Raw genomic sequence first — 141,910 nt, 5'->3', positions numbered from 1 at the left:
GGCACAACCTTCAGTCAAAGCACTGCTCAACACTGGGCGCCTTCAAAAGCTCTCACAGCAATCCCAAGCCAGCTCACTGCCCCACTGCCTCAATACTAAGAGGAGCCACTTTGCAAAATCTGGAAGCTGTTCCCTTGACCCATCAGATAAGGCTGCTGCAGGATCTAATTTCCCAGCAACACTCCTGGCCAGCAGCTAAAGCAATTCCTGCAGTAGCCCAGCCTGATAAAACTGCTGCTAGATTCCTCCCTTTTTGGCTGAAGATTTAATTTGAGATCTAGTATCCCACTGTGCACTCCCCCAGACTTCCAAAATGTTCTTCTCTAAACAGCTTTCTGTCTTGCTCTGCCAGGCTTTGCACATCTGGACTCCAGACCTCATTGTCACTGACCCAGGACTCACCATAGTTCTCCTCCTCCAGCTCAAAATTAAACACACACAGTCACCCTGATCTGAGCACAGCCCTTCTGCCAGGTGGTGTCAGCATCCCACAGGGCCAGCTCCAAGAGCTCACGTTTGCTTTTAAAACAAAACAGCCCTGGCTGAAGGCGCCCACGCCAAATTCCTGGGAACCCCACAAAATGTCAGCTGTGTCCTCAGTAATTCATACAGCCTCTCCACCCACATCAGTCTGAGGATGAAATCAGGGAAAATCTGGTATTTGGCTCCTTGTTTCTGCTGAAGGTGGAAAACCTGCAAATAGCCCATGGAAATGGTCTGAAATTGCACCCTCTCAGCAGCACCAGCAGTCACCAGCCAGGTGAACACACTGGTGAGTGCAATTTCTGTTCCATGCACTATTTTGGAGTACAGAGCAATTAGGATCAGGCCACAGGGGCCAGGCTGTCCCCAGCCCCTCAGGAAGCACTAGAATCACCCTCTCCTCCCCTCTGCTTTATGTATTTCAGAGAAAGGTACCCAGCTCCATACCTGCTGTGTGCAGGGTGTCTTCTGCCTCTGTGTCACCCTGCCCAGAGCCATCACACTGACATCTTGGAGCTGTAAGCCCTTAGGATGACACAGGACCACAGGAAGAAAAGAAAGATCCATGACATACAGCTGCTTTGCTCTAAAATAATAACCTACCCTTGCTCCATACTGTTCCCTGCAACCAGCTGTGAATTTGTGTGAAGCTTCTGGTGACCTTCAGGGTGTCTCTGGAAAGATTCCATACAATAAACTTCTGGCAAGAACACACTTTATTTTGTCTCATCAAGATGAATCCCTTTGCTTATGGAGCTTGGCCCCTTCCAGACATCTAGCTTGTTCCAGCACAGAAACTCTCCAGGTGCAGTTTGTCCTGCTCCTGTTTGAGGAGAACATCCTCATCTTCTCCATCTTCTGCTCTGAATTATCAGGTGTAAATCAGCAGTAATGATTCCCACCTGGAAGAGTCTGAGGGAAACACAGACTGGACAGATGTTCTGCTTTCAGAAGACAGCAAGTGATATATCTGTAAGAGCAACAGGCGGGGTGAGAGAAGTGAAGCTGCTATTAGCAACCCTTGGAGGGAAGGGTCAGGACCAGCTACTGTCAATTTGATGCTATCAAGCAACAGGGAGAAGCACAGGGAGATCTGAACCCCTCCTTCAAAAGTTCCTTCCTCTGGTATCACCTAACCCGACCCTTGCTGTATTAAAAATGTAACTTTTGCTCAATTGTTGAATCCCAAGGTCCCATCCAGTGCTGAACACTGTGATGGGTGCCAGGACCATGTCCTGCACATGTGTCTCTCCTCTTTAGCAAACACCCAGAGTATCTCAGTGCATCTGGTGTTGACAAGATGGGCTTTAACTTTGGAGAGCTCTTGGGTGCCAGAATGACAGCACTGAAGAATGAGATCTTCTGCTGCTGGAACGGGCGCGTGTTCAACAATGACTCAGGACAGGAAAATGCCACTTACTGAAACTCCAATGCTTGTTTCTCAACCAGCCAAAGCTCTTGGAGGTCTCCCATCTAAATGCTAACCAGGCCTGGAGCTGCATGTCTTTTGAGACCTCACAAGAGCAGCTGCAGTATAAGGAGGACACTGTCCTATTCAGGGCAAACTGGGAGTCAGTCAAGTTGTAGAAAGAGCCTCCTGGAATTTTTAATAGGTTAATACTGAACATTTTATTTCAGCTCTCCTGTTCCAAATTTCACTGATCAGTGGGTTGCTGGGCAAAACACACAGGTTTTGTTGGTGCATATTGGTGTCTGAGTGCAATGCTTTGAGGCACAGAGTCTGTGCACCAGGGAATCTAAAGGGAGGAGGAGGTGGCAAGCCAAAGGAAAAAAATATGCTATTTCATTAATGCATATGGTAGGGTGGCAGTGTTATCCTGGCATCATCTCCCAAGGTCTCAGTCTGCAATCTGCTCTCAGTGTGCTTGTTCAGGCAAAAATCTACGATCAGAACATGGGATTTCATCTGTGCTCTCCCCCCCACCCACACTGAAACACTGATTCAAAAGAAATTACGCCAAAAAGAGAAACCCTCCCTAAGAATCGTGCAAGGATTAGCATCGTGCAGGGATCTCTTTAAACCCTTCCCCCAGCCCGACACCCCATCCTCACAAAGACCCAGAGCAAGCTCAGGTTTTATGGGCTGGAGCTGCCGTCAGCGGGGGAAACGGGAGACGGAGCCAGCCCGGCCTCCTCCACCCTGCACGGGCTTTGGGCTGCAGGTCCCAGCCGCGATCCCGCCTGGAGAGCCCGGGAGAAGAGCGGAACATCCTTCCATCCATCAGTCCGTCCGTCCGTCCGTCTGTCTGGCACTGCCCTCTGCCGGGAGCGCCGCGGGTCCCCGCACAGAGCCGAGACTGAGCGGCGGCAGGGCCGGGCTCGGAGCTGGGGATGCCCGGGGAGGATGGGAGGATGCAAACCTGCGGGGCTGGGGGTGCCCCGGGAGGATGCAAACCTGCGGGGTTGGGGAAGCACAGGGAGGATGGGAGGATGCAAACCTGCGGGGCTGGGGGTGCCCGGGGAGGATGGGAGGATGCAAACCTGCGGGGCTGGGGGTGCCCGGGGAGGATGCAAACCTGCGGGGCTGGGGAAGCACAGGGAGGATGCAAACCTGCGGGGCTGGGGGTGCACGGGGAGGATGGGAGGATGCAAACCTGCGGGGCTGGGGGAGCACAGGGGAGGATGCAAACCTGCGGGGCTGGGGATGCCCGGGGAGGATGGAAACCTGCGGGGTTTGGGGAACACGGGGGAGGAAGCAAACCTGTGGGGCTGGGGATGCCCAGGGAGGATGCAAACCTGCGGAGCTGGGGATGCCCGGGGAGGATGCAAACCTGAGGAGCTGGGGGAGCACAGGGGAGGATGCAAACCTGTGGGGCTGGGGATGCCCGGGGAGGATGCAAACCTGAGGAGCTGGGGGAGCACAGGGGAGGATGCAAACCTGAGGAGCTGGGGGAGCACAGGGGAGGATGCAAACCACCTGCTGCTGCTCTCAGCCGGGCTTTGGGTCCCCCCCGCAGCACGCAGAGATGCTGAAACCCGACCCGGAGCAGTGAGAGATGCCGCGGTGCCGAGGCACCCACACACAACAGCCCGCTCGGATGGTGCAGACACCTATGGCACCCATAAATTATAAACACTCGGTGTAAAACTAGGAATAACTTCTCTTGGACCACAATATAAGATCATTTAAACAGCACATTTAAACCACAAGAGCATGTGGATGCTTTCCAGCACTCCTGACACAGGCAGACACAATTTCACATTTATCAGTGCTGGGATTACCAAAAAGACAGACAGAGATGATGTAGGTGCACTTAGGAGGCATCCTGGTAACAAATATTGCCAGAGAGAAGCCAAGAGAAACACAAGGGGCTGCAAAAAGGCAGAGCATCCCCTCTGCACACAAGGAAGATGGCTGGTAAAACAATAAAAATTAAGTAAATGGTATTAGGAGCAGAGGAACACACCACCATCATCACCCTTCCCCTTTATGGGAGTGGGCAGTAGCAAATCAGGCATAACTTGGAAAACAGAAGAAGTAAGAGAAGGAGCAGATTGGCTCTGACTTGCTCCCTCAAGCCTGGCCACCTTGATCTGGGTGACTGGGAGCCACCAGCCTGCAGCCACCAGCACTCACTGCACAGCACTCACCAGTGTCACCGTGGTATTTTCTGAAAAATCCTCTTTGCCCAGGATTTTCTCCTGGGAAGCTGAGAAGCCTCAGAGAGGAATGAAAACAATAATTACCTGATTGCTGCTCCTGTGTTTGCTGCTTTGGAATGTGGCTTGGACATTGTTTACCAACAGGTGAATGTTTGATTGGTTCCATGTGAATTGTTTGAACTTAATGACCAATCACAGCCAGCTGTGTCAGACTCTGAGGAGTCTCACGAGCTTTCATTATCATTCTTGTGAAGCCTTCTGATGTATCATTTCTCTTTCTTTAGTATAGTTTTAGTATAGCATGATATGATATATGATATGATATATAATGTATAATATAATATAATATATAATATAGTATAGTATATATATTATTATATATATAGTATATATAGTATAATATAATATATTATATATTATATATATTATATATAGTGTATATATAATATAATATAATATAATATAATATAATATAATATAATATAATATAATATAATATAATATAATATAATAATAAATCAGCCTTCTGAGAACTTGGACTCAGATTCTCATCTCTCACCTCATCCTGGGCACCTCACAAACACCACACACCAGCTGTGTGTTTTTACCCTGATGTGTATGGGATTGCTGGAGACTGATGGATGGATGGATGGATGGATGGATGGATGGATGGATGGATGGATGGATGGATGGATGGACTGATTCATATGTAACATAAGGCTCTGCTGGGGAAGGACTACAACCTCCTGAACGTGAGGGCCTCCTCCTAAACTCTAAGCACAAGAGAGCAGCTAAGGGCTGGAAGCACTGCTCAGATCTGCTCCAAAACCTGTTAGCATAATCCCTTATGGGTCCAGACTAGTGTTGTGATCCATACAAATATCCCACCTCCCTCTGAATTTTGCTAAGTGCCTGGATTCAGCAATGCTCCTCAACAACACATTCCAGAAAACTGATTGCACTTCCCATGAGAAAACTCTCTGCAGATGCCCCTTGAATGAGGTGTGTGACATAAAAAAAAACCCAATACAATCACATAAAACAGTGGGAGATCCTCACTTTGGAGAGCAGAGCAACAGCTCATCTCAGAAAGGAAATCCTTGATGCTGGGGCCAGGTCCTCAGCCTGGATTTTTCCTAAGCTCTGCACTTCTCTAACCACATAGCCTGGGAAGCACTGTAATTGATAAAAAAGTGAAACCCACTGTTTTTTAGCTCCTCACCCCTCCTTTTCATGTGGAAGGAGGCTATTTCAGAGCTGAGCTCCAGGATCTAAAGGCCACAAACTTGGGAAGTGATCAATGGAAATTCTATCTGAGGGTGTGAGGGAAAAGAAATGCATTCACACAGGGAAATCTGGCATCAACAGAGGCAGCAAATGAGACAGAGAAAAAGGTTTCCTCTCTCTTGGGGGAAAGCTATCCCAGCAACTTTTATGGGCTATAGTGCTGTAGCCAAACCTGGAATCTCCTGGCTGCTGCAAAGGACTTTCTGATATTCCCCCAGTACACACAGTGAAGGAGCCTGTTTCACACTCCACTTGTTCCTTTTGATTTATATCCACCAAGCTCTGTCTGTTGGAAGGAAAACAGAGCCAATGACAATTGAGGTTCTCCAAGGAGAGTGCAACTGTCAACAGGATTTCCCTTGGGGAAGAGCTTTGGAGGAGAAGCAGCACAAGCTGGATAAGCCCAGCAGTGAGAGCATTAGTGAGCATACACCCACTTCTGCTGATCCTTCCATTCCTTCCAGCTCAGCCCAGAGATGAGGCTGGGCTGTGTTTTCTAACCCTAACATGATTCCTTGCTCTTGCTACCAAGGAAGCCATCAAATCCATCAGTTCTGTCTGGTGAGGATGGAACTCTTGCCTGCAAAGACTCCCTGTTGAAATTTCAAGCATCCTCTTCTCCAGCAAATTGAAAAACCCCATGGATCATTCTTCTGTAACCCTAAATTGACTCCTAAAACTGCAAAAGCCAAAGTTAGAAGGTCTGTGAGCAGCAGGACTAAGCAAGCCTTGATTCCCACCAAGCAATGCAGCTGGAATGGCTGAAACTGGGGAGGAAGAGGAAATTATTTACCTTTATTTCTTCCCTGCCCAGACAGAGATTTTCATACTGTTTATGAACTTGTAACACCTTTAACAACTCTCCCCATATGTCAAGTTTGTTTAAAAATGGCTAAAGTTTGTTTAAAAATGAGCTAGGTGGGGGACCAGCGGGCTGAGGTCACAGTATATAATCTTTATTTCTTCAGTAAATCTAATGAAAAAAAAAAGAAATAAATGCTTCTCATTCAACTTACCAGTGACTTGTTCAAGGACAAAGTGAAAGCCAGGTGCAGGTTACAGCAAAGGCAGCATGCTGGGGGCATCCCTGCCTGCAGGAGCATCAGCAAAAAGAAAACTGCTCTCATATTAGAACTGCAACCCAGCCCAAGAGTCCCAACTCAACCTGAGCTCACAGATATCAAAAACCAAACAAATAGACAAACAAACCAACATCAAATAACCCCAAAAATAAAAAAACGCCAAAACCAGAAACAAGCAAAATTTGACCTGCTAAAAGATCCATCAGTTTACAACTTCCCCTGGTGTTCTCCAAAGGTTGCAGGTATTCCAGCATGGTTCTCCAACAGGAATGCAGTGCTGGACCTGCAGGTCCTCCCAGAGCAATGTCTGTACACATCAGCTGGATAAAGGGCCTCAGCACCCAGTTGCCTCCTTGTTTCTGTAAAAGAAAAAGGGAAGGAAACACAGTTTCTTGTGTGCTTCCCTCTTTCCAGGGAGCTGGGAGCACAGGGGGGACTGCAGCCTTGCAGTTTCACCTGCTGGGTTAACGTGCATGTCACATCTCCCTGTGATGTTCCTATTCCTTTCTTCCACACTGCCCTTTTTTGAGATGATGGATTGAGCACCATTCAGTTCTTGCCTAACAGCTCGTACAGATGGGGAAAAAAAACCTCAGAACCAGAATCAAACCACTCCAGGTGCATTTGCTTCACTCCTGGATTTTGCAGCCATGTTCCTAGCACCATTGGTTGAGAAATGATATGTTTTTGGCTCACATTTTCATGGCAGCTTTACACTGGGAAATATCTCTGTCAGAGGACTGAGAGCTGCACAGGAATGTATTTCATTTGGAACTCTGCAGGTTGATGGTTGCCAGTTGCTGGGCCCAGCATCAGGATCTCTTCACAGATCCATCAGGAAGTTGTACTACCAGGTGTGATCATTTTATGGCAACTCTGTGTTTTTTTGGACTGCAGAGGGAATTGACAGCAAAGCCCTGATCTGGAAATGCTGTTTGGACAGAGAGAGTGGTGTTCTCCCTGTCTGACCCACATGTGCTTGGGGTTAAAAAGGATGAGACCTCCAAGCAATGTCAGCTGGAGTGGGGGCCCAAAAGATACCATTGCACTGCCTTAACCCTGCAGCCAGCAAAGCAGTCCAGAATGGGGCAGGAGACTTCACTGCCCCATGGGCTGGATCAGGGACAGGCTACATCCCCTAGTAAGAGTCAGAACAGGCTCACAAGACAAGCTAAGGGGCCAAGGACAAGTCATGATTGCAAGTATATCCCAAAACAAGAGCAGGAGTGGTATGCATACAATCCCTTCAGAGTCAAGGATTGAGCTGGGGGTCAGAGATAAGCAGAACTTGGGAAAAATGCTTGGGATTTCCAGGCCAGTGTCCTAACCAGCTGTGTTTTACTTCTCTTTCTCTTTTCACTGACGCAGTCATCAGAAAACTTGGAGAGACAAAGCAGAGGCTCTTCAAACACAAGGAAGAGATTCCCCAGGGACACCAGGCATGGCAGAAGCAGCTGCAGTGGATGTTGGTGGGTGAGCTCACACTCTGCTGGGACATCACTCAGAGCAGCTCCCAGCTGTGCAGCTTTGTGCCTGCAAAGAACCCAGCCCTGCCCTCACTTGGGTGTTTCCCCAGTGTGTGTTGTACCAGACTGAAGCACATCTCCCCTGTGCCACCCACCCCACCGTGCTGCAGGCTTCACTGGCAGCTCCTCCCTCTGCCACCCCTGCTGCAGGTGCAAGGAGCAGCTGAAGCAAAATGCCAGCTGAGAGTGCAATGAGCCACGGAGCAAATCCTCCCTGGCCAGGCTGCAGGCAGGATTTCCCAGGGAAGTGTTTTACAGTGTCAGGGTCGATTACATCCTTTGGCTCCAACTGGCTTCTCCAGATTTCACACACTATTTTCACAGGAGGAGAGAGAAATTAAATGGAAGTGCAGAGAACAGGTTTCCTGCAATTTTTGAGCTTTCTCTTTATTTCTGCACAATGGGGAATCTCTTTTGTCCCCAGACCTCCTCTCCTAAACTGACACTCCCAATCACCACTCAATAAGATAGGGAAGTTCCAGCCTCAGTGCTCAAACAGACCTGAAGACACATCTCCAACTAAAAACAACCTCTTCAAGCTGATAAGGTGCTTTTTCCAAGATGGAAAAAAATCATTTTAAATCAGTCCAAAAGATGCTGTAATTTCAGCCATGGTGGGGTTCAGCTCACAACTGCTTCTGAATCAAGGACTTGCATTCCCTCCCCTCTGCCCCAGCTTTAGCCACAGGGAAGAGTCTGTCCCCAGTTCTATGACGTTTTCAAGGCATGTCCTCTAAGGAGAGATCCAGAAATGCCTCAGGAGCAAGGGTGAGTAACCACTGCCCCAGTATCAGTGTCTGATATCATGCAGTAACTAAATTGAAAGGGCAAAATAGAGGCTGGAAAGAACACTCCCTTCCTCCCCCAGGGCAGCTAAATCCATCCCCTGCCCACAGTGGGATCAGCTGCAACTGAAAAAGTCCTGGCTGGAGCTTATCCAGCACAGTCTTCAAACTTTCCAGTGCTGGAAGGTCTCCCAGCACAATTCACACTAATGCTTCTCTAATCTCATGTTAGAAAAACCTCCTTATTGAACCTAAACCTCCCAGGATGCTTTTTTGTCTGTTACTTTTTGTCTTTTCCCCAGAATGATGCAGAAGGAAGAAGGTAATCACTGCCTCTGCTCTTGACCCTTTGCATGCTCTTCTCTGGACTAGCTGGTCTCTGCTTGTCCAAATGTCCTTGCCAGCCACGATTTCAGAGATCTCATGGGGTTTTTTTGCCCTCCAAATTTCTCTGGTGACACAGAGGAGTGAGTCAGTCTGGACATTCCTCCGTGCATCAGCCCGGCTCCCTGGGAAATGGAAGGACCAACAACCCGTGTGGCATTGCTCCCTCTAGGGCTGGAAACTGCTCCCTTGCACGGAGCTGCACAAGCACGGGATAAAAGCCCTTATTCTGAGCTGGCAGAACCCAGGAAACTCCTCTGCCTGCCCTGGAGGGCTCCAGCCCCTGCCCGGGGGGCTCAGAGACCTTGGCACAGAGCCCAAGACATCTGAGCCTTTGATCTTGACCCATGGAAAAAACAATTACCAACCTTTATATAAAGAATTACAAGTCAAAAGAGTTTAAGTAGAATAATAGTTGGTTGCAGGGTGAAAAATAGATTTTTGAAGGTTTTAGATGGGGGCTCAGGGTCCCAAGATGGAGGAATCTGGGCATGTCCAGCCTTTCTCCTTCTTCTTCTTCTTGGCCTCCATCTTCTGCTGTGATGTTTAGATTGGTTTAGAGTAGAAGCTCACTGTCTAACATAGGTGATAGGTATTGGGAAGTTATGGTAAATTATGTATTTATACTATAGTTTTTAGTATAAAAGATAACACCAGTGTGCCTCAACCCGACCTGCCAGACAGACCTCGGCGGGTTGGAGAAAGAATGTTATAGATACGAAATAATAAACAACCTTGAGAAGGAAAACAGAAAAATAGAAAAATCCTGACTCCTTCTTCAGTGGCTGGGCTGGGATAAGGAAGCTTGTACGTGTCGCAGAGTCACTGTGACCAGCAGAGATTCTGACACTCCACTCGTGTGTTAAGCACGGAGAGCGGCTCATTCCCATGCCCTTCCCTTCAGGCTGACGTTCCATCACCAGCCCAGGTGCTCTGTGCTGTTTTGGAGGATTTTCCCCGTTTTGGTGCCGGAGCCGGTGGCAGAGCCCGGAGCGGCGCTAGATGGGGCTGCGCGCCCGCTCCTCGCTCCCGACCCCGCTGCCAACGGGAAACTCCTCCCGAAACTTCAGCCGGGAGCAGAGCCCAAGCTGCCTTTGGTAACCAGGGAGAGCCCTCCTTGGGCTACTGCCATGGACATTTCACCTCATCTGCTTTTATAGCACCGAGTACAATTCCGCATCTCTTATCTGCCAGCCCCCAGGTCTGCTGCCAGGCACGGGGGCAGTTTTTGGTACCCAGGTGATGCTGTTGAGTCAGGGATGGAAAGACAAACTCCAGTCTTTCAAGTCTTCTCCAGTCTTCTTCTTCTCAAGAAGAATCTTTATCAGCAAGAAGTGCTGAGCTTTTACAGTCTCACTCACTAAGTGGGAGAGGATTGGTCTCAAAGTAGAAAACATCTCACATTATTGGTATCTATGAATAGTAGGCTGTGAAGAACCATAACTATAAACAATGGTTATAGAAAGAGAGACAATAATTGTTTGAATTCTTTCAGCTAAGATTCCTAGGCTCAGCCTGGAGAAATTGTCTCTGTTCTCTCTTCGACTGAACTGAGAATATCCACACCCAGGTATTTAAAATAATTGAAATTTCTAATGCAGCCTGAGCTGTTAGAAGCAGTGGCTGGGGATATCCCATTGCAGCAGGAAGTTTCAGCTGCAGAGCTACAAACTCACATTTAGTTCCTTTCATTTGTGTAGGCATTAACATAGCAAAACCCATATCTAATAATAGTCCTAAACTCCCCTTCTTCTGAGACAAAGTCTCCCTTGATGGTCTGACAGATGGACCAAGGTACCTCAGAGCTGGTGAGGGACTCACTTGGGTGTCCAACTGCACCTGTGTCCCTTGCCTAGCACAAATGAGTCTTAATCAGGTTTCCAAGAAGAGCTGAAGCACAGCTTAGGTGCCAGATGGGTCACAGAGTAGGCTTAGAAACTAAGCCTGATAAAACCAGGCAGCAGAAAGGGTGACATGACCATGCAAAGGAAAATTCCTTGGGATTTTGAGCTAAGTCATGATCTGACCCAATTATCTGCTTCTATAAATAGGAAAGAGCTTGCTTAAAAATCACCCCAGAGCACTCTACGCAGCCAGAAAAACTGAAAATGCTCATGGCAATCTTACTCGATGATAGAACAAACCAGCCCTTCTTTCTTTGTGAAGACTTTGCACTAAAAAGGCACAATATGAACAACTGTGGTATACTTCTTTCTTGGACAGAGCAGTACAGTGGGGTCATAAAACTGCCCAGGACAAATATCCTGATCTTTTCCTACAGGTACAGTAATACCAAGCCCTGAAAATCCACACCAGCTGCTTTATATGAGCTTCTGCTCTCCTCAGTGGAAAGGAGAAGTCGGTCAGAAATTTTTGTTGAGTTATTTTGTGGTCATTTCTGTTACAGCAGCATGAGAGGCCCAAGCTCACAGTGACACAGAGGGGTGATCCTGGCAGCTACAGAATGCTGCAAACATTCCTAAGGCTGCACTCAGGTGGTCAAATGAGGTGTGTGTGTATATTCCTGCCTCTCCACACCTGGTTACCCCAAACCACCTCCCCACCATATCCCTTGTCCCCCCAGGTCCTGAGAAACCTCTCAGGTTTCTCTGCTGCAGCCACTTAGCCCAGCAGCCAATGCCTTCACACCACTTGAGTACAAAATTCCATTGCAGATTCTCTGCTCCAACAGCTCCTCACCTCTCCTCATCCTTAACTCAGCCTAAGGCACTGGGAAAGTAATTCCAGCTTCCACAAAATGGGTTTGTTTGGGGTTTTCTAAGCTCAGATCAGGTAGAAAAAGGCTGGGGAAAGAGGGAAATTTGCAAATGGTGTTTCTGCTTCCCTCCAGACTGGCTTATATGCTGAAGGCCCAAGCTAGGGCTCAAGACTTCCTTGAGCTACAGAATAATTATTTTAGCTACACAGCAGGAACACAAAGATCACTGGGAAGGAGGTGTCTGATGCTCAGCACTGCCATAACCGCTTGGATTTCCAATTTTTCTTTTTCAGAGAGATTACTCCCGCTTGTGGAAAATGTTTTTGTTTTCTGCAACTTGCCCACCACATTATACCTGAGGCTTGGCAGCCCCTTCCAAAGAGCAGCTCCAGTGCCTGACCACTGCCAAAGCCATCCCCTGCTAGTGGAAATGCCTCCTTGCAAAGGCCAGGGCTCCTTGCTGCCCATGAGGAGGGAGCCCGAGTGGCTGCACTGAACAAGAAGCCTTTGTTCTCCTCTATGGCACAGGCAGGAACTTGGGAAGAAGTTGGTTTTGGCCCAAGCACAGGAGAGGGAGGCTGTGAAAACAAATGATCAGGCAGATGACCCCAAAGGGAGGTAAAGTACGGATGTTCAGCCCTGCTCAACTCTCCAAGCATGAGCAGCAGTTCCAGTTCACAGAACAGAAAACACAAGTGTTGACAGGCATGAGAATTTCAGTCCAGATTCAGTCACAGGTGTGTTTGGGTTTTTTGTTAAACCACAAAGAGGTGATGCACAAGTGCCTGGACAAGGAGAAAAGGGTAAATCTGCTGGAACAAGCACTCCTCCACTTGAAAACTCAGTGCTGGCAATTCCTGACTTTTCACATCCACATAAACCACAGGAGCAGTCACTGCAAAGCTGATTTAACTCCTGCCTCCTACCTTGGCCATCAGAGCAGCCACTGATGCTGTCCTTGAGAAAGTCAATCACATGTGATAGTTTAGAGTGCAGCTTGTGAGGAACACACACTGACACCCCCCCACAAAAGATCCCTTGTCATCCTTCAAGGAAGGCATTTTATTGTACTCTTTTAAATTAAGGGTTTTGTTGCTTTGAGCACACAGGTGGAATAAGCTGTACAGAGAGGAGCAAGGAATACAGGCAGAGCAGGATTCCCTCATGGCAATGTACAGGTCCAACACCAGCACAGAGCTTTGGGCCATTGCAGCTCCTTCCCAGGGAGTGGTGAGGAGGATTATACATCTATAGAATGTAGGAAGTTTTGCAGTGACCCCCATTTTGGCTGGGGACATGCTGAAGTGCAACACTCCATCCCCATTTGTAATTCACATCCCCTGTGGGACATGGGTGGGTGCTTCAGCCCCTGCTCACAGGGGTGTTTCAGGAATACAATGGGCACAGAGGCAGAGGAAAGAGGGGACTGTTTGTGACAAGAAAAGCACGATTTGTGTAGCTCAAAAGGACAATTAAAAACATAAGGCATTAGGAGCATTAGCCCCTTAGGGACTCTAGGGGTGGGTTGTTTATCTTCCAGCACCCTCAGGAGATGGGGGACAATGCTGATGCCAAATGGCCCAAAACTCATTTACATTTCATAGAATCACAGAATAAGCTGAGTTGGAAGGGACCCCCAAGTGTGGGAACTCAGCACGTCCCTCTGGATGTCCAGAGTTGCCGAAAACCCTCTCGGGGGGCTTGGAGACCCTGGCATGTTGCCCAGAACACCTGGTGGCTTGACTTGGATCCTTCCAGCAAATTGCCACCTGTGTATGAGGACATGAGAGCCACATGGGTTTGAATGGTGCAAGAATGATGTAGTTACAGGGTGGAAATAGAGATTTTGGGGGGTTTGGTATATGGGTTATGGAGACAAGATGGAGGAATCAGGGTGTGTCTCGTCCTTCTTTCTTCTTCTTGTTCTCCATTTTCTGCTGTGATGTTGGCACTTGGGGATTGGTTTAGAGTAGAAGTGCACTGTCTAACACAGGTGATGGGTATTGGGAATTAAGTGTAAATATGTTATACTTGTAAATATAGTAAATTAAGTGTATATATGTTATACTTGTAAATTAAGTGTAAATATGTTATACTATGTAGTTTGTAGTATAAAAGGACACCACCACCTCAGGGGCGGTCAGAGTGCTCGTGGCTGCCCTGCTGAGCAGATCTCAGCTGGGCAGAAAGAAAATTTTGTAGATAAGAAAAAATAAACAACCTGAAGATGGAAAAGTGAAGAGTCCAGACTCGTTCTTCGGAGCGCGGGCTGCCTCAGAACCATCCCACGCGTCCCGGGGCAGAGACAGACAGCCAACCCGAGACCCAAGGATCATCCAGTCCAGCTCCTGGCCCTGCACAGGACAGCCCCAAGAGTCACCCCTGTGCCCCAGAGCATTGTCCAGACACCCCCTGAGCTCTGCCAGGCTGGTGCTGTGACCACTGCCCTGGGGAGCCTGCTCAGTGCCCAGCCACCCTCTGGGGGCAGAACCTTTTCCTAAGCTGGTAAAATCAAACATTTGTACAAAACCTTGCTGCTGGCAGGCTGGAGGAAGGAAGGCACAGGATCACATCTGAGCTGTTCTTAACAGAAGTGCTCTCTCTTCATCCTCCCTTGCCCAGGTAAGAGGATCAGACTCATGCTCCACAGCTGCCTCCTCTGTTGCCCTCCCATTTCCTGCAGGAATTCCAACTGCAGCACGAGAGCTGGAGCTATCCACAAACATCCATGCACTGGACAGGCTGAACTCTCTTCAGTTCCTTACCAGCATCTCAACAGTCCCCACAAGTTTAGTACCCAGTTTTGATGCCAACCCAGCACAGACTGCAGTCACCCTTTTTGGCACTTCCCCACTCCAGTCAGGCAGATCTTCATGTCTCCTTGTGCAACTTCCTGCACAGGAACCATGAAAACATTCAGCACCAGAATAGATAAGGCATATCCCTGGCTGTGAGAGCTCCTACAAAGAGAGTTACACAGAGGATTTCAATGCAGAACACATGGCTTTATCACAGCTCCCAAAATCTTTGTGACTTTTTAACCAAACACTATCAAGGCCTATTTACAAAGGATGCAGATTCTTTGCAAAGCATAAATCTGTGAAACAGTAACAGAACACACAGAGCTTTGTTCTTATCTCTCTTCCAGCAAGGCTGAGGCACAGATCAGAAGCTGCAGTGTTTAGTTTACACCATTGTAGGAGGCACACCCCTGATTTCAAGGCCAATGCTATAACCCAGTCCAAAATATTCTCATCCACATTAACTTCAAAATCTTGTAAGCCCACAATTTGGTCAGTGTTGAGAGGGCTTCCTCTCTTCCAAGCACCAGACAGATAATTCCACTGACAGGCATTAAAAAGGCATAAACTAACAGAGAAAAAGTTACCAGCTACCATCTCCCCTGTTTTGGGGTATGTGGGATTGCATCAAGACTTTCAACTGGATCAGCAAGACATGCAACATCCTTAAAAGAGGAGGAAGAACAGTTGGCAAACTGAGTGACAAATACATAAATAGAAAGTGGTTTCATCAGTTTATTGCTTTTTGCTGCCATTTCATGGAGTGTCAAGTCTGCACAGACTACCATGGAGAACAAGTTTTATCACAAGCCATAAAACAGGTAGGAAATCTAATCCTACATCCACACAGTTTGCAAATTTGACAGTAAATACAGCATCTCCAAAAAGCTATTGGCATTTACATTAATCAACTGGTTATTTTTAAGTTGTTGAACAAAATGAAGTGGTGAGGGACCATGTGCTCAGAAATACAGACTTCTGGTGTATTCAAGACATCCTCCCAATACACACATTCTGAAATCTTCCAAAATTTCATTAATACTAAATGAAATTAATGCATCCTGCTTCCAGTTTAAATACCAGGAGAAAATAGTCACCACATTTTAATATATTAACTAAAGGACTATTTGTATAAAACTCTTCACACATGAAATATTTTTAAATTAAATAACATCATATACTTACAAAAAATAACAGACTAGAAATTTATTGCTAATATAAAAATTAATGTTTTTCATGGAAGAGAAGGCTAGATTAGTATTATTGCTATGAACATAGTGCCAGAAACAAGAATTCCTGATTTTCAAATTTGTTCACCCCCCACAACTGACTTTAAAGGACCTGTAGACATGTGGGACTTAGGAAAGATGAGGTCCACAACTTTATTCAGTTATGGTTCATGATCTGATGTCCTTTTATTGCCTCTCAGTACAACACTGAGCATCAGTCTGCTGCTCCTGCATTCTAACATTATCATCCATTAGATCTGCTCTCCACAGAATAAAAACCCAAAACACAACCACCCCAATCTTGCATTTCCACATGAGTATTTTTAAAATGTGGAACTACAACTTCATTCATCTCTATGTCCATAACAAAGAAAAGTGGGAACATTCACCAGGTGAAGAGTCTATGACTAAGAACAATATTTTTATCAACAATATTTTTATCAACCCTTGACTGATTTGCTGACAAGCTCCCACTGCCAAAGGAAGCTTTTTTCTCACACTGCAGACTGAGCAACACCACTCCTCAGTGCAAACAGTCACACCTGATACTCTACTAATAACAAAAACATAAAAACTTGCTTACACATCTGCACAGCCCAGTGAGTGCCTTAGCAGTGCACTGATTTCCACCCCCAAAAACATACATCTATAGCTTTCTTTTCTCTTTTTGTCTTTTAAATTTGTTGTTTTCAGCAGTTATCTACCTTGTTATAGATTATGCTACTTTCTTATAGTGATTTTCTTCTTAACTTAAACATTCACCCAATTACTGACTTGGGGAAAACCAACAAATCTACCTCTCCAATTAAATAGTCAATACTGGACTTCACAAGCATTGCAAACTATTAAGGTGACTATTAATATCTATAATTACTTAAGGATCATAAAATTAACCAGTGGAAATTGTAACCTAGTCACAGGCTTTAGAATTGCTAAATGATTGATACAAATGAGTGTTTTATAGAACCAGCAGTTCTCAAGTCACTCAAAAATAAATTTTAAAGAAGGGGCAGATTTTGTGTTAATGCCACTTCATTAATTGGGGGAGCTGAACTCTGCTGCAAATCATCTAGTTAGAAACATTTAGACAGGTCTTCAGGAATGGAAATGACAAATGACCTGGTTTGGGTTAAAGCCTCCTCCTGGCTAATTCCTCTTTAGAGTGCCCTGGGCCCGAATGTGCTTCACAAAGCAGGATTCTAACCCAAAACATTAATATATCAATGGTTTTCATATCAATCATGAACATCAAAGTACTTACTACTCAGTTGTTGCCACAACAATTCCTTTTCCTTCACTCCTACATTTGTCCTTCACCCCCCAAAAAATGTATTAGCAAAAGAATATAAGTATTTGAGGAGTAAATGCAATGCTCAAGTTCAGGACATGCAAGACTTGACAAGCATATGCTTTTCTTTTCATGGCATGCATGAAAAGGAGTCAATATACCAGGAACTGGACTAACAAAGACAGCAGATCAGGAGAAAATAACTCTTGCACATTCTGTTAGACAATTCAGGCCAGCCATGTGTGTTCCATGTACATTTGAAAACAAAAAACCTGCTTTTATTCAGACAACTTAAAATATTAAATACTTTAAATGGATGTCTTTCAACTCCAAGTTGAATTGACAAGATATTTACACAGCTATTCACAGAAATGTGCAAAGTAATGTCTCACAGGGAAATTAATTTAGAAGTCTGACAACTTGAATGGGACATCAAAAAAGGCAGCAGGGATCCCGTGTCCATTTCAGGTACACTTTAAAGAACTAAAGAGAGGGAAAGGGTTGATGCAGCTGAACCTCTGGAAATGTAACAAATCCTATCCATGCTGCAAGTTGGTCACTAGCTGTCTTTGCTGCAGAATTCACAGTGTATCCCTCCAGTCAGGTCTTTGACCACTTTTTCTTTGATCAGTTTTTGCAGGAATTTTGTTTCACTTGTCACATTGTGCATAGTTTGTTCTTTCATGGCAGCCATGCAGAGGTTGTTGTAATAGTGCAAAGGTGTGCTGGGCTGATCCAGGTCATATCCAAATCCTGCTAAGCTCACTTCATCACATAAATGTGTGGCCAGAACAACTGCTGTGACCCCAATTGTAGGTACATTCTAAAAAGGGAGAAAAGTGAAATTTGCTCAGTTCAAACATATTTTCCTTTACTTTGTTTATAAACACTTTACACAATTTAATGACTTTGTCTATTCATTCCCTCTCCTCATTTAAAACTGAAATCAATTATAACTACAACTAGAAATCAATTAAATGATCAAGTAAAACTAAAAACCCCAGGGCAAAATACTATACAATTTAAGTATTTGGCTTTTGGCTGTCAACACTGATTTTCTTTTTCCTGTGGAAGCAAGATGCCCTATCACTGTGTAGTTAAACTGCAAGTGATCCTTCACTTCAAACAGTCAAACAACCTCTGACACAGAGTTAAACTTGACATAATGTACACTTATCTAATTCTTGAGCAACAACAGGCTCTCTAACAGTATTCTTCACAATATGACTTTTCACTAAACAACCTGTGAAAGAGGCAAATATACTACAATACCATTAAGATACTCAGCTTGGTATATGTTATTTTGATAAAGAAATGTGAGAAGATCCTTCAAATATTTGTGCAATAATCTTAAGTGCTTTCACATTTTGGTAAAGAGATGATGGTTAGTATTTTTGTGGTTCAAGAGAACTAGTGACATTCAATTTCTCAAACATGCAATTAAAGTAACAAAAATGCAGTGTGTAATTAAACCAGGCAATTCATCACTCTGTACCACTGCTGGAGCAAAGGACATGGAGGGAGGAAATGCCCATCAGCTGCTCCTGAGCCTTCTCTGGCATACACAGCAATTCCAGCAGCTGGAAGGCTGCTTCACACTGCCCTGGTTTCCAGGCTCTCTCTGCTTTCCCTGCAGCTGGAGACATCTGGCTACAGCTGATGGCTGGTTTAGCTTAACAGGGCTGTTTCTAACAAGCTTAACATACATCAAATGCATGTTTTTAAACACTGGAATGAGTTTATGTCTCACTGCATCTGAATGCCACTGCATGTCAGCATACAGGCAAAATACCTCATCTAAAAAGGTGAGCTGAAATCTTACATTGATTTTGCACAAGAAAATACAAGAGTTTTTTGAAAGCACATTAATTTCCTAATTACCTGAAACCAGCTCTGCACAGAGAAAGTAAAAAGCCCAAAACTTTTTTCAGCTTCTTATTTTATTTACTTTGTATTTTATGGTCTCCTTTTGTTCAACGGAAACTTCTTACCTTATCCCAACCCCAGAACTTTGATCGAGGCTCAGGGAACTGTAAAATGTCCAAAGCTGTCTCTTTGATAACAACTGGATTCAGAATCCTAAACTGATTTGATGTGAAAGGAATTTTCTCAGCAACCTCCTTCCAAAAGAAGAGTCGTGCCCACAGAGGCTAAGAGAAATAAAAAATCTAGTTCAGAGGGAAACTGAGACAAACACAGCATAGAAGTTACAGAATTCACCAGTAACCCTGAAAAATTTAGCAGTTTACAGCTAAGGTGCTTTGGAAATATCAGTGTACAGACCAAATGACTGACCCAAAAGAGGAAAAACCTTTAAAGTACCTGGAATTGCAGAGAGCACAGTAGAGGGAATAGCTGTTTATCCTGAATACTTGACTGCACTTTGTGTTTATCAGTCAACATATTCACCAGCACCCATGGGTTCTTCATTTCTTTAAATACTGTTGCCTGCCCCAGCACAGCTGAGCAGGCAACAGTATTTAAAGAAATGGGGAAGGGAAGCACAGTTTCCCACAAACATTAACCAGGCATTCTGAAGCAAGCACCAGATTTAAAGCAATTGTACTCAAGCTCTGAAGTGAAGAGCTGTTGCTTGACAGCATCCACCCAGTGATAAATGCAACCCTTCAGAAGAGGATTTACACAGGACTCAGAAACCCAGACTCTGATCTCATGCCACTGCAGTCAGTCAGATCCCTGCTAATGGAAGAAGAAATATCACATCACACTAATTCTGCAAGCCTTTCCATGAAATGGGCAACATTAAACAAATTAATTTAATTAAAAAATTAAACTGATCCAGCTCCAACATAGACCTGGTATTTTTTTAAATATGCTTTAAGGAACAACAGCTTGAACTGATCAAATACAGGTTGCAGTGCTCCTGTTTTCCCAATCATGCTCTGGATCAGTTTTCTCAGTGCCAGTGCCTGCACAGAGAGCTGAGCCAACTGACAGCTGAGCATTTGAAGGAAGTAGGGCTGCAGCTCACAATATAACAGAGCCACTGAAGTTAGACAGGGCCTCTGGAGATCACAAGGTCCAACTTCCCTGACCCAAGTAGATACCTTGAGGCAGATGCTCCAGATCATGTCTAGGTGATTTTAAGAAAGATGTCCATGGATATTCAACCTGACAAGTTTCCTCTTGTCCTATCACTGGGCACCACCAAAAAGAGCCTGGCTCCATCCCCTTTGCATCCTCCCCTCAGATATTTATTTATGTACATTAATAAGATCCCCTCCAAGCCTTTTCTTCTCCAGGCTAAACACTCCCAGCTCTATCAGTCTTTGCTCATGGTAGAGATGCTCCAGTCCCTTAAGCATCTTCCTGACTCTTTGGTGTAGCAGTAGACAGTCATGGTCAAGATTAAACACACCTTCCCATATTGTACAAATCACAGAATTGAGAAAGGAATTTGGAGTACCTAAACTAGCAGAGATCAAACTGTTAAAAGACTTGACAGGCTGGCTTCTAAACCTGTCTCAGTAACTTTTACTTGTTGAAATTATCTGCCTGCAGATTAAAAGAGGTGGAAGCCACCAGTTCACATTAATTTGGAAACATCAACCCCTTCCATCAGTTCCTTAGAAATCTGAGCACTTCTATAAATGTTTAGTGAAAAATAAGCAACCTCATAATTTAGGAACCTCAGACAAATGTTCAATTACACATTAATTCCATGTATGCCCACTGTAGCAGTACAGACTTTAGCTGCTAAAAAAATGGACTAGCATTCAGAAATCTCATTTCTATTTTGGGCTCTGCAGACTTGGTCAAGTCACTTAAACCAAATGTGAAATGAATTCCACTTCAGCAAACGCTCAGTATGTCACGTAGCCTGGTGCAAACCACCAATATCTCCACAAAAAAAAAAAAAAAGCAGTGTTACTGTCAGCATGGGGCTTGAACACAAATGCTGGTCCAACTGTAACTAGGAGACAGAGCTAAAAAAACCCACAAGGTTACATAAAAGATCCTCAGCATGGTAAGCCAGGAAGTAACAGATCAATCAGGTTCTTTAAGCATTAGAAAAGAAAAACCAAACAAAAATACAGGTACGTGAGACTGTCACATTACATACCAAGGTTTCATTTTTTACCATGGCTTGAAGCCAGTTGAAATCAACTCCTTTAAACAGAACAGCCACAAACAAGCTTGCAGGAGGATACTCGTGCTCAGAAAGGGGGGCTCCTTCGGGGTACGTCATCCGTATCGTTGTTTTGTTACCAACGTGATCCGCGTAGCCTTGAACTGGTGCATCATTTAACCTGGGGGAAAACAAACCCACAGTGGAGGGGTATTAAATAAACAGGTTACAATCTCATTAGAGTATCAGACACTAAGCAAAAACTTGTTGTTTGGCCCACAGATTTTTAACAGAACAGACTATGGTGTTTTCACACAACCCACATGTTCTCGCCTCATGCACTTCTGCAACCCTTTTATCTTTGGGAGGAAGCCAATTCTATTTCTAGATTAAATGGCACAAATGCAGAATTTGGGAAAGAAAAGCTTGAAGAGTAAAGTGACTCAAGACAGCATTGCAGAACTTCATATGTCTTGCTTTGTGTCAATTCAAAGAGGCTTAAAAGTGGAAGAGGAAGAAAGCACACAGAAAGTTACCTGTGTGATAACTTTTCACATATTTATATTTATATATACACACACACTCACGAGTACTCCACACAAAAATTCATTCAAATTATCCCTCCAATGCAATGCATCCTGTGGGTTTATATCACTTCCACTTCACCAAAAAATTCAGATGCTGGCACACAGCTGACAAGAATGGAATCATCGCTCTGCATGAGTTAGTTCTGCAGAATAGCTCAAATCCTGCAAACTTTTCTACATCAACAGAAAAATCACTTTCATCCTGCCATCCCTAATTCCAGAGGACAGCTAATGCAAGTTCTCTGCCCCTCCACATGCTAACAAGATTTGTTTACCTTTGAATAAGGGCTATTGATTCAATGAAATATTTCCTTAATAAGATGAGCAAGCCTCAGTTTACAAAACAAGTTGAGAAAATGCTGGTATTAATTTTATTTGCGACTTTACATGATTCAAAACAAGGTGGTTCAAACTGTAATGGTCAGAAGGCACAAATACAGAGCATGTAAATCAGATGTCTGAGATCACAGCAATCAAAGAAAACAGTCACTGACCTCATAAAGATAAGGGAAGATAAGTGTGCTATAAAGTAGGTAAGCAAACTGTATACTGAAACACCAATTAATTTTTATTGTGTTTGAAATAGCTGTCATAAAAAAAATGTTTCAAAGAAGCGTCCAAACTAGCCATAGGAAAAAAGCAGAGGTGAGTCCTTAAATCCTGAAGTTTAAGATTTGAAAGCTTTAAAATGTGAAGGGATAAACCCAGTACTGTCTACTTGTCCATGATGTCACTAGTTTCTATCTAGTTTCTGTCCATGTGATTTTTGTACCTGAAGTCCACAAATAATTACACTGAATTCCTTTCCTGTAAGCATGACATTTTATTTTGCTCCTAAAATTTAAAATTCCACCAAGTCCTAATTAAATTTCTCAAAAGCACTTTCAGAAACAGTGTTATAAGTTGCATCAGTGTTGGAGATATTTTCCCCTTAAAAAACAATGCTGGCTCAAAGTAATGAAGAAGTAGTTGGAGTCCTTAAACGGAAAGGACATACCTGATAACAATATCAAACTGATTCAATAAGTGACCCAGCTCTGATCCATGGAGAATTCCACCACTGCCAACAACAACACAGCGCTTACAGTGCTTTGACTTCAACTCTTCTGGTAAATCATGCTCAGGTAAGAGTTCAAGGAGATCTTTAAGTTTATCAGAGAACTTGTGAAATCCAAATGGAGGTTCATATTTAAATAAAGCTTCATCTTCATTCATATTTTTCCTTACAAAGGGAGATATGTCCATGCTGTATTTCTCTGCAAACAACTTCCTCATCTCCTTCTTGGCATAAGAAGGTCGGCACTGCTCCTGCAGCACAGCGCTGGCAAATTGCTGGGCCCTCTGAAACAAAACACACAGGATTCAGCCAGGAAAGCCAGCTGCAGGAAGGCACAAAGGCCTCACACTGTGGGCCACCAGCTAACCACCAACAGTTTAGCAAACACAGGGGTTATAAAGAAAGCTTCAGTGTGGAAGTACAACAATTTGGAAGTATTTACTCAGATGTAGATATGAGCCAGTGCACGGTGAAAACCTGCAGAGGAATTCCTCTCCACTCTATCACTTAAATCTAGACATGAGGTTTTCTAAAGAATATATTCAGGTAGCAGAAGTGCTAAGTGAAAATGAGCTGTTTGTACCACCATTTGCAACACCAAATAAAAAAAAAAAAAACAACCTAGACATACTTCTAGCTGTCTAATTTAGCAGCAAGTGGAATTCCACTCTGCTCAACTGCATGACCCGAGTTCTGCTCTGAGATTCCACCAGAGACAGAGACACATCCATTGGGTAAAAGTTCTGTGCAACAGCAGCTGGACTTGTTACTCACAGAATGAGGCAACACTTCTTCTATAAATATTGCCAAAGTGCTAATGACTAAAAGGAATGCTAAGTGGGGGCGTTACGGGCCTTCTCTCGAAGACTAGTCATCAAAATAAGAGACTACAGTTCCATACTGCATAAAAAGATTAAAGTGACAGACAGAACTACACATTGATCCATCTCATATTACAAACAAAACACTATTAGTGCACGTTTTTAGAAATCTGTAGTGGCAAGCTGGTATCTGATGTAAAAAGAGAAACAGCAAAGGCTCCTCCAGTGTAATTAAAAAAACCCACGAGCAAACACAGGAGTCAAAGACACAAGATTCAAATCTACTGCTAATTTAGTTCCCCTCTACTGTTAAGGAACAATAGTGTGTATCTGAAGGAGCAGGGAGGGAAGTTCTGCTGCTGGTTTTTTGGGGTTTTTTTCTAACCAAGATTAACCTACAGAACTTCCTCTACCACCATTATGAAGGTTTCTGCATGAACACCACTCTGGCAAAGCATGACTGAACAACTTCACAATGTACTTTTTGAGATAGCAATAAATACAGTCCATGAAGCCTTCAGGTTTGCTTGGTTTAATGTGTTTGTTCTTCAGAATCAGGAATGTTATTGAAAAAATAAATAAGTCAAAGGAGAAAAAAGGGGAGGCAAAGAGGTCCAGAAGGGGAAAGATAAGCACTGGGGATGATGGCAAGTGGGGGAGGATGCACATGCAGTAATGCTAAGATTAGGCTGTCTTAATACAGGGTTTCTGCTAGAAGTTGCCTATTAGCATTGAGACATTCAAAGACAGAAATGTAACAGCCCTAAGGCAGGTAAGTTCTGTTATAAAGTGTAAATAGGATAAGTAGCAAAGGCTTCAATGGTGTCTCTTACACCTCTTTAAAAGCTGCATGCAAAACTGTAGCTAAAGAAAGTAGCTGCTACCTTGAATGAATAAATGAAATCATAGCTGTACCCTCTTGGACATTTGCCCTGTGATTCCAAAAACATCTGAGCAACTACAAGGCAAAGCAGACTGGGAAACTGGCTTAGGTAAAAAAAAAAAAAAAAAAAAAAAGCCCTTTGGTTTAATATATTACTTTTGGGTGTTTTAATATGTGACTTTTCATTTGTATCAATGTTCTGATCACCAGTGTCATGTGCACTGACAAAATGGGATGATGACATGTCCATTTCAAATTTTAAAGCCACAGTTATCGAATTTTACCCCAAAAACTCAGTTTCTCTACGTGCTTCTGCTGTCATTTTACAAGAACAAAAAACAATGTTTACAGCATGAGATGAAGCAAAATACATTTCTGCTCAATAGATAATTCCAGCATTTTAGTTCTTTGTTGTAGAGCCCTGTAAGTCTTGTATTGTCAATTAATAACATTTTTTTTAATTAAATGAAAAAAAAACTAAAAAATACCAACCTTTACACGATCAAGGTCCACATATGGCATTTTTGTTCTGTCACATTCCTCAGGGTCAAGATGCAATTTGAGAATATAAAGGAAGCACCCTCCAAGCACAAACAGTGCAAGAATTCTAAAAAGCAGGACAGTGGGGGGTAGGAGAGAAAAACAAAAAAAAAATTTTTTTTTTCTGATGTTTAATCAACTATTAAATCAGTATTTTTAAGCAAATTTAAGACAGTTGAACTTTATGTGAATACTTGCATTTGAATTCAAAAAACCCTTTTGCTTTGTTTACTTCAAGTCTTGTATAACTCTTCAAAGTTATCTGCACAAAAGTATGAACACATATAGATGCCTAGATAAGGAAAATGCCTGCCTCATATATTTTAAATGCATCTCTGATGAGTCAAACAATTCTCACATAATGAAACCAACAGTGACTTTTTTTTCTTTAGAGGTCATATCTTAGAAAACATTTTTCTATGCAAGCTGAAAAAAAGGCTGGAACTTCAAATTGGATGATTTTGGGCCAATGGCCACCACTAAAACAAAACTTTCAACTCAGTGGCAGGCCAGAATGAGGAACTCAGGTGCTCAGGATGAAAAGCCTTAGTTACTTACACCCCCAAAACATGCAGCAGAAAAAGACCAACCAACTTTAAAATTGAAGAACATGGACTACTCATATTTTTGATCTACTAATTTCTCATTCCTAAAGAGTAACACTGTTGATATCCAGAAAGTAACTTAGCTCATTTCATGTTTAAACCCATCTGAGGAATATTTACATCATTATTTGGCTAAAGTTGTCATTCTTGCTCAAGTATGAAGTTTGAGCTTTCCTATTGATTTTCATTTCCTATTGTTTCCTAAGGATTAGATATTTGTTTAAATGTCTTTTAAAAATGTACAAGTTTTTAAGTGCCCAATGCTTCTTGAAACTCTTTCAGATAAAGTTAATACAAATTTCCAAATTTTTTTTTAAAAAGCTTATACTATGTGAACTAATAGATGCAATTCCAGCACTCAGTGTACAGTACAGGCTGCAAAAAAGGTGACCATGGGAAAAGCAGGACTGTTCTCATATCTCACTTAACTAAATTACATTTTCCACTGAGAGGTGATCCAAGAGCTTCATTAGCATGTTAGGCAGCAGCCCCTGGAGATCAGCCAACAGGCAGAGAGCAGGAGATTCACAGCTGACAAATGAGGCTGGTTTTCCTCCAGAAGTTTATCAAATATCCCCAGATTCAGCTGGGGTTGCACCATTCAGGTTACATTCACCTGTGTATGTAACAGTATGTCTCTGGGTTTTTTAGCTTTAAGACCTAAAAATTCAAATGGCATCACAGTAGTGAACATTTTAGGTATAAAATATGGTCCTGGATCTACGTGTGCATACACCCTTTAATTCTAATTTGATGTCTAGCTATAAACAAAGGAGTGAGGTTTTTGATGTAGCATTCCAGAAGCCTTCATAACAAAATAACTACATGAAAACACCTCCCCAGGATACCCACTCAACATCCACTGGCCTTCCATTCCCTCAGTTACCAGACTGTACAGAAGCCTCAGCATTGTTATTTACCTGTATGCAAAAAAGATTGGAAATACTTGTGAGTGAAGTACTAGGATCTCACTTTGCCTTGTGAAGACAGGTACTACAACAAGTTATCCTGGCTTTCACAGTGTTTTCAGGAAAGCTGTGTGCTCAACCCTCCATTCACAGCCTGTGGCAATCCCATGCCTTGATTTCTGCAGCCATTTTACAACTGCCCAGGCTGGGGGTAGGACAACTGTCCTCTGTGTAGCTGTGACAATGACACTTACTTGCGAGTACCTTTTAAAAACCAGCTTGGTCTTCTCATCTTCACGTGCAGCCACCTTACACCATTGCACAGGAGGTGAATGATCACTTTTCAGCTTCACAGAGTTACTGTCACTCAGCATTGCTGTAAAAAAGAAAGAAAAAGTGATCATAACTTTTGCTGAATTGAAGAAAAGTTCACAGGACACCCATGGAGTGACAACTTTGTTTCCCAGAGAAGACTGTGATTCTTAGTTATGGTGCCAGGAATACTGAATTGCTCCTGAGCTCCTTGTGATCAAGAACTCACTCATTTCAGCTGCATCACCAAAATATGATTCTAAAAATGTTGCCAGGTCTTTGCATGCTTCACAAGCCTGAAGTCTAACATTTGCCAATTACATCAGTTACCATCAAACACTCTAAACAATATGCTCAGGGTATTCAGGACCCCTGACTCAATCAAATCCCTGTGCTATGCCCCCCACTAGGCCTCAAGGATGCTCTCAGCATACAAAACCCATACAAGCCATCCTCAGAACAGAAGCCCATGTTTCAAATCACCTCCCCAGTTTCCCCAAAGCCAAACAAACATATCTCATCATCACTGCTCTGAATCTACCACTGACCTCTTCAGCAGCCCCAACAACATGGCCAGCAACTTCAACAGCAGCCACCAGAGAGGGTGAGGAGGGAATTTCTTCCAGGCACACAGCAGGACCAGGAGGCTGCCAGCACCAGGGAAGCACAGCACAGCTCCCTGCACAGAGCATGGGAGAGCCCAGCAGGGCAGCACAGTGCTCCCTCACACATGGGCAGGGCACTGATCCTTAGCTGATAAGAAGCAATCTTGCTGCTCCCACAATTTCTATCAGCACGCTCCAATATTTATTTTGGGAAGAAAAATACAGGCTGGCACATCATCCTCTCCCAGGCTGCTGCCAGTAACCAAAGATGTGAGGATGGAATGCCCATGAAGAGCCCACCTGTATGAGCCTGCTGGTTTTCCCAGGGAGAAGGAACACAGGCAAGGGTTTTTCCTGTCCTCCCCACCCAAAGGAGCACTCCCTTTGATCAGCCAGCCATGGAAAGGTGCAGCCTGCTCCTCCACAGGGCAGGATTTCAGCCCTGCTCCTTCCTTTGATCTCAGTACTTGACCCTCTCTGCTCCCCACTGCAAAGGTGTTCACCTCTTCTGTTCTCCTGCCAACAGCTCTGTCACAAGAACTTCTATAAAAGAGCAAGAGTAAGGGAAGGCTTTCCTCTAGGGATGATCTTCCCTCATTCTCTTTTCATGCTTATGGTGATATGACCCATTTGAACTAGCCTGTACAGCCACTTGAAAACACTGCTTGATTGGACAAACAACTGATGTTCTTAAACACCAGGATGAAGGAGCTGAGGAGACAGAAGTACCCCCTCCAGGTATCAAATCCAGACCACTGAAGTGTCAAGGGCTTCTAATTCAGAAGATGATTCGAAGTCAGTCTCTTTGCACAGAGAGAAATTATTACTGATAATCACAGAGGAAGGTCAAATGCCAAAAAACCCTGTGAGGGTGGGACAAGGAGAGATAAAGATCAACAACAGCATCTGAAGCCCTTTGAAGAGCAGGCAACAGTCAAGTCATGCTTTCAAGGTCACATGCAAACAATTACAACCCACAAACACAGCAAGGCAGGAAAACCCTAATGGTTTTTGCCAGCAGGAAACGTGATCACTTACCTCAAACACAAGTAACTTGGTTATTATGGCATCACTAAGAACCTCAAATTCCCCACCTGATAATTTACTAATTGCATAGGCTCTGAGCTGTCACACCTATTTGCTGGCCTTTGTTCCAGCCCCTTTGAAATCTGGAATAAAATCTGAAGTCACTACCAACATGGTTGTCTTGAAAAGAGGTAAACTGCAATTTAAGGGGTAATTTACATCCCCCAGAATTCTAGCAGTTAAGCTGGAAATCAAATCCACCTCTTGTCTACCACACAACCTGTCAGGACACAGGACAAAACAGCAGGTCCCAGGGAACCTATGAAGCCTTAATAGCTCCTCATTTACTCAGATCAACACCTCATCTTAACCGGCTGAATCTATACTGCTGAATAAAACCAGCACTGGGGTGCAAAACTGGGTGTTGACACCACCACCCCAGTCATCCACATCAGTTTGCTCTCAGCTACTATTGGCAGCAAATCATTCAAGTTCACATGGGTAAAGATGTAAAAAAATGTGTTACAAGGACCATATCCCAGGGCAAGTTATGGATCACAAACTTGAACTGCTCTACCTTGAGACATCCAGTGCCAGCCCAGCAGGACTGGTACCATCACCTTTGCAACACACATCCTTCCTGCCACACTACACAGAGAAGGCAACTCAGCAGCTCTCATGCAGTACCTGGACACTAACACAGCTCAGAGGTGACAGCAATCCACAGAGACACTGTCAGCATGCACAGGGAGCAGCCCCAGTTCATGGAGCAAGATCACACCAGCACACAGCAGGAGCTGGGACCAGAGGGTGCTGCAGAGAGTGAACACAGCCTGCATGCCACGTGGAAGCTCCAGGACTGCCCCACACAGCACAGAGAGGACATTCCATCAGACCAACTCAGAGGAGGCTGCCTCACACCAGCACAAACAGGAGGCACCCAGCACTGTTTGGGAAAGGGATGGGATCACTCACCAACACCAACGGCTCAGGGCAGGGATGGGAGCACAGAAAGCTGCTACAGCATAAAGCAAGGCAGCAACTACATCTGTCAGCCCCACAGATCTCCACAAACACAGCTGGGGAGAAGCATGAAATGGGACCTTTTCAAAAATGAAAAAGCAGGAAACAAGCTTCACCTATTTTCAGGAGAGAACAATGCAGGTATTAATTCTCTCAGGTAAACAGAAAGAGGTAACTTGATCACAGGTCATAGGAACCTAGGTCAGAATGGATTTTGTGTAAAAGAATGAGTCAAACTTGGTACCAGGCTGCAAGAGATCTGAAAGACAAAGAAGGAACTGGAGAGGTGGAGGGTGATGAACACAGAAGGGAGTAAAACAAGAATACAAGACTGCAGTAAGTGCTATCAGAAAATGATCCCTGCCTCTGAGCAAAACAAATTCCAGTTGTTCCCTGATTCACTCATCACGGATGTGCAAAAAGAAACAATGAAACAGAGAATTTAATCACCTCAACACATCCTTTCCAAGTCCAACTCTTAGTATGCACAATCATTTTTTTTTGTTATATAAATGACATAATGTCAGTTTTCATTTCCTTTGCAACAGTTTACTTCAGTTTGATTTTTGTCAGTCATGACCATGACAGATGAGTCCCTTCTCAAACAAGTCAATATATATAGACCAATATAGACCAACACAAGTCAAAATGCATCTGTCCAGCACAGCTTTTTTTTTTTTTTTAATTATTCAGGGTTGGATCCTGCACCCTTATTCAAGTCACTGAGCCCTTTCACTGGCTGGAATGGTGCAAGACTGCCCAAAAGAGCAAGGTGGCAGTAACAAGCACCTTAGAGTGCACCTTTCCCACAGTCTGCCTGAATTAAAAGTCTCCGAGTTTGCAGAGAGAACCAGAGCAGTCAAGACCCGAGGAGGACCAAAGAGATGTTGCAAACAAACACCATTACATTCTTTCAGGAAGGGGCCCTGGTACTGTTGTTTTGAGAGCCATAAATGCAAATGTCTCAGTTTGTGTACAAAACACAGCTCAGGAGTGTTGTGGTGTTATGACCACATTTTGCACTGACACTTTTATAGTTACTCATTGTGGTGTAATTAGTGAGGAATCAAGGGATTTAAATTTGTTTTATCTACTGAACTTAAGTGATCTGTGCAAAGCTGCTACTAAGGCTAAATTGTCCATTAATACAATATACTCCAAAGCTTTTAGTGGTGTTATTCTTTTACTTTTGTCTCATTGTTATTCTTATGTACACAACATTTCCACACTCGGAGTATTTCAGAAGCAATTCATTTAAGCCTTCAGGAAGTCTTTTAATGTGGGAATGCTAAAAGCTAAAAGGCAGCATGTATCAAGTTGTACATCACCACTGCCACGCTCTGGAAAATGCATTTCAGCACCTGGATTTACCCAAAGCCAAAGCCAAGGTGCCTCAGCAGGCATGGGGACAGGAGCAGACAGCCTGCACACGAGTGCAGGATGATGCACACTCCTGCATCCTCACCACACTCCCATCAAACCCCAAATCCACAACCCCACACAGGTGATGCTCCCACTTCCACTTTCTCCTCTCACAGTAGCACCAGAAGCAGTGGGAACACCCAGCTTTACAAGGCAGTCAATAGCAAGGTCCTGCTGCACAAAGCAGCCTTTGAAGTTCCTGTAACAAGATGAAGAAGCTTGCAGGGAAAGCCCCCAGAAAATGAAACCCAAAAGTCACACTTACATAAAGGAATTACAAATCATGAATGGTGGGGCTCCTGCAGGCTTTAAAACAGAAATGAAAATTAATGCAAAAATACCCCAAAGCCACTTGCTGACTTCATGCCTCTTCCCCTGAATCAGAGACACATAAATTACTTGAACATATTTCCAAAATCAGTAAAGGATAAGACAAAAGCTACTTGGTTTTAAGCAACATTTGTTTCAAAAGAGAAACACAAAGTTTTAAAGCAGAGAAGGTGTTTTTACACAAAAAACTTGAGCAAGACACTTTTAATTGAGATGTGGTTATTGTTTAATAATGAATTCTGTATGAATTTCCTGTTCTGTGACTTTTAAACAAGACAAAAAAAATCCCACAGATATACCACAAAACTGCATGCAAGAAGTTAGAAGAGAATAACTAAGAAAACTTTAACTACACATTAGTTTTGGACACATTTGGAGAAAACAAATGACAAAAAACTGACAACTCCAACATTAATGTCTGTGACTACTTGCAAGAGTTGGGCCCATGAAAAGATTACACATTTCAATCCATCCTCATTATTGACCAAATAGACAATTTATTAATTTTAATTAAGGTTTTCAAAAATGATAAAGTATTTTAAGAGAATGCTATTAATTTATGTCAAAACATGAAAACCAGTTTGGTGACATTTACAGTTAGGATTGATTTTGTTTGCTTCTGCAGGACTGAAATCCACAGCAATCAAAATGTAAGGCTGAGACATTAAAAAAGGGAATGAAAGGAATGACTAATTAGGTGGCAGGTTTTTGGTTTATGCTTCAAAGCCAGTTACTAAACAGATTCTCAGATGCTAGCTAAGAATATGAAAAATTTGGAATTCTTCATTGTCTGCTCTACTTTAAGTCCATCATTACAAAATTGATTCAAAAATCAGTATAAAATTCTCCCAATTCTTTCCTGCATCCATCCCACAATCTGTTTAAGTCTCTTGAATTGGCAAACCAGTCTTGATTCAGGGAATTTTGAAGTAATAGGATTTTTGTCAATGAATACAACTGCTAATCATCAATTCTAATATTGGAAAGAACAAAATAGCTTAACTGATGAGTAAACACTGTGTCTTACCAGTTTACCTACAGTGGCATGGGAGGCCCACAAATCCCCCAAGGTTTCCCTACTCAGGGACTCTCCCTATCCCATGATACCTTCAGATCCTTACCATGCTTTCAAACATCATCATCTCTTCATTGGAAACAATAAACCATAAACAAGAAATTTCACAGATAACCTCTATCTGTTTATATAAAACATGATAGACAAATCTTCTTAAACCAACAGTGGATCAAGCCTCATCTCAATAACAATTAGGTGTGAACTGCAAAGAAAAAAATGCTGAAGCTAAGGAGATTACCTGTGCACCCCATTATACACAAAGGACTCCACAGCTACAAGAGCTGTGCAGTTGAACTGCTGCCAAGGTATTTTTATCCATCCAAAACACAAAGTATTTCTTAATACAAAACCAATTTGGAAACATATTCTCCTGTGACATGAAGGATTTGTTATTACAAAACAAGCAAAAGCAATCTGGAAAATAAAAGAACATCCTCTAGCAAGAGGCACTCCAGAAAGTGCAGTGAGTGAAGGACTGCCTGGCTTTCATGGAATCAAGGATCATCCAGTTCCAACCCCCTGGCAAGGGCAGGGACACCTTCCACTGCCCCAGGCTGCTCCAAGCCCCTTCCAACCTGGCCTTGGACACTTCCAGGGATCCAGGGGCAGCCACAGCTTCTCTGGGAATCCTGCTCCCAGAGAACACCACCACCTCCTGAATATTCATACTTCTTCCTAATACCCAGTCTAACCCTGCCCTCTGTCAGTGTGAAGTCATTCCCACCTGCCCTGCCACTCTGTGCCCTTTTCCAAAGACCAGGTCGTGTCCAGCCTCTCACCCACCAGCACCCCCAATTCCTTCTCCTCAGGGCTAATCCCAATCCAGTCTCTGCTCAGCCTGGATTTGAGTTTGGGATTGCCCTGGCACAGGTGCAGGACCTCAATGGACTTCATGAGGTTAACATGAGGTTAATCATCCAAAGATTTCTGCAGAAATAAATCCAAATTTTTCAGCTGAATTTTAAACACAGGTTTGAGAGATCAGAAAAGCTAACAACCTGCCCACATGTTGAAATTGGATTTAAAATCTATACAAGGAAAGTAAAAAGCCTTTCATCTGGATGGCCCCATTTGCCCATATTCAGAAAATACTCAGGAAAAGTGGGGAAAGAAATACAGACAAGTTATCCCAAAGGAAATGTGTCTGATTGGAAAATCTCCTCCTATGACACAGTGAATGCAGAAATACCTTCTTAAAGGATTTTTTGTTCAATGGTGCATGACGAAAATCCTCTAAAATCACCAGCATGAGGGAAAATTCCAGTGATATTAATGATCCAAAGGAGACTTACTAGGAACATGCTAAAGCATGAGACTTTTGTGTCATGGTTTGTAGCAGTATGTTCACTCTTGGATGTTTATCTTCAAATAATTTCCTGATCACCATCCTACCACTTCCTATCACAAGACATAATGAGAGCATCCAGGGAGCTGTGGCAGATTAGGGACTGACATCTCACCACAGGAAAAACATGAAGCTAAATTTAAAAATTAGAGACTTCTGCCAATTATTTCTTCATCTACCACTAAATAAATCCCACAGTAAAGTTGGCATTTTGACATTTAGACACTTGAGAAACTTTCCTTGAATATTATCTGCTTAGTGCCTATTACTACTGAATGAAAAAAGCATTTGTTTTCATGAACAGAATCAGTGGTTTTGGTTAATTGAAGAATACATCTGTGATAGCAGAAAAAAAGTTTAGCCTATAAAATGGTTATAAGCACCTACAACAGGAATCTTACAAAATGAACTTTGGCTGGAAAGGGCTTTTTATCAGACAGTAAGAATTTAAAACAATGCTGTCTGTACGAGCTGCAGTTCATTTGGTCAAGATCTGTCTCCTCAGAAAATGAGAACTTATTACTGAACGCTATTTGTGTGGACATAATTGGTAAAAAGTGAAACAAGGAGCAAATGAGAATTTCAGAGCAGTTGACAGAAACTGTCAAAGGCACCAACAGGATGACAGGTGAAAATTATTTTTCCTGGAGGCAGGAATATCACAAAGCAATCTTCGTGTCCTAGAGGTATGATGATTTTTCAAGCCTTGCCTTGTGACACTCTACTTGTGTTTTCTTCTAATTGTTTAATGGGTCACTCCTACATCCTCTTTGCAACATCGACCAGCAACTCATAAAGTCATTAACAACCTTTCATAATTGTGTCTACTTGAGCACTCTTTTCCTTTAGGAAGGATACACATAGTTAGGCTACACTTTGCTGTTAACCTTGGGTCATCCAGCTAGAACATCAAAAGAAATGGTTTCAGCTCAAATACAGCCCAATTATCAGCTTAACTAGAGATACTCAGAGTGCAACACCATCACTGCCTCTCAGCATCATTCACAGGAAACCTTTTGGACATTAGCAGTCCAAAACAATCAAAACAGTCCTGCTAAAATAATATTATAGGGAAAGAACTCTTACTGAGGTTCTAAATGACAGCTCAATGTTCAAAATAGAGATATTCTCTTAATTTCACATCTTAGCACCCTCTTCTCTAGTCAAACTTTGCAGGCTTTTCTCTGAAACCTCCTTCAGGTGCTCTCAAGTGAGTAACAGCAAAAAAACCCATAAAACAAACACAAGAAACATCACCAAGATGTGCTTCAACACTTAAGCAGGCTGCTGGTGCTTTGTGACAGACAAAAGCAGCATCTGAATATGGAATTTTTCTGGTTCACAAGTGAGCCACAGAAAGTCAGTGTCCCAGCCAAGCAGGAAGAAATGGGTAACTTAAAACCCAGAAATCCCAAAAAACCCAAAATTGCCATGGGATACCACAGTCCCCAATTCCCAAAAATCCCAAAATTCCCGTTGGGATGCCAGAGTCCCCCATTCCCAAAAAACCCAGAAATCCCAAAAAACCCAAAATTGCCATGGGATACCACAGTCCCCAAAAATCCCGAAATTCCCTTTGGGATACTGGAGTCGCCCATTCCCAAATATCCCAAAAATCCCAAAAATCCCAAAACTCCCGTTGGGATGCCAAAGTCCCCCATTCCCAAAAAACCCAAAAATCCCAAAAAACCCAAAATTGCCAAGAGTATTGCTGTTGTGAACAGTGTGCTATTAAACATTTAAGTTTCTTTCTTACAAGGGAAGCTTCTAGGCAGGAGCAAGAAACAGTGGCCTGCCTGCTTGAGATGCTCAGAGCTGATATCAGCCACCCCTCAGCATGTGCTGAAGCCCACAGACACACACAGTGAATGAGCTGCAGTGTGACAGCATTTTGCTACCCAAAATTGCCCCTCTGCACATCTCCCCTTTCCCATCCTCCTCCCCAGACCCACACTTGAGGAAGCCCTGCACCTCTCCAGCACCTGGAGGGAGAGCCACACCAGCCAGGAAGAAAGCACAGTGCACCAGGACATCTCATCTTGCACGAGTGGAAGAGATTTCTGAGCCCCTGCAAGGAAGCCAAAACAAATTGGGTCTTTCCCCTTACATGGGAAGTTTGAGAGAAAAAAATCTTTCCTAAAAGAAATGGTCTGAAAAGGCAGGGCAGAGCTTTAATCTTTACTGGGCTAAGGAAACAGCAGACTTAACACAGCCAAGATGTTTCATATGACATCTGAATTATGCAGCAGAATAGCCCCAAAAAACTGGTGATTACGAAACAATGTCAATATTACAGCAGCATTTTTACCACACTATCATCTAACATTCCAAGACATGATAGTAAAATCACACTTGAGCTTGCAGAAGCTAGAGAGGAGATGCCAAAAGCCTCCCATAAAGAAAAGGCAGAAAATAAAATTGCAATGCAGCAAAAAACGTTGCTGTAAACAATTTTAATGCTTAAGCTCTGAACTTCAGGAGACCTAACAGGCTGCAGAGAGTGCTGATGGGATGGGTAAAGGAAGAGCCTCTCCCAAGGGGAACAGAGAGCTTGGCTTGTCCAGCTTTGCAAAACAAGAACTGAGAGTTTGTCCTTAGATGCAACAAACATGTAAATACCAAAGCCAAAACAAAACCTTTCAAACAAAATCATAATGTTAGCACACAGGAAAAAGTGGACATAAACAAAGAGGGACTACTGGCAAAAGATTCCTGAGCAGCAAAGGAACAGCCTTGCCAGAGGAGTAATGGAAAATAACAGCCTACAAATATTTTAAGGAAGTCTTTAATAATTAATGAATGACATTATCAGTGAGAGCTGCTTGTGACAGGAAGACTCCTCCATAATCCTGAAGTCCTGTGTCCTGCTGGGTTTGGAGCACTGGATGTGCCTGCTGGGGATGCTTTAACCTGTTCTGCTACAGCAAGTTCCATTCAGACTTACACAGAATTTGGAAATTACACCATGACAAGTCTGAATCATTGTCTGGGTCTTTTTCGGTTATTTAGCCTTGATTATACCTCAGGAACTACTGAAGTGTTCCAGGGCTTCTTAATCTAAACAAACAACCTGCCCACCGAATGCTCCAACTCTGCAGCCGTCTTGGCACGCTTCACATCTGATGTATGCAAAGTAAATAAAATTGAACATTTTTAGCCCATTCTCCTCGGTAAAAGGAAGTTTCTGCTACCACACTTTGGCCAAATGATTGACAGGCAGTTAAGAGCAGGACGTAGGAAGACAATCTGCTGGAACTCTATGGCAGGAAGGATGCTAAACCTCAAAAAGTTGCAGGAAACCAGAGGAGGGATGAGCTCATTTCTCATCATCCCCACGGAAGCAGACAATGCACCAAAATGCTTTTGTGACCTAACTCTCCAGCTGCATTTTGACCTCTGAAAAGAAATTCCCTGAGTTTGGCTAGCAGAGTGCCTAGGAGATAGCTCAAGGTTTCCTGCTGCATGATCCAAAAGGGAGATAGCAACCTCACTGCAGCATAACAGATGGAATGACAGAGTCTGCATGGAAAACACCCCCTCTAAACCGAGTCTGTACAGTCCCATTGTCAGCTGCAGTTTAAAAATATATATCTACTTCAGAAGCATAAAAGAGCATTTATCTTAATGAGTTTTCTTTAGGGAAATAATGAATATACATCTTTATCTACCCTTTTCCCGAGAATGATACAAAGCCAGTCATTTTCCACCGCAGAGCTATTTACATCCCGTAATTTAAAGAACATTTCCTAATCATTTCCCTAACTAAAGAGAGCTGCAGAATAAACATCCCTCCTCCAGCAGCCTTACAGTTTGATATTACTTACTGAAATAGAAAAAATAGATACAAAAAATCTCAGCACAAAGGGGGAAAAAAAAGGAAACTCTTTTTCGTGAGTGGCGCTGAAGCAAACAGAAAGGTTTTGGCAGTAACAGCAGAAGCCGTATCTGGTTTGCATTCACATCACTCCAAGCATGAAATACAGAATCCCTCACAAAACGCCTGTCGGAACCCGCAGAGAAGCAGAAGCCTATAAATTTTATTCCAGAGGAACAACTCAAGCCAGCCGCAGCTAACATATCCTCTCCCTCCAGCCCAAGGCAAACCCGCCTTCCACCGCCCATCTGCTCCAGAACTCGCAGCCCGCACCTCCCCATCCCCGCTGCTCCCTGCCTGGAAGGGAGGGAGAGACCTGGAAGCTCCGGCGCGGGCGGTGGGGCACATCCTGCCGACTGCTCCGGCCCGAGCCCGCAGGCCCGGCGCCGCTGCATGGGCCTGGGCCGGCGCCGTCCCCGCTGCGGTGCCGCGGGCGGTGCGGGCGGTGCGGGCGGCGCTCGGCGGCCCCGGCGCTCTGAGGCGCGGGCGCGGCGCGGCCCCGCCGCAGGTAGCGGAGCCGGCGCGCGGCGGGGGCGGCACGTGGCGGCGCGCAGCCAATGGGGGCCGAGCGCGGCGCCGCGCGGGGCGGGGGCGCCGCCCGCGCTGAGGGGATGCGGGAGGGCCGCGGCCCCCGCCCCGCAGCTTCTGTGCGGTGGCCGTGTGGCAAATAAGCGCTTTCTTCACCTTTTCTCCCTCTGCAATAAATCGTGGGCTTGGGGGGTTTTCCCACACACACGCACACACACACAGCCCCCTAGCCAAGAGACCCTCGCCCGCTGCCCCTTCCTCATGTCCGCCCCCTCCTCATGTCCGCCCTTTCATTTCGCTGCCGGTGCCTTCACTCGCCCTCTGCGGAAAAACGAGGTCGATCCCCTCAAGTTACAGCGTTTGAGCTGTTTTTATTGTGCCGTATACTCCCAGGAGCTTTGGTGCGTTGGGGCTTTCAGGCCTCTCCGCAGCTGTTTTAGGGAATCCTCATTTTTGTGACCCGACGCGCCGCAGAATGCGTAAAAAAACCCCAAAAGTCTGGTGTAGTTGTAGACTCGTGTAAGCGGCTGCTTGACTCTCAAGGGAGGGGAAACGACCTTGCAAATCCATCTGAGCATGGCCTTAGAAGTCACAAGTTGAAGCACCAAATAAAGAGCTGGAAAACCAATGGAGCGAGGAAGCGTGGGCACCGGATGAGGGAAAGCTGATGAAGCAGGAAAACGGATTAAGTCATTACAGCCTGTCTGATGCTAGGAATTGTATTTTTTTTAATATCTGACTTATTGCTATGGTATCTACAAATGGTTCCCTAACCTAGATGATTGATGCAAAACAATCAGTGATTCCAGGCACAGCAGCTGCTGATTATTAGTCCTGGTAGTACAGTGCAGAACACACAGCAGAGGCCATGTCAGGGGAGACAGGGGAAAACTTGCCCTTAAAGAAGGTAGGATAAAACAGGCTCTGAGGTGCCATTTTCAGTTAAAAAGAAGTGATATAGTTCAGTGAGAAGAACACAAGGAGATCTGAAAACAACCACCATTTTCTGACTGGTGTAGAAATGTTCCCTCACTGTAAAGGATAGATGAGCACATGTCCTGAAGCAGGACAGTTTAGATGCTTTCAAATTTTATACAAGATAAACACAGTTTTCTATCCTTATAATGGTCATTTCTTCACAGTTCCTGTTAAACTACACCTCATTTTCTACAGTGGATAAGATATTTCTTCTCTGTTTTGTCAGCTGTTTGATGGTTTGAGTTGTAGTCACTGCAGATCCTTGATCACTTCTGGTATGATTCAAGAGAAAACATATACAAGTCAGAAACAAAATGTTCCCTGCTCTGTTATTTCAGCTGTTGACACAATTGAGGATTAGCTCTTATATTTAGTCCTCCTCCATAATTGCAAGCAACTGTTCATTAGTTTGGACTCTCAGATGAAGCCAGATGTAAATAAAGACCCTGAGTGTACAGCCATTCATGAACAAGGGTGTCACAAGGCCTGTCACATTGGGCTTTGGCCAGGAGACAATCAGGCTTTGCAAGCAGCTGCAGCAAAGATGCAGCAAAGATGCACTGTGTTCATATTTTGAAATGTGATAGGAAAAGTGAACAATCAGTTTTGATACATGTCGTATTTTTGAGGCAGGACGAAGCATGACAGTGGATGAGTGATGCTGTATTTTAAAGAAAGCTTAGAGGATTCTCCAATTAGCAGTTAATTCTGTCAATAAATAAGGTTTCAGTGGATTGAAGTCCCAGAAATAAATAGGAAAAATGCAGTACTAGGAGCTCATCACCAGTCCAGCTAACAAGGCAGGGAGATCAGAGCCTGAGAGGCAAAAAACACAATCATAAGTGACTTCAATAACTCAAATTAAGTTGGATAAATGTCACAGGAGGGAGAAGGGGTAGAGCTGACATTTCAGGAAGTATCTGTGACTGCTTATTGGGAAGCCAGAAGAGGAAAAGCAATCCCTGGTCCTAAAGAGTGCCATATTATTGACAAAGACATATGCTGTAGCAGAAACTTTAGCATCCTTGGTTTCAACACCCTTGTAGCACCATGACAAAGAAAATCAGCAGTGTTCTGCTTTCCTTTCAAAAACAGAGGAGCAATATAGAACAAGACACACCTTTCATTAAAAGGGGGTAAAAGAAAAGACTTGTAACCTCTGATGGGTTAAGCACAAAATTATGAGAAGGATACAGAAGGAAGTTTCAGGGTCAGCTTGCAAAAGTTATAAGAAATAATAGCAAGACTTTCTAGAACAAATCAGGGAGCCTGCTGGAGTTTGACAGCTCTATAAGGCAAATAGATTGTTTCATACACAGAAGAAACATCTGGAGAAGATACAGCCAGGAAAAAAAGGCTGAATTTATCTTTGCATTTGTGAGTGGGATAGATGAGCATGGGTGAACTCCATAATGGGAAGCTTCTTTAAGGGGAATAATTAGGAAAACATGTCTTGGATTACAGTGCAAGTATAAAAGATGAAAGAACACATTAACAAGTGAGCAGCAGCCAACTGCTGAGACCAGATGGAGTTCAACCACGAGTTGTCAAGCAGCTCAAAGTGCTTCAGGTACTAACTTCTGCCTCTGACTTCTCACTTAAAGTTACCTCAGCATGGGAGGGGTCTGGAGAGTTGCTCATGTGACACCAGATTTTTTTAAAGTATTTTGGAGAAGATTGTGGAAGCTCTAGACGTGGAAGCCCAATCTCCTTGACAGACAAATAAGTAGAAATTATGCTGAAGAACGGAAAAAACTTAATGGCCACACAGAAAAGATGACACAGTAGGGAAAGTCATTATGGCTTTTTGAAAGCAAAGTCTTTGAAGAAATCAAGAAGCTCATGGACCATGAAGATTTAATTAACTCTCTGTGATGGTTTCCAAAAGCAATCAGTAAGATTCCCCCCCAAGGGAAGTAAAAAACAAGGCTGCTAATGGATATGAAACTTAGACAAATAACTGATAGAAATGGAGGCCAGTAGTGATTTACAAAATATGTTGCTGATAATGAGCAATTCAGGGTAGGGCTAACTGAGAAAAACTGAGTGACTATGCTACCAAGAGACTCAGTGGCAAAATGGCAGATGAAATTAAATCTGATAAATATGAAAGGCTGACATGTAAGGAAAAAAAACAATCAAAAAAAGAATCCTGAATTTCACATATATATTGAGGAACTTTGAGTTGATTTTTACCAGTGAGAAAAAAGGCCTTGAGGTTGTGAAAGCTGGTTCTGTGAGAACATCAACTCAGGGCTCAGCAGTGATCAAAATAGAAACTGAGAACTGTTAAGATTATTGTTAATATTTATTAAGAGAGAAATACAGATAAAAAGGGTCATTGTGTCAATCCCCGTTTGCACCTGCATCTTTAATTGCCTGTGCAGTTCTAGTTCAAAAATAGTATGTTAGAACTGGAATAGATCAAATAAAAATCAATACAATTATCATAAATAGTAGGAGGGCTTTGAAAGGGATCGTGGTTGACTCAGCTGGGTTTCTTCAGTCTGCAGGGAAGGAGAGATAATATCAAAGTCTATGTAAAATCTTCAGAGATCCAAATAAGAACCAGGAATCCAGACTGCTCACTGACTTACCAGGCATGAGAACTGAGCTACAGAAAATGAAAGGAGAACTTGGAACGTTCAAAACAAGCAAAAGGAGATAGTGCTTCATTCAGTCTATGCTTAAGCCAGAAGTCTTTGCTTCAGGATACAGTGGGTACCAAAACTTTGCATGAGCTTAAAAAGCAACTGGAAAATCATCAAAGACTCGTGATCTAACTCAGCAAGTTCTTGACTTGTAAGTTGCTGGAGCTGAAAAAACATTTTGGGGAAGTACAGAACGTGTTTTCCCAGTTCTTTCTGTCTTCCTACTCACATCTGTCTGAAACTGCTGGGCAGGGTGGAGCTTTCAGCCAACCCAATATCAGATTTGTAGATTTAGGATTATTTTTACCTCCCAACTCCAGATCATCCAGCTGTCATAATCTCCCCAGACTATTTCTGGTCATTAAGTAATTGCATAGGGCTTTTGTACTGCTTTTTGTTTTGCCTTTCACTGTATTCACTGCTTTTAGCACTATATTAAAGCCCACATTGATTTTTGGCACTGCCTACTATTTTGAGAAAAAAAAAATCTCATTAAAATCTTTAATGTGTTCTTCCCAGAAGCATTAAAAACAAATTATCTCTTGTAGGTGTAGTACCTTTCTCATTTCTGGGAGAATGCAAGTCATCAGTGCAATCCTAAGTACAACCTACATGGGAGGAGTGATAAGTAGTCTGCTGCTCCGGAGAAAAACAATACACTGTATGGTGGAGAAGTCAGTGGTCTAAAGGGGTGGATGCAAATCAGGTTGTTATTCTTCAACCATCTAAGCTGGCTTTGTGAATTAATGTTAAACAGAATAGAAATATTCATACTTCCCATTTCAACTGGTGCAGACAGTGACTTAGGACTGTTGGAGTGTAGAAGTATCAATATAAATATTTAATTTATATTGATGGTAGACTGGGTATGATTTGTGTCCTTTTGAGTTTCTTTTCCCTAGCAGAAAATATTTTCATGCAGTTCAGTGTTTTAAGTCTATTAATAATTGTACAAAGCCTTAACAGCAGAGATTGTAATGTATATATTAATAATGCATTTGCAGAGAAAAATATATTAATGCTTTTCTAAGTGCTCAATTAAGCAATTACCTAATGCCACAAAGCATTAGTAACAGAGAGCAAGTATAATCTTAAATTGTTTTATGATACTGTAGATGTCTAAGAGTTTTTCTAAGAAATTCAAGAGAGGAGCACATGCAGTGAAGCCGGCTTTGTGACAAACAGCTTTGGGAGGTTGTCACAGCTCCTCCTCTGCGGCTTGGTTGGCCAAGGAGTGAACCATGGCCACAAGACTATCTGTGGTCTGCCACTTCCAGAAATATTAAATACGATCATAGCAGCCTGAGCCAAAAAGACTTTTCTAGCTCCTTTCTCCTCCTTCTTTCTCCCTTGCCCCAGCCCTTCCTGGAAATGTCCGCATTTAAGTAGAAAACTGAATCAATCTAAAACATCAAGTAAAAAGAACTGTAGATTTGTTTAGCAAGCTTTCTTTTGTATTTAAGAGAATTTCAGCTTTCTTGTTCTAGAACATTACTAATTCCTGTGCAGCTTCTGCAGCACTTATCTTTAAAATGCAATAAAAATCACTTGATACAGTTTGTCAGTTTGTTCCTGAATTTGGTTTACGGGAATCAGTAGATTTCTTCACAGTGAAGTGCAAGCACTTATCACCTGCTGGTTTAAATTTCAACACTGTGATTTTGATCATCCTGTTTGCTTAGTACATCCTCTGTAACCGTTGGTATATATGAAGCAGGGGACATAAAAAAAGAATTGTTGAATAGGAAGTATGTACGCAGCACAGACCCCACTCTGTTTTGTGCCCTTCTTTATCAGTTAAGCAAACTTTCAAGGCATGTTGTTTACCATTTAGTAGATAAGCTACTCTGCAGAGAAATGAGGCACATTAGAAGCATATGAATTTGAGTTAGGATGGATTTCAGGAGTTCTCTTCTCCAATCTCCTTAAAGCAGGGCTGGCTCTGAGGTCAGACGAAGTTACACAAGATCTTATCCAGCTGGGACTTGAAAATATCCAAGGATAGAGTTTGCACAATCTCCCTGGGCAAGCTGCCCCACTGCTTGACTGTTGTCACAGTCAAAAAAGCTTTTCCTTATATCTGAATCTCTTGTGTTTCAACTGATGCCCATTATTTCTTCATTCTCCCACCATGGACCTCAAGAGCAGCCTCCTTCTTTTCAATGACCTCCTCACAGGTAGGCTGCAATCAGATCTCCCAAGCAATCCCTTATTTTCACCTTCATCCTTTCCTTTCCTGTGTACATTTAAATGTCATAGGTTAGTATCTTGCAGCTAAGTCTTGGGAAGCCTGTGTTCATCCATGCCCATGCTCAGACACACAAAACACCAACTTCACAGGGCAGAACCAGTGTCTTCACTGATCCATCCTGCTGTGAACTGAAAAGCACTGGTGTGAAAACCATCACTCTAATCTTCACAGCAGCTTTGCATGAGGTGAACCAGATCTGCGGTTATCTAACAAGGCTGTGATTGAAGGAAACCCCCTGTACCTTCCCCTTGGCAGCCTCCAAGAGCACTGCTGCTGCCTGAGCTGTGTTCCCAATGAGCCAGAGGCAAAAGAGACTTCCTTAGTGTGAGGAGCAGAATGGCAACTTGCTGTGAGTGCAGCTGAGCTGCCACAGCCAGTGAATGGATAAACCAGAGAACTGCACTGGGGCTACAGCTGTCCTGCACAAACACTGGCACGCTGATGTGGACCTAAAGCTGTTGTAGAAGAGGAAAGTGCCTTTTTAGCTCTGCTTCAGGGCTGGAAGGGCTTCTTTTCAGGCAGTGGTAAGATCTGGAAAACTGAGCAGATGTGCAAGCTGTTGATTGTGTTAGTGTACACTCTCAAAAGTGTTTTTACATAATATAAAGTCTAAGTTAACTCTGTCTGGGCATAACACATATCATGCATAACTGGGCAGCAATGCTACAACTGCTGAACTGCAGGTGCATCTGCAGGACAGGTCCCAGGAGATGTCCTGAGATCAGTCTGTGTCTCTGCTTTGGGAAGAAGGGGGTTTTTGCTTATGTGAGGCACTGAAGGGTGACCATTGACCTCCAACCAACCGAACACACCCAAACATGTCTGTTTTTGTTGACATGTGTTGCATTTTCTCTGCTTTCTGCAAGCCCAAAGGAGTAATGAGGAGGAAAGAGCTGATTTAGCATTGCCTGACAGATGCAAGAGCAATTACCAGAACCCATCAAGGCTCTTCTCAGCTGCAGAAAGCGTGAAGAGCGTATTTTGACAATGTGCCACAGGCAGACAGGGTCCTGCTTTGTGTTACGTTGAATAAATAGTGCCTGGCCGTGTCAAGAGTTTATGCAGGGTTTTCAGGATCTGCTGAGGATCTGTTATTGAAAAGTTTCTTTTACTTCTCTGAACTGCATGACGAATTAAATATAGCATGCTCTGCACAGCACACAGTTTTATTGTGCCATAATAGGAATCAGAGCAGGACAAAACAATTAAAAGGCTTGAAAAAGAACAAGCAAAATGGAGACAGTGTGAGGAACAAATCAGAACAAACACTGTGAAGATGTGAGGCTGTTCTCTGGTGTCCAAAGGGGAAGGACACAAGCTCTGAGAGCATGAGGTTATTGGTACAGCACTGGGCATTTTTCATATACCAGCCATAGAAATCCCATGTGTGATCCCTCTTCTCCAGAAACAAGGCTATTATTTCAAAGTCTTGCCCCAGCAAAAGTCTCCATTCCCCCACCTGTGCCAAGCCCAGCAAGGGTAGCATGATCTGGGACCTACCTGTCTGCCATCATGTGTTGATCATGCATGACAAGATCATCTTCTGCACAGGTCCAAACCATCTTCTCTATTATTTCTTTCTTTTCCCCATTCTCAGGCTCGGGTTTGCTTTTAAGCAGTACTTATCAAGACAGACCATTCCAAGTCATTGTTAAATCAGATTATTTTGGTTCAACACCTCTGGGGGAAAAGAATGTCCATCCACTTCTTCTCTGTAAATCTGGGGAGATGTTACAGAAAGGACCAGTGGGTGCCCATGTCTTGCCCTAAAAATACAGAGGTAGGAGGCAAGGTGTGCATTTACAGCTGGGGGCTCAGCTGTGCTTCTAGGATCCCCCTTCGGAGGGTGGACTCACCTGCCATCCTCTCCACTGCAGTAAGACCACCAACACTTCCTGCATGTGGAAGATATCTCATCCTGAGAGCAGAAATGAAACTGCTCTTCCTAGAATTGTACAAATGGTAAATCACGCTCGCTTGCTAAAAACACTGAAGTTGTGCCAGAGTTGTGCCTACGCCAGGATAAATCAGCACTGAAAGATGAGAGCAGCGTTGTTTGCCAGCCAGTTCAAAACCAAGTGCCTTGAGCCAACACATGCCAGTTTTACCCTTCCCACTGCTGCCAAATGACTTGCTTAAGATGTGGCATTTCAGATGGAGAAACAGACTTATGTGGTTTTGATGCTGTAATAGATTTATGAAGAATTTTTCCTGCAAAAGCCTGTACCTGAAAACTCAGTTGCAGGATTGCTTGGAGGAATCTTTGGACCTTCTCCTTGCTTTGGATGTTCCATATGTTTGTTTTTACTTTGACTTAAATTTGCATTGTCTATTCTTTCTATTTTTGTTTTCCTTTTGTTTTTATTTCTGTTTGGAAAAAAAAAAAAAAGCATCTTTGGAATGTGTGTTGGTTTTGAACACTCTCTGCTGCAAGGTTTGTTGCTGAGAGATTGTGGCTAAAGGCTGTGAGGTCCTGGGTGTTTAGATGCTGCTTCAGTGAAGCAGCAATGCAAATACACCTCTGTGGCTAGACCAAGAGAAAATACTGCAGGTTTATTCTTTGCTTTCAAGGCTGGGCTGAGTGAGGAACCATCAAAATAATTTGTGGGAAGCATGCTGTGTTTTAAAACACACACAGAAACACATTTTGTTGTTTTTGCATTGTTTGTTATCAGAAAAAAGCTGTCATTCATGTCTCTTGAATATTATTTTTAAGCCTTGTGTAGTAGCACATGTGACCTCCATGAGCTGACAACTACAGGACACCAATTCTTCAAGAACATGGGGAGTACTTAGGATGGACTGACATACTCTGGAGCAGGTGAATGTGGCAGCAGTTCCCATTGCCTGGCTTTGCTGAGAGCTCTTTGCCTTGCAGATACGGAAGGATGTCACAGAGTCCCTTGTGATGTACCCCAAGGGCTGCCCATCTCTGCCCTGCATTGCAGCACCAAGTGTGACAGAGGGACCAGGGCTTTTCCTTTCCCCCCAGCAGTGCTGCAGTATCATCCCCTCCACCAGCATTGCTGGTTCCTGGCTCTATTCCCTTTTTGCCCATTATCCCCTCTATCCAAACAGTAATTCCCATCTCTCCAACAGTGCCTACAGCGCTTCCGTCCATGGCACTCTGAGCTGAGCCAAGAAATTTCCTTCTCTGGGATGCAACCCGAGGTCAAAACAAGCCCTTTTTATTTTGAGCTGAGACTTTAGCTGGCCAGGAATCTGTTTGCTGAGAATGGTAGCAGAAAGAGAAGTCTTTCCAAAATGTATGGGAAATATTAATGCGGAAGAGATATGGTTGCTAAAATGCCCTTTTGCAGGCATCTTTCTGATTTCTCTGATTAGAGACCAGTGAGCCCTTTCTTAGCCCTACAGTTAGTTTTTATAAAGAATTCCTTTTGTAGGCCTAGGGTGGTGTTTAACACCAAGCAGAGCAGAGCTAAGGCACGGCAGCATCGCTGTGGTGGTGCCGGTACCGCAGCACAACAGGAGCAGCTCAAGGACACTCCGGTCGTGCCTCTGAAAGTGCTTCCAGTTCACTTGTCAGGAGGTTTTCTGGCACAGCTGAAAGCAAGGCAACAGGCAGCAAGCTTTATCAGTAGGACTTTAGGGATGTCAGCCTGGCCTTTGGTGTTCTAATCCCTTGTAAAGATTATTGCTGCTTTAATTCGGGGTATGAACTTTTCTGTTTGCATGAGGTTTTCTTTCGCAGAGGCATCTTACCAGGAAAGCCACAAATATTTTAGTATAAACATCCTGACATCATTATAGTTTATTTCCCTCCCCAAATGGAAGTGCACTTATGTCACTATTAAAAACTTACTGTCCTGAAGTTTACTAGTTTAAAAGCATTAGACAGAAAGCAATGTATTAACAAGCACAAGGGTGAAGTGGCTTCAGGGGAAACTCAGAATTGCTTTTTATCCTAATTTTCTGTTCCCTAATGAACAGCAGGCACTGAAGACATTTACCACCACTGTGGCCATAGGGGCCAGGCTCAGTCTTTAAATGAAAAGATGTTTTCTGTGGATTACTTTGAGTGAAATATTGGTGGGACTCACTCCCAGAGCATTTGCTGTCCCTCAACAGATTGTACTCACTGTGGTTATGTTGACAAACATGTCTACCACAGCCAGTGATGAAAAGACATTATAAAATTCATTGCAAATGTCCCCCTTGATTTTAGGAGATGTTTGATGCAACACATATGATCCTAATAATAGTATGGGGTATTATCACCCTGCTGCAGACCTTGCTACATGAAGGAGAGTCAATCCCACCTTAAGCATGCCTGTTTCTCTTTGCTGCTGCCAAAGGAAGCCCAGAATGCCTGGCTCAAATATCCACATCACTGTGGGAGGCCTGGAGGGTGGGTCGGATAAACCTCAAGAGAAGCCAGCATCAAATTTCAGATAAACAAGGTCAGGCAAGCAGATACACAGACCTTGTCTTAAGCCTTGAGCAAGGTTGAACAGTATTAAAAGACTGGAATGGAAAACTGAGGGAAAAAAAGCTCATTTAACTAGTATTTACAGGAACAGGGATCTGCAGAACTGGAGATGAAAAATGTGATGTTTCAGATGGCTCATGCAGTAGTGTGACAGTGAGTCACCTTATCACAGTTTTTCTTCAGCAGCAGCAGCAAGCAGGGATATAAAAATTAATCTGAGTTCATAGGGAGTCACCAGTTTGTAAACCATACAGAAGAGCCATAGAATATGGCTATTTAAATCAGATTAGATTTATAAAGGTCACTGATAAAGTAATTGTATTCTCTAGTAATTATATTCATATCTATATATTGCTGATCACTTACCCTGTGTTGGGGAAGGTGTTCCTTGCTTCTGGTGAAAGATATGAAGAGTAAGGTGGATAAGTGTCTTGGAAAATGAGGTATTTAGCTTTCTTTCAATCAATATTTCAACTATTTAATTAGTGGGAAGAAGACAGAGCTCAGTTTACTTACCAGCCACCTTTACTTAACCCTTCTAAAAAAACTGGAGTTTTAATACAGCAGCAACTCTTATAAAAGATCTGGTGAAAATTTCATCTAGTTCAGTGTAAGCACCCTTGGTGCTTCCTGTCTTTGCAAATAACATGGTTTGATATTGCTCCTGTCATCTCATTCTTTGCTGGGGATGAAGATGGGACAAACAGAACTTCCAATAAAGTCCCAGAAGTCTCAAACCATGAAAACTTCTCAGCACCAGCTTCATAACCCCCCAGAAGGGCTGGGTAAAGACAATGACTGTTGGTATAGGTCTTGTTTTAGCACCTGAGAGAAGCAACTCCATTTTCTTTTTAACTTCTGACTACAGTTTGTTTTGCACTAAATCTGCCATTGCTTTTCATTAAACAGAGGTCATCTAAAAAAGACACCAAAAATAAAACTTAAAAATTTAACGACCCATTATCATCAGTGGCACACTAAAAATGGTGTTGCACATGTCCCTTTAAGTGACATTTCTCCAGCCATCCTGTAGTAAATTGAGACTAACCAGTGTCTTGCTCCTCTGGCTGTCTACTTAAAATGACACTGCCAAAAATATCTGCAACAACAAGACTTAGCTGGGAGACCGGTTTGTCATCTAATACAACAATCCTGTCATTGTTTTACACTTGCTTTTTTACCTGATGCTCTTCATGCAGGTGGCCAGATCCTTCTCTGTTCCCCATTTTGAGGGCAAGTTGTGGCATCCCTAGGCATCAGTGGTGGTCCTTGTGAAATACACTTGTTCCCCTACAGTTATTGTGGCTTCTATGGCAATAACAATAATTCAGAAATGAGCCTCATCTTTAAGGATGGAGCTTACTTTGTTCAGACCTGCCAGGTAGGGCACGTGCAGTTCTCTGATGTTCAGTTTTGACTCATCTACAGCTACTTTTTGTCTCTGCAGGCACTGGAAGATTGTATGAGGAGATTTCAGTATACAGCTGCAACAAACATTCTGACCTTCCTGACGTGATTTACTTTCTCCTCACAGCTTGGCAGCATCCCTTTGGTTTGACTGCCATGAGAGTGTCTCCCACATTAATCATGCTGCTTCCCAGCCTGCACAGTGTACCCAGCTCTGCTCTGCTCAGACCACCATGCATGCCTGGCTTCATTTCCAGCAGCTTTGTGGATGTGCCTTCTGTTTGCCTTCAGCCTGCTTGGTGTGTCACACTGAACAAGGGATGCAGCACACAGGTGAAGCAGAAAGTGTTTACTTTCTCTTTCCACACTTTGACTGCCAGCCAGGTGTATTGAGCAACCAGACTTGCAGGGAACACCTTGCTCCTTAAATCCCCCTTTCCCAGACACCATTTCTGGTATTATCACAGCAGCAGTGACTCACTGCCACCTTCTTGTCCCTCAGTTCTCTTTGTTCATGAACAAAAACTCTTCACCATAACCTGTTTTCTCAGTAGCAGGACCTTGTTCAGCTGACTGCACAGTGACCTGGCACTGCTGCTGATAACAGCACAGACACACACCCTCATGTCCCTAACAGTGCTGGGTCTGTAAAAGGCTCTGCTGACTCCTGTCCTCCCTTAGTGGTGTCTCTCAGGTGACTTTTTCCCAGGTGGTTTCACAAGGCTGAGGTTTCCTCTCTGCACCTGGCGATGCTCTGCCTGCCACACCACTGGTTCATCAGCATGGGCATGGTCTGCAGTTTGTGCTGGCTGTGGTTTCTGCCCAGATGCTTTCCTGCCCAGAGCAGCAGCAGACACTGGTCTCTGTGGTGTCTGTATGGAGTGGCCGAGTGGCTGTTCCCATCTCCTCCGCACTCATTGCCTGTTTCTATTTCTCTTGGGGCTTTATGTCCACATGCTTGGCTTCTTAGTAAATTCTTCCTTGCTTTTCTACTTCTCCCTCTCATTTGGATTTATGTTTAGCTTCCTGATATCTGGAAGAGAGAGTTGATACTTGGCTGGGAAGAGGCCAGGAGGGAGCTGAAGGTGGTGCCTTTATGGACCAGTTGGAGAAGAATTCAGTTCATCAAAGGAACAAGGAGGCAATGAGTGACCAGGTTGCCACTTCCAGAGGGGTAGAGCAACACAACAAAGATTTCCCCACCTGTTCAACCTCATCTTCTGTAAGTCACATGCATTCCTCAGCAAATGTACTTATTAAACCCTAATTAATGACGTCTTGGTGGTTTGGAGGGCACTCTCCCATCCTGCCCACTCACTGCCATGTAATGATAATTTTGACTTTACTGATTATCTTTAACAACACCAATTACTGGTCAGGGATGGCAGCATTGCTTAAAATGATAAAAACATTGATATACTTTCACTCCTTCTCTCCTTTCAGGGAGAAGAAAAAAGCAAGCCCTTCATTAAAGTGCTAAAGACCACTTTAGTGGTAAAGAAAGAGCAGCAGAAGAAATGGGGTGAGCTGAATCTGGACTAACTCAGATGGGAAGCTCAGGTGATATTTGCAGCTATAGCCATGGGTGGTGTGCACCAATGTGTTCTCCTGCACTACAAGGGTTCTTAACCTGTTCCAAATCTTTCTTAAATTGTTATAGCTTCTGCCTGCAAATTACTGAATTCTAGTGTAATTGATTTAGGAAGGGTTAAATTGGGTTAAGTACATCTCCATCATGTACTCTTACTGCTTTAATTAGGTCAATTTAAAAACAATTTAGAAAACTTGCACCGACTGGTTTCGTTAATGTAGATCAGAGTCCACATAAGATGAAACAGCAAAATAATTCATTCAGTCATCAATTCATCATTTTTTATGGCCAGATATCAGATGGTCTAAATTTATGGTTTTGTTAAGAACAGCTGTGCTGGAGCATACATATGTGCTGGGAATTTATTGAGCTGAATTTGAGAGCAGTTTTTTCCACCATGCTTCCTTAGATTCCCACCTGGCTGGGTTTGGTCTCCTTGTTTCTGAGGGGAAGCTTGCTGGAGGTGTTGCCAGCAGCCACAGAGTCAGCAGCATTAGCACCAGCCTGTAACTCTGCACAGCCCTCAGCTGGCTCTACCAGGACCCTTTTGAATCAAGAACCTCCCTGCTTTTACACTGCCAACATCCTGATGGCACAGTTACCTGGTGAGGGTCAGACCTGAAGCCTGAAGAAGCCTTATGGCTGTTGAGAAGGGGATGTAGGGGAAAGCACTTCCAGAATCACCTGCACTGCACTGGATGCTGGTGGATCCAGAGGCAGGGAGGAGCATCACATGGTGCTTACTCTAAATTCAGCTCTCCACTGCAAGGGATAGCCCTGCACCCCAACCATGGAACCTAAATAGGAAGGATAATAGTGCAGACTGAAGGAAAGGGAGAGACCATTTTTTCCACCTCCTGCCTCAAGCCAGGACTAACTATGGCAATGGCATTTCTGAGTAGCTAAACCTGCCAGAAAGGAGATGAGGGTGATGAAAAAGAGAAGATGTGAGGACCACTGGGCAGAAACTCTGGGGCTCTTATCTCCCAACCCAGCAGTCTGGACAAAGAAGTCAGTGAAATAACAGGCTGCACTTAACCCTGGGGCAAGGCAAAATCAGAGAGGCAGGCTCAGAAAACCAGGAAAAGCCCATGGCTGGCTACAAGGGTCTGTAGCATGGTCATGTTCCCCAGAAACAGAAAGGGAGAGCAAGGCAGTGCATCACAGCACAGAGACATCCTTCTGAAAGCTCATCTTCCCCGAGACCTGTAGCAGTTTGGGAGCCAAAACCACTGAGCAAAGATACAGTTCCTTGTGTTTCAACACTGCCAGTGTCAATGGCCAGAGACTGAGAAAAGATAAAGAAAATATTGAAACAACCTCATGGCTTAAAAGATTTGGTGTTTTTGTGGTGGGACTGCATTGGGCTTGGTTAAGGTGTGGCAGGAGCAGCTCCCTGACACCACTGTTGTGCAGATGATGTTGTGCAGTGTTATAAAATGGAAACTCTTGTTGGTGTGTATTGGGTGAAATGATATTGCCCTGAACCAGTTAATTGTGCCAGCATCAAACAACTGTAAAATGCCACCATAAAATCAGCCTGAAGTCTCCTCACCACAGCTTCAAACAGCCACACACAACTGGCTCAGGCACAGGGTTTCATCTGGCAACCCCAGAAAAATACCTACTCTGGGTCTAGTCAAAAATGTCCATAGCTCAGTCTAATTTCCAGCACTAAAAAACAGAGCAGGTGAGGGTGATCCTTTCTCTGTTATTATTTCCCAGATCTTGGCCATAAGTGATGGAAAGATTTCCTGAAGCAGAGGCTGAGGTAACCAGGCCTGCGGGCCCCACAGCTCCTGGGAGCCCTGCCCTCTATGAACTGGCCTAATCTCTTCTTAAACCCCTTCAGAATTTTCACCACTGACAGATCTTGTGGCAAGGATTTCCTTGGTTTAATGGTTGCTGGGTGTGAAATGGTTTCCTTTTATGTGAGTAAAGCTGTTTCTTGCCAAGCTCCTCCAAAGGCAAAGCCTGCGGTGTCTGGGTGAGAGCCCTGGTGCTGCTGCTGGGGTGGAGGATGTTCAAACAGCAAGGATCAAGTTCCATGTGCTCAGCAGCTGTTAAAAATATGGGTGGGAAAGGACTGGGAATTTGGGAAATCATTCACCTGACACTTGGGCCAAAGTATGAATGAGCTGCAGGGGAAGTGAGAGGTTGTTGCCATGGTGCACCCATCTGCCTCTGGCTGGGCATTTCATATCAAACCTGGAAATGGAGAGGGAAGCCAGAATATCCCAGGTCAAATTTTGCATGATTTTTCAGGTGTGTGTTTCTCCACTGAATGCAGATACACCAGAGAAGGAGCCTTTCCTTATAGATAGTCAATAATTAAACATTAACCCAGAACTGGTGATTTTGAATTCTCAGCCAAGTAAGTGTTTGGGAAAAATACTCTGGGTGATTTTATCTCTCCTCTCTTGGTGGTTGGATCATCTTGTTCTCCACACCCAGCCAAACTTTCCAGCTGCAATGTTTAAACTTCATCATGAATCACATTTTCCATAGCTTTCCATCACTCAGATGTGTCTTTTCCAATGCAAAGCTCTGGTTTTCCATCCTTAGCAGAGCCAGAAAAGCCACAGCATTAGACTCTCCAAGGAAATTCCTCCTTTGCCCCTTAGTCAAACTGGATTTAAAGGCATCCACATGTGCAGTGCCATGAGGAAATCAGTCTCAGGTGCTTCACAATTGCTCATTCCCAGACTTGCACCATGAATAAACTGCCTTGCTGCACACAGTGTCAAAGCAATTGAGCTGACAGGTGTCCAGGCAAATTTCGAGATTATTTGCATAGAGTTATTGCTCTGCAAAGAAATCACTGTGATTAACTTCTTCATTACTGGGAAGTCTTTTGTTTATTTGTATTTATATGCATAATTGTATGCATGCTCGGAGCTGCAGTTTGTTTAAAGCTGGATCACTGGGTCCAGTGCTTCTACTCTGATTTCCTCAGGAATATTATTTGCATCTCCATCTTTCATGAAAAGTTGAAGGGATGCATCAAAAAATATGGATATTGACATACATATATAAGCACACATACATACATTTAGACCATAGTTTGGAGATAAACTGTTATGCTTTTGCTAACAAAAAGGGACCACATTGAGAATTTAAAAATAGTTAATTTTAAAAAGAGGAAGGATCCATGAGAACACAGTGTCTCTTCTAAGAGCCATAAAAAAGGGTTTGTGTCTCAGCTTAGGGGCAGGACTTTTAAAAATAGCACAGTGCAGTACAATTAGCCCATCATTGTCCTCACTATATTTCTGAGCCTAAGTGCAAACTGCCTGGTGTTTCAGAGCTGGCACCTGGCAGAATCCAACCATGAAGTGTCCCTGGAGAAATTCTCAGCTGCCTCCTACTTCTCCTACCTGCTCCCTGGAGCAAAACAGGGGAGCAGAGCATGATGGAGAGCAAGAAAACAGGGTGGAATAGGAAGAGGAAGCAAAGTGCTTGCAAAGCTTTGTGCAATTAGGGACTGTTCCTGAGGAGTGAGGAGAGCTTCAAAATCTGCCTGCTGATTTGTAATTTGTTGTCAGCTTTGCATACAATATTTAATTAAAGTTAGCTACTGGCAGTGTCCCCATTGATAGGACAGGGGGTAATGGTAATTGTTTTAAACTAAAAGAGGGTCAATTTGCATTAGATATAAGGAAGAAAATTTTTTACAATGAAGGTGGTAAAACCCTGGCACGGGTTGCCAAGAAGGATGGTGGATGCCCTATCCTCAGAAACATTCAAGGTCAGGTAGGACAGGGCTCTGAGCAACCTGGCCTAGTTGAGAATGTCCCTGCTTAGTGTGGGGTTTGGACTAGGTCATCTTTAATGGCCCCTTCCAACCCAAACCTTTCCATGATTCTGGGATTCTTTTTCATGAGCTGTGCTGGGAAGGAGTAGGTGTTATTTAAAACAGTGGAGTCCCTCTCCAAGGAAGCCTGCCACACATGGGGACATCTCAAGCCACTGTCAGGGTGTGACCAGCACTGGGGCACTGCTGTCCTGCACACACCTCCACAGAGGGGAGGAGAAGAAGCAGCTCTGCTGCCCTCCTGCCCTTTGCTCTGCTCAGTTGGCCACACTGCCTGCAAAGCAAGGTGATGGGTTTGGGCTGGCTCTGATCAAACCCCTGCTCACTGCAGCTGGGTTTAGCAGGGTGAAATCCTGCCTAAGGCACAACTGAAAGAATATTTTTTAATTTTATATATATATATAAAACATATATATAAGTTATATATATAACTTATATATATTATATTATATTATATTATATTATATTATATTATATTATATTATATTATATTATATTATATTATATTATATTATATTATATTATATTATATAGGTTAACACAGCAGATGCTTGTATTAGGATCCAGACCAGTAGTGAGGAAATGAAAGCAGGAAGCCCTTTCTAAAGCTACTCTCCTGCCCTTCAGCTTCCCCTTCTTCCTCCCAGCTGTGCACCACCCATGTTGTGCCCCAACTCAGCACTGGCATTTAAGCCCTGGATTAAGCAAGTATCAAATCCTCATCACAATTTTTTTTTTTAAAGTTTGATTTTTCTTCAAAAACAGCCTCTGCAAGCCTTGTCCTGTCCCCAGTCCTGGCATGTTTTAGGCCTAGGAAGTGATTTCAGACAGCTCTGACAAAGGAGTGCAGGTTTGGGGGTTTAATTAATGAAAAGTAGTGAGGGCCAAATCAGCAGCAGGACAATCAGCTGCACATCTGTGATATCCTCAGCACATGTTGACTCACAGCCCAGAAATGGGAGACAGGCACCCTGAGTCATGGGTAACATGCTGAGAGGTGGTGGGAAGGATGGGGATGCAGCCAGAAATGTTTCAAGGGGGACACTAGAGAAGCTGCAGAGGCAGCAGGACTGAGGGTGGTGGGGAATTCAGGGTGTCTCAGCCTTTGCTGGCCCCTCTCTGGCTGATGCTGTGAGAGCTGTGTTGACTACCAGCCCTTTCTGATGTTACCAAAGCAAATTCCATGTATTGATTTATCCCAGACAGTAAAACCTCACCTCTGGGTCTCACATTTTGTTCTAGAAAGTAATAATTAACTCTCTCATCTCACACTGGGTACAAAGGCCTGGCCACTTTTTGAGGGCTGGGGGAGCCAGGCTCACCCAGCAGTGCAGGGGAGTTTGGAGAGGGTGGACATTGGCTTTCTTCACCATGATGGGCCAGCATTTGCCCTTCTCATCTTTAGCAGCAGATTCTCCAAGCAGGAAAACAGTAATCCTTACCTGGGAAAGGCACCTTCCTGGCAGCTCCCACCAACCAGAAGAGTGGTGACGGGGTGGGGTGGCTTAGAAAGGACACGGGTGGCAAAACCTCTTTGTCAAAACTGTCAGCAGGAGGTTGGTGGCCACAAAAGTGCTCAGGACACAGCCTACCTCATGTACCCATGGCTAGAAACCCACTTGATGGTTTGATCTTTTGTGTCTTGAAAGCCTATGGTATCTGGATTTCCATCTTTCCATTGAAAAGAGGTTTTCTGGTTTGCCTGTCAGAAACTCAGATCATTAGTTCTTCTGTTCATTCACCTATGTAATTTTCAATTTTCCAAGGTCTTCACTACTAATTAAATGAAGTGTTTGCTTCTTTTTATTATTAATGATCTCAGATACTCATATTCTGAGCCTACCTGATACCATAATATTCCTTAAAGGTAACATCTTTTGAGTTTACTTTGTTTTCTGCCTTTAATGATCTGGGTTCTTATGGTGAAGTCCTTAATGGCAAACATCACAGTATGAAACTTCTTTCAAAAAAAAAAAAATCCCAAACGTTTTCAAGGAATTAAAACTCAGAGAGATTTCCCCCAATACCACATAATATAAATTCATGACTGTTACCACCACAGGAGTCATCTAAGCTGAGAAAAAATAGAAAAGGTCAAGGGTTGCACTCGATGATCTTGGAAGTCTTTTCCAACCTAAATGATTCTATGATTCATTTTGAACATTTCCTTTAAAAGAATACCCATGAATCCCAGGAGGATAAAATATTTGCCTCACATGGCTTTGTAGGACTGTGTGGAATTAAACCCAGCCACCAACTTGGACTCACAGTCAGAGGGGTCCTGGGAAACACAGACCCCAGGGCTGTAATGTTGGGATTAGCTGCAATGGATGAATCCCAGCCTGGCTTTACACTCCATGGCCTGACCAGGTGGATGTGCCATCAGTCATTCACTCTCCATGCAGGTCTCCCATTTGATCCCAAAATGAATGAGCAGACTCATTCTCATAAATAGCTTAGTATGAAAACAGTTTGGTAGGACAGATGTTGGCAGGAAACAGAAAAAAAAAAAAAAAGAAAACCAAACTAATTTCAGTTCCTTGAATCTGACACAAAGGGAGGGACAGGTCTCAGTGTTGATAAGAGAGGGGGAAGCTTTGGGGCAGCACAAGGGGAAGGCAGCAGTGACCTGTGCCCTCCCTGGCAGCAGCACAGGGCACAGCACTCGCCCTGCCCAGAGCAGCAGCCTGGACATGAATCACAGCAGTGGTAGCCCTGTCATGGCTTTCTGGAAAGGATTATCACCACCAAGCAAGGGCGAGGCTTTTGGGAAACTGGGGTGCCAGGAATACAGCAGGGAAATGCAGTTAAACTGGACATGGTTACATTTGACCTGGCTGGACACTGAGCTGCAAGAGCTGTTTGTGCCAGCCAAAGCCACACCTATGAAACCTCTGCAAGTGGAAGGTAATGCTGAGAGAGGGACTCTAAAAGCACTGCCTGGGCAGGATTTGGCTTCCAGGGGCCAACAGAGAGATCTGAAGCCACGTGGTGGCAAAGAGTTGGGTCAGTGAGAGCCCTGTGGTGAAGGTAAAGGGGTGCATCCTCTCTGTGCTCCCACCACATGCTTTGTGTCACCCAGCTGCTGCTGGCCTGTTCAGCTGGAGCACACCCATGGGCATGATCTCAGTCTCTGATGGAGGAAGATGAGTTTGTCATGATCTGGCTGTATCAGAGATAACTGAGCAGATCTGCAGCATGGTGGGTAGAGGTGTGGAAGCATCAGCACCTTAAAACAGCTGTTTCAGCAGCTCTTTCCTCCCCAGAGCTCTGGACCAGCCCCAAAACATGAGGAAAAGCCAAAAGCTTCTGCCTGAGCTTCAGTGTGGAAACCCAGGGCACACAGGGGATATTTCTCTGTCTGCTCTGGGGTGCCCTGACCCCCAGGGGAGCACTGACTTTCACCCTCATCCATGGAGAAAGTTTCCCAGACTTCAAGATAGACTGGAATCCACAAAAGTGTGAAACAGATTATAGAGAGTAGTGTAGGTGTATCACTTGGTGGGAAATTTAGGTTTTGGGATTTTTAGTATGTTGTGGATGGAAGCAAGATGGAGGGCACAGGGTGTCATCCTGGGTTTCTTCTTCATGCTTCTTCTTCCTTCTTCTTCATGGGTTTGGGTGGCATTTTGTAATTGGGCAGAAGAGTCTGCATTGTGGGCTCTGTGGTATCAGTTATTGGGTTAAAAGGGAAAATAATCCAGGTGTCACTTCTTAATTGGATAGTTTAGTCTTAAAAGCCCTTGTAACAAGAGATTGTTGGCCATTTTGTGCCTTCTAATGAAAAGCTGCAGAACTCATGGTTGTGAGACTGTTTTACTGATAAGAAATAATAAACACCTGAGTCTGAACATGAACTACTGTCTCAAGTGCCTTCAATCCAGACCCAGAGAAATGAATACTTCAGTTACTATAAAATTACATAAATTTGTCCCCAGTGCTGGTGTTTATGCAAAGAGAGGTTGAAATGGGTCCTTCCTGCTACTGCCCCTCTTGGTACCAGTCTGGGTCCAGCCTCAGACTCCTGCCTGAGCTTTACAAAAGCAGTAATTCAGATCCTGCTGTCTTTCCACTCCTGTAAAATCCACTTCTCTAGCTTAACCCAAAATTAAAGATCCATTAAATCACAGTTGATTTCTGTGGCAGGCTGAGGGCACTGCTCTGGTTTGTAGCCTTATTTACACTCAGGAGGCTGCTGGGGCTAAAATGCATCTCAAATTCTGCATCTTCCAGAAGTAACCCCAGCTCCCAGGCAGAGCAAATACAGTATATCAGAAAGCAGAAGAACCCTGTATTGAAATGTTGCACAGAGCATTGATTTTTATTTTTTTTCAAGGGACAGCCCTGGGATTTTTCTGCAGAGCTGTTGTGCTGCCAGCATACAATTTGCTCTACGTGCCCGTTTGGTTTTAATGTCCCATTAATAATGCATCTCTGTATTTATTGCAGTTTGCATTACTGTTCCACTGTTACATCTTGATCACTCGTTATTCTGTCTGTAGTGCCAGGCAGGGCTCCAAAACCCAAACAACAGCAGCAGTTTTACTACAGACCAAGCCATGAGCCCCAGCAGACCCCAAGCAGCTCCACTGAGGGGGATCATTTATCTTCCCAAAGCTGGCAGGGCACACTGCCCCTAGGAAAACAGGAACAGCTCTACATCCTCTCCATCTCTGTGATCAGACCTAGAACTTTTCCAGGCCACTTTGGACAGTCAGCTCTGTGGAGGGATCTAAGCCAGGAAACTGTAAAACATCATTAATGAGCAGCTTGCTTAATCCTGGCTGTGTGGCATCCAGTGTAACAGGAGCAGGAGCAGACTGGGATGGCTCTGGCTGACAGCTCAGCTCAGCAGTGCAGGCCTCATGGAGGATGCTCTAATGATGCCTCCCTGATCAATTCTGCATTCTGAAAAATGCTGCTCAGCTGCTCTTTGACCCTGCAGCCAGCAGGGCTCTGTAGGTACTGGGAATTCCCACCCTTCATTTCCCACCCTACAGCCCTTTGAGCACCCCACTGCACCCCTGTGGGTCTCCAGCTCAGCATCCAGGATTGGATATCACAGTACTGGTGTTCAATTCCCACTGGGAGCATCTTCAGGCCTCCTCAAACCTGTATTGCTCTGTAAATCAGAATTAATATGGAAAGGCAATGCTGAAGGAGCTGGGGGGTTGCCTCACAGGAGAGTTATAGTACCCACAGGGCTTCATTACTCTCTTATCCCTGAGGACTTACCAGCCCTGTCTTTCTCATCACAGGAAAATGCCCTGAATCCTGGAAAAGACCTAATTGCAGTACTGTTTTGAGGCAGGATTTCTCTCCACCCTTCTGCATGAGGCTGCACAAACACAAGGAGAAAGGTTTCTCTGGTCTTCCAAGAAAGCCCTAGCTTCCCCTTTCTTCCTCTGGGAATGGAGCTGACCTCCTTCTGCCCTTGTCCCTGTGAACAGCATGTTATTTCCAGCAGCAGCAAGGAGTTTTGGAGCAAGAAAATGGAAATTTTCCTGTACTGGTGGTTAGTGCACTCAGGAGGGGGGTTTGAAGCCCCTCAGGGCACTGCAGAGAGCCCAGAGCAGGGCTCTTGTGTCCTCAGTGACTGCCTGGGCTCACAGGCATGACCAGACACAGGTCACTGTTCCCTGGGTGCACTGTCAAAGAACTCACCTTTGCTCTCTTTTAATTGTATTATCCACAAAACAAAGCAAAATTCAGGGGTCTTTAGGTTGAAGCATCAGTTTATCCATTCTATAAAAACCAGCAGAGCAAAGCAGGGACTGATGAGGCACAAAGTTCCTGCTGTTCCCCTCTGCCTGAGGGAGTTGGTTGCCATGCAGGAAGCTGTGGGAAGCAGAGCTGATTCTCCCCCACCCTTTCACATCCACCCCAAAGGCCAAGACTGCCACTTTCAGCTCCAGAACCTTCAAACCACTTTTTGGATCTCAGCCCTTAAAGGCAGTTCCTCGCAGATTCTCCCATCTGACCTAATCCCAGAGAAAGATTTTTGTCCTGGCTTCCTCTGCCTGCTGCCAGCCACGGCCTGGTCACCACAGTCTGACCTTGTGGGAAGTGTCCCTGAGCTGCCACATGCTCTCCCACTTGGCAAATTCCTCAGCAGATGAGGTTGCTTCCAGATTTCAGCACTTACTGGCAAGCATCAAGTGGTTTGTCCAGGAAGGCTCCGAGTGATTAAAGATCTCTGGGAGCTGTGTTGTGGCCACTGCCTGGTTACTGACCTACACAAGCACAGCAACATGGGAACCAGTGACCTGGGAAAACAAACTTTCCTGCTCCCTGTCTTCTAATATTTAGCTTTGCTTTTTGAGATGAAAGAAGAACGAATTCCTATTTGTATTCATTCTCATTGCCCAATTTAGGAGTTTTTAATCATTTACTGAGAAAAACAAGCCTTCTATTATGATTGATTGGACTTGAACATAGCTTGCATTCCAACTCCTGAGCAAATAAAAGCTGATTCACTGTTACCAAGACACTGAAAACATTTGTTATCTCTGTCTTGAAGGTAACAAATCTGCATCTGCAAGTGGGTGTGAACCACAGAATCGTTTGGGTTGGGAGGAACCTTAAAGCTCATGTCACTCCAACCCTTTGCCATGGGCAGGGACCCCTTCCACTAGACCAAGCTGCTCAGATCCCCATTCAGCCTGGCCTTGAGCATTCCCAGGGATGGGGCAGCCACAGCTTCTCTGGACAGCCTGGTCGAGGGTCCCACCACCTTCAGAGGGAATTTCTCCCTTACATTTAATGTAAATCTCTTTTTGGTTTTGCCCATGTAAAACATCACTCTCCCTTATTCACACCCCCTGTTAAGTACTGGAAGGCTGCTATAGGGGCTCCCAAAGCTACCTCCTCTACAGACTAACACAGTCCCAGCTCTCCCAGCCTGTGTGCACAGGACACACAGGCACATCTGTACAGCAGGATAGAACCCACAGCTTATGCCCTCCTTGCCAAAGCACATGGGACCAGATGAGGATCACTGTTTCCTCTTTCTGTTTGAGTAACTCTGAGTTCTCCTAATTACAGCTTTCAAAAATCCTCTTCCCCAGCTTTCATATGTTTATACACTCAGCAGCCCATCCCTGGAGTGCACATTCAAGCTTATACCCTTTAGTTTTGCAGACAGATTGACCACTATTACTAATGGACATAAAGAAGGGGAGACAATTTGGAAGTTGCTTTTTCTTCCTTCATTCCTCCTGTGTTTCCACAGCATTGGGATATCCTGGCACCCTGAAGTGCAGCAGCCAAGAGAAGGGATGGTTCCCTTCTTCCAGCCTTTCAATCATGATCTCCTCCTCTCTACAAAATCTCATCTACTGCTCACTTTTTGGGGTCCTTTATGCTAAAAGTGACTCTCATTTGTCTGTTGCAAATAATCACAAAGCAGCAAGAGCCCCAGCCAGTACTGCAGCCTTTTTCCACACTGTTTAGGGATAGGTTGTTCACACTTTTTCAAAAAGCACTGTACTGTGAGAGCAATGAGTGCCAGGAGGAAAACAGACTTTAAAAATAAAAGATCCAGATGCAACAGAGGTTCATGGGATGTGAAAAAAAGGTAAAGTTTCCTAACCTCATGAAGCACTTTTTTCTAGCTGTTTTCTGCACACACATGAATTCTAAGCAAACCCCAATTCCTTTCTCAGAAAGGGCAGTTGAGATGATCCCCAAGCCAATCTGCTCACACCAGGGATTAAGAGTAATTACTACCTCAGCTACTTCTCCTTCACAGTATAAAATAAACCCATTTATATGCCAAAATATCCATCTTTCTCCAGCCTTGGAAATACGCCTCTCATCTGAGGTCATTTCTCCCCCATCACTTTTGTCCATGAACAGGGACAGCCTCCCACTTCCTTTCTCTATCTAAGATGTTGTATTTGAGACTTTCCTACAGTGCCAATTCTTTCAGTACAATCAGAACTGGGTTTTGGATCCTGGTCTGTGCCAACATTTCAGTACAATCAGAATCAAGTTTTGGATCCTGGTCTATGCCGATATTTTAAAGGCAACTCAACACTGAAAGGGAAAGTTGGATCATCCTGCCACAGCCTGAGGCCATTTTCCAAATGGCTTTAGCTAAGGAATCATCAGCGTTCCTGGGAGCAGCACTGAGTAACCACTTCACTTGAATGAATGAGTTATTTAAATCAAACAGTTCTGAGCACCAAGGATTTTCCTATCCTCCAGATGGGAAATGTGGCAGAGATGCTGCTCACTGCAGGACTCTGAACATGTTTTGTGGATCCCTCAACAAACAGTCTGTACCAGTACAGATGTAACCTGGAAGTAAAAGCCTTTTTGTACAACGTTTGTTCTTTCCCATTTGTTTGCTAAACTGTACCCAACTGAATCTCCCATGACTCTTTGCTGAACGATGTTTTTGACAACTACAAAGCAGGTGCTAAGACTGGAGAGAGACACAAGGAAATCTTTCACAGGGATTTCCAAGTGAAACTGGACACCTGCTGGGTTAAGGCATTTGTTAAGCTTCAGTGCAATTGGCAGGACATGTGACACAGCTCTAAGGGGCTGAGGCAGAACAGAGTCAGTCAAGGGACTCCAGAGAGGCTCTTTCACAATCCTAAATCAACAGGGCCCACTATCTGATCTGATCCCCTGCAGTGCAGCCCCATGGAAGCGCCTCCCTCTGCTCTGGCACTCCCACTGGTGCAGAGGTACCAGTGAGAATAATCAGGCACTGAGATCTGTTAGAAACCTTGTCTAGATGGCAGTGAGCAAACTCCTAAGAGCTTTAGCTACTTGTGTGCAGTGCATCCTGATTAAAATAGAATATATAAATGAGTCTGATTTCTGAGGAGTGGCAAACAGCCCTGAGTCACATGATTTTAACAGCCAGCAGAGTCAAAAGTGAACTCCCCTTGGTAAACAACCACATAATATGGCACTCAGAACATTTCTTTGCAATTTCTTTTATTAAATATCCTCTTTGATACAGAATATTTAAGCAAAAATAGTTTACAATCTCTGTTTTGGTAATTCTTACATGAGTCTTTTGCATAGGCACTCCTACAGCAGCTCATGTTGGCATTTAAGGAATAAATCTTTAGCAAAAATCAAATCTCTCACTGTGTGAGATCTATTCTACCCAAAGAATTTAAAAGAGCATTGGAAAAACTGTGAAAACCCTGAATTCTACTCTTCAGTTAAAAGAAGTTTAAGAACTGTGTCACAGACACATTCTTCTTAATAAAATGAAGCAGCAGAATAGGAAAATGCATCCTCTGAAGTTTATACAAGCTCATGTCAGTGCACCCAAGGGCAGCAAAAGGAGAGGAAATGCCTCGAGCACAATGCTCCAGTGCAGTGCTGAGGTTCAGCACAGCAGTGCCCAGCTCCACCTGCCAGCCTGGAATGTTATTTCCAGTACTGGAAATCTGTCATGCTAATGACCATGTGGCAACTGGCACTACCCACCCTGATGGGATTCTGCCCCACAGAAGTCAGACAGCATAAACAGATTCTGCTTTCACTTCTGCCTGCCAGAACAGCTGCACAGCCTGAGACCCAGACTGACTCCTGCACTTTATTCTTTTCTATGTAAACAAATAACCTAATTTTTTTTTACATTGATGAACTGTAAATAAGTGTTTCTTTGGATCAAAATACTCATTAAATAGATAAGGCTCATTGGGTATCCAGATAAAGAAACCTGTTGGCACAGGAAAGGCATCTGGAGACGCAGCACATGCCCTCACTGTGTAGCTGTGGAGCACATGCAGCTCTCATGATGAACATTTCAACCTGATCCTTAAGTTTCCACCAGAACTCTATGTCAGGGGCTGCTTGAGGTCAAACAAGCCAGTCCCTCCTTTGACAACCTTTCCAACCACCAGGCAGGCCGAAGGGGATCGTAGCTCATCGTGGGCACCTGCAACAGAATTCAAACAAAATCCTATCAGGAGGTTCCCAAAGGATTCTCCAAGGTCAGTGCTGGAAAGAAATCGTTTTGGGTTATATGCAAGAGGCCATCTGGTTCAGCACCCCCAGGTTCAGAAAGGTTCTGCCACCTGCTGTTCACACTGAATTGGGATTTCTGGGAGTTTAGAGGCCAGAACTCTTTCTAATCCTCCTACAACAACTACTATCTCAGCCCCATCTTTGGTGCAAGTAAATAATTAGGCCACACATTACTAAAACCTCCTGATTCCACATGGAAAGACAAAACAGTCTGAACTCTAAGAGAACACAGATTTGACCTTCCAGTGAACACATCCTGGTGACTAAAAAGATCGCTAAAAAATACATGTGAGGCAAAACCAGAAAGATTCCCTTGCCATTGCTGCCTTTTTTCCTTTGTTAGCATGAATCCCTTTGATGTGTATTTTAAATCCCTCTGGCTAGATATGAAGAGAACTTTTCACTGGAGAGACATTCCATGAATTCCTCTGATTTTGTGGTTACTCACTGTAGCGAAATAGTGTCGCAGAAATTTGGAAGCACTCCAGATGACATGTCTGGCTGGGATTGTTTTACTTCCACTGTTTTTGTAAGCATTCAGGCTGGTTTTCATTCATCCTAACTACAGCAAGCTGCAAGTTTATCATTAGCACAGTAGGAAATTGGAAATAAAATTGTTAAACTTCTGCTAAGTCTGGTTATCTTTCTTCCACTGAGCAAAATGTACTCAGCCTTGCATCATGCAGGGGGTGGGGGCAGGAGCACACACACAGCACTGTGTATGGCATGTGCTCACTGCTCTGATCTCAGCCACAGCTGGATAATTAAATAGCTGCTCCTAAATGTGTGTCAGCTGAAGAAAAAAAAAAGCCCCTTTGTTAGATGGTTAAACAGGACAGTCGTGCTGCCCTGTTTGCTCATGTGATGTGAACAAAGACTCATTCTCTGAGCAAACAGCCCAGGGGATCTCTCTGCTGATGCAGTTTGCTCCCTGCCCAAGGAGCCCTGCTGAGCAGCCTGTGCTCACCTCAGCTGTGCACGTCCTCACAAACCTTCTCCTTTCCTTCCTACTGCTCAGGGCTCCTTTCCTTCCTACTGCTTCCCACTGCTCAGGGCATCAGCCCCAGGCACCCTCTCAGTGTCTCTTGAACTGTACAATCAAGTTATCAGTTACATTAAAGCAAATTAGATCCAGGCTGCTGCAATCCCCATCATGACTGATTTCCAGCATGGTGAAATCATTAACTCCCTCTGCTTGTAATCAGTGCAGTTCCAGCCAAGCCACCCTGCCCTTCTGTCAGCATTCACTGAATGTCTTCATTCATAATATTATCCATACATTACATTTCACTTGGCAAAAACTGCTCTGATTTAATGTCTAAGTCACTATGTGATACAACAAAAATCCAGAGGGTGAAACTGAGTGAGAAACATCCTCTTCTCTCTAATTTCACTCTGGATTTACACTTTTCCTTCACAATTTTCAGATTAATTAAGTCACTCATAACCAATGCTATTAATTAAAACCCAATCTTTCTTCCCAGAGAAGGTATAAAACAGCATTAGCAAAAAGGAATTCAGTGAGAGAAGTATTTCTGCTGTCAGTGCAAGGCAGTTTAGGACAGGAGCTGTCCCCATTTGGAACTGGAAGGACACAGCACAGCAGCATCTGCAAAGCAAACATCTGACTGGCAAGTGACAGAAACCAAGTCTGTTTGCAAAAGGGAGATGTAATTAGCATCCAAAGGCTGAGATCACAAAAGCTGTCAAATGACAGACTTAAAGCATGAGGTTTTTTTGATAGAAGGCCTTAAATGTAGATGGCTAATGCTGCTCCAAACATCCTAAATGATCCACACAGCCCTGTGATCTCTACACCTTGCAGAGAGGCAACTGAGGCAGAAGGATACTCTTGGGAATCTCAAATGGCACCAGAAATCTACTATTAGACAAATGAGTCTGACTCTTTGTCTGTGTTTGAGGGGAAAAAGTGAAGATAAAGTGCTAAATCAGAGTAACAGCCAGGTCTGTTCTCAAAATAAAATGCTGAATAGCAAGGCTGGAAAAGATATGGAAGTTATAACACAGGCACAAAAACAAAGTAGAGAAGACAATTTTAATAGTAGAGACAGAAAAAGGCAGATTTAGTGGTCTGTTATAAAGCTTAGCTATAACAAATCTTAACAACCTTAAGGTTTGCTGTAAAAATGCCCATCTAATTCTTAAAGAAAGGAGTCACAGACCCCACAGATTCCATGTGGGAGCTGGCTTTATTTAAGCTGACAGAATTTTACTAAAAACATCTGGAACATTTTCCTAGGCAAGGGCTTATTTTAAATATATGCCTCTGGCATTTTTTCTAATGCCATTATGCATCACTCAAAATATTGGAAAGTTATGACAGGAACCAAGCATATGTGAAATCCTGCAGCAAGAGATCTCAAACTAAACCATTTACCCATCATTGTTGCATCCTTCAAGAATTTGTAGCTGGTTTCAAACGTCATCTGCTGCAGAGGGGAGGAGTTGGACTGAATTCCAATGCGATTCAGTGGTTTGTAAATTCCTTCAAAACACATGTAATCTGCCACAAGTGAAAGGTGTCGAGGGTCTACCGCAATTCCTTAAAACACAAGGAAAACCAATGATCAGAGCATTCAAGGGCTGAATCTGTGGGGCTTTTTAAACAAATCAAGACTAAAATAAAGCCTTTGAATCCAAGCAGCTTGGAGAACATCTCTATTAACATTCTTCTGGCAGTGTGTCTCTGGTTTAACTGCTCCCCTCAAATCTCCAGGAGAGGCAGACCTCATTCTAATACAAAACAGTGTCTCTCCAAACTGAAATGCAAGGAATGGGAAATTGCAATGTCAAGAATGCTGTAAGGCAGCAGAGTTTCTCTACATAAAATCAGCAAATGTCTGCACCATCTTTGCACAGAAGGGGATCCCACATCCATCCATCCATCTGGGAGGGACAGAGCTCCTGCCTCTCACCTGGTGGCCTGGATTAGCTGGGCCCCAGAGTCAGAAAGTCTCTGATGTCCTCTGTGCATGACATCTGGCATTCACAGCAAACCCTGTTCAGGCTAAAAAAAAAATGCACTTTTTCCTAAATAACACTTGTGGACTCAGTGTAATGGGGGTCATTACCAGCTCTGTCAACATTTACTGAGCAGTTCTTGAACAACTTGAAGGTCAGACCATTCTGGGCTGCCAGCTGGCAAATCTGTTTGCTATAACTGCTTGCTAAAATTCCCACTGTATTAATCTTCCCTATTTTCAATAGTTTATTTCACAGCAGGACTCCACTGCAGTGAGTGCCTATGAAGCCATGCAGCCTCCCCTGGCTGGGCTCTCTGAATCATCTGAGAGAAGAACATTCAGACAATGCAGTGCAGCTGTTTTAGGAAAGATATAAAACCTCAGGAGCCTGGGTTCCCATCGTTAAAAAGGCAAAGTGAGGCAAGGTTGATCTTCTTCTCAGGGTCACAGCACAAGTCTAACAGTTGGCTTCCTCAGACATTAATAATTAATTGGTCTGAAACTTGCAGCTTGCAAAAGATATACCAGAATGGAAGAACTCTGTGAAGGGGGAATAAATTCAACCTCACCTATTTCCTACTGATTAAAAGAAACCTAATAATTAACTAGCAAGGTCTTCACAGAAGACTCTACAATAATTAAAACAATGAAAACCTACAACCTAAAAATAAATGAAAAGATCACGCAAAACCATAACTGAAAGCGTGTGGCTGCATTTTCCTATCTTAATGTTATTAAAGATTATAAAAATACAAAGAAATCCTACCATATACAGCAAATACATCTTTTATTTCCTTTATAATCACCCTCAGGGCTGATTCAATTCCATAATTCTTAGCCATGGAATGGATATCATTGCAATAAAGTCTGTTCAGGTCCAAAATCTGAAAGCAGAAAAAATAGAGACACAAGTTAGGACAACAGTTGCTCTGTATTTCTAAATAACTTAAGCTAAGATTTTTTTCTTCCATTCTTCATGAGCTTAAGCAGCACCAACAGATACAGAATAACCAGGCAGCAGCCTAGTTGTCAAACACAGAGAAAAATTATTCTGAGGATTTGTGTTAAGCAGCATTAAATAGATGAATAGGAGCACTGGAGTCAAAATTCACCACAGGAGAAAATTAACTGAAATCACAAGAAGCAAGCTAACAAAATACACCAGAAAACAAGTTTAAGTCTTCCAAACAACACAATGCAATGCCCAGTGTGTCTCAGACAGCCAGAACTATTAGCAAAAGAGAAGATGCAGATTAAAACAATCCTGTATTTGGAGAGCTATGGATTAGATGGGATAATAGAACTATTCATCTCCAAGCACTGCAATTCATTGAGATGAAGAACTCCCTCAAGTAACATTTAGAGAGACTGAGAGAGAAGAATGGTGTGAAATCATCTGTCATTAGGCCCTGGCTGCTGCACAAACACTGATTTGCAAGCTGCCCTTGAGAAAAGGCTCCACTGAATACATCTAGGGATGAAAAGGAGGAGGAAGACAGTTCAAGAGCTGAAAAGGCTCCACATCACCCCTGAGAAATTGAAATGACATCCATCATCCACCATCTCCCCCAGACACAAAGGAACATTGAACTCTGGGGTTAGAAATAGATTACACACATCAGAGTATTTGAAGAGCTCTGCCAGGTTTATCCCTTCTGTCTGGAGAACAGATTCCTTCTCTCCCTCCTTGCTGGTGCTTTCGTTGAGCAGGCAGCGCGTGATGCCCTTCACCTCGTGGATCACCGTGCTGCGCGCCAGCGATGCCAGCAGGGAGGACAGGTCAAAGTACACCTTGGTCAGTGGCAGTGCCAAGGAAACCTGATGGGCAAAAAAACAACACATGTAAGGAGGCTTGAACACCAGGCTCAATAACCAGCACACTTCTCTGTAGGCAAAAGTCTGCTAAGTGGAATTACCCTCGTTGTGTGTTAAGGAACACAAATGTCTGACTGGAATTAGAGGTGAATGATGGCAATGTGAATTCCCCATCCCTGGATCACTCATCCACATTGCTTTTGAGGTCTCTGAACTTACAAGAACAGCTATTTTTTTTTTGTTTATCCCTTCTGTCAGGTATATGCTTGTTGAGGTTTTGTTTTTTTTTTTTAAGATTTTTACATTTTTATTAACAGTTCAGCCATCACTTTTATTCATCAAGGGCTACACAGCAGACTGTCACAAACATGTTTTATGAAAAACCCTTTCCTTAGGATTTTTTCTCCTGAGAAGCCAAGAGGCCTCAGGAACAAAATGTAAACAATGATTGTCTGCTGCTGTGGAATGCAACAGGTGCATCTGTGATTGGTCTCATGTGGTTGTTTCTAATTAATGGCCAATCACAGCCCAGCTGTCCAGACTGTCTCAGTCAGTCACAAGCCTTTGTATCACTCTTTTTCTATTCTTAGCCAGCCTTCTGATGAAATCCCTTCTTCTATTCTTTTAGTGTAGTTTTAATATAATATATATCATAAAATAATAAATCAAGCCTTCTGAAACATGGAGTCAACATTCTCATCTCTTCCCTCATCCTAAGGCCCCTGCAAACACCACCACAGCAGACCATCATATACTAAAAGATTAAAACACAATAAACCTGTCAAAAAACTGTTTTCAGAAAAAGTTCCATGAGGTGTTCTGAAAATGAGAAATCACTAAAAATGCCATCAAAAAATACATTTGTAGTGCTGCTTTCTGTATTCATAGGGGATTGCTGAGACAGAACAGCAGCACTGCACTGAAAAGAACCATTAGTTATGGGAGCTACATGCAACTACCCAGACATGTTGCACCTTACCTCACACCAAAGCTCATTTTCAGTGTCAAAGGTGTAATCCTGTATGGATGGGTGGCTCTCCACAACAGCGCTCACTCGCACCTCTGCTGACTTAAGCAATTGATCTTTCCCTTTTTTAGTCTGAGACACAAAAGAAAGATGCTGAGAATCTTCACCCTCTGCTCTGTTCTGATCCTCTTCAGCACCAGGAGTCCCTTCTTCTTTTTCAGATTCAGCCTCTTCATCTTCTGGATTCTCATTAATGTTTTCTTCCCCATTCTCTTCTTCACTCTCATAATCAACCTGCAAAGAAATAACACTGTGTTTATCTGAGCCAGAACCTGTACAGAGACACAGCACACCATGAACAGTCCAAGTATGGAATGTTCTTCACTGCTGAGCTGCAAGGATCTTGCCCTTACAGCACAAAGAAAATGCAATTTTGTTGTAAAGAAAATAATACAACAGATTCAGTTCAGTCTTTATTTCTTTATAATCTTACCATTATTTCTCAGCACAGTCCAGGATGCTACAGGATGTTGAGACTGTTGCAGATTTTAGTTTGCTCTCCCTGAGAAAGTCCAATTTCTTCCCATAATCCAACTCTGATGATGGGATTCCCTCAGGATTTTCAGTTACCCCACCCTCTTGCTGAAATTACAGCACTCCATCTTTTAAGAGCTAATTATGAAGTACTGAACACAGAGAAACATGCAGGGAGACTATGTTTTAAGAACCACAGTAAAGTTTTAAAAACAATGAATGGCATGAAATTAGCAAAAGGTAAAGTTAAGGTTAACTTCAGCACAGCCTGACTGCCAGACACATCCACCCAAATGCCTGAAGAACAAAGCTTCAGAAAAGAGCCAAATGTGTCTCCAGCCCAAAGAAGGAGAGAATCCCTATTTCCCTTTCAAGTGGGGTTTGGTTTTTTTCAGCATTTTGTTTTAGTGGAAGTTTTCCTTCCCAAGTCAAACATAGAAGAAATAGGGAATTCAAGAGCAGTGCTGAGCACCTATAAAGTCATTACCTCTTCCTCCTGGTTCTTCCTCCGTTTTGTTTCTGTAGCATCACCATCCCCTTCATCAGCTTCTGCATCAACAATGTTCTCTTCTTCCTCTGCTACAGCTTCCAGATTGTTCAGTGTCTAAAAATCCATGACAGACAGATGATCAGGCTGACTGCTACTCAGTACCAACTGCATCAAAAGGCTTCAGCCAAACATCTGGAATTTAACAATCTCTTGTTCAGTGTTCTACCTTTACAGAAAAAATAATTTCTGTATGTCCACTACTATAAAGAAATGAACTCATACTCCTGATAACTTCAACATTGAACAAGGTCAATGTCTACAAGATGGATAAGCTGTCACTCTGCTTTGACATTCCTTGATGGGAGAGGAGTGGCAGAAGGAACATGCAAAAGTATTTCAATGAACAAAGAACCTTCCCTAAAGTTTTGACAACCACTGCTCCAATAGGACTGGATCTGGGAGCAAGAAGAATGGTATGTTTTTGTCCCAAAGAAGCTAAAATGAACAGGCATTTTCAGAGTACAGTCTTAAGCAAATCAGGAATTAATACACAAAAACTTCAATTTCCTTGTCAATTTTATGAGAATGCAGACAGTTTATGTACAAAGTATTTAAGTAACAATTTACTATTCAGACATTTGGTGTGCACTGAAACATGCTACACTTTCCCAGTTCTGGTTCTCAACAACATTGAAAAGAAGTGAGCTGTTTTCAAGTGATTTTTTTTGTACCTTGTCTTGGTCATCATCTAAATCCTTCCGAGTTGTCTTCCGAGTGCTGACTTCATTAAAAGATGCCATCTTTGTAGTCTTCCTTTTAATTGCTTCCAGAAGAACTTTAAAGAACCTGACAGAAGAAGCAACTCAGAATGTCAAAGCTCAGCAGTGCCACAGAAAATATGAAGTTGCCAAAAAATTTATTTATTTTGGTTAACAAGCCAGACAATTCATAACAGGACATTATTCCCTGCTGGATAAAAGTACTTCTAGGATAATGTAAATAATTTTTCTCAGCCCTTTCTCATTAATTTAGGAATCAAAAGGTTGGTATGAGCTCTTTTACTGTCACAGATGTAGCTGTGCATCCAAAACATAAAATTATACAGTCATCTGCATATAAAATCTGCACATCAAACTGACCTTCAGAAGAGACAGTTCATTACTGAACTTGAATAATAAAATTGTCAATTTTATTCAAGACATAAAAGCAACTGTGTAATTTTTTTCTGCACATCTACTGGAACTGTTCCTCTAAAAGCCACACCAGCTGTAATCAACCACATGCAAAGCCCATAAAAAGGCAAAAGAAAAGCAAATATTAAAGTATCTGAAAGCAAACTCACCTCGTTTCCATGAAGTGCAAGATCTGCCTGGGCTTCACACACTTCTCCTCTCGGTAATATTCATGGGGCAAGAAATGGAATCTGATTTTGTAGAGGCGATGCTTGTTCAGCTTGTGCTTCACGTGCAGGGACTCCTCAATGTCCACTTTCTCCAAGACCTACAAAACATTCCCAGGTAGGGAATGTGTAACTCCTTTGATGAAGACATTTCATTTGTTTCCTGCAGTTCTGGTTTTCACAGGAAACCAGAATTACACAAGGCTAACTGGCAAACTTTTCTGGAGGCTCCTGGGCAAAAGGACTGTACCCTACTGCACTTTTTGTCTTCCCAACAATTAACTCAGACAATACTGGAAAAACCTCACCCCCCACCCAACTTCTTCACAAGAGATTACCCTTCTCAGGGGGCCTACAGGTTCATTTTAGAGCAGGACAGTATTCCAGCACACAACTAACCTGATTCTTGCTGCTTTTAACTCACAAGAGGTGGAAAAATAGAAGGGGGAGGGCATGGGGGAGAGCACAAGGAAGGAAGAACACAGAACACATCCTGGTGTAGTCAATCTCCACAGAGACATATGTTCTGCTTCTGTTGAGCACAGCTATTTGTGTGAGATTGGGAAGGGGGGGGACAGATAGAAAGGTATCTATTTGAGCTCTATGTCAAGCACAGCCAGATGAGCTTGTCTCAAAGACAAAACAGAATCCCTCCAATTCTACAGACAGAGGAAAAGGTGCCTGAGAAAAAGCCAAAGACTATGGCATAGCAAACTACTGATGAGCTCAAAGAGGAGAGTTTGTTTTGCTGACTCTCAAAGGATGCACTGAAAAGAAATCTCACCTCAGCCAAGCACACTCTTGTGAGAAGTTTCTTAAGCTGTTTCACCTTTTTGAGAGCTTTCTTGGTATTGAGCACAGGAACACTCATCATTGGTGTTTTAATGTTTGAGCTGGCCACCATCAGTATTTCCCTCAACCTTTAAACAAAGAATAATCATTCCAATTAAGCCTAAAAGCACTATGCAAATCAAGTAATTATCTAGGTTATTTCATTAGGCAGAATGCAGTAACTGGCAGTTCCACCAATGCCATGTGTGGTCACACTGCACTGCTCCTTTTCTCTGTTCTGATTCCCCCCAGGCACAGCAGCCCCACGGCCTCAACTGGATTATTCCCCCAGTTATGAGAAGAGAAGAGATGATAATAAATTGTTCCAAGAACAGAAGGACTAAGGAGATCTGTTTCCTACAGATGCATGATGGATGCTTCCTTGTATGTTCTTCCCCTCCTGTGCTTCTCTGAAGCAACACAATCCCCTCCCACCTAAGACATCCCACACTCCCACATGAGGCCAGGTCAGGACCCACATTATTCCAAATAAACTGATGATTTGCAATTTGCTTTGATGATCTGTACATCAGATTAGAGTAAGGGGCCGTCACAGATCTTTAGTATCTGGAAAAAGAACCAAAATAACTGGAAAATTGTAAAACTAAAGTATTCTGAGCAGGCAAAATCTGCAAGGGCACTGAAGGACTGTGCACCCTCAATATTCACACATATACCTGCCAGTGAACCTAGCACAATTATATACTTAAGTGCCTAAAATAAAGGGCCCATTGAGGACACAGCTTTCTCACCTTGGAATACCCAGTGTGACATTCATTTCACCTCTGCCAGCAAAGTGAAAGGTGTTCAGAGTCATCTGTGTTGAAGGTTCCCCAATGCTCTGAGCAGCAAGAAGCCCCACAGCTTCTCCTGGGTCACAGAGAGAACGCTGCCACTTTAAATACAACAGATCCTTTAATCTGGAGACAGCAAATGAGAGGTTTAGCTGCACATACAAAATAAAAAACTCAGAAAAGAATGAATCATTGCTCAGTTCAATGAAGTCACATCTTTGAGACAATTTCTCCTGGTAGCTTACAGATAAATATGCTCCAGAAACTGTAAAATTGTCTATCCCCATCTGATCTGACAAACACAGCCCATTAACACAGAACTGGGGCCTTGGCCAAATTGTATTTTAGTTCTGTGCCAAATCCCAGAATGTCAAAAGAGAGTCCATTTACTCCCACTTGCACTTGCTAACAGCCTTGCTAACTCCAAGGTGCATCAAGAGCATACTTTGTTTTTCAAGATCACTATAAAGTATTATTTTATATGCATGGGGACAGCAATACATTGCTGTGGTTCCAGAGAGGCTTTGCTAAAGCCCTCAGCAGCATGGAAAATTGAGGTGTGGAAGGAACAGATAACCAGAGCCTCTCCATTGCACACTAAGCACATTTAAGAACAATTTTGAAACCCCACTGCTTAGCTTCACAATGGCCACAACAGAAACAAGGCTTGGTAAAGACTGTTTTCAGTTTTAGCAAACTTGCTCCAAAAAGGTATTTTGGGTTTAGGCTCAGTGCAAAGAAGACACTCAGAGGTTTTTACCTATCAGAAGAAAGTGCTGTGTGCATGTAACTCCGTCTGTTCTCAGATTCCCATTTATTGATATAGCCTTCAACTCCCTTTTCAAATGTTTCTGAAACTGATGCAAAATAAGTATCTGGACGCCAAACGCCGAGGCTTGGGTCAGGACACTTATTTGTCTTCTTCAGGTACTTCCTTTGTTTCTTCTCATCAAGCTCATACCACATCTTCAACAACTGAAAATGAGAGGAGGTTTTTAAGCTGGCTGGTTTCTCCACAGTAAGACCACAAGCAATCAAGCAGCAGTGAAGGAGGAAAGGACAACCTGTGCAGAGTGTAAGGGTGTACACACACAAAAAGCAGCTCAGCTGCAAGTATGGTGTTCTCCTTTTTCTCATATTTAACACTTTTGAAGTCAATTTATTTCAAGATTCTTTACATGCCTAAAAATACCCAGCTTATTTAACTACTCCATAGTAACTACTCCAGAAAGCAGTGAAATAAGGCCTTAAAGAATGATTTTAACTGGGAGTGAAATCCAAAATTAGGAGTTACTATCAAAAAGTGTCAAGAGCAACACAAATTCAGCATAGCTCAGTCAATAAACCTCTGATTAGGAAAAACAGTTTTTGCAGTCAAACTCACACAGTTATCTCTCCACACCTTCAACCTGAAGTTTCATGCTAACTGCCCAAGTACCAGCAGGATAAATTAATTCCTTGTGACAGCAAGGCTGTGAAGCAGGACCTGTCTGAATTCTGTGTCCACACACCATCTTCATTAGAAGCCATGCCATAGAGACCAGTGCTGTGATGGACAAGAGGCTTAAGCAGGAGTATTTTTTTTGGAAAAACTAGGCAGGGCTGGCTCAGCTCTCTGATCTTTGGTATTCAAACAGGCTCTCATCCAGCCAGCAGACAGCTGTCCATACAAGAGAGATTTACTTTGTGTACATGAAAAAACCAAATAACCCACCAATAAACAAAAACAACTCCTCCAAACCATTCACAAACATGACCTAACAACACATTTATCTCAGTTTTTAGTCCCTTCCCTAGCACTAGGGCCCTCAGACTTGAATAAATCTCAGCTATCACCTACATAGTTGACAAGATTCCTTTAAAAAGCAACTTGTTTAGTCAGACTGTGAAACACTTGGGAATTCACAGAGCAATTAAAAGCTACTGAATTCTGTAACTTCTTTTGAAGGGTTTGGTCAGTTCAACTGCCTCTGTGTTACCTGTAAAGTAGCAGGATCTCTTCCATTCTTTATTTCACCTCCTGGAAGCTGTGCTTTCAAACTTGCCAATTTCTTTTGGGAAAACAACAGAAATCCTCCTTCTCTTTGCACAGAGTTTTGGTGTCTGGCTCGCCACTTTTTGATGGCTTTGAACTGCTGGTTAGCTTGGTGAGACTCCATCCTTGCTAAAGCTTCATCCAGATGGTTTGTCTTCTGGATTACCTGTAAGAAAGTAATTTCTATGATTATTCTTTTCTCTATCCCCACTGTACCAGAAAAGGCAAAGCAAACTGAGAAGGTCATTTGCTGTCATTGCTGTAAAGCAATTTTCAAATTTGGTTTTCAACCCAACTGAGACAAAACCTTTACAACTTTATGTTATTATCACCACTCTATAATAAGCAGTGGTGATACTGGTAAAAGTTAATCAAACTTGACAGACTGAAAAGTGAAGTCATCTTTGTTTAATTCAAGTGCAGAGTTAGAACAGACAGTTCTTGGTGCTCTGATGAAATTGAGATGCTTAAATCATGCTGCAGACTTCAGACTGCTTCCATATTTTGAATACAATGGCAAATAAAACTGTACATTAGTCTGAAAGTAACTGAGACAAACAAGTGTTGCCACTGGATCCCTGACAGATGTGCCAGATGTGAACCATGTGTTTCAGCCTCCCCTTCACCCCTCATAAATACTTAAGAGTAGGGTGTTCTACCTCATAGTTTTCTGCAATGAAAGGAAACTGCTCAGGTTGTAAGAACTGAGTTTTAGGGATATCAAGTCCATCTTCTCCATACAGAAACTGCACCACGCTGCCATCGCTGTCTCGTACAGTCAGGTCATACTGAACCACCAGTCCTTCCAAATGTTTTATGATACACCTATTCCAGAGGGGGAAAAATGGGAAAAAACACAAGAGAAGAAAAATGCTGTTAAGAGGCTACAAAGCAACAAGAATGATACAACTCTAACACAAAACCCACTGTTTTCATCAACATCTTAAGTGTACTTAAGGGCTGGTCAGGAATTCTGGAAGCCAAAATCTTACAGACACAACACTCATGTGAAATGCTAAATTTGTAAAGCTTTCAGCATGCTGCTCCCTCCAGCTTCCTTGGACTGACCTGACTTAAAATGAAACAGTAAATTGCTCTTCATTTCTGCTGTCATGCTTTAACAGTTTTTTGAAAGAAAGGGGCACCCCTCCTTTAGAACTCCTCACTACCCTCTGACACAATTAAAAAATTCCGTTTTCTTCAATAGATGCTGGAGGTGTTGCTTGACTAAAGACAAGAGCCTCTCAATGTGGCCAAGAAAAACTAGAGCTGCCTGGAACTTGTGCACCTATCTATATTTGTACCAAAAAAATGATTTCTGCAAAAGGAGAAGCTGCTGCTGTTATGTGCCAGAGGTGAATTTGAAATTATAATGTTCTAATTGATCTAGAAAATTGTACTTACAACAAACAGCATTCAGCACTGTGCTAGTTGATCTCTAGAAAATTGTACTTACAACAAACAGCATTCAGACTATTTTGTAAAAATCAAATACAGTGAAGTTAATCTAAGCAATGCAGGCACTTAGAGTCTACAGAACTTTCTCAGAAAAAAAGAGAAAAAATCAACCAACCAACAAAAGGAGCTTTTAAAGGCTCCAGTTGTAAAGCAGGCCCCTTACCTTTGCAGGTACCCAGAACGGCTGGTTTTGACAGCTGTATCCACAAGACCTTCCCTGCCAGCCATGCAGTGAAAGAAGAACTCCTAAACACAAGCACAATACCATCAGCATTCTGCTAAGAAGTGCATCAACACTGGCAATTTATGTTCTTCCTCAAAAGCTTCATATGAAACCAGGATGAACAAAGTCCATTTATCTATAATTGCAGATACCCTTTATTAAAATACCAAGACTTAAATGAACTTCAGTATCAACACAAGCAGTGTTAAACTTACAGAAGGTTTGATCCCAGTGAGAAATCTGCCAGTCACAAATCCTCCTGAGCTAGGGGAAAAGTCATAAGGCTGGAAACATGGCAGTGATTTGCCAGATGCCATCAGTGGGGGTCTTCGGCCTTCCAGCTCAATCTGGCCCAGCAAACAAGAAATCTAAATGTGGGCAGGAAAAAAGGAAACATCACTTTTCCATCCAGCTTTTTGTTCACATGAGCTTAGTGATTTTTCTTGAAAAATACAGTAAAAAAAGGTCAAATGTTCAGTAAATGCTCTGTAGCTCCATGTGGAGCTACAGAAATGTTCCAGATACTGAGGGGCAGAAAAGGCATGGAGATCTCACCTGGTTTTTAAAAATTATTCCAGTACCCTGACTCACCCTCAACATTACCTCAGTATCTCATTCTGTATACTTATTTTAACACAGAAATGTGAAACTAAAAATACTGTAGATATTTTTTAGGTCCCTACATTACTCTCACCACCTCTCAGCATTGTACTAAAAACAGAACAAAAACCTCAACCCAAAATGCTCTCTCTTTTGAGCTGTGGTCATTCTCTCCATTTTAGATGGCATTTTTATAGTGTCTCTAGCTTGGTGTCTGTGTTGCAAATGTAAAATGAAAATGTATCCTTCCACTTCTACCAAAACCAAAGATTATGTAGTTGCTATTCAGAAGTTGAAGAAGGAGAGGGTCAGCCTCCAACAGAGGCCAGGAGAAGTTATTTCTCCTACACTAGGTTTGTTTGTATAAACTGCAGCATTCCTTCTCAAAAGCAGTTCTGCTATTTCAATAAACCCTCATGCACTGAGGAGTGATTCAAAAATAGGTTATAATAAACACTGACTCTCTTCCATCACCCACTGAGGTCTTTATTACATTCTTCTAGCATTTTTCCATGCCAAAGTCCAGAATGAAAACCTTGCTCTGGTATCAGATATCCCCACAAGAGCTTCCCAACAGATTATATTCTAGGACACACCACAGCAGCACACAGAGCTGCTAAGCATTTTCTGGTTATTGCATTACCTGCATTGTGTTTACAGTGGATCCTTTGGCTCCTGACTGTACCATCAACTGCAAATTGTTCTCTGGAAAGCTCCTGTGGAGACCAAGGGGCATGCAAACCTACAGAATTGTGGGGGAGTGAAGGGAACAAAACCAAACATTATTCATAAAACAATAAACCCAAGAAATTCCTGTGGAAGGCTTTAACAAAGTGAAACAATGAGTAATCACAAACATTCCTATTTATAATTTCAATTTGTCTTCTCACTCAGGGAGGACAAGGCTGAGGAGGAGAGGCAGCATCTGGAGCCCCAGGCTGGGGTCAGATGGAAAGCTTCAGCCTGCAGAAGAGTCAGGCTCTGCCCATCCACATTAATTAACTTAATAAGAAAGTGAAACAAGATTAGTATGCACAGATTACTCAATGCCAACCTTGTTGACTTCATTGTTGTAATTGTTCACTTCCTCCTTAAATTTCATATCAACCATGTTAAAATCCCTCTGGTCTTTGGAGAGATGGGCATCCTGCCACTTCCCTTGGACCTCCTCACATGATGCTGTTTCTGGCAAATTAAGAGCAGCTCTAACAGCCTGAAAGTAAAATATAGGAATTTTTAGGTGTTAAGCAGGCATGATTGAATAAGGCAGTATTTCAAAAATTTTGCATTATGGGAGAAAAAATAAATCTGCAAAACAGACTTACTTCAATACCACTCTGCCTTGACCTTTCAATGATTTTTTTTCTTTTGTGGTCTGCATCACGTTTAACCAAAATATCTTCAATCCCTGTTAAAGAGGAGAGACAGAACTGAAAAAAAATCAAGGAAGGAACCACATTTGGTGTCAGGGATTTTGAGTGAAGAGCTGGGAAAGAAAGTCACAACTGAAGTTATAATGATGGTTAGACTCAGTTAGGGCCTGCAGTTTGACAAGAAAAAAAATTGAATCATTTCTGGATAGAGAAGCTGTAAGCCATAGAAGAAAAAAAAAGAGCAACATCAACTAAGCAGTAAGAGTGCAAAATCAACTCCCTAATTTAAGGAGTCTTAACCTCAACAGTCTCTAAAAAATCTTTGTTGGTGCATTTGCACAAACTAATGCTTTATGGACCAGCCACATCAAACTGCTTTTTTCCTTCCATCCACATCAAACTTCCTATTAGTTGAACTTTTCACAATCTGGCATTTCTTAGCTTTTTAAAAAAAGATAAATTAAAAATACAGATCCTTGAGATGACAGGACCAGGGAACAGATTCAACACTGGAACCTGAACTCCTGTGAGCTGTTTGTGAGGAGTCCTGCCACAGACACTAAAATGGTCACTAAAATGTTTGTGTCCAAACATCAAATCCCAAACTCCTGCTCCAGTCTCACTTCTCTTCTGATGTTTTAACTGCCCAGGGGTCCCAGGCTAGTTATCTTTTCCTATCTAGCCTTTTTGCACCCAGGCTCTCAGGAGTCCTGTAATCAGTCACCTTCCTCACTCCAAAAGATACCCCTGTGTTGGTCCCTCACTACTGCTGACTGTGTCTCCATAACTCTTATATAAAAGTTTGAAAACCTGTAATAAAAGCTTTTCAAACTCATTGACTAAAAGTTTTACAGTAAAATGTGATGTGCAAGGCTTGATCACCAAGCCCTTGAAGTTCTTTCATCTTGTTCTGTCAGCTGTTCTGCTTTCTAAGCAATAATTACTTTTCAGAGAAGCAAAACATGAGGTTTTGATCTAAACAAAATTTCCACACAGGACATATTAACTGTGTACACTTTGGCTAGGCAGGACAGAAAAGAGAAATGGTTGGATTATACCTTCTTTTTATACTTAGAAGGCCATCTAGATCAAAAACAAAAAACAAGAGCAAAAAAAGGCTGGCAGGCAGCTTTCCCACTCAAGGGCAGTCTTGCAGAATTCCACTCACAGAATTAGCATGTATTATGCCCAGTTTAGACCTCAGGAGGTGCTGCAGGCACTCACCCATGGTGAAGCCCCTGTAGAGCTGCAGGTAAGCAGTGAAGAGGCGCCCCAGGCACGTCAGCACCTTGCCACTGGTTTCACCCCCATAGATCTCATAGCAGCAGTGCACCAGCCCATAGGCAGAGCTGCCAAAGTGAGCTTTGTCCAGGACTCCACACAGTAACTCCCCATCTCTGATAATAACCTGAAAAACAAAACACAGTTTTGAATCAGGAAAACAGAAATTTTAATGGTAGTATGACCTCAACAGGTTTTCCATGCAATCTATGTGAAAATTGGTTTAAATTGGTTTTTGCAAGTTTAAAAAGCTTACATGTTGGTGAATGGGTAAATGTGGTCAGATTATCTGTACTTTCAGAATTTGTAGCAGAAATGAAACTTCTAACACCACCTGCATTTTTCCACCTATAAAGTCTGACAATGAAGACACATGGTCTAACAAAACCAGGTGGAATCTACCTAAGTCAGGACCACAGAGAATTTTTCCTGACTCCCCGGCCTAACCTTCAATCAGCCACTTCTGGCAGCAGCTGTTGCCAAATATCTGCTTCTAACTTTGCCATCTGCTCCCTTCCCATTCCTTTACTGTACACACAGTTTTAATAGAACACAGCCCAGCCCAACCCCCAGAGTTGTTGCATACCTGAGATTCACACATTGAATCAAGATTCACACATCCTTTTGCAGGTCCCTTTACCCAGGCTCTCCCACCAATTTTTGCTTTCCCAGTCAAATTCAGTGGAGCATGGTTGTCTGGAATGATGTTTATTAACAATGTGGAAACAACCTATAAAGAAGCAGGATGAGGGGCAGGAATTATTTTTTTTTTGTATAATCGCTTCTCAACATTAAAAAAATCTGGCATGAATGAGAAAAGCAACATCCTGCATGTATTCTTTCCACTGACAGCAAAGTTTTGAAAGCTTGGAAGTCTCACAAGGCAGGAATATCCTCCTGCTACTCTACCCTCTGAAGGAACAGTGAGCTGAGATGTGTAATTATTCAGAAATATAAAACAGCAAAGATTTTTCCAATACTTAGATATATTAAAATTATTAAAAAAAACCAAACCTGTCTGTTGGGTTTTACAGCTCAGAAACCCACACCAAAACCTACATGGTGTTAATGGGATCTGGCCTTCAAACACCCTTGGCACCTTGGCAGCACTGGTTTATTATTAGCATTCTGCTTACTTTAAAACCACCAGCATTCTTTAACCCAGTAAATGATAAACTACCTGCTTTCCTGTCCATAATCGTTGTGGCTTCATAATGGCTGGAGGAAAGGTTTTAATTCTCCCTTTTTTGTCTGTGAGCCCTCGGTACACCAGCTCCATGTACTGCTCTCTGGTGAAAAAGCAGCCCCGCAGCGTCATGCTGACTCCAGAAACCATGTGGTCCTGGATCAAGCCAGGAAGTGGCTTTCCATCCTAAAGAGGGAACAAGAAAAAGGTGGTGGTGGTGGGGGTTAATAAGTTGTGTGCCTGCAGCTCCCAGAATTATTGCCCCTGGATATAACACTTAAGTAATTTGTAAAGAACTCATTACAGCATAACTCTCTACTGAATCTCTTCTGAAAGGAACAAGATTGGATGGGCTGGGCCTTCTTTAGAGGAACAGAACCACAAGTGGAGAAAGAACACAGAAATAAAAAACAATCCCATTTATCATCAGACAAAACAAACAAAAGCAATTCCATCTAGAAATAAACTTATCTGGCAGCTGTACTTGCCTTTGGCACCAGGTACTGTTTATCAGTGATGGCCAAGGTGTAGGCCTCTGCCCTGCCCAGCTCACTCTGTGGGAAGTGGGCATTCATTTCATCGCCGTCGAAGTCAGCGTTGTAAGCCTTGCAGTTGGCGTAGTGCAGCCTGAGCACCTTCTCAGCGGGCAGGATGCGGGCGCGGTGCGCCTGGATGGACGGCCGGTGCAGCGTGGGCTGCCGGTTCAGCAGCAGCACGTCGCCGTTCCTGATGTGCCGACACACCTGCCACAGACATTGGGGTGCTGCCAATGCCAATCAGCGCCTCAGAAGGGACTGACTGAGCTTTAAACACACACACAGATCACAGAATCGCAGAATCACAGAATCATGAGCTTGGAAGAGAGCTCTGATGTTGCAGTGCGGTTTCCTGTTTGACCCGTCCCAGCCCCCTCAGGTGCGCCAACTTTTCACCCTCCTTTTGCCCTCCTGCCTAAGAGCTGTCCATCAATCTTAACATTCCAGCAAGGCATCGAATGGTTGGCAGAATTTCAAAAGATGCCCCCAGGTCTGGGCTCATTGGCCTGTATATCCCCTGGGCCTTCCCCTCCTCACACCTGGCTGGCCCTCACCTGTCCCTCCCCTCCCCCTGTTCCCGGGGCTTAAAAGGACACGAGACCATGCAGTCAGTGTGTCTGTCTGTCTGAGAGCTGTTACCACATTCAGAAGTCTACCACGCTGAAATAAAACTCTGGATTTAAGCTCTACGGCAGAACCCGCTTCTTTTCTCTTCACCGTCGTCTGAACCTTTTCCACCAAAGGTAAACTGAGTTCCTATTTTGCCTGGATTTGTTCTGAGTGCCCAGCCAGCCAAAGGTATCCCTGAGTGAAAACACCACAGCTGCAGCCTTTGGTCCAGCAGCGAGGCCAGACGAAGCCAGGCAGGACACGCCCGGAAACATTCGGGGTCTAATATTTAATACTCTAAGATCGAGTCCAACCTATGCCCTCACACCTCAACCAGACTATAGCACCAAGTGCCATGTCCAGTCTTTTTTAAACACATCCAGAGATGGGGATTCTACCACCTACCCTGGGAAGAGAATTCCAGTACTTTATTATTATTTTGGTAAATTTTTTTTTTCCTAATATCCAACCTATACCTTTCCTGACGTAGCTTGGGATCATGTCCTCCAAAACATCTTCTTTCTGGTATTCATGCTTTGTGTAAAACTCAGAGAGAATCAAGACTGTTTGCCCCTGAATGCCCCCTGCTCTCCACCAAACCACCACTCCCCATTAACTCCCCCAAACCACAGTGATCAAATCAATCAGCTCTTCATCCAAAGCCCACTGGGCTGAATTGATACCTCCCACAAAATACCCAGCCCTGGACACCCTAGACTAAGGTAGTAATAGCTGGACTGCTATTAACAGCTTTCAGTAAGTGAAGCAGAGACCAAGAATCTCTTAATTTCAGCTCTGAGTACAACACAGTATATCCTTATATAGAACAGAGTCTCTCAGAACAGTCTCATTTTAATTTTTCTTTTAGTAACATCCAAATATCCACTTAAGCGATTATCAACAAGAGCATTGTAAGTTGTCTGTACAATCTAAATGCTGTTATGTTTAACTCTGTGACAGGTTCTGAAAGAACTGACATCACAGAAATACTCAGAATTAAATTTTAAATCTCTGCTAAGCCTTTATGACAAGGTAATACATAACAATGTGAAAACACTAAAAAACACCAAAACTTTTGCCCTAGTAGCTAAACAGTGCTTTTCCAACTCTTGTAAGGGATGGAGATACAGTTAAGAAGTTTCAAAGCTTGATTAAACTGTAGCACAGAGGAGAAACAACTGACATAGAATCATTAGGTTGGAAAAGACCTCTTAGATCATGGAGCCCAACTAAGCCAGCACTGCCAAGGCCACCACTGAGAATAATCTCCATCTTGGCACAATGAATGCCACACACTGTGCATTAGAAGAAAGTAAAAGAAGGAAAAACGGGGTTTAGAATTTGAAAAAGTACCCTGTTTTTATTCCTACCCCCTGAACCAGAGATGGAGGAGGGCTCTGCCCATACTCACGATCTTCAGGCCTGTCTGGGGTGCCCCTGAGGAGGGGGTGAGGAGCTGCTTGGCGATGGCCTCGCGCTGGGTCAGGCTGGTGGCGCTCAGCACCGTGCGAGACCCGTCCTCGTTGATGACCATGGAGGCCCCGGGGTGCACCTTGGGGCCATTGATGACAGCCTGCCTCAGCTCTTTGACATTCCAGGGAGTGACTGGCTGAGGGTAGGTCAGTTTGGTGGCAAATACCTAGACAGGAAGGAAAAGAGGAGAGAAGTAACATGTTGTTCAATTTTGGCTTAAGATCTAAAAAACACTGATAAAACAGCATCAAAAAATAAGTAGTAAATGTAAGAATAAAGTACTTAGTAAATTAAAGAATAAAGTACTAATAAAGCTCTTGAATGCATTTCCTCCTCAGTCTACTCTAGTGCCAAATAAACACAATTCTGTTTTAAAATCCTCTACCATACAAATAGAAACAACGTCCCTTTTACAATTTTCTACTTTGGTATGAAACTCAATTAGCAATTAAAAAAAGCAATCATGGATTTAGATTCTGCAAATAAGCCAACAAATACAGAGAAAAAGCACATTATCATCAAGTTCACTATTTTCTGCAAAGACGAGATAATGAAAAACTCAAATTCAGGCTTGGTGTCATCTCGGTGTAGCTAAAAATCCTTAAGGATTGTTGAAGTTGGTGACATTACCACAGCCTTCTCCTAAGGCTGCAATGTGGAAACCCAGAGCACCAGGAATATTTCTCTGTCTGCTCTGGGGTGCCCTGACCTCCAGGGGAGCACTGACTTTCACCCTCATCCATGGAGAAAGTTTCCCAGACTTCAAGATAGACTGGAATCCACAAAAGTGTGAAATAGATTATAAAGAGTAGTGTAGGGGTATCACTTGGTGGGAAATTGAAGTTTTGGGATTTTTAGTATGCTGTGGATGGAAGCAAGATGGAGGGCACAGGGTGTCATCCTGGGTTTGTTCTTCATGCTTCTTCCTTCTTCATGGGTTTGGGTGGCATTTTGTAATTGGGCAGAAAAGTCTGCATTGTGGGCTCTGTGGGATCAGTTATTGGGTTAAAAGGGAAAATAATCCAGGTGTCAGCTCTTAATTGGATAGTTTAGTCTTAAAAGACCCTGTAACAAAAGATTGTTGGTCATTTTGTGCCTTGCTAATGAAAAGCTGCAGAACTCACAGTAGAGAGACTGTTTTACTGATAAGAAATAATAAACACCTGAGTCTGAACATGAAACTACCATCTCAAGTGCCTTCAATCCAGACCCAGAGAAACCAACAACTGGTACCCTTGGCACTGCAATACCTCAAAAATATCTTATACAAAGACCATAGGAGGAACAGGATCTACTTTTGAACAGACTTACTTCAATTCCTAATCCCACAAAGCAAGTACAGCTTTTTCTTTTTTTTTTTAAACTCCTCTTTCTCAGATATGGTGTTCTCATTTTGTAACAGTAAAAATCTCCTGGTCTCCAGTGCTCCCTCCTTGTAAACACTGGGCAGGAAACAGCTCAGACGAGTCAGAAACCCTCTAGATTTTAAACTGCTGCCAAATTGCCAGCAGTGAGGACTCAGTCCTTTGTTGATGCTCACCATGGGGATGCCAATCTCGTTGGTCCCAATGTACATGTCGGGACAAATGACGGAGCGAGCAGCGAAATCCACGCGCTTCCCCATCATGTGCTTGCGGAACAGCCCTTCCTTCTTCTCCAACAGCTTGGGAAACAGAAGGGGACAATTAGGACCTGCAAGCATGTGTCACCCTGCTCTTTTAAGTTCTTCTAAGCCTTCTCATGTTTACATTTTTGTAATGGAGTTTTTCGCACACTTTTCATGTAAATAATGATTGTTTTGCATTCCTTTCTGAAGGAGGAGAGAATTGATGGACTGTTGGTTTGACCAGTGTGGTTGGAGAGGTGGCAATTTCATCCTCCAATCCATGGTCACTTTTGAAAGTCTATCAATATTGGAGTTTGGAAATAAACTGCCCTCTTTTTACCTTGGACATCTCTGCTTGTGCGTGTTGTTCATTTTGTGTCCTATTGCGACAAGTATGGAAAACCATATGGATTCTTTCAATGGTGAGTGGCATGAAAATGCCCATGTACTAACCACAAATAGTTCACTTTTTTCTTACATTATCAGCTTCTCTTTTTTAATCAAGACTCCAGCTGTTACCCACCTGACGAATACCAGGGTATTTGTCTGTTATCAGCTTGTCCATGTCACTATCAAACACAATGTTGACATGGCTCTGGAGGCGTATCCAGGCGTTGTACAGCTTGTCTGCAATGCTCTGTCCTGGAATTGTTGTCAGCACAGAACGGTCCAGAGGTTCACTATCCTCTCCTGTCTCCTGCAGAAACAGAACTTAGAAACTTGGACATAACAAAAAAATATCTTCTACTTATTAGGCTGAAGTTTTAGTATTAATTATGGTATTAAATACAGCAAAAGAAACATTCACCACTATTTTGCACTGGTAGTCAGTCCATGTTAGGAATCACTGTAACTAGAAAATCCTATTTTTAGATTAAAATAATGTAAATCCAAGAGATTTTATCACTTACATCACTCTGTTTTCAGTCTAAAAGCCACTAAATCAGTCACATCCAAACTTCATTGACCGCCAGTCAACTGTTTTAAGAACAGATCTCCATCTAGTGTACATTGTGAGTAACTAACAGTGCTTTACACTGCAGATGTAAATCAAGCTCCCCTGAAACTGAGCCCAGTGTCAAAGACCCCTCAATGATACAACTGATGAACAAATATGGAACGAGGCAAGCTGACATACACTATTATTTACCTAAACAACTATGTGAACTGTCAGAAGCAGACAAATATTGTTACTAACTATATTATTTGTGAAGTTTTACGTCCTACTTAGACATCAACTGTCAAAAAATAAACACAATCACAACTGGTTCCACTAGGCTTAGAAACTGAAGTGACTTTTCACCCCCCTCTTCATGTGCTGAAACACTGGCCAAGTTTTATTCTGAACTGTTTGTGCTGTACATATTTAATTCTCCAGAAACAAGAGCCCATTATGTCTCACATACATTAATCTAATACCAAAAATCCACGGCTAAAAGAATTTGAGCAGTATGTTCTTTCCCTTTGCACCAGGTAGAAAGGAGCAGAGGGAAAAAACCAAACAAGGTATGGAACATCTCCATCAGCAGACATTCCAACAGCTCAGGCAAGAACTGCTACAGGAACAGCTTAAACAGGAACCTTCCTGAACTCGACCCACCCAGCCAAAAAAAGCAAAGAATAAGACAACCAGCAACTCTTACTGTTTGAAATTCTTCTGTAATCTTTATTGGCTGACACTGTTCTTTGGCCATGAAAACCAAGAGCTTCCTTATCAGCTGAGCATCTTTCATCACAGCCTGCAGGTTCACAGTCTGCCCGTTTGTGAACAGGCGATCTCCGAGGCGATTTACAGGACGGTACCTACGGCAAATCAGAATCACCTCAGGGGATCAAAGCCACTCAAAAGCACCATGAAAAACCTCAAACTTTCTAAGCTAAATCTTCAGTGCATGGAAAATAATCCAAGCTCACAGTGGGCATTTAAAAATTCATATATTCTACTGGGACAGTCATAAAAGAGGAGTAAGTCTTAACAAGAAATTCTATCAGTACTGTGCAGTTACAATATTCTATATTCATTTAAACTACTAATATATAAATACTAAAATACTAAATACTAAATATAAATACACTAAATATATACTATATATTTAATACATTATAAGTATATGTTATATTAATTATACTTAAAATATATTTTATATACTTATAATATACTAAGCATATACTAAATACTAAAATATATTTTAAAATATAAAATACTAAAATATATCTTTTCCATAATTAGTATTTCAGTCTTCTAACGAACTCACTTGAAGTTACAATAGAACTTATCAACTACTAGTATCATTTTTATTATTTAAACACTCTATTGACACTTAAGCAGACCAGTGTCTGTATTACAGGAGTTTGGATCTCCAACTCCTGCAAAGGGTGCACTAAATCCTGTGATTTCTACAAGATTTTGGGAGGATAAATTTTACCTTGAAGGTGGAACCACAAGCAGATCTAGAAAAAACATATCTGGACTGAATTCTGAACTCCCATGGGGATCCATGCCAGGGAAGAGATAACGCAGAAAGAAACCTAAAAAGAGACAAAATAAATAAAATATCATTCTCATTGCTATTGTTTGGGAATCCAAACCCCCAGATGCATTTGGTCAACCAAGTCAAAAGAATCTGCTAAGTTAACACTATTGAGCCTGTTTAAAATAAAAATATTCAGACACAGTTTAGAAAGAATTGCCACTCTTTTTTTTTTTTGTCACATACAAGGTATTTTAGGAATGACTCTGGACAGAAATATAGATTATAGCAAATGGAGAAAGCAGAACTAGAGGAAGAAAGGTTCCAGCAGCTGACTGTGACCAATTCACAAAAGTGCTTTGGTTTCTCCTGGCAAGTGCAGACAGATTCAGAGTACAGGCAACCCAAAAAAGAGGCTGATAAATCCATTCTCAGTCTGTGACCAGTGTAACTGTGGGACAGCACCACAGGAAATCACAGTCTCTGCAAACAACTGTTGTGATTTGTGAGGAGCCACAATTTGAGAATAAATGATCAAAGTGTTAATTGAATCCAGGTCTCTGCATTCACTGGCTGCCAGTCCTCCTGTCACAAAACTTATTTTGCAGCCAGAAGCCCCTAAGGCAAAAGGCAAATATTTGACAAGGAGTTCATACTGGAAGATTTGCAGATTTGTCCAGTAAATGGTACAGAAAATAAAGTCATGTTGCTCTTCACAACCATTACCTTCATTCTTCCACAGAGCCAGGATGTATTCCTTGGCAGTCATTGGTGTCAGGTATCCTCTCTTCCCTAACTGGCTTTCATCAATACCTAAAAAGTAAAAAATAAAATAAAAATAAAATATTCATTAAAAAAAATCTCAAGACATTACTGTGAAAGTTTTTTTTGTTTTTTTTTTTTTTTTTGCTTACAGTCTTACATTACTGTTTCCAGCTCAGAGAATGAATGGAAATACAAAATATACATACAAAATATACTGGCTGATATCTACATCAAAATTATCATTTAAATGTTTGCTTTGGGAATATGATTAAGTAAAATTAAGTAAAAATGAAACCATTTCTGTGACTAGTGAATATGAATATAAGTAACAGAAATAAGACTCTAACATCTAAAGTTTATGCTTTTTTTCACTTAGAGTGTTCAAAAGATCTCATCCCTGACCAAAACACAAGTCAAGTCTCAGCCTGCAGCTGGGGAAGCTTTCAGTGGGGTTCAGGTGGATATCAAGGTTTCCATGAAATACTCAACTGAAGGAGACAATAGCACCATCCCTATTATAGGTGAGAGTCTGGGCTACCTCTGCTTTGGAGAGGAAGGAAAACACATGGTTTTGCTACTAAAAAGCAAAAAGATCAATTATTTTCAAAACAAAGCCAGAGATTTTGGCTCTCAACTTCTACAACTCGAAGAAAAGCAATCCTCCCACAGCCTCAGACAGTTTGCTACTCCTCTTCTGGCTTAGGTCCTGAAATGCAGATTTTTGCACACTGAAAGTTCAATTCTCCATTCACCCAGAAAACCTTTCCATCCCTCAAACAAAAATGCATCCATGCCAAGGTTAAAGGTACTCCTTTTTGGGACTTGACCATGCACAGGCTATGCACAATGCACCTAACTGTGTGATCCATCCCAGCCCAATCCATCCCATTTTGCTTCTTCAGCCACAGCTCCAGAGATTTAATATAGCATTTAAATCATAGAGTAGCAAACAAAATAAATTCTCTATGGAAACCTTTCCTAAGAGCTAAATCACACACATAAATGTCTGCTTCAATTCTGTCTCATTGTGTAAAGGATCAAGGATACGAGAAGGAAAAGGAGGTTCAAATTTATTCAAATTAATTAATCCTGGAAAGTGCCACCTACTTTCTATTTTGTCTTTTACTCTTTAAGAGGAAATTCACTCACAAGAATTAGGATTGTATGATTTTCTTTCTGAAGTTGGTCATCTTTCTCCTAATTTTATCTGTAGTTGCTCTGTTTAAAAAATCCCGCAGAAAATCAACTACCTGCCAAAAATGAAGTGCCCCAAAACCACCCTAAAGTTGACAAAGATTATGCTGTTGTACTTTTTTTCCTGACACAGAAAGCTGCAAAAGCACAACAGGCTCTCAAACAGAAATTTAATGGAATTTTTCTCTCTGACTCCTGAGCTTACTGGTTTAGTTATAATCAGTATTTTTTATAAATGAGTTCCAAGTGCACAGCCACTGCTAAGAATCTGTGCCCCTTAAATGCAGGGGGAAAGTGCAAACATATTTGAGTAAAAGACAAATATTTCACCTGCTGTTTCATCCAGAATGCCTTCCTGTCCTGATTTATGGTACATTGTAGAAGGATAGGTGACTGTCAGCTTGCTGTTGTGCTCCTTTCGTACCAGTGATCTCCTGGATCTTAAAGAGAAAAAAAACCCAAACAGGACAGGTAGATCAAGGTTAATATAAACACAGCATTTAACTAGAAACCAGCTTCCTCATGTAGTTAAACTTACTTGCAGTTTGGGCATTTCTTTGAAGCCATGTGTGCTTTCCAGAACTGGGATACCAGTTTATTTCTACACTCACAAACATTTTTGACCTGGTAAAGAAAAAAAACCCCAAACTTAAAAATAATGAATATAATAAAAATAAATTAAAATACGTTATATGAAGAATTCACTAAACAGTACACAAATAACATTATAACCTGAATATTATCAGTATCAATGCACACACATCCATGTATTGATTATTTCATGCCTTGATCTATAGTGTTCTTTCATCACCTTCCCATTTGCTGGAGGGACACATCCCTCCATGCTCCTTTTTCAATTTATTCCATTAAGTCTTTAATTTTCAAGTCAGTACTGTAATTTAAAGTTTTCTTTAATGATGATTTAGGTAAGTATAAAAATGACAAAACCACTTCTTTTGGCAGCCCATGAATGTATGATTTACATAGTGCTCAAAGTGCTTAAGCTTAGTTTTAAAACAAGTGATCAAGGAATTAAAACTGGCTTATAAACAAATCTCCTGAATGATCTTAGATTATAAGTATCTTCATCACTCACCTTTACTAACCATGCACGTTAAACTACATTTAAATGGAAATTAGAATCCAATTACACAAGTCTTCCTAAAAATGTCAGTGTAATTAATTCTGCAAGTTTACTAGATGCATGAGTTCTCAAAATGTGCTCTACAGCTCAAAAGTCAGAGCATCAGACAGAGAAGTATCAACATCTGTAGGTGGTGTACTGACAGCAGTAACAGATTTTAATACAGTATTTAGACCATCAAAACATTTCTCTACACAGACATTTCCCTGTTTTCCAGAATTTCAACAGTTATACTAACGGGAAATAAAATCCTTTTTAAGTTTAATTTCACACATTTCCCTCAAAAAGCCCTCTAAACATAACACAGTTCAGAACTGGACAAAATCCAGCACCTACAAAGACAGGCTTTGCCTGCACATCACTCTTTAAGAGGATAAAGCCCAGGATTTCAGGAGAAGCACTGCCTGTACTTACATTTGAGCACCCATCTCTTGTTTGAGAGCTCTGTAACATTTCCTGCATGTGGCAATTCAAGTCTTCCTCAATTTCAAAATTCAGCACCTACACAAATCCTACACCTACATATTTTGCACATCACTCTTTTAAGAGGACAAAGCCCAGGATTTCAGGAGAAGCACTGCCTGTACTTACATTTGAGCACCGATCTCTTGTTTGAGAGCTCTGTAACATTTCCTGCACGTGGCGATTCAGCTCCTCCTCGATTTCTGAGCCTGTTGCATCTGCACACTGCTCTATAAACTGCAAGGAACACAAGAAGAGAAATTAGCAGAGAGCTTTAGAGCTGTGAGACCATCCAAAAAAGGGATGGAGCATCACACAGTACTTGCCCTGTTGAGAATGATTTCGAGGTCATGGACAGCATGGAGCAGCCCTTTCTGCAGCACCTTCATCTGGCTCAGCAGCAGGTGAACCACGGCTCGGGGACACGTCAGCATGTGGCAATTCAAACAGGACCCTCTGATCAGAAGGTACAATTTCTGCAAAGGAAAGGGGGGAAAAAAGGTTATCCTGGCAGATTTACTAGCTTGCACAGTAAGCAAGTAAATGCAATTGTTTGGATTTAAAGAGAGTGCTACTATGTCACCATCATACTTTGGGAAAAATCCCTTCGCCAGGATTTCTTCTCCTGGGAAGCTGAAAAGCCTCAGAGAAAAAGGAAAACAATATTTTCTCTTGTGTTTTGCTGCTCTGGAATGTGGTTTGGAGATTGTTTATGCAACAGGTGCATGTTTGATTGGTTTCATGTGAATTGTTTTAACTTAATGACCAATCACAGTCAGGCTGTGTCGGACTCTGAGGAGAGGGTCACGAGTTTTTAATTAGTATCTTGTTAAGCCTTCTGTCTGTATCCTTTCTCTGTTCTTTAGTATAGTTTAGCATAGCATTCTATAATATAATATCATATCATATTAGCCTTCTAAGAAGATGCAGTCAGATTCATCTTTCCTCCCCACGACGAGGGACCCCGAAAATACTACACTACTATAATTGGGTAATTAGATTAATGGTTAATTTTAATCATAAAGAATTTGCTTGAGAAAAAAATATTCCAACCAAACTCATATGCAAAGCATGCTCTGTAGATAAACTCTCAGCAGGCTGTGTACTATCGATGCAGGGTGACCCCAAGGTAGGGAATAATGTGCATTGACTCCATGATTCAGAAGGCTGAACAAATGCTTTATTAAGCTATACTATATTACACTAATACTATATTAAATTACATATTAAAGAGACACTATACTACAGAATGCTAAATAAAAACTTGTCACTGTCTGAGACAGTCAGGACACAGCTTTGACCCAACTGGCCAAGGAACCAAAACAACTTTCACCGGTGTCTGTCACCATGACATTTTATGAAAAATCCCTTTGCCAGGATTTCTTCTCCTGGGAAAATGAGAAGCCTCAGCTTCTCCATGTTTTGCTCCTCTGGAATGTGGCCTGGAGAGTGTTTATCAAAACATGTGAATTGTTTTTAATTAATGGCCAATCACAGCCAGCTGTGTCAGATTCTCTGAGTCTGTCACGGGTTTTTATTATTCATAATAAAAATACGAATATTTTTATTCACAGCCCTCTGATGTCTCCTTTCCCTTTTTTTAGTATAGTGTTAGTATGCAATTTCTTATACTATAATATCACGAAATAATAACTCAGACTTCTAAGAACAGGGAGTCAAATTCTTATCTCTCACCTCATCCTGGGGACGTCAATTAACAAATCACTTTGAGTAATCAATCTCTATAACACATTCCACATGTGCAAAACAACAAGAGCAGTAAACAGAGATAAGAATTCTTTTCTCTTCTTCTCTGAGCTTCTCACTGTCTTCCCCAGGAAAAATCCTGAGAGAGAGCTGTGTCTGCTGCTCTCTGTGAAGAGAGCTGTGGCTACAGCCTACATAGACGACACATGAAGCACTTGTGGTATCTACAGCAGCTCTGGGACCCAGGCTGTTCTTAGACAGCACCTGACTACAGCTCCTGACAGCTCACACCACAGAGGACAATGCAGAACCCAAATCCCCACACTTGTAAAATGAAACATCCTGGTCTCAATCCTACAAGGTTCTTCACACTATCACCTTCTCCTCAAGGTCTGGGAAATTATAAGTGAGTTTTTTTTATTTAACACAGCTTTGTGTTATTATTTATCACAGTTCTCTCATTCCCTCTGTGGCCTGAAGGCTGGGAATTACTGCTGCAGGATTTTAATCCTTGGTCAATACAGTTATTTGACTTAAAGCTGAAACAAGGCTAAAAGGGGGTACCTCATCTACCTCTGGTCACTTGAAAGTGAAGTTTTGACTCTCAGTTAGTAGCCTGTGCAAAAGGCAGCTACTGTAAGTGGTGGGATCAGCACCTCAGGAGGAAAATTCATCCCAGCTCAGGGGATGTTAAAAACTGGAAGTGTAGACAGCTGTTCACGTGCAGTAGTTGTTTAAAGGAAATGATCATTTTTACTGTGCCATTCCTTTAATTAAAACATGACATTCTGCAGTCAGTCACATACTTCAGGATGAATATCCCCCCCTCACCTACCTGTCAACATTGAGTAAAACAACAGCTACAACAAAATGCATACTTTTCAAAAGGTCTGTTTGGATTGAACTATCATGACACAACAAAGCTTTTCTACTGCATCTGCTGGTATTACACTTAAAAGAGAAAACAGATCTTGGCACCTTTACTGGGGGAAAACTTTACTGTTTTCAAGGACTGCAACCACATGACATCCTGGGCACCACCAGCCCCCTCCCCAGCAGTAATTCAGTACATATATAATACATACATCGAAGAACAGGGGGTTGTAGACAGGCAGAGGCAGCTCTATGTGGCCAAAGTGTCCAGGGCAGTTGCTGAAGTTCTGCATGCAGGTTGCACACACCTCCCTGGAGTCCGGGGGTCCCAGGGCCAGGTCGTAGAGCCCATTCATGGCCGGATTGCCCACATTGTCCAGGTACTGAGGGTTGGTGATGGGCTTCACACTCAGCTTCCTGAAGTTGAGAAAGGAAAAAGTGAAAATCAACGGCAGAAAGGTTGAATGGTACAACTAGTGTCAGAACCCAGGACATCCCTCTGGCTGTCCTGAGCAGCCAGGACCCCTGCTCAGAGACCCTGGCACAGAGCCCAAGATGCTTGTGGTTTTGATTATGACCCGTGGAGCAAGTTACCAACCTTAGATGAAGCAAGCCACGACAGTTTAAGTAGAATGATAGTGAATTTATCACTGGGTGAAAAAATAGATTTTGGGGTTTTTAGAATGGGGGTTCAGGGGGCAAGATAGAGGAATCTGGGCGTGTCCAGCCTTTCTCCTTCTTCTTCTTGACCTCTATCTTCTATCTTCTGCTGTGATGTTGGCACTTTTAGATTGGTTTAGTGTAGAAGCTCACTGTCTAACATAGGTGACAGGTATTGGAAAGTAATTGTAAACATTGTATACATAGTTTTCAGTATAAAGACATAACACCGCCCCAGAGTGGCTCAGACTGTCTTGCTGAACGGACCTCATCTGGACAGAAGAAAATATTTTATAGATAAGGAACAATAAACAACCTTGAGACCGAGAAATGAAGAGCTCTGATTCCTTCTTCAAGCACCGGGCTGGACGAAGAGACTTTCCAACTTTTCTCGGGTTCACTCTGACCAGCGAGAGATCCCGAGACAAACTAGCACGGACATTTAGTAGCTGTGTGATTTTCTCCATTAATGAAAGTATCTTTCTGAGAACATTTTGCGAATGCAATAAGAATCTGTGTATCACTGATTTCATTATACAATGAGCAAAATCATTCAGATCGCAGCACATATTTATTTTACATGAATAGCCACTCTACTAAGAAATCACAAAATATTGTCAGCGTGTCCCCTCGAGCGGTGCGAGATTTTGTATAAAATTCGGCTGCCGCCATCCCGGCGGCTGGGCCACGGCCCAACCGGACTACATGTCCCAGCATGCCGCGCGCCACAGCCCTCCACAGCCCTCCGGAGCCCTACCGCGGGGCACGCTGGGACTCGTAGTACCCAGCAGCACCCGCACAGCTCGGGCAGCGCACACATGGAGCCTCACCTGATCTCCTCGGCCGTGTACATCCCGAAGGACACCCCAACCAGCCGCCGCCACGGCACCACTTTGGGCGGCTTCATGGCGAACGAGCAACTCTTCCCCGGCCGACAGCGGCTCCCGCTCTCCCGCTGGAAGCGCTGCGCCACGGGCAGCACCACGCGGTCCGGCCTGCGGGGGGAGGCGGGGCCGGGCGGTACCACCGCCGAGGAGGGGCGGTAGGAGTGGTGCCGTCCGCCTTCCCAGAGGCCAGCGCGGGGCCATGGCGGCCAGGCGGGTCGGGGCTGGCTGCTGGCAGCGGGCGCTGTGGCTGGGTCGGCGGTGCCGCCTCCCGGGCGGGCGGGAGAGCTACCGGTGAGAGACCGCCGGGAGGAAGGGACGGGCGGCGGCAGCACCGGGGAGGAACCGACGGACGGGCGGTGCTGGGTGTGTGGGGAGTGAGGCGGGAAAGGCCGCGCAGGCGCAGTGCGCGGTGGCTTGGCGTGGTCGAGGCGGCGTGGTAGAAGGGAGCCACTTTTGTGGGGCTTCTGTCTGCTTTTAAACGCCTTTCCCGGGATCTTTCCTGGTTTAGGGCGGCTCGGAGCCTCCCCGGGAGAGAGTTCGAGCGTTTAAGCGATTCCTAGAGGTGAATCTCACGAAAAAGCGGATGAGCGCTTTTTGGAGGCTGAGGAAGCTGGGACTGTTGAGCCTGAGAGGGGAATTTTGCATATAGACCCCAAAACTGTGTTCTAGTGTCTGAAGGGGCTCTGCCAAGAAGCCAGAGAGAGACTTTTCATCAGGAATTGTAGTGATAGGAGTAACAAGGAATAATGAGTCCAGATCGAAAAAGGAGAAGTTGGAATTAGATATTGGGAAGAAATTTTTTATTGTAGGAGTGGTGAGGCACAGTCACAGGTTGCTCAGCAAAGTTGTGGATGCCCCAGCCCTGTCAGTGTTCGAGGGCAGATTGGATGGGGCTTGGAGCAACCTGCTCTAGTGGAACAAGATCTTAAAGGTCCCTTCCAACGCCTTAACATTCCATGATTCTATGTAATGGTTTTGTTTAGGGGCTGGGTAATCATTACTTATTTTTGGGATGGCAACATCTTATTTAATCAGTTTGTGAGACTTCCCAGGAGCAGCTGGAATTGTGCAGTGCCACGGTAAAGCACAGAGCTGTGGCTGCACCTGAACAGCCTCTCCCTCAGGGTCAAGGTCACTGTGGAGGCACTGAAGGCCAGGACTGCAGTAAAGCTTTGCTGTTAAGTTGCTTCATGAGCAAAAGGAGTACAAACATTTTAGCATAAGCCTTAGTTTGTGTTGAAAGCAGTGAAATGTGAACGGTGCTGAGCAAGACTTTGAAGCACTGAGCACAAAGCAGCTGCTCTGTGGTACTCAGCAAAGTGAGTCCTTGTGTCTGAGTGTGCTGCAGCTGTGGTTTTGTGAGGAGCTTCTGCACCTCTGTAGAGATATGAGGGCATCTGCATCTCACCAGGGCTGACTCACCTGCATCATTACTCTGGGTTTTCTCCTTCTGTGAACACTACTTGTGTCTAAAGTTGGGTTTTTTTTAAGTGCTGTTTTCAGCGTGATCCTGTCTCTAAAGCATAAAAAGGTCTTTTCTGATTCACGTCTGTGATTTTCTTTATAAGATGCACTAGTTTGTGAAAACTATTTTAAAAATATTGTACCCCAATATTAAATAATCACAGATTTTTTTGTAGTAAGATTTTTCACATACAGCCTCTTGTCTCTTGAAACAAGGGCCTTAAAAGAAACATCAAATATAAGTTTTATGGTAATAATTTGGAGTTAATAACAGTGCAACATTGCCAGTTACTCTAATGCACTCCAGTTCCCTCTCTTTTAGTTAATTCTAAGCTGTAGTATGGAATTTCACTGCTCTACTTTTGCTGTATTGCTGTGACTGCCATAAATTCAAACCCCTGGTTGTTCACAGGAGCTCTTCGAGTAGTCCTGCTCTGGGGAAGACTGTGGGCAATTCACAAGGTAAGATGTCTTCATTACTGGTTGGTTGCATATGTTTTTTAATCTCCAAAGAATACAGTGTATCAGGAGATAAAGATGATGTAAACACCCTCTTTCCCCTCCTTGGATTTTCTCTCTCCCTGTTTTCATTGTGCATAAGTTTCCTGGATTAACTTGATTCTTTACCTCATCACCCATCAGCTCCATGCTCCAAGAGCATGAACTGAGTTGTGCAGCTCCATGAGCCTATGTTAGACTGTGGTTTTAAAATCCTTGTTTTAGTACTTTCATCTGGATCACCTTAACTCATCGATTCTTGTAGAATATAGAATTGCTGAGATTGGAAAAGATCTCTGAGTTAGTGGAGTCCACCTCTTAACCCAGTACTGCCAAGGCACCTCCAGACCATGTCCCCAAGTGCCACATCAACATTCTTAAATCCTCCAGGGATGGTGACTCCAGCATTCCCCTGTTCCAGTGCTTGACAAGCCTTTCAGTGAAGAAATCTTTTCCTGATATCCAATCCAAACTTCACCTACTGCAACTTGAGGCCATTTGCATTTATCCAATCACTTGGGAGAAGGATTGACCCCACCTTGCTACAGCTCATGGGGTCAAAATTTTCTTTGGGCATCTCTTTGTTTCTAATGAACTTTTTAATATTGTTTCTCACAGTAACTCAAGAAGAAATTGTGCTCCCCCGAAGGAAAACATGGTGAGTGTTTACTTCTGGAATCTTCACTTGGAAAAAAATTGGTGTTTGACAGCTAAATGTAGTCTGTCCACCAAAACTGAAAAAGAAAGTTGAAGTTCCTGTATTCCTTGATGCAATGTCCCACTAGGGGTTTTCCTGCTGATTTGGAGCTCTGTGAATATTCTTGATTCTTACTCTCTCTGCAGATTATGTACACTGCATTCCTGGCATTTCTTTTAAAAGCACGTACAACAACTGCATTTTTAAGCATGGTTCTATTCCTTTGTAAAAGATCACATCTGCTAAGGATCTCTATAACCAAGTTCAGGTTATGTGCTCAGCTTATTACCAGGCTGTTTGCATGTGAATGTGTTTCTTCAGCAAAATAAAACTTGATTGTTGATAACTGGCTGAATAAATCCTCCTTAGAGATCACACAACTGAACAAAACCTATTTTGTTGGGAGCACTTAAGGTAGAATTGCATGACTGTACAGCAAAAATTAGGTTTATGGTCAAATGGTGTCAGCATGTAAACCTAAAGTAAGGCCACCTTCACCTAAACACTTTCATTGGCCTTTCCTTGTTTGCTTGAAACAACCAAAGTCTTAATGTTCCACAGGCACAGGAGTCCTGAGATACCTGGTTTTGGTTTGGTTTATTTTTTCTTGCAAAGACATGTCTTGTAGAGTGACTATATATATATATATATATATATATATATATATACATATACATATATATATATATATATATATATATATATACATATATATATATATATATATATATATATATGTCCCTTGGAGATGCTCTAGGAGCAGCATTCCAAGGAGTTACTTTTGTGTCTCTCCCCCATGATCTTTCTTTGATAATGTATTATAAGGGCAGGAGTAATAGCTGTAAACAGGTGGTCTTCTGGTTTTCCTCAAAATCTTTTTTTTTCCTGGGGTTGTTTAAAAACTGAGGCTGTTTTTGCATTTTCTCTTTTTTGTGAGAAGTGATGTTTTCTTAGTGCAGCAAAACCATTATTTCCTAGAACTGAAAATCCTTGTGGGTTAGATAATCCTGTGCTTGTTCTCCAAACAAAGTCATGCACAGCATTCCAAGTCTGCAGCTGAGAATTAACCCAACTCCTTTGTGCTTAGGGATAAGCTCGCCGTGCTCCAGACCTTGGCTTCTACTGTCAACAGGGTGAGTGGTTCTGTGGCCATGGAGATGGGGCAGGGTGTGCATTCTGTGCAACACCCTTGTGCTCAGGAGCCCTTTAATTTCTACTTTGGCCATAAATGAGAGATGCAACTCTCACATCAGGGTTTTCCCTTTGGCTCTGGGTGTTTTGCTGAGTCCTTAAAGCCTCATTCATGTGCTAAGAGAGAGCTGCAGTTACCAGAGAAAGCTGCAGTGCTTTGGTAAGGCTTTCACTAACACAGGGAGCAGTTTCCTTCACCAGTTCCTTCCCAATCCAGAATGTCCTTCCCAATCTCAGTCCAGAAAAGCTTTAAAAAGTGCAATGAGTATCTGCTCTTGCTGGGCAAAACCTGGAAATGCTGTGATGCTGTTCTTAAATCCCATCTAACTTGAATTCTGGGAATTGAATCAAAACTTGCCAAGTCCCATCAGTTTCCCAAGACTGTTGCACTTGGGGTCCTACTTTGCAGGGCACTTACTGCTTGATATGTTATAGAAAGGACCCTTTTGTCACCCTATTAGCCTGCAAGGGTGTATGTAAAATGGAAACCTTTTTAAAATTATTTCCAAACATATTTTTGAATTATTTCCTCTTTTTGAACAAGAGGATACTTCTGTAAAATGTGCATGGGTGATGGTTATGATGGAAAAATTCCTTGTGCCTTAAATTCCATGAGGCAGTGTGTTGTGCCTGTGCACATGACTATAAACTTCTCATTGCTGGGCTCTTCTTTCTGCAGGATCCTACTGCTGCTCATTACATGTTCCAGGATGACCCTTTCCTGATGCCAAGAAATGCAGCTAATTCTGTAGGTATTTCCTTACACTTCCTTGATAGCTCCCTCCTGCCTTTGTCGAGGCTGTGAATACTCCTACCTAATTGAAGCCTGGTTTTGATTACAAAAGAAAATGAGGTATCAGATTGCTTTCAGAATTTTCTCTTCTCTCTAAAATGTGATGTTTTTGAGCTTGAGGTAGTAGTGCAGCATTTCAGATGTCAGAACTGTGTCCCTTGATTAAATAACAAGGAAGTAGAATTCAATGGCATTTAAAGAATAGAGATTCTTATACTGGCATGAATACCAGAATGTTTTTCTGGAATGTTGTCCCTGTGATTCTAGTAAGTTGAAAATTATACATGAGTTTGAATTGATCCCATCAGAATGTTCATTGTTAAATAAAATGCTTTTTCTAATTCTCAGCCTTGTAATTTGTGTATTTCTCCATCTTGTTCTGTCTCGTTTCTGTGCAGCGTCTGTATTCATTGTCAAAGGAGTCTGGGAGAAATGCTGCAAAATACATCATAAAGAACTTTCCTCAGTATTTTGACAAGACTTTTGCAGAGCCCAACGTACCAGTAAGCTTTTTGCTCTTTGTTTTCATTGTATTTGTGCTTTGTCACTGAAACCTACTGTTGGACTGGTCCAAAACTAAGATAAAAGGATAACTTTTAAACTGTTTTGCAGACAGTATGAACACAGTACTGTATTTCCATTATGTTTTTGTAGTGGACATTTTTCCTTGGGAATTCAGTATCATATCAGGTTTGTGAGATAAAAATAAGAAAAGCAGTGGTTTTTAGGTGTGTCTTCCTGGCAGAAAGTGAGGGATGAGGATGTGTGTGGTCCTTCATCACCAAAAGGACTGCTGTTGTTAGGCTGCAAGCAGTGTATTGGGTGAAGAGTAAGGATTTGTAGAGAAGGTTTGAGCTTGTGACCTCTGTTTGCTTTTAGTGCCTGATGCCCCAGACTCTGACCCCTCAGACTGAAGGAGTGAGCGAGGAGGCTCTGAGGGAGCGCATCCATCTCAGAATGGTGAAGGAGTCTGTGGACATGTTTGATCAGCTTCTACAGGCAGGTATGTGGTCACCTGCCAGGTTCTCTGCTGGAGCTCTACTTAAATTGGGCCAAAAATACATCAGTAGCTGCCACAGGCTATGGAGACAATTTTATGACTCTGTTGCTTCTTTCACAACTGACTCTGGTCTGATGAAGTGGAATTCTCTAGAATTCCTGGAGAATCTTAGCCACTGCTTGTCTGACATGTCACTTTGGTGATAAGGAGAACTTGGCTTCTTGAAGAGGAAGCATATTAAATACTTGAATGTTTCATAGAAAGTGAAACATGCAGAGTGTTATTCACAGCAGGATGTATCCTAGGAAAAGTTATGAAAAGCACTAGAAATTTCAGATGCTGTGTTGGGCTTGTGCTGCTTCACAGTTCTGGCTGAGAGCTATGACTTCCTTCGACTTGATCAGGAAAACTCTCCTCTTTCAGTGGCTTCAGTAGAAAAGCATACTCTAGTTCAGTGTTGAAATTGTTTCCTGTGATGACTGGGTTTGTGGCAGTCCTGGTGTCACAGCAGGGTTAGGGACTTGCTAGAGAATGTCTTTGTGTTGGAAGAGAGCAAAGTGGTGTTCACAGATTTTCTCCTGTGGCTGTAGAGTGATGAGCTCTTCACTTTCTCTGACTGTCATAAATTCTCATTTTCTAAAGGTACCCCTGTATCTCTGGAGACCACAAACAGCCTGCTAGATTTGTTATGCTTCTATGGAGATGGTGAACCTACTCCTGAAAAAGAGCAGGAAGAAAAAGAGGATTTGGAAGAACCAGGGGTATGGAAAACTTGTTGATCTTTATTTATTCATACATAGTTGGGAGTATATTGAGGTGACATGAAGATTTTTGGGAGATGCCATGAGGTGGATCAGATGCAGTCAGCATTCCCAGGACATATTTCTGTTACAAAAATCCATGACTGACCTAGTAGCAACAGTAGTTTGTGTAAAGCTCTTAATATGTTTAATAACATAAATATTATTCTCAATCTAGCTGTTGCTTCCTGAATGTTATGATAGAAATTATTCTTATATAACACATTAAAAGTCACCTTTGGTCTGTGCTGCTGAACTTCAGTTCTGTTAGCAAGTCATGTCATTTGATGTTAAATCATAATTTAACTCTGAGGAACTTCTTTTTGCAAAAATCTCCCCAGGTGGATGCTTCAGAACAGAAAGCTCCAAAGAGACAATTTCGAAGAGGTTCACAGTCTGGCCCCAGATGGAGGTACAGAAAATGTTGCCAATATTCCCATATTCCATGGGTGGTGCACTTGTATTGTTCTCATAGACATAAGTCTTTTAGCACCCATACTCACAGGTGTTACTTGTTAATAAACCTGTGTTTGCTGATCCTTTAAAGTGTTCATGGAAATCTAGTAGGTGATTGTAGAATAGTTTCAAGGTTCACAAGTGTGATATGTGAATGTCAGTCTTTGGGGGTACAGCCCTTATGTTGTTCTGCTTGTTGAATCCTTCTCCTAAGAGTATCTTTTATTTGGTTCTTTAATATTTATCTTGTTCCTTGGTTCTAGGGAGAACAACCATGCTGAAAGGATATTTAAGATAATGCCAGAGAGGAATGCACACTCCTATTGCACAATGATCCGTGGGATGGTGAAGGTAAAGTCATTCTTCAGTGCTGGGGGATTTTTTCAGCTTTTGAGATCTCACATACTCAGAGATGGTTTATTTTTGTTTTTGCAGCACGGGGCTTATTCTAAAGCTTATGACATGTACATAGACTTGCTGAATGAAAGGCACAAGGGTGAGTGTCTCCTGGCTGTGCTTTGTGGTGTCCTGAGCAGAGGAGGCCCCTGTTGGGCTCTGAGTGTTTGTTCATGGCAGTGATGATTGGCGCAGGGGTACGGACCTCAGCTGAATCATGGGAGCTGAATGCAAACTGGGAATTCCAGTGCAGCTGGCGTGTGGCTGGCTCCCTGGAGACAGGTTTGCATGAGACTTTGCCAGAAACTGAGCCATGCTAGAACAAACTCTTTCCTGTAGGCTATAAATTGTCATTTAAAATGGATTATCTTACATTTTCCAGCTGATGTGCACACCTTCAATGCACTGATCAGAGCAGTCCCGTATCTAAAGGAGAGGTTCGTAGAAAGATGGGAGTTAGCCAAGGTAAGGAGGGTAGAGCAAAAGAGGTGGGGAAGTGGTAAGAGTGTGGGCCCTTTTACTAATAAGGGTCTGCCTTATTAGTATCATTTTGCAGTTGTTGGAAGACCAAAAGCAAGAACTTTGTCCCCAGACACTAATCTCTGCTGTAAAGGAAGTACAGTAGTTTAAACAGAAAAGGTAACTGTGGAGGAATGGCAAATGTGAAAAATCCAGTCTTGCCTTTGCAGAGTGATTTATTTGCCTTGTGAGAACGTATCTGATCCAGGAACTGCCTGGATAGAAAGTAATTTGGGAAATTACTTCTGGGAGATAAAATAAATGAACAATTTTAGATAAAAACTCTGAATTTTAATTCATGGTGTTGTGACAGAAATGGAATTTTTGAGTTTCAGTAAAGAAAAATATTATGTAACTATAAAAATTTTCTATTATGTTCTAGAGACAGTTCTCCAAGACTTTTTCTAATGTAATGTAGACTTGGGTTTTGGTCATTAAAAATTAGATAGTACTGATTAAATAATCAGTTAAAGGAGAATAGCTCACTTGAAGGTGGTGAGGAAATGTATGTATAAACCACATGAAAGCTGAACTGTGATCCAAAACATGTGAAGCACTAAGGATTTGGGAATTTTGTTTTAAGGACTTCCTGACTCACATGGCTCAACAGAAAGTGCAACCAACTCTGCTGACTTTTAATTCTGTACTGAAGAGCCTGAGAAGATGTGGTGGTGTGGGCAGAACTATGTCTTTATTTGTATTAAAGGAAATGGAAGCACTTGATATAGGTAAGAGAACCAGAGTATTTATTATATGCAGTGATTATGATGAACAGAACAGTTAGCATAGGAGTTCAGCACCACACAACATGGTGGTGATTTCCTGACTCCAGGGGAGATGTACTTCACAAGCCACCTAAGCCAGTTCTGGTCTCTAGATCTGCATCTCTCTGAAAAAACCTTTTGATCTAGATGATGATTTTTTCCTTCCAAATAAGTATTGCAGAAACAGAGAATATCTGCAGAATTGATGTCCTGTGGGCTGTGCTTTGCCCCAGTAACATGCTTGTTGATAGGCTAAAGATTGCATTCATGTGCAAAAGGGAAATTAGCTGTGAAGTATTTCTGATTTTAATTTCAAGCAGGGAAGCTTGGCTGCTCCCCCATAGAAATAGGATTCCAACTGGTGGAACAGTGTTGGATATCACCTCTCCCAGTCGTGTGTATGGTGGGTGAGGTTTGGCCCAGCATTAGGGTGGGCAGGGAGGAATATTAGAATAAATTTATGCATGCTGCCTGACTGGAGGAGCAGCCTGAATTAGAGCAGTGGCACAAAGCTCCCCAGGAGTGTTGCAGTGACTGCAATGTTTTTGTTTTCCAGAGCCCAGCCTTGCATCCTATGACCACCTGCTCTCGGTGTATTACAGAGGGGGTACGTGCACCGTCGGCTTGGCCATGAATGTGCCTCGTGCAGCAGCTGCTCTGATTGATGCTTTTCACTGTGATGGGTGAAGGCAGTTCACTTATGGACTGAAAGACAACCTGTAGTGGGTGTGATCCTAGTGTTCCCTGTGCTGTCTGATTCTGCTTGGGTGACAAAAAAGGATAACCTCATACAGGGAGCAAAAGCTGCTCAGTCACTGTGGAGGCTGGGTCTCAGCACAGTGTGTGTGATTTCATATTGTGCCACTCACAGGGAGTTTGTTTTCCTGCAGCAGTTCTTCTGTGCATTAGAATTGTCATGAAAAACAGCTGAGTCAGAAACAGGAACCCAACTGCTTAAGATCCCATGCCCACAGACTTTTGGCTATAGGGAGGGAATAGGCAAAGTAGCCATAACTACAGTCCTTGTGTTTTAAGAAATGTAAAGGAATTGCTCTGGAGTCTCTCTAGGTTTGGTTCTGGAGTTTGGGGGTTTGTTTAGTTTTGGTTTTCCCCCTTTTAAATTTTTGTTTGTTTGTTTATATATAAATATAAAGTGTATTTATATAATACACTTTAAAAGTATATTATATGAAGTATAAATACTTTGTTTTTTCTAGTTCAACCTTCTAACACACAGACTTCCAGGCCTGTTTGATTCCTTGCTAGAAAGCACTTCTGTCTTTCTGAATCTGCCCTCCTGATGTGGAAATCTGCATTAGCAGGGCAAATTTTAGAGCAAATTAAATTGCAGCTGGTGTGGAGCACCACAGAAGTTACATTTGTTTAAAATTATGTTGCTTGTTCCCAATTTCATCTTGTATTTGCAGACTGATGCTCTTCACAAGGAAGTGCTTGGCACAGCTGAGATGTGATGTTGTTTGTCTCTTTGTCCCACAGTTGAAGCTCAGTCATCAGACATCATCTCTGAGGTTTTAAACGAGGTTGAAAAGCGAAGTTTCACTGCTCAGGACCCTGATGATGGTAAGGATTTCAAGCTTGGGTGAAAAGGTACCTGTGAATGTCAGGTAGTTTTACTAGGCTAGGATAAATGCATGCAGCTTGCTTCTCTCAGTCCCTACTGATATTTCTGGAGACAAAGGGCAGGTTCCAGTGTTGGGAATTGTGTTGTGCATTGCTGCACTGGTTTCTGTATGAAAGTAGGTGTGTAGCTTGTGTGAATGAGCATTTTAAGTCCATGTGATAAAAAATCCTAGGGTTATTTACAAGAGCAGTTTAAGGAGGAGCAGTTTCATGAAATGATGCACATCAGGTGAATGGCAGGTTTTTGTTGTAAGTGTGGTGTGAGTTTTCCTATTTTAGTTCTTCCTAATCCTGTTGAGAAAATTTCATTAAATACAGCTTCATGGGAAACTGGAGTGGGGGTCTGTAGGAGGGGAATATCCTGAACATCCCATGTGTTACTGGCTCTTTCTGCCATCTGTATGTCCACAGCTTTGCCCTGGGAAGTTCCTAAACCTTTCTGTAGGTTTGGAAGCAGATGCAGCTTCCATCTGAAGATGGGTTATGGCAAAGAAAGATCTCTAGACAAAGTGGTGTTTATGCAGTGTTGAAAGCCACTCTTCATCAGGTTGCTTTTTTGTCTTTGGAAGGATTCCTGGAAATAGTCAGAATGTTGTACCCCTCTTTCCTTTGCCTCTGTCCTGTTAGATGTGTTAAAATGTTTCTTTCTGTGCTCTAAGTTGTTGCTAGAAGTGTATAAAAATCCCCACCCAATTTATGCTATGCCAAAGATTACCAAGAAAGCCAAGAGCTCTGCAAAATTGTCAAACTGAGCTCCAGATTGAGTTTCTTATTGAACATTCCTCATCCATCCTCTGGAAGGGTGGGTTAATGAGTGGTTTATGTCTCCTTGGAAGCTTGACGTTAACACACTTTTGTTTGCTCCCTTTCAGCCAACTTCTTTAACACGGCCATGCAAGTGGTAAGTGCCTCTTCCTTGCCATCAGAATTCCTTTGAGCCCCTCCAGCTGTTGGGGAATTGCCTGTGAGTTTACATCCTGTCACACAAGGTTTAGCTTTCAGTATCTCCCATTTTCATCTGTGCTCATCACCTCCTCCTTTCTGCCATAATTCTGCAGTTCTTTGCTTGACCCCTCCCTAATTGGTAATTTGCATGCCTGTGATATGTGCATGTACCTCTGTGACTCTTGTGAGTTACATCTGGTAACAGCTTCCAAATGTGGTTTATTGCAGTGCTGTGATCTCAAGGATATCAAGCTTGCCTATCAGTTAAATAGGGCCCTGGAGAAGGGAGACAACTGGAAATTCTTGGATGTGGATCGGTCAAACGGCTACTGGTGAGTGAAGGGGGAGGTTGTGTTCAGCATCTTCTGTGCTGTTGTCAGCTTCAATACAAACTAGGATTCAGACACTGAGCACCAGCTGGTTATTGTGTGTCCAGTTTGGAATTAGATCCTTCATAAGAGCAGTGATTGCTTAGGATTTATTTTCAGTTTGTGGCCTGTGAACTGAAATCCAGTGTCTTGGAGCATCAGTTTATCTCAACACCCATCCAGCAGCTAGAACAACCAGTTGTGGGTTCTGCCATTCTGTTGTGTACCCTGAATGGCAGCTTTGGAGGTGACACCAAAACAGCATCGCTTCTTTGTGTAGGGATGTTTTCCCAGACAGTGCACTGGATCAAGGACTCAGTCTTGTCTTGAGAACTTGCATAAGTAACAAGGTAAATTTAGTTCAGTTCTTATATCCAAAAGTTGCATTTGAGACAGATTCAGGTACCTTAAAACTGGCATCAGGCAGGAAGATTTTTAATCTTTAATGCTTTTTTAATATATTTTAAAACAGAGTGGTCTGATTAGTTCTGCCAATAATCTAGTGTCAGCCTGGAGCTGTTGTAAGAAACACTGCTGCTTTTCTGATTGCATGGAGTGTGGCAACCAGTGAAATGTCCTTGATGTGCAATACAAATCTCATCAGCACACCATCATTTGCTGGTACTTTCATAGTTTGCTTGATCTGATCATCACTGAATTAGGATGTTTTTTTCTCTCTAGGTCGAAATTCTTTTCGTTGTTGTGCATGATGGAACAAATTGAGGTGGTGTTGAAGTGGTACAAAGAAGCATCATCTTCAGTAAGTGTGCACCATGGTAAGGGCTGCAGGGCTTTTCCATGGAGAAATGGAGCAGTCACAGGTGACTGAAATTACTCTCTTCCTTCATCAGCTCTTCTATCCATCTCCTAAAAATATATTGGACCTCCTTCAAGCACTAGATGCAGCCAACCAGTTGGAAGTGATCCCTTCAGTCTGGGAAGGTCAGTGATGGCCACATGGCTTCATAGGCACTTTGTCTGACAAATGCCAGGAGCAGTGCAAAGTTGGAGCTAGTGCAAAGTTTGGAAACTTCCCTTTGGCTGGAGTAGCCATGATGAGGTGCATTGCTTGCCTGTGGTACTGAATCACCTGGACCCTCTGCAGATCCTTGGATAAGATTTAATCTAACCCCCCCAAAAAATGAAAATTAGTCACTCCTTAATCCTCAGCAGATGGTGGTGGAGGGTTCTGGCTGTGGGCCTCACTGTCCAGCAGCAGTTCAGGTCCATGTTCCCCCTGAGGACTGGTAACTGATGCTACAGACAGTGCTCTGTGTCATGTTCCCTCCCTGCTCTGTGACAGGGTCATCACCACCACCAGGCTGGTCAGTGCAGGGGACCTTGAGGGCCATTATCAAGGGAAGTAGTTGGGCTGTCACCCAGAAATCTTGAGACCAGCAGGGAAGGGAAGAAGAAATCAGATTAGTTTGTCTATTTGGTGCACAGGATCTGATAATGAGGGGAAAGAAAGGGAACTAAATGTGCCCTACTCAGTCACAGAGAATGGTTCTGCCTTGTTAAATTGTGCTGACCACATTGCCAGGATTTGGGAAGAGGGGTACTGGTCACACCTACCAACTCCTGCCTCTCTAAACAGATGTGAAACAGCTGGGGTTCAGCAGGAGACAAGACCTGTTGGAAGAGTTCTTGTCTTTGATGAGCAGGGACCAGCACCCCAGTGAGGTAAGGAAGCTGATAACACCCATGAACAGCTGAGCCCCACACAGCCACCTGCTGGCTCCTCCCCTGTGAGATGGTGGGGGCAAAAGTGTATCCCCCATTCCTCCTTTCCCCAGCTTTATCTGCTCAGCATGATATCCTGTGGTCTGAAATATCCCTTGGGCACTTAGGGTGTCCCAGAGGTGTCCCCTCCCAACTCCTTGCTGTGCCACACACCTTGTGCACCCCCAGCCCCCTCCCTGGTGGGGGAGCCTTGATGCTCTTTAGGCACTGCCCAGCAATAACAAAAATATCCCTGTGTTATCAACATACTTCCCATCTTAAATACAAAGTACAGCCCCATAATAAGAAAGAAGAAACTGAAGAAATTTCACTCTATCCCAGCCAGAATCAGCACAGAAGCTCAGTAGAGAGTAGTGGTGTCTCCCCAGACTGTAGGTAAATGCTGTATCCCTGGTCAGTCCTGGAGATCCAGTTCCAGTGCATCTGCCAGTGCAGATTCCAGATCCATGTGAGCTTATCCAGGCCTGCTAAACCACTTGGATTGTCCTCAACCTACAAAGAAACCTCAAATTACCACAGCATGATCCCTTCTTACCAGGGTTTGGAGAAATAATGCAGCCCAACCAGCCATATCTCTGGGGAAGCACATGGCAGAATCCAGAGATTTTTGCCAAGAACTTCATTGCAGTAATTGCTTTCTCAAGCTGAAGGGTGTTGAAGGTGAATACAGCTGTCCCTGCAAAGCCACCTTGGAGCTTGCCTAGTGGGGACAGCCATCCTGACAGAAGTGACAGATTTGTCTCCAGCATAACAACTGTTAATTCACAAATTTAAATCACATACAGAGCAAACCTATAGGAGCTGCAGGAGAAATTACCCTGAAAAGCTTCTGTTAATTTCAGGGGTTTTGTTCTTCACAGCACAATGTTTTCACAGATTCAGCTGGCATTTGCCAAGTGTGCTGAAGAGATCCAAGCTGTGCATGAGCCTGCTGGGCCGGGGCAGGTCCCGCTGGAGTGGACAGGGAGTGCTCTGGGCCATGCTGTGGTGCTGTTTGCCAGGGCTGGGAGAACCCAGGATGCCTGGTACGTGTGGGCTCTCTGAGCTCTGGGCTTGCTGACCCTGCAACTCAAGGCTTAATCACAAAAAGCAAACCTATGCCTTGGGATGCCAGTGCAGACAAAGGGAAGGGATAAAGCCTGCAGGGAATGTGATGGGGTTTTTCCTTTGTTATTGTTCCTTCTTGACACCAAGTTACAGTTGTCTGTCTTAAAAATGGTTTAGAAGCTAATTTAGTATCTGGTGTAGGGCTTTGTACAGCTGCTTATGGCAAGGTGTGGTGTGACAATCACTGCCCTGAGCACTGCTGAGTGCCCACAACTTGCCATTCTTGATTTTTAGAACTCTTTGGAATTCAAACTGATAAAGAGATTAATTAGTTTAATTAAAATTTTAATTAGCAGCAGTCCTAATTAAAACTCTAAATAGGCTATTTTTAGAACTCTGATAGCTAGAATTTACTGTCCTACATGCTCTAAACTTGAAATACAGGTTAAAATATCTAGCCTCTGATTTCTTAAGGTTCTGAGCTATTTTCTGTTAAATACAGATGTTCAGTGTACAGTGATTCATTTGAAACAAAGAAGTAGCAACAAAGGAGTCTTTAAAATACTAAAAATATGTAGTATTTTAAAAGCAAATTGCCACCAGCTACACTTACCATTTTCTGCAGAGTTGAAGATACTTTGTGTTAAACTAATCAGTGAGGTTAGCTGGTACAGATTGCATTTGCAAAGATGAGATCCGTGGGGAAGATTGTTTCATGAATTTGAGCTTACCTGTGTTTCAACCTCTTGGAGGCTCATCCAGGAAGTTGAATATCTGTCTGTTCCTGTTATGTGTAGTTTTAAAGTTATTATTTTGTTTTCTTTTGAACAGGAACATGATGGAGCATTTCCAGAAAATCAATAGGATTCCCACGTAAGTATTTTTAGGTCCTTCAGTTACTGAGTCTCCCCTTTGGCTGAGATCCTGAATTTCTGCTCAGGGATGAAGGAATAGTTTGGGATGGAAGGGACTTTTAAAGGTCAGGTAGTCCAACCTCCAGCTGTAACTGATAGTAGTAGCTCATTTATTTCCAGAACATGAATGTGTGCCTGTTCCTGTGAGCATGGCTGTTTGTTCATCCAGTGAAAATATTCCAAGAGCTTTCTGTCTTGGAATATGTTTCAAACATGTTGAAAGCACAAAGTGGGAGGGAGTGAAGTGGTTGGTGTCTGAAGCTCTGGGCCATGGAGAGCAGCAGTGCCACTGGTGAACTCAGCAGTGCAAATCAATCTGAGTAGGACTCACATCTGATTTCCCACATGCTCAGAAATACTCCAGGTATGCTCTTAACCAAGCACAGGTGTTTCAGAGGTGCCTGGATTTCTGGAGACAAGTTTATCAAGTCAAATGCTAAATCTGAGGTGCTTCCCTGTTAGGCTACACCAGCTTGCTTGTCTTGGGATTCTGGAGGAGGGAATTGTTTCAAGGAGAACACAACTTTTAGGAATAGTAATGGGTTTTGTTTGGGTGTGGGTTTTTTTTAAATTAGATTGGAGCTTGCCCCAGTGAACACCATGAGGGTGTGTGGTACCAAAGGCTACACACCTAGTGGCACTCTGTGCCTGCTCTCTTCTGCTGGGACAGAAGTTCCCAAACTTCCCACATAGCCTTCCCTCTGTACCAGAGCTGAAACTCCTGGCAGGAGCAGAGAGATGAACTGGTAGATCTGAAGATGTCACCTTCTCTCCCTCTCTAAAGCATGGGCTGTAAATTAATGGGCACCTCTCCTGTGACCCTGAGAACAGTCCCCATTTGCCTTTGCAGTGACAACGTGATGGACGAGTTCTTGAACTGTGCTAAGCAAACCAACTGCCCAGATGAGGCAATTAAGATGGTAAAGCTGGCAGCATCCCTTGGGCTTCCTGTATCTCAAAGGCTGAAAAGCAGAACGGAGGAGGAATTTGAACTCTCTGAAACACAGAAGTAAGTTGGAATGTTTCATGTTCCTGCTGAAGGGGTACAGTAGGCAGGGTCTGGGAGGACCAATGCCTTTGGAAAGGCTTCTCTGACAAGGGAGCAGACAACTGGCTTCAGAATGAAGTGCTGGTGTGTTGACTCCAGGACTGAAATGGCTCCTCAGTTTTTGATTCCATGCTGTATCCATCCCACCTAGGAGGGAAGGGAATTTCCCATGGTGAGGTTAGCCTTATCCACTGCTCAGTCCTGCTCTTGCCTTTCTTTCCTGGAATCTTTTCCTGGCTGGGTCTGGCTGCCTGAAGGCACTGCTGCAGCCCAGTAGAAGCAGGGGGGTGGTACAGAGGATGGCCCTGCATGTGGCTGCCAGGTTCTGAGGCTTGTGCTCACCTCTCACTGCACTGCTGTGGCCAAGCCCAGTGATCCTCAGATGGTGATCAGGGCTTGAGGGACCACAGTTTGGAGCCAGATGTGCTCCAAGGGAATAAATACAAACCCAGCACCCCTGCCAGCAGGCTCAGCACTTGGAGGGGAGCTGAAGGAGTTGGCTTTCCCAAGAGGATGTGCTTCCACCAAATGCTGGGTGCACTTGTCCTTTGAGGACAGTAGGCATTAGACAGCCCATAATGTTCTCTGTTTGCCTTGTGTTTGGGGATCTCTCTTTTCAAGCAGAAGTCACAACAGTGACTGATGACTGATCTGTTTGACATCACAGGAAGGCACTGGAGAGTATCAAGTGGGATGGTGACAGCAGCGACAGTGACAGTAGTGACAGTGACCGTGAGTAGCTGTCCCTCTTCCCTTGCTCTTGGGAAAACTGGGAGCAACTGTTGCCATGATCCCAGGAGGCTTTGGAATGAGTGGAATTACTGAAGGAATGGCTTCTGGGAGGTGCTGCAGCACTGATGAACGCTCTGAGTGTTCTGACACGGGACCTGCTTGGCAAGACCCCGTCCTCATAGGCCAGCTGGAGCTGTTAAATCTTCTCAGTACTGTGGGACACAGCAAGGGCTGCCCCAAGTCTCCTCCCCAGCACCCCTGCAAGAGCTGGCTCCTCATGAACAGCATCACTGAGGGTGGAGGGATGCTGTGCACCCTGGAGGCTGCTCAGGCAGGCACAGGACTTCCACACAGCTCCAGCAAGACTTCTCGTGGGCCTTCTGTTACTGGACCCTGCAGCAGATGTAACTCCTTTTCATCTAACTGCTGAACTACTTAAATACCAGGATTATTCTGTATATAAACCCTGAAGTAATGCAATACTCAGCACCTGTGGTGTTATTCCTCATCCTTTTGGTGTTTTGGGACAGGTTGGAGTCTAATGTTAAATTATACTTTGTACAGCTGGAGACTATCTCTAATAAATGGCTGACCTTAAAGCTGGCTGTATTCTGATAATCTTTGAGCAAAAAGCTCTGACAAGAAACCTACCAGGGCAGAAATCCAGGGAACGATCTGCCCCAACACCAGTTTTGTACATATCCTGTAGTCAAATGTGGGTTCATTTTTTTTTAATGGGTTCATTTTTTTTTAATGCTGTACAAATTAATAAATCACATCAGTGAATTCTTGCTTTCTTGCTCCTTGAAAGAAGTAAATTTGAGTTTTAACTCTTCAGATCATGGAGAAAGACTGAGCTTTGTACTGCCTAGATGCAGCTGATGTTTAAACAGGAGACTTAAACAGCAGGAGCAAGTGGTTGAAGTCTTGTTTTATTCAGCTGACAAAGTGGCAAATGATTAATGGCAGGTTACAAACATTATTTTGGTTCGATCACAAGCCCACTTGGTAAGATGGGGAAACATTAATTCTTACACAAATTGTAGGGAAGCTTCCTGAAGTTGGTTGTCATGACAACTCAAAACCAACAAAAATACAACAGATGGTGAAATTAAATACAGTGCAAGGAAACAAGACGGTACCCGTGCTTTGATTTACTGCTTCCAGCCCCTGCCACCAGCTCTGTTTGAACCCTCAGGAGATCATGGGATTTCTCTCTGGCCCAGAACAGCTGAACTCTCTCCAAAGCTCCAATCCTAGCTCACTGCACTTGAGTTGTTCCCAACCCCACAGCACTGGCGTACGCTGTCAAGATATCCACGATCTGTTTGGTTTCCAGGGTCATGCGCGCCTCCGTGAGCCAGTCGTGCGCCACCCTCCTGGACTCCCCTCGTAACTGGTTGACAAATTTGGCCGCCAGCTCCAGATCTCCGTGCTCGATGCAGTAGGAGGCGTAAGACAGTAACTTAAACGTGTCGAGGTCGTCGGGGCTGAGCTCGGCCGGCGGCTTCAGCTGCTGAGGGTGGAACACCAGCAGCGACTGCAGGTAGGACAGGAAGTACTGGTACAGGCTGTTCCGGGTCTCGTCGATCATGGCCACTCGCTTTGCCAGTTTTTGGACAGTGTGGAAGCGCGCCCTGAGGGCCTCCTCGCTGTACACGCCCCGCGTCAGGGACTCCTGCGGCAGAGCTGCTGTTAAGGCTTCCGTGAAGGCGTTGTCAGCACAGCTGGCCTTGATGGCCTTCACCGCGCTGCCCAGGGGCTCCGTGGGACTGTCCCCCGTGCCTGACCTCATGCAGTACTTGAGCGCTTCCACTGAGAGCCACAGCTGATGGGCCTTCCTGGCCTCCTCCTCTGCTACTGCGTGACCTGCAAGGGAACCCGAGAAGGGGCTCTGAGGTGGGCACGTGTGGCTTTGAGAACAAGCAGCAAGAGCCATCCCTCTCCAGCCTCTGCTTTCCAAAGCAGCCACCCTCCCCTCAGCACATGCTCTAAAGCAAGTCTGTCCTGTGATGGTGTTCGCAGGGGTCTTGAGATGAGGATCTGACTTCATGTTTCAGAAGGCTTAATTTATAATTTTATGTTATATATTATATTAAAACTAAATATATATATTTTTTACAACAAAGGCTTGTGACTGACTGAGACAGTCCAGACAGCTGGGCTGTGATTGGCCATTAATTAGAAACAACCACATGAGACCAATCACAGATCCACCTGTTGCATTCCACAGCAGCAGACAATCATTGTTTACATTTTGCTCCTAAACCTTTCAGCTTCTCAGGAGAAAAAATCCTAAGGAAAGGATTTTTCATAAAACATGTCTGTGACACTGTCCCACAGCTTAGAGCCAGAACAAAGCAACTTTTGAAAGAACCACCTTGCACTTTGCTCATCTGGGATTTGCTGGGTGCTCAGCAGTGTGAGCTACAGGCCTAAGCCTGGGTTTAGATGCCCAAGTTTGGGCAAGGGGCATTTGGGGAACACAGTCCTTAAAGAAAGAGGAATTCAGTGCTCACTCTCAACTGCTTGCTCAATTCCCTTCAGCCTGGCATAGGCAGTGTTTATATCCAAGGTGAAGTTGTCAAGTTGTTCCTGAGTAAGGCGTCTGAACTGCATCTCCTGTTCACTGAGCTTCTCCGATAGGTTCTGAAAGTGCAATACAAGTAACAGAAACAGGATAATAATATTTACCTTATTTTAAAGACATTTCTATAAATCTGTTGTCCTTGTTAGGGCCAATGCATACAGTAAATACAATATACCGGTAAGAAACCTTACTGGGGTGAATTTAACAGTTACTGCAATTGTGTCCAAAATTTATCACCTACAGCAAAAGCTTTTCAGACAAATCTGAATAAAACCTACACACTGAGTCACTCTGTATCACCTCAAGGTAAGCTTGCTTCCCTCCCCAGCTCCCATTTCCATCCCCTGGAACATGTTTCAGGACTTTTGTCATATGAAACCTGTGCTTTGCAAGGGTTTAAATATCTTTTTAATTCCCCTGGGGACTCCTCTCCCTTACCTGCTCAAATTCCACTTTTAGATCCTGCTCCTGGATCTTCAGGACGTCTCTGAGGTGGTCGGTGTGGGCAGCAGCCTGGCGCCGGAGCTGGGTCCGCATTTCGCTCTCCATCACCTCCCGCACCTCCTCCACCTGCACACACATACACACACGAGGGTGCAGTGCAGCACCAGTGCTCAGCTGCCTGTCACACACTGCCACAGCATCACAGCAGTGACTACTGAGGGCACATGTCACAGCAGTGGCACTGACAGAGCCTCTCTTTCAGCTTAAAGACCTGCTGAGGTCCAGTCTGACAGCTGAGCTTTTTCCTAGGGATGTTAAGGAATTGATTTGTGGTTCACCATGTCAGTAACTGCTGGTTACTCAGCAAGCACTTAGTGCAGCTACCAAAGTAATATATAAAAAATACAGTAACATGTCAAATCAAACACTCAAACACTTTTGGAGCTGGTTTATAAACAAGCTTCCAAACCAAAGAGACTTTACCTTTTCCCTGTGTAGTCCTATAATGGCCACACAAGGTCAGATCAAACACTGAAATTCTCAGTGAGGGTGTTGAGGCACTGGCAGAGACTGCCCAGAGAAGCTGTGGCTGCCCCAGCCCCTTCCCAACATCACATTCAATAGGGCTTGGAGCAGCCTGGTCTAGTGGAAGCTGTCTTTGTCCATGGCAGGAGGTTGGAACAAGGTGATCTTGAAGAACCCTTTTAATCTAAATCATTCTAGGATTTCTTTTGACCCAGTAATCCTATCTCCAACAGGAGCCAAGTAACTTCAAAGTCATTCCCTGTCTGATTTCACCATTCTAACTTTGCAGCAGTTTCCTTGCTCAACATCTCCTGACAGAACAAGAGGACACAGTCTCAAGATATGTCAGGGAATAATAGGTTGGATATTAGGAAGAAATTTCTCACCAAAAGAATAAAAAAGTACTGGAATTCTCTTCCCAGGGAGGTGGTAGAATCACCATCTCTGGATGTGTTTAAAAAAGACTGGACATGGCACTTGGTGCTAGAGTCTGGTTGAGGTGTGAGGGCATAGGTTGGACTTGATGATCTTAGAGTCTCTTCCAAGCTCATTATTCTGTGATTCCTTTTCATGTTTAGCTTGGGAGTCACCCATGTGAAGCCTCCCACTACCCAGAACATCCCAGTTGTCCCTCTGGCCTTTTCCATTAACTCTCTACCTTCTTTTTGACCCAAAGATTTAACCAGGTGCTTTAGCCACTTTACCTTCCTCTCCTGTTCTAATTCAATCTCATTTTTGTGACGCTCCAGCGCTTTGGCCACGGCTGCCTCGAACGCTTTTTTATCTTCAAGTTTCTGTTTCTCCAGGGCGGCCTCGATGTGCTGCTGCTCGCGCACGCGCTGCTCGGCCAGCTCGCGGTTCAGCTGGTCGATGCGCCGGTGGGCGTGCGCGATCAGCGAGTTCAGGTCGTCGGTGGACAGCTGCCCAGCTGAAGGGAACACAGGCCATGAGGGAGGGCAGGGGAACACAGGGAAACTGCTGCAGGGCCCCCCTACCTCCCACTCGAGTGCTCTGTGGCTCCAAGGGGTTATTGACCAATGCGAGCTTGTTCTAGGGAGGTCCCTGAGCACTTCAAGCCCTTGACCTGTGCTAATGCCCACCTGAGACCACTTTCTGAACTGTATTTTCATTCCAGGAGAGAAATTATCTTGGTTTCTTCCAAATTATTCCCAGCTGTAATTTACACTTCCATATCCATGTCACACTCAGAGACTGCCAACAGCTCTGTCATTTCTTGGTTTTTACACCACCACATATTTTCCCCTCTGTGAGCACACAGAGCAGCAGGGAATGTCACTGGGAGGGACAGACAGAATTACATTTTCTCTTCACCAGTCCTCCAGATGAACTGCTCCTAATCAGATTCCTTACCCCAGGTTTGGCTACTCAGAGGGCAGCACAATTCACAACCACATTGTACCTGGAACAGAAGGACCCAAGCTATCCCTGCAGCATTTGGTGACCTGAGAAAGGCTTTATAAAATGCTGCAGCTCATTTTGCACTGGCTGCCAGCTAAATCATCTGTATGGAAAGCTGGGACTACTTGGAAAAGCATTCCTGCAGGGTCTAAAGCAAGCAAGATTGCCCAGTCCTTCAGCCACCTTGCTGTTGTGCTGGCCAAAGGACTGGCACAGCAGGACTTGGAGCAGTGGTGCTCACTGTCCAGCAGGAAAGCTGACCAGCAGCACCAAGCTCAGCTGTTGAGTGTAACAGGGTTACAAAAAGATCCCTTTGTGGTTTAAGCCAAGAGTGCAACATGACTGGAAAGGGTCCCAAGGCATACCTCAGCCTGAAATTTTCAAGGAATGCCACATTTCACCCTTTGTTGATAACTGCCTTTAACTTAAAGCCATGCCCCACACAAACATAAAAAGGACAAAGAGATGTAACTTTCAAGGGACAAGAATAAGTGATAGTAACTCACCTAAGTCAGTTATCTCTGCAACAGAAAGAAGTTGGAAAAGTTAGTGCACATTCACTACAGCAAGGCAGTCATGCAAAAGTAAAATAGAAAACTAAGAGCTTATCTACAGTGACTCAAACATGAGACCAAGTCCTTAGGAATTCAGGAAGAACAGTATGTGGAGCATAAAAGTCTCTGTGTTAAAGGCAAGATGTAGCCCAAGACACCCCAACCACTAAAACCACCCTTGGAAACCTACAGATGGACACTTGAGTTCAGCCAAAGCAAGGAACAGAAGTTTGAAGTAGGAAAGTGCAACAGGACACTGGAAATTTTAGCCTGACATTTCTAGGGTCTTACAAACAGAAGGAGTTGGTCAGGAAACAAAATCCCCAGTGGCAGTGAGAGTCAAGGACCACAACAAGTCTGTCCCATTCAGCAAGTCACACCAGTAAGAAATGGGGCACATGGAAGCCACCAGGAGCTTCCCTTTCCTCCTACAGAAGGGCAGTGATCACAAAACCCAAGATTTTGTCCTGTGCAAGGAAAGGCAGCTCTCCATCCCCAGGGAGCCTAAGTAAATTGGGGTTTTTTTTCAGAACTAATAACACCCCAAAAGCAAACTCCACAAACAATTTGTTAATTTCAAATATTTTCCCCACATATACTGGGTGTGAGGTTGGCTGTTTTTTAAATGAAAACTGACCATTCCAAAGGTCTGGTGTATCCATTTAGCCAGGAAAATTATTTTGTGGACTAAGGTCCTCATTCCTAAAGCATAAAGTAGCCTTAAGAAAATCTGTTGTAATTCTGCACTGTATACTTCAAGAAAAATATTAAGGCAATACTGACACCATTTTTTTCAAATGACAGGTACTACTTCTATAAAAAAATCTGTAACTTGGAAATAAAGCCTTAACAGCTGCCTCTGAACACATCAGCTAGAAAAGTCTGAGATCACTTAGCACACTTATGTTAAACCCTGACTGGAAATATCTGTCAGTCTGGGGTTTTTAGGGAATTAATTTTTTTGAACTACCCCAGACAGTAATTGTTCCATGGACATACCACACGAGGGCTCTTGCAGGAGCTCACCCACAGCAATGGTGAACACACACAATCCACCTCCTGCAACTCTGCTTGTCTTTAAAATGAAAGCAGCTAAGGTAGGAGCACCTGTGGCAGGGAGTGTGCAGGGAGCACTACTGGGGGGGAGCTGACTGTTCACTGCTTGTGTGCAGCACTGGCTGTTGCTACAGGTGTGTTACTGTGTCAGCTCAGAAATAAAATGTACTGGGGCAGGCAGGGTATAAACAATGAAACCTCTCCCTTTCAGTGATGATGTAGAAAAATTCAGGAAGTTCTTTATCACCCTGTAACAGCAGTGTTCTATAATACCTCTAAGCACAAAGTTAACCAAGTACATGATTACTGATTAATACTGAAATTTGATTGAAATCTCAAATGATCTGACTCCCTTCCTGAAATAGCAGGGAGGGGAGAGATGTTCATACAACCAATATGACATTTATCACACAAGAGCTACTTTCTGTTTTGTGATCTTTCCCATACAACACAGATAGAACTGATTCTCTTCATAACACCTGCTTTAGATTATTTGAATTGTGAAATCATTTTCACTTCAGACCAACCAAATACTGTGAAAATTTGAGAACTGGGATGGTGGACATTGAGTGGCCATGCACAACAAACCACAGTGCAACGAGCACAAGGTGACCCCTCTCCAATGGCAGACTTACTCATCCCCTTCCAGCCAGGCTTCACGTCAGGGGTGATGCTGTCCAGCTCCTTCTGGAACTCCTCTCTGGCTTTGACCACCAGCTCATGGTACTGAGCCACAATCTTGGCCTCAGACTGTGCTGCCTGAACCTGGAACAAGCAGGGGTGAGATTCATTTGTTTTTCAAGGCAAGAATTGAAATTGAAGGCACATTTCATTTAAAGCCAAGCCCTGGGATACTGGCACTTATCAACTCCCAGCCCAAACAAGGCAAACTCACCTGGGAGAGCACAAAAACCCATCCTGTGATATTAAACCTCTCTTACACAATAATTATTTGCTGGAAGTTTAACTAATCCATTTTGCCTCACATGCCCACTGTAACTACACAGCCAGTCTGTAGCCTAGACAGGACTAAGAGTGTCTTAAATTCAGTTTATATCTTAAACATCTCCAGCTCCTCTTCTCTGCTCACAGCCATCATACAGACCTAGTAAGCCATGCCTGTGATTGCTGCCATCCTCAGTGAGTTCTGATGTTCCCACTATCAGGCCATATTCACCTCAAACACACCTGATGAATTACTAGCTGTCCTGCAAAGGGAGATAAACTTCACCTTTACATTTCTTTCCCAGTCTTCTGTGCAAAGTGATTTACCACCAAGTCATCAGCACACACTGAACTCCTCCCTAACCTTGTGGTAAATTCCCCTGGAATCAAGTGAAGAATTACAAGTTGCCAACAGAAAGGACTGGGACCATCAAGCCACCTGGAGGCTCTTTCAAGACAGAGTTCAAGTTTTCATGAAGATCTTGCCATGTCTGATTCCTGGCAGTATAACCAGCTCAAAGCCTGAGTATAGCTACAAGAGGATGGATTAACAGTTCACAGTGCACTGGAATGGTCACAGCACTGAGCCTGTCTGAGCTCAAAAACTGTTTGGACAACACTCTCAGGAACAGGATGGGATTCTTGGGGTGTCCTGTGCAGGACCAGGAGTTGGACTCAATGATCCTGGTGTGTCCCTTCCAACTCAGCATATTCTGTGATTCTATGAAATATCTCACCCCCTGCAGAGGATTTGGGAATGGGAGGTCTGCACAAGCTGCCAAGGAGTCCCCACTCTAGAGGCAATTATAAACAGTCTGAGGAAGCTTTACCTTTTTCACCACATTGTCCAAGTCCACAATCATATGATGGAGATTTTCTTCTGCAGCAACAATGTGAGGTTTGGCTCCTGCCAGCTGAGACTTCTTGGCCTTCTCGATGACACACTTTGTCTTCTCTAACTCCTCTCTGAAAAGAGAAACAGCTGCTGAGTGTAACACAGACAGGGCTTATCACCCAAAGAAAATTTACTTTATGTTGTTGGTATTCACAGGAATAACTACTGGGTAACTCTACTGGTGCTTCCTATCTACCAACTCTAAGATGCTTTGACTAAGGATTACTTTTTTCCCACAGCCTGAAACCTAAAGATGTCAGTGTGGCTATTCCATGTACAATGAGCATTATTTATACTGCAATTAGTATTCAGGATTTAGCTGGAGGGAAGATGGAAGTTCACTGAAAGGAGTTAGAATTAGTAAAACTAGAATTAGAGATTAAAATTAGGTTAGAATTATACAGCAGACATTTCCAGCACGTAACAGCAGCAAGGAAACATTTTTAACATAGATGGCTTACGCTTGCAGAAGTGTTTTGGACATGGTGACTGGTGGAGATTAATGAGGATGGGAGAGAATTTATAGGGCTCTGTAAAGATAGATTATGGGGTTTTGTAATTAGGAAAGAAATGCTTTCCTCTAGCACAATTGGAAATCAAGGAAAAAGTGAAAAAATGTTCCTTTTCCAAATCCATTCAAACCAATGGAGGTTTCCAATGACCTCATTAGAATAAGGAACAAGCTTTAAAATAAGTAAATTAAGAAAATAAATAAAAGCAAAGATATCCAGTAGAGCAATAGAGAATGAAAGCTGCTGCATGTGGGGTTTGCATTAGCTTTGTTTTAACAATGAAACCTCAATTACACCTCCCACTAATTTCAGTCAGCCCAGCAACATCAGAGATAAGGGAAGTTTATAATGTGATAGCAACCATGCAGCTTCAAGGATGATGTTACCCTCTCAGCCTCAGAAGCATCAAAGGGTTTCCAAATTTATTTCTAACCTCACTACAAGGGCATCTTGGAGATATTGTTTGTCATTTTATTTCTGCTCCTTCAGTGCCCACAGACCACACTCAGAGCACATCAACACAGGTCATACAGACCCCAGGGTATGAGCAGTGCTGCCATTCAGAATTCAAGTTTTTCTTAGGCTTGTGCTCAGTAAAAATCAAATTGCTTAAAAGCAATTCTGTGGACACAGGGAACTGCCAAAGGATGCTGCAAGGTTTAAATTTTTCATTACAACTAAAAGAAGCTGGTGATGTTGCTGACTCAGTACAGAGTGCAGTCATGGAGTCATCCTCAAACAGTTTGGGTTGGAGGGGACTTCAGAGATCATCTCATCCCACCCCCTGCCATGGACAGGGAGACCCTCCACTAGAACAGGTCACTCAGAGCCCCATCCAACCTGGCCTGGAACACCTCCAGGGATGGGGCAGCCACAGCTTCTCTGAGCAAACTGTGCCAGGGCCTCACCACCCTCACAATTAAGAATTTCTTCCTAATATCCAATCTAAATCTGCCCTCTGTCAGTTGAAGCCATCCCCCCTTGTTCTGCCTTTGTAAAAAGTCCCTCCCCGGCTCTCTTGTATCCCCTTTAGGTGCTGGGGTGCTTGAAGGTCTCTCCAGAGCCTTCTCTTCTCCAGACTGAAGAAGAGATTTACAATACATTTATTATTAACAAAATTATTCAACAATAATACTAAAAAGACTGTGGATTTTTTTTTTCATCTTACTTGAACTTACCAGCACTCTATGTTAGTATTAAGGAGATAAATCATTTCTTACAGAGAACAGGACTGTTTCAGACTCTCTGCTACAGGGAGGACTTTGTGCACAGGCACCCAAGGTTTGCACATGTCAAATTAAAATGCTCATGGCTAATGAATATTAAACCACCTTTTGATTTGGCATAAACAGATCATTCAATATAAACACAGGTAGACTCCATTCTTTCTAGAAACACATCTGGTGTTTGCCAGCCCTCACATGAGCAATGAAACTTTTTACTCCAAGACTTAAATCCAGCAACTCACTTGGCTTTCAGGAGGGCATCAGCAGCTTCATCCACAGCTCTCCTGCGGTCCTTGAGCGCCTCCTCCAGCGTGCGCCACTGCGAGGATTTCTTCTCCCCGGCATCCTGGGGGGCACAGACTCCACATTAGGGTCACTGCAATCCCTGAACAAGGGGTACCCACTGTGGGAGCCTTCCCTCAAGCATCCTGGGGAGCACAGACCCCACATTAGGGTCACTGCAATCCCTGAACAAGGGGTACCCACTGTGGGAGCCTTCCCCCAGCATCCTGGGGAGCACAGACTCCTCCTCAGGGTCACTGCAATCCCTGAACAAGGGGTACCCCCAGTGGGAGCTTCCCCCAGCACCCTGGGGAGCACAGACCCCACATTAGGGTCACTGCAACCACTGAACAAGGGGTACCCACTGTGGGAGCCTTCCCCCAGCATCCTGGGGAGCAGAGACTCCTCCTCAGGGTCACTGCAACCACTGAACAAGGGGTACCCACTGTGGGAGCCTTCCCTCAAGCATCCTGGGGAGCACAGACCCCACATTAGGGTCACTGCAATCACTGAACAAGGGGTACCCACTGTGGAAGCCTGGTCACTGAACATTTCCCTCAATCTGAGCACCATTCTTGTGTTTTTCAACAGCACAGCTGGAAGCTTTACAAGTTACTTTTCCCTTCCAACATTTTGTTTTGGTTTTGTTCTAATTCTTAATGGGTTTTCTTCCTGAGCCACAGAGTTTTACTCACCCAGAAGAGCTTACATGAGATCACTGAATGGTGCACAAACTATAGTGGGGAAATCTCCACATGCATTACAGTACTGTAATACTTTAAAATTGCTTTTAAACTTAATACTTAGAGTACCATAATACTTTAAAGCTGATTTTAAATTAAGCTTAGTTATTAAGCTTAAAAGCAATCTCTTAAGGCAGTTATTTTACTAACTACTAGATTAAGTCTTGAGTGCTTGGTTGGTTGCCCATGTCTCTGCTAATTGATTAACAACTGAATTTTATCTCTGCTCCAGAACTCAATGGGCAGTGGCAGACCCACACAAACTCTGGCACGAGCACACCACAAATGTTATCACTTGTACATCCCCTTCCTATTTCCTGACAAGAAACAAACAAAATCCAGCAAGAGGATGCTGGCAAAAGGAAAAAGTTCAGTGGAATTATTGGGATGGACAGCATGATCTTAAGTTGGGAATTAAAATAAAATTAATTAAAATACAGTGTGAAAACTATTAATGCCTTAACTTGAATTTTCTTCCTGCAAAAAGAAAATAGAGGAGTTGGAAAAAAAACCCAAACAACAAAATTCAAATTCAAAACCACTGTATTATTTGACTATACCACCTTTCACAAATGGAAAGGTGAGTTAAAACTGTGATAAAGGCATTGCAAGAAGAGATTCTAAGTTTATTTTTAATTCAGATTGAAGTTTTGCTGAACACAATGAAAAAAAAATTGCTCCCACTTGTCCAATTTACCTCAGAATCATCCATGGCATCCTTCAGTATTTGGGAATGGGCATTCACTGCTTGCACAGCTGACTCCTGAGCAGTGATAGCCTGAAGGGTTACACGAGCAGTTGTGTTTAGGGCTCCTTCTAGAGTTGCTGCAAGGGCTGGAAAAAAAAGTTAAGTCAATTAAACAATAAAGAAAAGAACTTTATAATTAGTAAAATAACATGTTACAGCCTTTAAGTCTCTTAAATTATCTTCTATGATCTAAAAGGGCTGGGCAGTTTGGGAATTAAACAGCAGCCTACAGAAGATCACCAAAATGCTCTCCTCATTTGGAGCAAGGTACTGAGGAGAGCAAAACACCACCAAGTGGAAACCTCTCTCATAGGACTGCAGGGCAGTGCAGGTATATCCCATGTTCACTTCTAATAATTCTGGAAACAAATATTCATATCTTCCTTGAACCCTGAAGTCTATTCCAACCTCAATTTTTCCATAATTCTTCAATACTCAGTTATTTATGAGTGGGTGGAAGAAGTTTCACCACCACTCCCACATCCAAGAGGTGTGTAAGGAGCTTAGGACTATAAAGCCAGTGCAATTGCACAGTTCTGTCCCATGTAACACACACAGAAACAGTGACAGTATGGACTCACCTGATACCTTCTCTTGCTCCTCTTTGTCTTGCTGGGCAAGCCGGGCTGCAACTTCTTCTGGTGGCCGTTCTTTTACAGCATGGGAAGCTTCGTGTTGTTTTCCTATTCAGAAGTAAAAAAAAAAGAGTCAAACTGCTCAAGTGGAGAGTCCAAATTAGTGTACAGAGGTTACTTGTAGGGAAGTAACTTTATCAAAACTGACTTTTGTAGTTGGTATCACTTTGTAGATCTGCTCAAAACCATGCTGGAACTACCTGAAGGATCTTTATATCCATAACTACAAAGGCCAGTCTCATAACTTAAAGACAAGAGCATGGACACCTCACATGCCTTTGGAGATTTTCCACTGTCTAGTTGCAAAATTACACAAGACTCAGAAGTCAAAGGCAAAGCAAGAAGTGAGAAACACTTACAGAGCCAAGGTTAAATTTCAAGTGAATCTCCCTTCTTGCTTTTTCTCAGTTCTCCTCTGGCATGCTTGCAGAGCCCAACAAAGGATGAGTGAGAAGGCTATGGTGGATCACAATTATACTCCTTGCCTACAACCACTTAAAATGCCTTTAAGAGTGAGAATTGACCTAACAAGATCAACAGCAAGTTGCATCTGAACTGAGGAGACAGCCCAGAGCTCTCAGCCTTAAGCTGCAACAAAACCCATCAGGTCACCTCTGAATAATGCTGATGTTACTGTGCAGCAGGTACTTAATCCTGGCATGCTTTCTATGAAATGTTCCTAACTAAAAGAATTAATATAATCTAATCTCATCATCTCAAGGCTGGTGTCTCTTGTGGAGTTCAACAATAAACACAGTTTTCTCACGTGTCCCTGGGCAGAGATGCCCTACTGAACAGCAATCACAAAGCCACCAAGAGCAGAGGCAAAGTGCAATGTGCAGGTTCAGTTCTGCACAAAGGCAGGCTCTGCTCTCGTGCTCACACCTACACCTGTCCCAGTCATCTGCAGCTCTCACTGTGCCCAAATTCTATTAACAGATGATGGAATTTTTCTACACAAGGCACAGAAACTCACACCTTTCAACAATGACAAATACCAACACAGAAGCAAGACTGCATGCACATGAAGCTAGAGGATTTGGGTTTTCTTCACTGTATTCACAAGGTTTTTGTCACCTTCTTCAGTCTGTATCTCCGGAGCTGGCACCGACACAGCTACCCCTGTTGCAGAGATGATCTGTGCTGCAGCCTTGCCTGCTGTTAAACACAGTTGCAGAACACACCAGTTAGTACAGCTGGGGAGATGGGTTCCATCTGCCACAGAACCATGGCCAGAGCATCTTCAGCCAGGGCCTGCTGAGCTGGTGAGGAGGGGTTAAACCAAAGCTGCTGGGAAAAGGGGCCCAGAAAAGGGAAGTTCACTTCATGGAGACATGGTGGGATGGCAACTGTGACTGGAGGGTTGGAATGGAAGGATGAAGGCTCTTTAGGAAGGCCTGGCAGGGGAGACAAGGAGTGCAATCGCCCTCTTTGTCCATGAAAACTGGAGTGCATGGAGCTCTGCCTGGGAATGGATGAGGAGCCAACCAATAATTTAGGGGTCAGGATTAGAGGGAGGGCAGGGATAGGTGACATTACATTGGGGGTCTGCTACATTGGCTGCCTGAGCAGCATGACAGAGTAGAGAGACCCTCCAGTGAGGAAGCAGCATTGCTAAATAAGGAAAGAGTAAGTGACATATCTCCCTGGATTTCAGAAATTTGAAGTGGCATTTGCCACTGTCTTGCATGACATCCTTATCTCTAAACTGGAGAAACATGGATCTGATGGATGAACCACTCTGTAGATAAGGCACTGGCTGGACTGCATGGTTATACTCAAGGAGTTGTGGTCAATGGCCCAATGTCCAGTGGACACCAGTGAGAAGTGTGTTCCTCAAGGTCACTGTTGGGACCAGGACCATTAAGCATCTTTGTTAGTGACCTGGGCAGTGGGACTGAAGCACCCTCTGCCAGGCTTGCTGCTGACATCCAGCTGAGCTGTGCAGTCACACATTGGAGGGAAGGGATGTTTTCCACAGGGACCTGGACAGGCTCCAGAGGTGGGACTGTGTGAGCCTCATGAAGCTCAACAAGACCAAGTGCAGCATCCTGCACTTGGGTCGGGGCAAGTCCAAGCACAATCGCAGGCTGGGGGGAGAATGGATGAAGAACAGCCCAGGAGAAGGATTTGAGGTGCTGGTGGATGAGGGGCTTAACATGATCTTGTCAGGTGCACAGGCAGTCCTGAAACCACCTGTCCTGGCTGGATCCCCAGCAGTGTGGGCAGCAGGTCAAGGGAGCAGATTCTGCCCCTCTGCTCTGCTCTGGTGAGGCCCCACCTGCAGTGCTGCACCCACCTCTGGGCCCCCCACAAGGAGGACATGGAGCTGTTGGAGCAAGTCCAGAGGGGGCCACAAAGATGCTCAGAGGGCTGGAGCCCCTCTGCTATGGGGACAGGCTGGGACAGCTGGGCGTGTTCAGCATGGAGAAGGCTCCAGGGACACCTTCAATTACCTTGCAGTTCCTACATGAGAGCTGGACATGGTCTTCTACAAGGGCATGGAGTGAAGGACAAGGGGGAAAGGCTTCAGACTGACAGAGAGCAGGGTTAGATCAGATATTAGGAAGAAATTCTTTATTGTGAGGGTGGTGAGGCACTGGACCAGGCTGCCCACAGAAGCTGTGGCTGCCCCATCCCTGGAAGTGCTCATGGCCAGGTTGGATGGACTTTTGGGTCTAGTGGAAAGTGTGCTTGCCCTTGGCAGGGAGTTGAAATTAGACTGTTTTTAAGCTCTCTTCCAAACCATTCCAAGCTAAGTGCTATAATATAATAACAGGGCTATAAGACTTAATTTTCCTCTGTAGAAAAATATTAATTGGATATGGATGTTATTATTTCCAGAAGAAGATGATTTCCTGGATAAACAGCAACAAGATATTAGTTACACATACACAGAGCCATTAGAGATAAACATAACAAGACATCACAAGTGCTCCTCTCTAAACAAGCTCCATTTGATCTGGCTTTACAATAGCCCAGTAATTATCCAAAATTAAGTATCTTGTGCTTGCAAGAGCCTCAGAGTCCAGCACCCAAAGTTCTCTTCCTGCTGAGTCTCACATCTAAACTATGAAGGTTATTAATTCTTTATCTCAGATTCCAAATATCCTCTAAATTAAATGCATTTCTTAAAAAAATAGGGAAAAAAAAAAAAAAGCTAAAGCCACTTTATGCAAATGTTATGACTTGGAAAGCAAAAAAAATTAATTCTAAGAAATTACTATATTTACCTTCAACCATTCAAAGGACAATTTTAATCTACTCTACCATATATGATACAGGAGATCATAAGGTCATTTGCTTCTTTGTACATCATTTGCTTCTTTGTACATGACACTCTATAAATTTACCTCCTTTTTCCTCTATAGGAGCAGCACCTTCTGGTTTGCTTATCTGAGATTTGGGAGCAGGCTGTTTAGACTCTTTCATTACTTCTGCTACAGATGAGATCTTCAGTGGACCTTGTTGTATCTTGAAAATTCAGAAATAAGAAATATCATCAGTTTTTCAAACAGCTTGGATTTCACCAATTCCAGTACAATGGAAAAAAACTTTCCCATATCTAGGTGTCTGTACCATAAATCTGAGCTTCAAAGTACAATTTAAAACAGCCATCTAATGCCTTGATTTGATTTTTAATTCAGAAGGAATTTTTATGATTTTCTCCTCTTCAAATAGAATTGTGGCAGTTCCCACTATAAACAAATATTTATTAAATTATGCATAAAAAACAAATAGTTTCATGCCCCAAATATTCCAAGTACTTCTGAGTGTGCTGAATGCAGAAACCCTAAGTTTGGCTCCACTGATTTCCTTTTGAAAGGCTTTGTATGCTGGTGGTTGGGGCACACAAACACTCAAACACAGAGTATTGTGACATTTTATGATATTAATCCCTTAATATCCATTGTGGAAAGCCACAAGGCAAAAATAAAACCAGCTGAGTTAGAGCCATGACTGGAGAGTTGATAACTCTGCTGACCAATCTGGTTTGCAAATTCCCTGGGAGGCACCAAGAGCTTGGATGATCACACAAACTATAGCTAAAACAAGAAGAGAGAAAATTTTGTTAAATAGTATTCCCCCATTCATTAAGAACAGCTTTCTTAAAATTCAATTTAAAATATTTTGAGTTTCCTGAAGGCCAAATGGCTTCTGAAAGCCCAAAAAAGCCATGGTCAGAGCAGATTTTCAGTATTCTTGATTACTGGGAAGTGTTTCCTTTCACATGGAGGAGCAGAGAAACTTCCAGGTTTCAATTTCCAGAGTTGTGCCAAAGGCAGCATCAGATTTTCCTTTCTCCAAGGTAGTGCCACTAAGATTTCAAAGCATGATGCTTATGCCTGGCTCTATACCATTCAAATCTTTACTTATTCAAGAATGTTCTCAGTTTTCTTCATTTAGAGTAAGTTTTGTAATTCTGCTACACCACTAACTACACTAAGCCTCTAGCAAACAGTTAAATTCCAGCCTGTCACCTGCCTCTCTCTCTCTCCCCATTTTATTTCTGAGTATAAGCAGAGCAGCTATTCAGTTGGGATTCTACAAGATTATTTTACTCCAAATAAAAACAAGTTTCACAGCCCACACACCACAATCATGAGATGGCAATGGGAAATGTACAAGCATCACTTCTGCAGCACCAAGTAGGAACTTGGTGGAGCTCATGAATTTAAGGAATCATAATTCTTAAACTTTTTAAATTCTTAGCACAAAGCAAAATTAATCAGAATTTGAAACCTAAGTGCAGACACTCTCTTCACAAACCAGAAGAGTGGATGTGTGGGGGTGGATGGGAGACACTTACTGGTTTCTTTGGCACTGGTGTGCTGGAAGGTGCAGGCCCAAGTGCCATCTCGAAGAGCTTGTCAGAGTAGGGAATGGTCTTCTCCACACTCTCCCTGAACTGTCTGTCATAGCTGGCATACAGGACAGTTCCACCTATCCCTCCACCCACAAACAGCAGACCTGCACCAATGACTTTGCCCACGGAAACACTGAGGAGGAAAGAAGAGTGAAAGGGATGTAAATTACAAAAATAAATAAATAAATAAATAAATAAATAAATTATATGGCAAACATCAAACACTTTGTGAGTTTTCAGCTTACAGCTGGGGACCACCACTCTGCTCTAGAACCTGCTCTAAATCACCTTCAGCCTGGTACAACACTGCTTAGTGACTAACCCAAAGTAAGATGCCAACCCATAACTTCCATGATAAATACTGATCATCTTCATTTTCTTCATCTAAATCTGACTGAACCAAACAAGGAACACCCCCCATGAGAACAGGATTTACCCCACACAGAAATCCCACTGCCAGGAGTCTGCTCCCCTGTGAAAGCAAGGAGCAGCCCCCCAGGGGAATGCAGAACCAGTCCCAGCCCCAGACCAGTTACGTACCCAGAGTCCCCGGAGTGGGTGGCATATCCACGGTGCGGCCGCGATGGACGGAGCGAGGCCCTCACACAGCAACTGTTCTGTGGGGAGGAGGCAGGGTCAGCAGGGACACAGGGACACCTCCCTCTGACAGCAGCACGGGGCAGGGTCAGCAGGGACACAGGGACACCTCCCTCTGACAGCAGCACTGGGCAGGGTCAGCAGGACACAGGGACATCTCCCTCTGACAGCAGCACTGGGCTCTGGCAGGGTCAGCAGGGACACAGGGACATCTCCCTCTGACAGCAGCACGGGGCAGGGTCAGCAGGACACAGGGACATCTCCCTCTGACAGCAGCACTGGGCTCTGGGGACAGTCAGCAGGGACACAGGGACACCTCCCTCTGACAGCAGCACTGGGCAGGGTCAGCAGGACACAGGGACACCTCCCTCTGACAGCAGCACTGGGCTCTGGCAGGGTCAGCAGGGACACAGGGACATCTCCCTCTGACAGCAGCACTGGGCAGGGTCAGCAGGACACAGGGACATCTCCCTCTGACAGCAGCACTGGGCTCATGGCTCCATTGCCACAGCCTCAGTGTCTCTGTAGGACAGCTGTGACCAGCACTACAACGTTGGACTCTTTCCTGGGAACACATGTGCAGCTTCCAGGTTCAGGGCTTTTTAAGAAGTCATGAAATTCTTTGAAAAATGAATTGAAAATTTGAAAAATGAGAAGGAATAAACCCCAACCCTAGCTTCTTTCTGCATTTATTTTGCTGATTTATCTGCTGGGCAGTACAACTGGGTTAGTTTCAGATGCATTTCAATGTCACATACTAGAATGGCTCAGTGTGAGTGGGGCAGAACACAACAACAGCTGTTGAAATGCTTAAAACTACTTTTAATTCTTAACATATGCAAGCAATTCTCCTTAAACTTCCAAACTACTTTTAATTCTTAAGATATACGAGCAATTCTCCTTAAGCTTCCAAACCAAGACCACTCCTTTAAAAGAATTACTAACATGTACACTTTCCAGACAGAAAACAGATTACAATATAAATTAAATTAGTATATGAAGAGTGATATTTTATTATATTCTACTTAACAAGATCCACATTACCAAGATTTTTATCTTCTCTGAAGGACTGGTTAAGCTACTCTAAGCCTACAGAAGAAAACATATTGTTGGCCTCAGAGGTTCTTTCCCCACACGGGAATTACTAACAGGGAAATACAGGACTCATGAGAAATCAAAGTACAAGGCACAAAAAGAACTTTTCCCACAGTTGAGATATTTTGCCCAACACGGAATTTTTTCTTTAAAAAAGAAAAAACTGGGAGATGCTTCACTACAACATAACTCCAAAAGACAAATTTCTCTATTTCTTTTGCACATGGCAATAACATGCACAACTCTTGTGGTTTAGGTCCTATCCCTGTCCAACAGCACAGACAGGAAAAGGCAGGAACACTGCATTCTTATTCTTTCCACAAAGGCAGCCAAAAACATTTTTAATTAGCAGCAGGAGCACATGTACAGCAAGAGGAAGCCTGCTCCTCTTAGCCCAGAGACCTCCAGGAGCCCTCAGTGTGGGTGGTTTTCTGGATTGGGATGGATAGAAAGGGCAACAAAATAATAAATATATTCTGTAACATTTTTTATTTTCTGACTTGACTGCTCCAGGAGCACTTCCTGAGGCTTCACTGCTCCTTTCAAGGGGAATTTCAATAATAAAAGCCTCACAAATCATTTTGTAACCGACTTCTGAACCTACCTACCACAAATGATTTTGTTAACTTCTGAACGTGCTCCTCACTCTCAGCATGTCCCTGTTACACCATGAAGCACAGGAGGAGCAAATAATCCAGCATTATGCATACAGCTCAATCCAATAAAATGAGAAGGGAAAAAACCACTGATTTTCTATTCATCAATTCAGACTGAATTTCCAGTCCCTTCCAACACTTTGGGACTGTGCTATTTTGCCTGGTGCTCCCCTGGAAATGAGCCATCACTTCTGAGCTCCTGGCAAGGCTTTCTGGAGATGATCCCACCCTGCACCACTGTCACTCCCACATCCTTGCTCAGGCTGTCCCTGCCCTCTGGGCCAGCTCAGCCCTGTCCTTGCTGCCTAAAACCCCTGCTCACAGCTGGTGATGGCAAACACTGGACCCATCTGGCTCCACACCTTCAGCAAACATCAGTTCCTGCCCTCAGGATCAGGCTGTGCTCAGGGAGAACCAAGGCAGAGGAGAACACCTGCTTCTCTTAACTCAGCTTTATACACCAGGAGGGGTTTTTTGGAGGGATTATTGATTTTAGTCCAGATGATCTTCTGAGATCTCTTCCATGCTGGACTGGTCTAGAATTAGCCAAATCCTCATTTCTATTTATTTTTCATGCAGATGAGAGGAACCAAAACACATCTCTGGCACTGGGACTCACACATGTAGCAATGGGAGCAGTAATTAAACCCAAAACAAGCCCTCACCAACTCCATCTTTCAAGTCACTGCAACAAATTTCCACAGCCAGCCAGTGGAACAGCAAATGAAAATCTGTAAGTACCCAAGTTTTGTGAACAGAAGCCAAATTTTTCCTCTCGCCCATCCAGATACACTAATACCTCCAAAAATCACTGATTTTTTAAAAAAAACCCCAATTTTTAAATAAGTATTGGTCTCTTTTGGCCACCATAATAATATTACTTGTATTTGCTGTACCACCATAATACAGAAATTAGCAGGTCATTTCTAATCTCCTCTTTGCAAAATTTCCAGAACTTTGTAAATTTTCAGGCCCCTGTCATTTATTTGTAATAATACCTCAAAGAATTTTGGAGAAATTCATCACATGTGCTTTGCTGTGCCCTTCAAAAGGCAGAAATAAATGACTTTCTGTCCTGCAGAAGACAGAAAACTCTTTGGAAGAGGCAGCATGGACACAGCAAGGATGCCCATAGCAAGGGCACTGCAGGGCAGCTGTTTCTATTTCCTCCTCCTCCAGCAGCTCTATATAATTTTTGTTTCACTCAACTTTTTAAATACTTATTATTTTGCATTCATTACCTACTATTTAATCACCACAAGAATCATTTAGCAGGGCACATCACACATTCACTCTGGTTAGTATTATGGGCCCCAGTGATTTAGGGACATTTAAGGATATCCAAGTGAGCTCGCTCTGACACAGTGCTCAGGGCAAGAGCAGCATGGCAGAACATCATTAAACAAATCAAATCTGCCCTGCAGGTTTATACTTTATGCATAATTTCAAATAACCATGGCCAGGACACACCATCCTCTGCTCATTCAGCTCCAGCTCATCCTCTCTTAGGGACCAGGCTCGAGTATCCTGATCCAGAATTTCTGTAACGTGGGATTTGTGCACTTCAACAGAAAGAGCAAACCAGAAACTTCAGAGACATTTTTCTTCATTAAGACAGAGATCAGGTACAACAAGGACATCTCACCACAGAACTCTGACTTCCCATCATTCAAGATTTCTGCCAAATATCACACACTTTTACTAAAAGCCCTGTTCATTTCACAGAAAACCTCAAAAATACTTCAATCAAGAGAAAAGTCTCTCTGCAGCACTGCACATGTAGCAGAAAACATTTCTGAGTGTTGAAGATCCCCTCCTCTCAAAGCCACTTCAATTGTTACAAGTTTAGTGATGCTCCACACACAGAACTTACAGTAGGAAAGAATGAATAAAGAGCTCACAGAAAGAATGAAAGTAGGAAAAAATGAATAACAGGAAAGAGGGAAGGAAAGAATGAATAAAGTTTTCCCAGTCTCTACCACGAACTCTCTGCTACAGATAACAAACTTCAGAGAGTGCTGTGGCATCTCTGTGTTTGCACAGTTCTTAGGGATAAATTCTGCCCTGCGAGGGTGGTGTGATGATTGCCCAGAGAAACTGTGGATGTCCTATCCCTGGAAGTGTCCATGTCCAGGCTGGACAGGGCTTGGAGCAGCCTGGGATAGTGGGAGGTGTCCCTGCCCAGGGCAGGGGGTTTGGAATGAGAAACCACTCTGTGACTCTTTCACCAAATATTTATAGCCTGATGACCAACTTCCAGCTGCAAAGCACCACCCTGGCTCTTCTGGAGCTGTACACTCATTCCAGACACATTCTGTTAAAGCCAAGCACATGCAAATAGCCTCGAGTGATAAATATCTGCCAAAGCCTGGTTTCTGTCTTCTCAACTTCCAGATGAAACTTTCCACAGCCAGGCAAACCCAGAGCCCTTTTTCAGTGGCCATCAGGTGACCAAAGGACTCTCCAGCCCTGTAGAGCAGCAGAGGAAATGCAGCTGCTGCAGTGGGAAAGGCTGGAGCTTTATAGGGAAGAACCTACAGCTTCTCTTTTGGTAAATCGTGTGAACAGAGGGTAATGAACACCGGGTGGAAAACAGGATATAAAAGTGATCTAATCAGGTTATTTTTTTATCAGGCAGCTGAAATATAATTTGGGGCCTTGGTAAAAGAGTCAGCCTCACCTATAAATCCCTGTGGCTTCCTAAAGTTGGCCTACTGCTTTAAAAAGGCTCCAGAGCACATCACCATGCTTATCTCCGCTGATAAGGAGAGGCAAAGATCCAGAACACACAGCACGAGTCCCACGGGCACTTCTGCCCTCGGCACCGCGAGTTGTGTCCCACCGTGCGGACAGAAGGATCCCTCACACACGAGCGCTGCCATCACTCGTGTCCCCACGCTGCACAGCGGGGCGGGTCGGTCCCAGCCCTGCGGGAGCCGGCCCCGGCGGGTCCGTGAGGGGCTGCGCGGGCGGGAGGCCGCGCCGGGGAAGGCAAGGTCACGTCCTTCCCGCCGGGGAGCGCGCCTGCCGCCCATCCACGCGCCATCCGCGCGGGGCCGCCGGGCTGTGCGTGTCCCCACAGAGCCCCCGCCGGGCCCCGGGCCACGCCCGCGGCTCCCAGCTCTGTCCCGGGCTGTGGGCTGGCAGCAGCGGAGCGGAGCTACGGGCCCAGCGCGGCCATGGCGGCCGACACTACAGCCCCCAGCAAGCAACGCGGCTCCCCGCCACCCATTAAGGACTAATAATCCCAGCGTGCTTTGCGGTGGTGCTTCATTCCGTCCCATGCTGTGCTGCCGCGGTGCACGCTGGGACTGGTAGTACACCCCGCCGACCAGCGCCCGCCCCCCGCCTCCGTTGGCGGCCGCAGCCGCCCGTCAAAGTCTGCGCAGCCAATCAGGGCCCGCGCGTGCGGAGTCATTCAGCGCGCGCCGAGCCGCGGTCACAGGGATTCCTCCCTCCCCGCAGGCCTGGCCCGGCCGCACCGGTCGCAGGGCTGGTCACAGCAGGAGTGGGTCGCGGGGCTCCCCCGGGGAAAGCTCACCTGCTTGGCCGCGGCGAGCCCCGCTCGGCGGCACGCCCGCAGCATGGCTCGGAGCGGCGGCCGGCGCGGCCCGCGGGAAGGCGCCTTGCGCGGGTCCTGCCGGCGCCGCCTCCGTCCCCCCTTCAGCGGGCACTGCGCCTGCGCGGGCGCTCCCGCCCCGCCAGGGGGCGGCCGCGCGTGACGGGTCTCGCGTGGCCAATGGGAGGGCGGGCACGGGCCGCGCGACGCCGGCGGGGCGGGGTGGTGCCCGCGTGCGGGGGCGCGTGCGCCGAGCAGGGGTCGCGAACTCCGGGACCGTCCGGGCGCGGGCGGGACAGAGTAAAATAAAAATCGCAGAATGGGTCAGGTCGGATGGGATCGCAGCTGGTCGAATCTCCCTGCTTAAGCAGAGCGATCCCAGAGCACGCGGCACAGGATTGCAACCAGACAGCTCTGGGGTGTCTCCAGTGAGGGACACTCCGCACCCGCTCTGGGCAATATGCCCCAGTGCTCGGTCACGGCACTGTGGGAAGTTCTTCCGCACGTTCAGGTGCCGCTCCTGGGCATCAGCTTCTGCCCCTACCCTCATACCCCATTGCCCGGCACCACCGAGCACAGTCTGTCCCTGCTCCGGGCACTGACAGTGTTCAAATAAATTTGGACACTGACGGACATGGATGAGGTCTCCTCTCAGGTCTCTTTCCAAGGCTGAGCAGCCCCGTCTCTCTCAGCCTTTCCTAGAGTCCCCCAGTCTGAGTGTAACACAGCACATTTTATAGCATTTATCAACAATTTACAGCTATAACCTTTCACAGCTCGCTCATAAACCTTCTCACGGTCAGAGCACTCAAGAGTCATTTTTATCTCATCCTTCAACCAGTCCGGCCAGATTTCCGAAGAGAAAAAAAATCAGAATACACCAGTAATGTCCACAAGCAATGAGTTAAATCCACCTGGTGGGTTTTTTAAGAGACTTTAGTAACAAGCTTCAAACCCCCTGGGGCGGAGGGTCGGTGTGTGCCGCTCATTGAAGGTGACGGGTGTGAGGCGGGGAAGAGCGGGAGCGGGGAGGACTCTGGGTGTGTGAGGGACACCGGCTCCGCTGCCGGATCCCGGCTCCGCTGCCGGATCCCGGCTCCGCTGCCGGATCCCGGCTCCGCTGCCGGATCCCGGCTCCGCTGCCGGATCCCGGCTCCGCTGCCGGATCCCGGCTCCGCTGCCGGATCCCGGCTCCGCTGCGGCCGCCGCCCCCGTGGGCGGGACCCGGCGCGGCCCCGCCCGGCGCAGCGTGGCCATGGCGGCGGCGGCGGCCCGCGGGGCCCTGGCGGGTCGGTACCGGGGCGGTGTCGGGGCCGGGGCTGGGGCTGGGGCTGGGATGTTTGTGCTGAGGCTCTCCCGTGTCCCCGCAGGGATCCTGCGGCGCTGGGCCCCCCGTGCGCTCCCGCTCAGCGGCCACTTCGCCCGGTGCGTCGGGCACGCACCGGCCCCGGCCCCGCTCTGGACCCCGCGGCTGCTCGGCGAGAACCGGCCCCGGGCAGGGACCCCCTCGGTGCTCAGCAGGTGCGGCTGCGCGGCTTCTCCCTCGTGCGAAAAACCCTTAAAAGGGGTTTCAGTTTCTCTCTATGTATCTTATATATCTTATATATATGTACCTAATGTATATTTTTATTTGCATACCTTACGTGTTTTAGATGTATTATGTTGTTTCATATAAATATAAATAATTTGAAATATTAGACATTTAAAAGATATGTATATTTATAACTATATTTGATATGAAAATATATTTATACATAAATGTATTTAGGAGTATATATTTTGTCCCACTACATATGCATTACATAATATGCAATATGCTGTGAATTTATTCTGTATCCTATAACATATATAATTTATCATCGTGTGTATTAATATTGTTAATATAGTCTATGTTATATTTAATAATATGTAGTATTATATAACATATGCAATATGTGTAGTATATATGTTGAAATTCCTCCATATGTATACATGGATATTGTAGATCATAGTTTGGAAAGGACCTCTAAGATCATCAAGTCCAACCCTTACCCCAGCACTGCCAAGGCCAGCACTAAATCATGTCCTCAAGTGCCACATCTGCACAGATTTTACATCCCTCCAGGGATGGAGACTTGTCCATTGCCCTGCACAGCCTGTTCAGTGCTTGACAACTCCTTCTGTGAAGAAAGTTTTCCCTAGAGTCAATCTAAACCTCTCCTGGCAAAATTTTCTCTTGTCCTGTTTGTTTCTTGGGAGAATAGACTGACCCCATTCCCCATATAGATATTAGATAGATAGATAGATAGACAGACAGACAGACAAACACATGTATAATATATAAACCACAGTGTGACACTCTTGGGCACCTTTTCATTTTACAATGAGTCTGTGTTAGTCCCAAAGCCTCCCACTTTAGTCACCATTAATGCTTGAAGCAGGAGATAAATTAGGATAATCTTTGCAGCCATATTTTACAATTAGTGTGGTAATAACTGCTGTTTCTCTTGCTGCTGGTGGGTGTTGGACTAGATGATTTACGAGGCCCCTTCCAACTCAAACTATTTTGTGACTAATATTCTAAAAGTAATTTCTGAATCCAAGTAACAGCTGAATATTGGCTTCTGAGTGTTTGACTGCTTTTAGTAGATTTAAAAAGGTGCTCTGTGTGAAATAATAAGTTTGAGTTGAATTTTGACAAGAGTCCAGCCCTGCCATTGGTATTCTACACCCATTAGATGCTGTGCTGTAATACTGGAGGAGTCCTTGTTACCCTTCAATCAAGCCAAAGCTCTTCTGATCTCTGTGTGTTTGATGAAGGCAGGGATTTCTTTCAGAAAAAGGTGTTTCATTCCTGTTCTGTTTCCCTCTTCATTTTGGGTTGGTCTGGTTTTTTTTTAGTGTCACACCTCTACTTCCAAGTTTACTCCAGCAGCCAGCAAGGACCCTCACCTACTGCAGCCTACGGAAAGGAAAGAGGAAAAGTGTGAAATCTGTGGTCAAAAGGTTCCTCCGGCTGCACAACGGCCTCTGGGTGAGGAGAAAGGTGAGATTTTCTGGATAATGAGAGCCTGTTCTTTACAGTCAGAGTAAAGTGTAATTGTTTTCCTTCTCTTGGAGGGCAGTGGCTGCATGGAAGTTAAAAAAGCTCTGTAGAGAGCCTGCCATTTTCCCAAAGTGAGGGATTTATCCAGGTTTGCTGAGCAGTGTGGCTGTGTTTGTGCATTTGCAGTGACCTACTAAGAAATGGGGTTTTTTGGTGTGTGTTTTCTCCTGACAGTCTGGTTATAAGAAGAAGCTGTGGAAGAAGTCAGCTGCCAGGAAGAAGCGTTTGAGGGAGTTGGTGCTGTGCACCAGGACACAGTGTAAGCTCCTGGATAAAATGACCACTTCCTTCTGGAAAAGAAGGACCTGGTACGTTGATGACCCCTACCAGAAGTACCACGACCGCACAAACCTTCGTGTGTAAATCTGGGCTTTGCACATCTCTGGTCCTGTGGCATGGTCTGGGTGTTGGAACATGCATCTGTACTTTTTAAAATAAACATCTGAGCAAAATTATGGGAATCAATGCCCACAATAAAGGAATACTCGAATTTGTCTTCATCTGCTGTTTGTTTTACTTAGCAGAGGTCAGGCTGGTCACCTACACATTCTGATGTCTGGTGGTTTCCTGTGATTGTCTGTCATGGAGGAATACACTAAACAGCACTAAAAGTGAATAATTCAACATACTTAATCTTATTTTTTAAAATAAATATGTTTAAATATCCTCAGAATCTATTTTGCTGTATCCATACTAAGTGGTGGCTCACTAAATGGAGTCTTCT

The 141,910-nt window shown here is 43.6% G+C and overlaps 5 protein-coding genes and 1 non-coding gene across 18 annotated transcripts; 3 read left to right on the top strand and 3 right to left on the bottom strand.

Annotated features, from left to right (window-relative positions):
• Positions 1–15,408: 15,408 nt before the first annotated feature.
• Positions 15,409–45,810, bottom strand: ST3GAL5 (ST3 beta-galactoside alpha-2,3-sialyltransferase 5). Of its 9 annotated transcripts, none has more exons than XM_071447139.1 (7): positions 45,620–45,810; positions 26,964–27,075; positions 25,139–25,253; positions 22,883–23,226; positions 21,293–21,479; positions 19,200–19,358; positions 15,409–18,031 (listed from the first exon to the last, which is right to left on the bottom strand). In XM_071447139.1, exons 2-7 carry the CDS (start codon positions 27,071–27,073, stop codon positions 17,768–17,770), a joined length of 1,179 nt encoding a protein of 392 aa, XP_071303240.1. In that variant the 5' UTR covers positions 27,074–27,075; positions 45,620–45,810; the 3' UTR covers positions 15,409–17,767. The 9 variants fall into 9 exon arrangements, with proteins under 9 accessions (XP_071303240.1, XP_071303245.1, XP_071303247.1 ...); XM_071447144.1 differs by having other exon boundaries at positions 26,954–27,075; positions 45,620–45,644; XM_071447146.1 differs by lacking the exon at positions 45,620–45,810 and adding an exon at positions 38,028–38,237.
• Positions 45,811–64,316: 18,506 nt separating this feature from the next.
• Positions 64,317–97,861, bottom strand: POLR1A (RNA polymerase I subunit A). 3 transcript variants are annotated; one of them, XM_071447403.1, is made up of 34 exons: positions 97,681–97,861; positions 96,403–96,607; positions 93,937–94,086; positions 93,740–93,847; positions 92,543–92,628; positions 92,335–92,444; positions 90,772–90,858; positions 90,001–90,103; positions 89,212–89,377; positions 88,098–88,259; positions 87,509–87,631; positions 85,907–86,134; positions 83,839–84,093; positions 83,345–83,536; positions 82,751–82,894; positions 82,108–82,291; positions 80,836–80,918; positions 80,565–80,723; positions 80,154–80,252; positions 79,126–79,278; positions 78,851–78,933; positions 77,889–78,054; positions 77,174–77,395; positions 75,955–76,169; positions 75,153–75,320; positions 74,354–74,489; positions 73,513–73,670; positions 72,902–73,016; positions 72,168–72,284; positions 71,159–71,440; positions 69,982–70,182; positions 69,131–69,248; positions 67,779–67,943; positions 64,317–65,291 (listed from the first exon to the last, which is right to left on the bottom strand). In XM_071447403.1, the coding sequence occupies exons 1-34, from the start codon at positions 97,755–97,757 to the stop codon at positions 65,191–65,193; spliced, it is 5,121 nt and encodes a 1,706-aa protein (XP_071303504.1). In that variant the 5' UTR covers positions 97,758–97,861; the 3' UTR covers positions 64,317–65,190. The 3 variants fall into 3 exon arrangements, with proteins under 3 accessions (XP_071303504.1, XP_071303502.1, XP_071303503.1); XM_071447401.1 differs by having other exon boundaries at positions 88,098–88,271; positions 89,218–89,377; XM_071447402.1 differs by having other exon boundaries at positions 88,098–88,268; positions 89,218–89,377.
• Positions 97,862–97,869: 8 nt separating this feature from the next.
• On the top strand, positions 97,870–115,352 carry PTCD3 (pentatricopeptide repeat domain 3). Of its 2 annotated transcripts, XM_071447407.1 has the most exons (24): positions 97,870–98,028; positions 99,614–99,663; positions 100,318–100,357; positions 101,484–101,529; positions 102,267–102,335; positions 102,779–102,883; positions 103,260–103,383; positions 104,023–104,141; positions 104,522–104,592; positions 104,900–104,987; positions 105,072–105,132; positions 105,415–105,497; positions 106,135–106,279; positions 106,872–106,922; positions 107,813–107,896; positions 108,829–108,857; positions 109,130–109,233; positions 109,951–110,029; positions 110,121–110,211; positions 110,867–110,952; positions 111,889–112,037; positions 112,891–112,932; positions 113,824–113,982; positions 114,689–115,352. In XM_071447407.1, the coding sequence occupies exons 1-24, from the start codon at positions 97,937–97,939 to the stop codon at positions 114,759–114,761; spliced, it is 2,040 nt and encodes a 679-aa protein (XP_071303508.1). In that variant the 5' UTR covers positions 97,870–97,936; the 3' UTR covers positions 114,762–115,352. The 2 variants fall into 2 exon arrangements, with proteins under 2 accessions (XP_071303508.1, XP_071303509.1); XM_071447408.1 differs by lacking the exons at positions 97,870–98,028; positions 101,484–101,529 and having other exon boundaries at positions 99,640–99,663.
• On the top strand, positions 105,206–105,347 carry LOC139599831 (small nucleolar RNA SNORD94). Its single transcript, XR_011682324.1, has one exon. It is a non-coding gene; the product is annotated as a small nucleolar RNA SNORD94 (small nucleolar RNA).
• A 313-nt stretch (positions 115,353–115,665) lies between the features above and the next one.
• IMMT (inner membrane mitochondrial protein) lies at positions 115,666–138,241 on the bottom strand. Of its 2 annotated transcripts, XM_071447405.1 has the most exons (15): positions 138,084–138,241; positions 132,735–132,811; positions 132,138–132,327; positions 130,681–130,801; positions 128,405–128,485; positions 127,274–127,375; positions 126,642–126,778; positions 125,162–125,265; positions 123,117–123,252; positions 121,977–122,106; positions 120,238–120,252; positions 119,017–119,240; positions 117,782–117,913; positions 117,273–117,402; positions 115,666–116,622 (listed from the first exon to the last, which is right to left on the bottom strand). In XM_071447405.1, exons 1-15 carry the CDS (start codon positions 138,126–138,128, stop codon positions 116,015–116,017), a joined length of 2,232 nt encoding a protein of 743 aa, XP_071303506.1. In that variant the 5' UTR covers positions 138,129–138,241; the 3' UTR covers positions 115,666–116,014. The 2 variants fall into 2 exon arrangements, with proteins under 2 accessions (XP_071303506.1, XP_071303507.1); XM_071447406.1 differs by lacking the exon at positions 120,238–120,252.
• A 1,009-nt stretch (positions 138,242–139,250) lies between these two features.
• Positions 139,251–141,686, top strand: MRPL35 (mitochondrial ribosomal protein L35). The gene is made up of 4 exons (XM_071447477.1): positions 139,251–139,390; positions 139,472–139,622; positions 140,982–141,126; positions 141,361–141,686. Exons 1-4 carry the CDS (start codon positions 139,357–139,359, stop codon positions 141,547–141,549), a joined length of 519 nt encoding a protein of 172 aa, XP_071303578.1. The 5' UTR covers positions 139,251–139,356; the 3' UTR covers positions 141,550–141,686.
• The last annotated feature ends 224 nt before the right edge of the window (positions 141,687–141,910 follow it).

Source organism: Agelaius tricolor, unplaced genomic scaffold, assembly GCF_023055355.1.
Source record: "Agelaius tricolor isolate 1412-34295 unplaced genomic scaffold, bAgeTri1.0.p SCAF_24, whole genome shotgun sequence".
Taxonomy (NCBI): Eukaryota; Metazoa; Chordata; class Aves; order Passeriformes; family Icteridae; genus Agelaius; species Agelaius tricolor.
The sequence above is the reverse complement of the archived record's forward strand: the minus strand, read 5'-3'. Positions and strand labels throughout refer to the sequence as shown.

What these genes read in the sequence shown, in the direction of transcription:
- ST3GAL5 (XM_071447146.1), bottom strand. Translation starts at nt 38,106, where the DNA reads ATGCAGCGGCGCCGGGCCTGCGGGCTCGGGCCGGAGCAGTCGGCAGGA. An exon ending in TGGACCTTGATCGTGTAAAG is followed by an intron (nt 23,227 to 25,138) that starts GTTGGTATTTTT and finishes GTTTTGTTTCAG; the next exon opens with AGGGCCCAGCAATTTGCCAG. An exon ending in AGTTCTGGGGTTGGGATAAG is followed by an intron (nt 18,032 to 19,199) that starts GTAAGAAGTTTC and finishes CTCCCTTTTTAG; the next exon opens with AATGTACCTACAATTGGGGT.
- POLR1A (XM_071447401.1), bottom strand. Translation starts at nt 97,757, where the DNA reads ATGAAGCCGCCCAAAGTGGTGCCGTGGCGGCGGCTGGTTGGGGTGTCC. An exon ending in AAGAAATGCCCAAACTGCAA is followed by an intron (nt 92,445 to 92,542) that starts GTAAGTTTAACT and finishes TTTCTCTTTAAG; the next exon opens with ATCCAGGAGATCACTGGTAC. An exon ending in AGCTCTTCAAATACTCTGAT is followed by an intron (nt 69,249 to 69,981) that starts GTGTGTAATCTA and finishes TTCTGCTTTCAG; the next exon opens with ATTTTGGACCTGAACAGACT.
- PTCD3 (XM_071447407.1), top strand. Translation starts at nt 97,937, where the DNA reads ATGGCGGCCAGGCGGGTCGGGGCTGGCTGCTGGCAGCGGGCGCTGTGG. An exon ending in AATGGAAGCACTTGATATAG is followed by an intron (nt 106,280 to 106,871) that starts GTAAGAGAACCA and finishes TTTGTTTTCCAG; the next exon opens with AGCCCAGCCTTGCATCCTAT. An exon ending in TTAACACGGCCATGCAAGTG is followed by an intron (nt 108,858 to 109,129) that starts GTAAGTGCCTCT and finishes GGTTTATTGCAG; the next exon opens with TGCTGTGATCTCAAGGATAT.
- IMMT (XM_071447405.1), bottom strand. Translation starts at nt 138,128, where the DNA reads ATGCTGCGGGCGTGCCGCCGAGCGGGGCTCGCCGCGGCCAAGCAG. An exon ending in ATGCCATGGATGATTCTGAG is followed by an intron (nt 125,266 to 126,641) that starts GTAAATTGGACA and finishes TGTGCCCCCCAG; the next exon opens with GATGCCGGGGAGAAGAAATC. An exon ending in GATGCCCTCCTGAAAGCCAA is followed by an intron (nt 123,253 to 125,161) that starts GTGAGTTGCTGG and finishes TTCTCTTTTCAG; the next exon opens with AGAGGAGTTAGAGAAGACAA.
- MRPL35 (XM_071447477.1), top strand. Translation starts at nt 139,357, where the DNA reads ATGGCGGCGGCGGCGGCCCGCGGGGCCCTGGCGG. An exon ending in GGCCCGCGGGGCCCTGGCGG is followed by an intron (nt 139,391 to 139,471) that starts GTCGGTACCGGG and finishes GTGTCCCCGCAG; the next exon opens with GGATCCTGCGGCGCTGGGCC. An exon ending in GCCTCTGGGTGAGGAGAAAG is followed by an intron (nt 141,127 to 141,360) that starts GTGAGATTTTCT and finishes TTCTCCTGACAG; the next exon opens with TCTGGTTATAAGAAGAAGCT.